Source organism: Leucoraja erinacea, chromosome 16 (assembly GCF_028641065.1).
Source record: "Leucoraja erinacea ecotype New England chromosome 16, Leri_hhj_1, whole genome shotgun sequence".
NCBI lineage: Eukaryota > Metazoa > Chordata > Chondrichthyes > Rajiformes > Rajidae > Leucoraja > Leucoraja erinaceus.
In genome coordinates this window covers 24,155,036-24,263,357 of record NC_073392.1, presented here as the reverse complement: position 1 = coordinate 24,263,357, position 108,322 = coordinate 24,155,036, and the positions used below count along the sequence as shown (strand labels likewise).

At 52.8% G+C, this 108,322-nt stretch overlaps 9 protein-coding genes and 1 pseudogene across 15 annotated transcripts in view; 3 read left to right on the top strand and 7 right to left on the bottom strand.

Annotated features, from left to right (window-relative positions):
• Positions 1–4,610: 4,610 nt before the first annotated feature.
• On the top strand, positions 4,611–19,320 carry LOC129704636 (inosine-5'-monophosphate dehydrogenase 2-like). The gene is given in 15 exon segments (XM_055647892.1): positions 4,611–4,891; positions 6,057–6,105; positions 6,899–7,000; positions 7,783–7,857; positions 8,199–8,405; positions 8,577–8,664; positions 8,856–9,055; positions 9,158–9,248; positions 9,997–10,092; positions 12,495–12,638; positions 17,366–17,510; positions 17,772–17,915; positions 18,361–18,397; positions 18,400–18,446; positions 18,908–19,320. Coding segments are annotated over 15 exon segments (1,686 nt in total). The 5' UTR covers positions 4,611–4,652; the 3' UTR covers positions 18,930–19,320.
• A 574-nt stretch (positions 19,321–19,894) lies between these two features.
• On the bottom strand, positions 19,895–29,434 carry ndufaf3 (NADH:ubiquinone oxidoreductase complex assembly factor). The gene is made up of 5 exons (XM_055647902.1): positions 29,278–29,434; positions 28,484–28,676; positions 23,014–23,080; positions 20,817–20,917; positions 19,895–20,054 (listed from the first exon to the last, which is right to left on the bottom strand). The coding sequence occupies exons 1-5, from the start codon at positions 29,364–29,366 to the stop codon at positions 19,959–19,961; spliced, it is 546 nt and encodes a 181-aa protein (XP_055503877.1). The 5' UTR covers positions 29,367–29,434; the 3' UTR covers positions 19,895–19,958.
• Positions 29,435–32,411: 2,977 nt separating this feature from the next.
• LOC129704637 (cytochrome b-c1 complex subunit 1, mitochondrial) lies at positions 32,412–42,990 on the bottom strand. 2 transcript variants are annotated; one of them, XM_055647894.1, is made up of 13 exons: positions 42,878–42,990; positions 41,911–42,051; positions 41,662–41,748; positions 39,429–39,558; positions 38,245–38,443; positions 37,757–37,836; positions 36,673–36,788; positions 35,257–35,400; positions 34,242–34,402; positions 33,723–33,808; positions 33,235–33,323; positions 32,874–32,949; positions 32,412–32,579 (listed from the first exon to the last, which is right to left on the bottom strand). In XM_055647894.1, the coding sequence occupies exons 1-13, from the start codon at positions 42,923–42,925 to the stop codon at positions 32,515–32,517; spliced, it is 1,422 nt and encodes a 473-aa protein (XP_055503869.1). In that variant the 5' UTR covers positions 42,926–42,990; the 3' UTR covers positions 32,412–32,514. The 2 variants fall into 2 exon arrangements, with proteins under 2 accessions (XP_055503869.1, XP_055503868.1); XM_055647893.1 differs by lacking the exon at positions 42,878–42,990 and adding an exon at positions 42,295–42,336.
• Positions 42,991–46,186: 3,196 nt separating this feature from the next.
• Positions 46,187–50,882, bottom strand: LOC129704639 (hyaluronidase-2-like). 6 transcript variants are annotated; one of them, XM_055647897.1, is made up of 5 exons: positions 50,722–50,882; positions 49,609–49,707; positions 48,122–49,088; positions 47,412–47,501; positions 46,187–46,712 (listed from the first exon to the last, which is right to left on the bottom strand). In XM_055647897.1, the coding sequence occupies exons 3-5, from the start codon at positions 49,046–49,048 to the stop codon at positions 46,329–46,331; spliced, it is 1,401 nt and encodes a 466-aa protein (XP_055503872.1). In that variant the 5' UTR covers positions 49,049–49,088; positions 49,609–49,707; positions 50,722–50,882; the 3' UTR covers positions 46,187–46,328. The 6 variants fall into 6 exon arrangements, with proteins under 6 accessions (XP_055503872.1, XP_055503873.1, XP_055503871.1 ...); XM_055647898.1 differs by lacking the exon at positions 49,609–49,707 and having other exon boundaries at positions 50,588–50,882; XM_055647896.1 differs by lacking the exon at positions 49,609–49,707.
• Positions 50,883–53,772: 2,890 nt separating this feature from the next.
• Positions 53,773–60,120, bottom strand: LOC129704917 (hyaluronidase-like). The gene is made up of 4 exons (XM_055648327.1): positions 59,134–60,120; positions 58,564–58,653; positions 54,646–54,736; positions 53,773–54,395 (listed from the first exon to the last, which is right to left on the bottom strand). Exons 1-4 carry the CDS (start codon positions 60,094–60,096, stop codon positions 53,773–53,775), a joined length of 1,767 nt encoding a protein of 588 aa, XP_055504302.1. The 5' UTR covers positions 60,097–60,120.
• A 7,906-nt stretch (positions 60,121–68,026) lies between these two features.
• Positions 68,027–71,819, bottom strand: LOC129704633 (hyaluronidase-4-like). Its single transcript, XM_055647888.1, has 3 exons — positions 70,745–71,819; positions 68,755–68,844; positions 68,027–68,461 (listed from the first exon to the last, which is right to left on the bottom strand). The coding sequence occupies exons 1-3, from the start codon at positions 71,696–71,698 to the stop codon at positions 68,066–68,068; spliced, it is 1,440 nt and encodes a 479-aa protein (XP_055503863.1). The 5' UTR covers positions 71,699–71,819; the 3' UTR covers positions 68,027–68,065.
• A 1,499-nt stretch (positions 71,820–73,318) lies between these two features.
• Positions 73,319–75,579, bottom strand: LOC129704634 (hyaluronidase-4-like; annotated as a pseudogene).
• Positions 75,580–76,163: 584 nt separating this feature from the next.
• LOC129704631 (hyaluronidase-like) lies at positions 76,164–78,904 on the bottom strand. Its single transcript, XM_055647886.1, has 3 exons — positions 77,461–78,904; positions 76,829–76,918; positions 76,164–76,595 (listed from the first exon to the last, which is right to left on the bottom strand). Exons 1-3 carry the CDS (start codon positions 78,421–78,423, stop codon positions 76,203–76,205), a joined length of 1,446 nt encoding a protein of 481 aa, XP_055503861.1. The 5' UTR covers positions 78,424–78,904; the 3' UTR covers positions 76,164–76,202.
• Positions 78,905–79,770: 866 nt separating this feature from the next.
• Positions 79,771–85,029, top strand: LOC129704632 (actin nucleation-promoting factor WASL-like). The gene is made up of 7 exons (XM_055647887.1): positions 79,771–79,845; positions 80,182–80,287; positions 81,333–81,375; positions 81,952–82,105; positions 83,399–83,841; positions 84,284–84,383; positions 84,697–85,029. The coding sequence occupies exons 1-7, from the start codon at positions 79,809–79,811 to the stop codon at positions 84,738–84,740; spliced, it is 927 nt and encodes a 308-aa protein (XP_055503862.1). The 5' UTR covers positions 79,771–79,808; the 3' UTR covers positions 84,741–85,029.
• Positions 85,030–88,926: 3,897 nt separating this feature from the next.
• The window catches only part of LOC129704630 (6-phosphofructo-2-kinase/fructose-2,6-bisphosphatase 4-like), a 56,099-nt gene continuing 36,703 nt past the window's right edge, over positions 88,927–108,322 (top strand). Inside the window, 3 exon segments of the mRNA XM_055647885.1 lie at positions 88,927–89,054; positions 92,645–92,784; positions 106,378–106,628. Of these exon segments, the coding sequence (XP_055503860.1) occupies positions 106,619–106,628 (10 nt within the window). The 5' untranslated portion in view covers positions 88,927–89,054; positions 92,645–92,784; positions 106,378–106,618.

Below are 108,322 nucleotides of genomic sequence, written 5' to 3'. Positions count from 1 at the left end.
TATCCACCCAGAAGGAGGTTTCTGTCCATGGATCTACATGCAGGGTACAGGCATCCACAAATGCGCACGACAGCTGGACGAACAGGCAGTAGCTGAGCTGTTTGTGGGCAGGGAGAGGTCGATGCAGAATACTGTGATCAGTGTTTGAGTTTGTTCGGAAGTACACTTGGACCAGTTGCGTTGGTACGGTTGAAGTCTCATTTTTGGATTATTTTTTCTCTTGGTACCACTATATGCTGAGACTCTAGTTTAATTTTCATCCAAGGGAGATTTTCTTGCCGGCATCAGCTACAGTAATCTGTGTTCGTGGCCACCTCTCGGTGGGTTTGGCCATGTGCCCCGGGTCAGTGCCATTAGGCGGTGGGTGCCCTGTGTTCATGGGGATAGTGGGTGCCACTGGTGCCCGCTCGATGTACCCCCAGCAACAGGCGACTGACTCCAGGACACACAGCCTGTGCTGGAGACTTAACTGTTGTGTAGGATAGTGCTAGTGTACGGGTGACACTGATCGGCATGGACTCGGTGGGCCGAGATGCCTGTATCTCTAAAATCCAAAATAAAGTGTGTGTGCTGGTATGGAACTGTGAACAACAGCTGACTAACTCTGCAGCTATTTTCTGGTGCCCTCAGCAGCCCAGTCACGTTGCTGACATCTGGTTTTACTTTCAAATCAAATAGTCCGTCCCAGAACTACTCTTTAATTATGACGTGCATATTAGTTCTGGATGGTGACAATCCTAAACTGATTTTCAAATTGCTTGGGCACTGCTCTAGTGATGGTGTTCCCTGAGTTGTCAGCAGGGAATGGATGACCCCACCTGTACAGCTGGTTGCTCTGCCGGTCATTTCCTTCCTTGAGCTACATTAGGTATGTGTGGGAAGGCTAGCTCGTGATTGCATGGAGAGTTGGAGTCAGAGTATTGCTGCTTGTCGTGAGGTTGACTTGGTGACCAGAGAGCAAGAGACTGACTCTGTGATAGGCAGGCTGCTGCTGCTGGCGTGAGGAGTCGCTGGGGGCTGGGTTCATCGGGCCTTGGAGCTTTGCATGAGGATGCATTGAACAAATGGATAAATATTCACAGTGTATAAAGTACAGCTGATGCTAAACTCCCTGCTGCACCGACCCCACACACACTCTCCTCCCTCCTCTCACTGCTGTTCACAGGGGTGGCCACTGTAGTTGTTAAAATGCTGTTTAAAAGAATCACAATCCAGGAAACGTTCAGTTTGTAAGAGTTGTTTTGGTTTTACAAACTTGTGTTGCGTTGAGAGAATAAGGCAACACCCCTGATGTTATGTTCCCTGCCTCGGAGCCACTGACTGCTTGTGTTAAACACGTCCACCTTCCTGCCTTTATTTAAATGTTCTGACCGCAGATTTAGTTTGACTGTGGGATTTATGGACCCAAGTCGACCGTAAATTGTTTGTGTTCTTGTAACAGATGCTGCGGTTAGCACGGGCAGCGTTAACTCAACATTCCTCGAGCGATTTCCCCTTCTGTCCAGCTGCAGAGCATTCCCGAGAAGGTACCGCCACAGGAGCAGCCTCCTCCGTGCACCGACCGCTTCGCGGCAGGAGGCCCGTGGTCCCTGACTCACCACAGGAGACGGGGCTGGGGTAGACACTGACGGCTCATGGCTCACTCCCCTACACACCTCACTCAGTGCCCACATCTGCAGTGTCCTAAACCGGCTGTTGGTTGGTGGTGGGGGGGGGGGAGGGGGGGGTGGGGAGAGGAGTTAGTTAAACTTGCCCAAGGAGGAACCAACCCTCTGGCATTTCCGTCCCGTACAGCCAGCTTCTGATCTAAGCTCTGGCCTCTGGGGAACGTGGGAGCAGAGGCTCTGACCCCCCCCTCCCTGTGAACCCCCAGGGTCCCGTGAATTGTAACACTTCTGGTCACAGCCAGCCTGCCCCCCCCCCCCCCCCCCCCCCCCGACCCTCATGTACATGGAGTCACCGCAGCGCGCACAAACGCACACACCTGCTCCACACGCCATTCCCCCGCTTCAACACAGATGGAGCCGTCATCAAACAAACCCCAACCGGATGTAGCCAAGAAATGTGCGAGAGTGCTGGGGTTGTAGACACTGATCACCCACCGCACCCCATCTCCATCTCTCCACAGGCCAGCCCTCGGGTCACACACATCCCCCATCACCCTTGCTTTCACCTAACTTACTTAATTGACTTGGAGTTTCTGCAGACTACCCCAGCTGGTGGGAATGGTCATCGGAGCCAGTCTGGTGGCTGGGAGATCGTGACACCACAGCACTAGTTTCTCTCCCCTGCCACTGATGCACCTCACAGCCTGTCCCACACGTCCCGGTAGTTGTAGGGGTAAGTGCAGAATAAAAGGTGCAGCCCATGGATCCTCCCCAGCACCACACACGGCTATTCCCTCCTCCACCCTCCCTGCCTCTCCCCTCCCCTCCCTGCCTTTGACACCCACCACCAGGACCGCTCGGTTTGAGACACCGTCGATATTGGGCTGCACTTCAATAGTTACTTTTTTTAAACCAAATCAAAAGGGAAAAGTTCAAACATGTAAAAATGTTATTTTGCTTACTTTACTCGTCATACCGTTTCAAGTATTTTAAATAAAAGTTAAATAAGATTAAGTTGTTTTTTTTTTTAACAATCCATTTGTAAAATGGGAGTGTGTATGTGTGGCCTTCCCCCCCCCTTCCCCCCCCCCCCCCCCCCCCCCCCCCCCCAAAGATATTTGGGGGCTTCTCCCTCCATCAGGCGACACAGGGTCCCTGCTCCTCAGTCCCCGGTGTGAATGTCCCCCAGTACTGCTGCGCGTTTGCTAATCACCCGGTGCACTACTTGCTGTCTCTCTTCACGCTGGCACAGTGAAGCTCACCACAACTTTCAGCAGCTCACCCGCTGACCAACGCCAGGTTTTGAGTTTTATCTCCTCGGAACTGGTGATTGCAGCTCTCCCGCTTCTTGTTTCCGTCACCTTTGAGCACACTCGTCCTCCATCCTGCGTTGCGCCTCGTTCACGCAAATGTACCGTCAGGCCCAGATAACAATGGAAACGTTTTGACAGGATGAGTAGCAGCACCAACAGGCAGCAGCAACAAAGGACCATGCACAGTGCTGCTCATGGAGGTTCGCATCGTTGCCTCCCACAGACTGCCGGTGTCACGGGGGGAAATCCCTAGCAGCCTTTACAAGCCCGCTGGGGCTGAGTATTGAGGGAACTGCTCGGCGGCTGATGGGAGGCAGCAGTCTCTGTACTGATGTGACGGGCAGGGTCAGGGAAGAGTCAGCCTCGCTGAAGCAGACGGACACCCGCACCGGTCCTGTCCTATCTCTCCCCTCCCCATCCACCCCCGGGTCTAATCTCCCCCTCCTACCTTCACAGAGACCTTTTGTTTGGGGAAACCCTGTGAGTTTTTAACCTGGTCCCATCCTCTTTTGATGCGATGTATCCCCACAGCAAGGTGCAGAGACAGCATCGGTGGTGCCGTGGCTAACCTGAACACTGAACTGGCAAAGGTCCAAGGGTCAAGCGGTGGTTGGGGGAGCGAAATAAAGAGCTGTTTTTTTTTGTCACAAGCTGCACTCCAGCAGTGGTTGCCTGTGCCGTATGGCCGATGAAGGATGTTGGAGCTTGGTCACGGTAAACGGCCGCAGAGACCAGTGTCCGTGTTGGTCATCAATGGCTGAACACGGTGCTGCCGGGGATCTGTCCGTGCTGGCGGCTCCGCTCACCATCCCACCAACACCCATCAAGTCAGCTCACGCATTCCTTCAAATCACAGCTCTGCATTAATGTAAAACCTTTCTCTAATGCACTCACCCCACTACCCATCGTTTCCCTTGCGCCAATCTGTGACAGACTCCAGCTTGAAGATTTCCACAGATTAACTGCCTCTGTTTGAAGAAATTGCTCATCTCAGTCCCTGACAGACGGTGCATAGTGTGAGTTCAGCAGCCCCAGCCTGGGGGAACATCTCCCTGTGTCGACTCAATCCAACCCTTGCCGGTTTCATTTAGACCTCGATTCATTCTTCTACATCTCCCCATTGCCCTTACTGTCAGAATACTGTGGGGAGTTTCTAGTGGGTGTATGTCCCCACTCTAGAAAGCGTGTACCTGAGATCTTGTGATGTGACGTTAGTTGGTACCTCTGTCCACCTGCCTTTGCCTGCTGAAGGCACACTCCTTCCCTCGTTTAGGTTTGTTATTGCACGTGGTGCACTGAAAAGCTTTGTTTTGCATGCTATCCAATCATACATACTAAATACAATCAGAAACAGGCCCATCAGCCCAGCTTGTCCACGCCGACCAAGATACCCTATCTACACCAGACCCACCTGCCCGCATTTGGCGCATATCCCTCTAAACCTTTCCAATTCATGTACCTCTCTAAATTGTTATTTTAAATGTTGTTATAGTACCTGCCTCAACTACTCCCTCCGGCAGTTGTTCCATACACCCACCACACTCTGTGGAAAAAGTTGCCCCTCAGGTTCCTATTAAATCTTCCCCCTTCTCACCTTAAACCGATGCGTTGTGGTTCTTGATTTATCTCACTCTGGGGAACAGACTCTGCATTGAACCCGGGGACGTCCGCCCCCGCTGCCTATTGGATACATTGTGGCGCCGGATATCCGGGGCTGTCACATTGTTGCGCCATGGCGGAGCGTGGAGTTCCCGCGGCGGCGGAGACCGGGACCGGCAGCGAGACCAGGAGCGGCACCGGGACCAGCGCCGGGAGCGACTACGGCACCAGGACCTGCCCCATACCACGGGGCGGCGACCCCCCCGATCCCGAGCGGGCCGAGTACCTCATCAGCGGCGGCACCGGCTACGTTCCCGAGGACGGGATGAGCGGCCCGCTGCTGCTCGGCTCCGGAGAGGGGCTGACCTACAAGTGAGTGAGGGAGGGAGGGGGGGGGGGGGGACGAACGAGAGGTAATAGAGGGGGAAGGGTAGGGAGGTAAATGCAGGGAAGAGAGGTGCACGTGAGGGGGGGGGGGGAGGGTTGAATTTGGAGGGAAGCGAGAGGGGTGGGTGAAGGAGGGGGACATGGAGGGAGTGGGGTTTTGGGCTGGTGGGGGTGAGGGAGGAGGACGCGGGTCGAATGTGAAGGTCAATGAAGGGGGGGGGTGAAGGTCAAGGAGGGGGGGTTGGGTCAGACAGTGGTGGATTGAGGTTCGGGAGGGGGGAACTGTTCTGGGATTGGGGTGGGGGAGGGGTTAGGGGGTAAGGGAAGGAAGGTGGAGGAGTGGGTGAGGAGGGATGGAGGTTGTGATGAGGAGGGGGCGAGGAGAGGTTGAGGTAGGGAGGAGGAGGAAGTTCCGCGGTTTAGTAACTGGTTGCACGTGAGTTTAGCCGAGGGTTGAATGGAGACATTGATGGTTAATGAGGTCCTCGTGGAGCAGGGCAGATGGTCACGGGGATGGACAATTAGATTACACTGGACTCTGGGCTGAGAACGGACAATTCACTCAGAGTGTCAGGAGAGGGAGCCCCAGACCACAGAGTGAAGCAGAGAAATCCCCACGCCCACTCCTTCCTTCCCTCCCTCCCTCCCTCACCCCTAAGTGCACACCTTCCTCGTGGTCCCATCCTCCCCATGCACTTCCCCCATCTCTGCTCTCCTCTTCCTGTCCTCCCCCAAGATTTCCATCTGCACTAGTCTCACCTGCCCATGTTTGCCCCATATCCCACTAAACCTTTCCTATGCATGTACCCGTCCAAGTGTCTTGTAAATGTTATAGTACTTGCCTCAACTACCTTCTGTGGCAGCTCGTCCCATAAACCCTCCACCCTCTGTGTGGAAAAGCTGCCCCTCGGGTCCCTACATCGTACACCATTGCTGGACGAACCTTCAGTATCTGGAATTCCCTTGCTGAAACTCTCTGTGGTTTTTTATTACCTGTTAATCAGTGACTGGAGCCGCTGGCGTGGGCGTGGTGTTTGTGCGGAGTGTGTAAGCCAGAGGGAGTTCGCGGTTTGTTGGAGGGGATGTGTGGATGGAGTCAGTCTGTGACCTCTCTCTCTCTTTATCTCTCTCTGTCTCCTGTCCATTCCAGTGATTTCCTCATCTTGCCCGGATACATTGATTTCAGCTCTGAACAAGTGGTGAGTTGTGACGGCGCGTTCTGCGGGAGTTGTTGGGCCGGGGATGTGGGACAGGAGGATCTGTCTGCCAGAGTCCCTCATGACTGGCCTCTCGTTTTATCTCCCTTGCCCATCGCAGCTCTGTGGGGAGTGGTCGATGGTTCTCCAGTGCCCGGCCCTTTCTGTAGCTGTTTCCACAGTTGCTTTCACACGGTCCAGCGCGTACCCTGAACCTGGGATCCAGCACGGAAACAGGGCCCGCCGAGTCCACGCCGACCATCGATCACCCAATCATACTAGTTCCACGTTGTCCCACTTCCTCATCCACTCCCTACACACTGGGGCAATTTACAGAGGGCCAATGAACCTACAAACCCGCGCGTCTTTTGGGTGTGGGACGAAGCCCACGTGGTCACAGCAAGAACGTGCAAACTCCACACAGACAGCACCCAAGATGAGGATGGAAGCGGGTGTCAGGCGCTGTGAGGCAGCGGCTCTTTAGCTGTGTTACTGTGCCACCCTCCTGTCCCTGAGCTGAGTGTTGGATGGGGTTTGACAGGCAGCAGCCCGCTGCTCCCTCAGGCACTGACGCTGACAGTTGTGGAGGGAGGGGCCAGGGTCACGTTACATCTCTGGGGTTTATTTCTGTGCAAAGGATCGGTGCTGAGGGAGGGGGGAGGGGTGGAAGGCTTCGGGAGAGGGGAGAGGGGAGGAGTGTGGGGTTGTGGAGGGTCTCTGCCTGTGACTGGAAACTGAATTCTCTCCATCTTTTCCCCCACCTCCTCCCCACTCCCACCCGCTTCTCCCCTCTCAGGACCTGACCTCTGCCCTCACCAAGAAGATCACGCTGAAGACGCCGTTGGTCTCGTCGCCGATGGATACGGTTACCGAGGCCAACATGGCGATCGCCATGGCAGTGAGTGACCCGCCCCCGGGTGAACATCTTCCCCATGTCCCCCACACCAGAGGCAGCGTCACAGCCCGTCACTGCCCATTGTCACATCCGTTGGGGGGGGGAGGGGGGGGTTCCTGCCTAAGGTACCGCTCCCTCCAGACAGCCAAGGTCCGACACCTCCATATCCCGCGTCAGCTGTACACGGGGAGATTAGTTTAGGGCATCGTCACGTGTACCGAGGTGTGCTATCCTGTCGGCATACATGATTACAATCAATCATGATTACTAGTCAAAGGGAACAATGTTTAGTGCAAGATAAAGTCCAGTAAAGTCCACCAAAGACAGGCCGAGGGTCTCCAATGAGGTAGATTGGAGGCTAGGACCGCTCTCTAGTGGGTGAGAGGACGGTTCAGTTGCCCGATAACGGCTGGGAAGAAACTGCCCCTGAATCTGGAGGTGCACGTTTTCACACTTTTGTACCTCTTGCCTGATGGCAGAGGGAGTGTCCAGGGTGCCCCATGATTATGCTGGTGGCAGCGTGAGGTGTAGATGGAATCAAGGGAAGGGAGGTTGGTCTGTGTGATGGTCTGGGCTGCGTCCACAACTCTCTGCAATTTCTTGTGGTCTTGGATGGAGCTGTTCCCAAACCGTGCTGTGATGCATCGCGGTAAAATGCTTTCTAGGATGCATGGGGAGAGGGTGGGGGAGACCGGATGATGTACAGTGGCTGGAAATGTGTCTAACTCTCCCCCTTCGTACCCCCATCTCTTCCCTTCCCGTCTTCCCGCCCCCTCCCCCCACAGCTGATGGGGGGAATCGGGATCATCCACCACAACTGTACACCTGAGTTCCAGGCCAACCAGGTGCGGCGTGTCAAGGTACGGACACCGAGGGGGGGGGGAGATGGTGAGAGTTGAGGAGAGGGCAATGGGGAGAGGGTGCTGGGGGCGGGAGCGTGGAGGGCGGCGGATATACAGGTAAGGGGCGCAGTGCAGGGGGTTGGGGAGACCAGGGGAGAGTGCAGGGTGTGGAGGTGGGGTTGGGGGGAGGGACACAGCATGGGTGGGTTCTCATGGGGGTGCAATGTTTTGGGGGGAAGGTTGATCAGTGATGGCAGGGGTGACGTCTGGCAGTGTCATGGGTCAGGTTAGGGGCTAGTTCGGTGGTCGGGTCGGGCCGGGCTGGGGTTTGAGGTTGACCATTGCTTTCTGGCCTTCAGAAGTACGAGCAGGGCTTCATCACGGACCCGGTGGTGCTGAGCCCCCGGCACCGTGTGCGAGACGTGTTTGAGGCAAAGGCACGGCACGGGTTCTGCGGGATCCCCATCACAGACACGGGAACGCTGGGCGGGCGACTGGCCGGGATCATCTCCTCCCGGGACATCGACTTTCTGGAGGAGAGCGAGCAGGAGCTGCCCCTGGAGCAGGTACGGGGGGGGAGTGGGAGTGGGCCGGGGCTGGTTCGGTTTGGGGGTGGGGGGGGGTGGGGTACGGGGTGGGTGGGCCGGGGCTGGTTCGGTTTGAGGGGGGGGGGGTGACAGCGGGTGTTGGCGGCTGGAGATGGGTGGTGCCGTGTTGACCTTTGCCCTTGTGTCTAGGTCATGACCCGGAGGGAGGAGCTGGTGGTGGCCCTGGCAGGCGTGAGGCTGAAGGAGGCCAATGAGATCCTGCAGCGCAGCAAGAAAGGTGTCCCTACCCCACATACCTGCGTCCCTCCCCCCCCCCCCCCCCCCCCCCCCCCCCCCCCCCCAGTTTGGTCTCACCCCCCTGGTCGACCCCTGTCCCGTCCCGTCCCACTTCCCCGGACTGACACCCACCCTCCTGTTTGAGCCCGTCGGACCCCTGCCCCTGGGCTGACCTCTGCCCATCCCCCGCAGGGAAGCTGCCGATTGTGAACGAACAGGACCAGCTGGTGGCCATCATTTCCCGTACGGACCTGAAGAAGAACCGCAACTATCCGCTCGCCTCCAAGGACAGCAAGAAGCAGCTGCTGTGTGGAGCCGCCATCGGCACCCACCCCGATGACCGCTACAGACTCGAGCTGCTGGTGCAGGCGGGGGTGGACGCCCTGGTCCTGGTGAGTGACTTCAACACATTCCTCGGGACCTCTCCTTCCCCTCCCCCACGGGACCGTCCCCCAGTGAGGGTCAGTGTGTGACCCCTACCCCTGTCTCTCTAGGACTCCTCCCAGGGGAATTCCATCTTCCAGATTGAGATGATCCAACACATCAAGGAGAAGTTTCCCGATCTGCAGGTCATCGGCGGCAACGGTGAGTGAATCCGTCGGCGTTCCTGGGATCTGTACACTCTGTCCCGAGTCCGATGTGGGAGCCCAGGGACCACTCTGCCCATCGCCTGTGAGCCAGTCTCCAAACCCTCGACATCTGAGAGGGGTGGCACGGTAGCGCAGCGGTTGCTGCCTCACATCGTCACAGACCTGGGTTCCCAGCCTGACCTTGGATGCTGTCTGTGTGGAGTTTGAACGTTCTCCCTCTTCTTCTTTCGTGTCCATCTTCCATGTTTCAAATGTGGACCTCACTGTCATCGTCCGTCCTGAAAAGGATGATGCAAGCTTCCGGCGACAATCAGTGGGAGCCGTCACTTGTTGCAATAGATGATGGTGGCAGCAGAATTAGTTCAGGAAACTTTGTTTCCAGCCCCGTGATGTGGACCCTTCTGCTATGGGGCCAACGTTCTCCCTGTGACCGCGTGGGTTTTCTCCAGGTGCCCCGGTTTCCTCCCACATCCCAAAGACGTGCGGTGAATTGGCCCTCTGTAAAGTGCCCCTTGCCCCTTGTGTGCAGGGCGTGGCTGTGAAAGAGGGAGAACATAGAACAAGTGTGAACGGGTGATCGATGGTCAGCGTTGCTCGGTGTTTCCATGCTGGATCTCAAAACTGATGAGAACTGACTGACAGGGAACATTGTTGTTCAGTATCCCTCTCCCTGTCTGTCCCGTGGACTGACCGTCCCGGAGCGCGGTCCCCGTCCCGGTGAATAACGTAACGTCTCTCCCCAGTGGTGACGGCGGCGCAGGCCAAGAACCTGATCGATGCGGGGGTGGACGGGCTGCGGGTCGGCATGGGCAGCGGCTCCATCTGCATCACCCAGGAAGGTGGGTCTCCGCTCCGATCGGGCTCCAGCTCCAAGCTCTGCTCCAGCACAAGATCAACTCCACTGCCCCAGACCTCTCGCCCACCCTCGCTGGCACCGAGCCTTCCCCTCCAGGAACCTCCTCCACTGCATCCCCCTCCCTCTCCCCTTCCCCACCGCCATCCTCCCCTCCATTTCCCTCCCCTCCCCGCTCCCCCACTGCCGCTGCTCGCCCTCTGGACCATTTACATTTGCCCCTCTCTCCCCATCTCCCCCCACAGAGTCTCCCCCGGGATGGGGGAGGGGGCAGACACCAGAGCCGGGGCTGTGTTTGTCAGCTCGTTGTTGGACCACAGGACAGTATGAGGACAGGCCCTTCGGCCCACAGTGTCCATGCTGGTCGTGGTCCCAGTTGAAACACGGCCCCTGTTTCTCTACCCCCTGTCTGTCCAAATATGGTTGCCCCCACCCCCCCACCTCCTCTGGCTTCCCAGGGGAGGGGCACAGGCCAGTAACGCTAGGGGCCGAATGGAGAGGTTGGGGCTGTGGGTGAGGAGGGGTTTGTCATCGTGTGGGTGCCGGCTTGTGAGGAGACCTTGTCAGGGTCACAGGGCAACAGGCACAGGGTCAGAGCAGCTCAGTCAACTGGTTGGTGAGGCAGCTCCACCCCCCATTCTCTCACACACTCCGGTGTAACTCCTCCCCCTTTCCACCTCCCTCATCTCCTTACCCTCTCTCCCCCTCTCTCTCTTTCTCTCCATTTTCTCATCCAGCTGCGCCCAGGATTCCTCCAGATATAACGTTCCTCAGCCCCAAACTCCCATCAACTGTCTTGGGATCCTTTAGTAAGTGTCATTCACCTGTTCCGTGAGGGAGGGGGGGGGGGGGGTTTGGCTCCCTGCATTATGTGTGTGGCCCCCTCCTTCCCCCCCCCCCCCCCCCCCCCCCCAGCGCCACTGGTCTGGAGAATGACTAACCATGTCTGCAACTGAAGTGTGCCTGATGCTCAGAGTGAGGGGCACTGGGGGATGGGTCCCGCACACACACACACACATTGACCCTCAAAGGGGTACGTGTCCCACGCACACTGACCCTTACTATAGGACAGAACGCTGACCTTCAGTGACGGGATGGGCCGGGAGCAAGGAGGTCACGAGGGTCAGAGTTCAGCCAGATGAGTGCAGGCATTTGTGGTCACCACACCACAGGGAAGTAGAGCAGTGGGGTCACCGTGGCGATTGCTGGGGTGTTTCAGTGATGAGGAGAGACGGGGTGTGGGTCTGGTCTCGCTGGGACGGGAGGTTGGATGACGGGAGCTAGCGGAGGTCAGTGAGTGTATGAGGGGTAGCATGAGGTTAGAGGGGGAGAAACCTCGCCCCACAGCAAGGGGGGGGGGGGGGGGGTCTACACTGAGGGGTGTGTGTTTGGAGTAAAAGGTTTCGAAGGGAGCTGAGAATGGATGGATGGGCTGAGATCATGTTGGCACAGCGGGTAGAGCCACTACCTCACAGCGCCAGAGACTCGGGTTCAATCCTGACCCCTGGTGCTGTCTGTGTGGAGTTTGCACGTTCTCCCTGTGGGGGTGGACCGGCTGCGGGTCGGCATGGGCCTCCGGGTGCTCCGATTTCCTCCCATATCCCAAAGACGTGCGAGTTTGTAGGTTAATTGGCCGCAGTAAAATGTGTAGGATGGAATAGCATAGAACTAGTGTATGAGGCTTGATGGCCAGCATGGACCTAGTGGGCTGAAGGGCCTGTTTCCACAATGTATCCTGAAGGGAGTGGAGGAGGCAGAGACTGGCAAACCTTGAGCAACAGGACGAGCAGAGAGGGCAGCGGGCCAAGATGGATCCCTATAGAAGGAGCTTCAGATCAGACCCACAGTGCTTGTTTAAAACGGGCCGAACTTTCCTTTTCATCTAATCTTTAATGTTCCCTTTTTAAATTCCATATCTGACCCATGCCCCAGGCATGTGTGTGATGGGATGGTGTAGAGGGAGCTTCACTGCCTGACCCTGGCTGTGGGTGTGTGCAGCCCCTGCCCCCAGTTTCCACTAACGTGCCCTCAGTGTGACAGCATTCGGGAAGCATGCGTTGTTGCTGCAGGTCCTGCAGATACTGCAGGCGTGCTTGTTAATATCTAGGGCTTACACATGTGTGTGGGTATGACACGGACACGCGTGTCACGGAGCTGTTGAGGCCGTGTGGGTGCTGCTTGAGTGGCCTCTCCCCGTCCCACGGATCCCCACTGCCCCTCCCAGTGTCCCTGATTCCCCCCGCCCCGCAGTGATGCCAGTCCGCTAATCCCCCCTTGACTATTGACCCTTCCCCACGACCGACCTCTGCCCCCTGCCCTCACTGACCTCTGTCCTCTCAGCTGCTTCCCGCTGACCCATGCCCTCGCTGACCTCTGCCCTCTCCACAGTGCTGGCGGTGGGCCGGCCCCAGGCAACGGCTGTCTACAAGGTGGCAGAATACGCCCGCAGGTTCAGCGTGCCCGTCATTGCAGATGGCGGCATCCAGACCGTGGGACACATCGCCAAGGCCCTGGCACTGGGGGCCTCTACAGGTGGGGGCAGGGGAGATGTGTACGGGGTGGGGATGTCGGGGTATCGCTGGTGGAGACAGGGGGGTCTACGTGAAGGGCGATGGGGGATGTTCAGTTGAATCTTGAGTTCATTGTCACGTGCATCGAGGTACAGTGAAAGGCTTTTGTTGCGTGCTAACCAGTCAGAGGAAAGACAATACATGATTACTATCTATCACAATGCAAGATAAAGTCCAGTAAAGTCTGAATAAAGATAGTTCAAGGGTCTCCAATGGAAGAATGTACATCTGTAATGGAAGATAGGAGGACAGGACCGCTCTCTAGTTGGTGAGGGTGGCATGGTGACGAAGCAGTGGAGACCCGGGTTCGATCCCGACTACGGGTGCTGTCTGTATGGAGTTTGCTTGTTCTTCCTGTGACTGCATGGGTTTTCTCCTATATTTTCGGTTTCTCCCACGTACTCCAAAGACATACAGGTATGTAGGTTAATTGGCTTGGTGTAGATGTGAATTGTCCCTAGTATGTAGGATAATGTTAATATGATAATGATAAAGTAAGAATGCAGGTACAACAGGCAGTGAAGAAAGCGAATGGCATGAGGAGTTGAGTATAGGAGCAAAGTGGTCCTTCTGCAGTTGTATAGGGCCCATACCTGGAGTATTGTGTTTGATTTGAGGAAGGACATTCTTGCTATTGAGGGAGTGCAGCGTAGGTTTACAAGGTTAATTCCCGGAATGGCGCGACTGTCATATGCTGAGAGAATGGAGCGGCTAGGCTTGTATACTCTGGTGTTTAGAAGGATGAGAGGGAATTTTATCGAAACATATAAGATTATTAAGGGTTTGGACACACTAGAGGTAGGAAACATGTTCCCGATGTTGGGGAAGTCCAGAACCAGGGGCCACAGTTTAAGAATAAGGGTTAAGCGATTTAGAACGGAGACGAGGAAACACTTCTTCACACAGAGTCGTGAGTCTGTGGAATTCTCTGCCTCAGAGGGTGGTGGAGGCCGGTTCTCTGGATAATTTCAAGAGAGAGCTGGATAGGGTTCTTAAAGATAGCGGAGACAGGGGATATGGGGAGAAGGCAGGAACGGGGTACTGATTAGGGATGGTCAGCCATGATCACATTGAATGCTGGTGCTTGCTCGAAGGAACGAATGGCCTACTCCTGCATCTATTGTCTAATGTCTAATATGTGGCGATCGCTGATTCGGTGGGCCGAAGGGCCTGTTTCCACGCTGTATCTCTAAAATACACTATAGAGTTCAGTTGCCTGATGACAACTGGGAAGAAACTGACCTTGAATCTGGAGGTGTGCATTTTCACACTTCTCTTGCCTGATGGGAAATGGGAGTAGAGGGAGTGGCCGGGTGAGACTTGCCATTGATTATGCTGCTGGTTCCTTGCCGAGGAAGCTGGAGGTGTGGACGGAGTCAATGGAAGGGAGGCCAGTTTCTGTGATGGGTTGAGTTGCATCCACGATTTCTTGCAGTCTTAGATGGAGCTGTTCCTATAATTTATACTTATAAAAATCTCATAATCATATTATGAAGTTTACGAAGATCCATTTCAATTTCGGTAGCTGGCTTTTTGAGTTTTTATTGAAAGAAATTTTGATTCACCATGTGTAATTTTAAAAAAATGCAAAGGGTATTTAGCGCAAAAGAACTGCAAGCTGGTTTAAAGTTGAACGGCTTAACGAATTTGTAAAAGCTGCTACACCAAAAGCTCATGTCATATATTTGCACAAGAATTCAGTGCGCAAACACATTTGTAACAGCATATAAAATTGCACAATACAAGGTTTCTGCACACATGAACTAATAAAAATTAGTTTTGGAGGGAATAGCTGAGATCCCATGGTGGTGTCATTTTCAGTTGTCGGAATTTTCACAGCAACTTCTGTAAATGAGATTCCATTGTAATCGGAGGAGTGTGAGATGCCATTGTGACATCATCACTGCAAGCTACTAGAAAAGTCTCACTCTCAGTCAGTTATTATTCTCAAAAAGTTTTATTTTAACTAAATATCAATAACTTGTGAAATATAGCATAAAATGTTAAGAAACTTAATACGAACGACCACGGGGGAAAAGCTGAGTAAGATTCTGCTAAAAATTGTTGCACTATTGTGTACCGTTTTGGCGTAGCTCCTGAGATCAGACAGACAGACAAACAAGTCAAGACTTTTAATAGTATACTAGTCCAAGTGGGACCCATTTGGCCCCGTCTGCCAACGCAATAATCCACCACTCACCCGTTCCCCCAACGCAACAATCCACCACTGAAAATCTAATCATTAAACTTTCTGTGCAGGATTAGGCTGGCAGATTCCTCCCCTTTGTTATCCAAATCTAAGCATGAAACTTTGCTGTGCTGGGTTAGACTGGCAGATTCTTTCCCTGAAGGACATTTGCTGTGAAGGACTCGGTGTTCTGGGACAGAAACATTGTAGCTGGTAGGACATTGTGACGTCATAACTGCCTAACTGCCAGTGTGCATTTGAAGAACCCCAACTTTTAAATGTAACTTTAAAACTTTTAAATCTCCCCAACTGCGTCCCCCTCCTTACAACAACATAAAATCATTCTCATAGTTTGTGTAGTGGCAGCGGAGACCCCATTGTGATGTCATTTTCGGAATCTTCACGGCAGCTGGTGTAAATGAGATGCCATTGTGACATCACCACTGGAAGCTGCTGGAAGAGTCTCCCTCTCAAAGGCAGTTATTTTCAGTTGTTTTTTTTTAAACCTTTAAATATCAATAACGTGAAATATAACATCAAATCTGAAGGGAACTTGTAAGAACGACGACGGGAAAAAGCTGAGTAATGTTTTGCAAAAAAAAATCACGCTATTGTGTACTGTTTTGGCGTAGTTCTTTGTGATCGCTCACATGCACGCAGACAGACGTCCAAACAAGACGAGACTTTTAGTACAAGACCAAGTGCAGACCCATAGGGTCTGCTTCCCGAACGCTCCCGTTCCCTGCCCATAGCCCCCACTGGAGGCGTGGTCCTCCAAACTCAAGCCATTCCTGAACATAAGGAGGCAAGGGGAGGCCCTCCCCTTGCCTCCTTCAGCAGTTTAAAAAAATTCCAATTGCACTTGCCCTACGTGTTGCAATAGCAATTCGCCCTCCCCCTGCTAGTCTATCCATTGTGACATCATCAGTTGAAGCTGCCATTCAAAAGTTCAGCGTGCATATATACACATATGTTTTTATATATATACTAGACTAAGTGGGACCCATTGGGTCCTGTCCACTCAAAGCGCGGTTGCGGGGGAGAGCAGCCTTGCGGCGTCACACACATACTAACCACCCCCCTTGATATTATATTAATATTATTAATTTGCTCCTTTTACCCCATCCTCGCCCTATCCACTCACGCATAGCCTCCAACTCGCAGGTGCGTCTAGAGAGGGAGGGGGGTAGAGAGAGAGAGAGGACAGACAGAGACCGAGAGAGGGGGGGAGAGAAGAGCGGAGAGGAGGGGGGTAGCAGCGGGGAGCAGTAAAATGGGAGGGGTGATGTCACTTGCAGCGCGAGCAAGACTGCGCAGACCCATTGTGACGTCATCAGAATAAAACATGACATTTTCAGATGAGACGGTTTTGGACTCCATGGGAAAAATGTCTACCGGAATATGTAAAAAATTTACCGTTACTGTGTCGTTTTTCCATGAAGATGAGATTATACACAAACAAACACACAAATCCAAGATCAGACTTTTAAATGGTTACTAGACCAAGTGGGACCCATTGGGTCTGAGGGGAACGGCCTGCGGCATCACACACACTACAACCACCCCCCACATACACACACACATACACGAACCACCCCACACACACACATTAACCACCCCCCTTGATATTATATTAATATTATTCAATCGCTCCTTTTACCCCATCCCCGCCCTATCCACTCACACATAGCGCCCAACTCGCAGGGAGGGGGGGGGGGGGGATGGGGGGGGGGGGGGAGGGATGGGTGGAGAGGTGCTTTCGGACTCCAGGGAAAAAATCTCTACCGGAATATGTAAAAATATTACCGCTAGCGCGTCGTTTTGTCGAGAAGATGTGAGTATACACAAACAAACACACCCACGACCAAACAAATCCACATCCAAGATCAGACTTTTAATAGTTATGTGTATATATATATATATATACAAACACACATGCTCAAAAAACAAACAAAAAATAAGTACATTTGTTGGGGACATTACGATCTTCATAAGCCTTCCAAGGAAGTAGAGCCGTGGTGTGTTTTCATCGTTGTTGCCTCAGTCTAGGTGGTCCAGGAGAAGTTTCTTGATATTTACTCCAAGGAACTTGGAAGTTTCCCACCATCTTTACTTGGGTGCTCTCAATGTATACTGGGGTATGTGTTCCACTTTGCTTCCTGAAGTCGAACACTACTATCTCCTTTGACTTGGTGACACTGAGGGAGAGTTTGTTGTAATGGTCACAAGGTTCTCAATCTCCTTCCTGTGCAGGTCAGTGGCTCGCCGGTGGTGGTGACGAGGTGGGGGAGGGGTAACCTGCGTCGCTGACCGTCTTGTACCCCCCCCTCCCCCCCCAGTGATGATGGGCTCTCTGCAGGGGTGGTGGGGTGCAGTGGGCAGTGCACATGGGGGCAGTGTACGGAGTGGTGTGGGTGGGGTTATGTGGGTGGGTGGGACCCCCGCATTGCTGACCATCTCTCCCCTTCCCCCCCCCCCCCCCCCCCCCCCCCCCCCCGCAGTGATGATGGGCTCTCTCCTTGCGGCCACCAGCGAGGCTCCTGGGGAGTATTTCTTCACGGATGGGGTGAGGCTGAAGAAGTACCGGGGTATGGGCTCGGTGGACGCCATGGACAAGCACCTGGGCAGCCAGAGCCGCTACTTCAGGTCAGTGGACCCTCTCACTCTTCAACTCCCTCCTCCGCCCCACGGTCACTGTCCAGCCCCCACGGGGTTACTGCTTCACCCGCCATACTCTTCCCGCCTCTGTCCGTCTCCCCCCCCCCCACGCTCATCCGCCTGAGGTCAGAGGAGGTGGTGGGAGCAGTGGGTACTGACGCGGGCATAAAGAGGTGGTGGGGCTGGAGAGATGGGGTGTAAGGGGGTGGTCAGTGAGGGTAGTGGTCTGACGGCATCTTCTCTCCCCAGCGAGTCGGACAAGATCAAGGTGGCACAGGGAGTGTCGGGCGCCGTGCAGGACAAGGGCTCCATCCACAAGTTTGTGCCATACCTCATAGCTGGCATTCAGCACGCCTGTCAGGACATCGGTGCCAAGAGTCTCACGCAGCTCAGGTACCCACCCCCCTTTATCCCTGACTCAAGCTCCTTCCCTCCCTCCCCCACCACCCCTTGTCCCTGTACCCCGTTCTCCTTCCCACTCCCTCCCTCCCAGGACATCAGGACCAAGAACCTCACGCGGCTCAGGTACCCACCCACGTCCCTGCGCCCTCCATCCCACACCCCCCTGCTCTCCCCACCCCACCTCTCTCCTCCCTTGTCCTTCCACTTTCCGCCTCCTTTACTCACCTTTCCCTCTTGCTTTCTCCCCTCTGTGGAGAAACCAACTGTTTGCCCTCTCTTGGTCTGTTTAACTGGTATAACAGTTTATTATGTTACTGATCGTTGAATGTTAATCCGTGCATTTATGGGCCAGTGATACTGTGAGGCTGGTGGAATGGGACCGGTGGGTGAGGCTGTGGGATGAGACCGCCAGTGACGTTGGTTCTCGTCTCTCCAGGGTCATGATGTACTCGGGTGAGCTGAAGTTTGAGAAGAGAGGACGTTGTGCGCTCAGCTGGAAGGCGGGGTACATGGGCTGCATTCGTAAGTACCACACCCCCCCACTTACTCAGCCCGATCCGCCGCCTACGACCATGCCCTTTACCAATCTGAGAACACTTTTGTTCTGTGTCTGCAGCCACCCTCCTGATTGTCGTGGAGAAGGAGGTTGTTGGGACGGGCGGGGCGAGGTATGGGGTTGACAAGGAGCAGGAGTTGGTGTGGGTACTCATGTTGTGTAAGGGTGTGATCTCCCTCAGGGCCAGTGAGGAGGTGCCTCTGTGAATGTGTGACCTCCCCTCCCTCCCTGTACTCTCCTCTCCCTCCCGCTATTCTCCTCTCCCTCCCTCTACTCTCCCTCTCCCTCCCTCTACTCTCCCTCCCTCTACATTCCCCCTCTACTCTCCTCTCCCTCCCTCTACTCTCCCCTCTCATTCCTCCCTCTACTCTATCCTCTCCCCTCCCTCTACAGTGCTGTGCCTGACCCACTGCTCTCTGTTTCCCAGGTACGAGAAGCGACTGTTCTGATACCTGTGAGGAGTGGCCCTGGGTCTGTCCAGACAAACATCTGCCTCCTGTTTGCTTCAGTGACCTCTGGACCATGGGCCTGGGACGTGTGGCTACTGACTGACCATTTGTCAATGCTGTTGGGCATGTTTTATTTTTGTAAAAGGAGATGTTTGTGATGACAGTGTGACGCGTAGCTGCTCGGTGTCTCCCCGCTGCTGCCTGCTGTGGGGCGGAGTGGAACCTGGCCCCAGCTCACTGCTGGGGAATGTCCACGGTGAGCTGGGCCTCCCTGTGGCCGAGCTGTGTGATTACTGTGTGTCCGTAAAACGTTAAACGGGATTGTGTGCTACAAACTGTTTGCCTGGAAGATCCGTGTTTGGAGAACAATGAACGGTTCCGAATGTTTGCAGCTCTGCCTGTTTTTCACTGCAGACATCCCCATGGTGGGGCTCCACTACCCCTCTGGGCTCACTGCTGGGCTTCTCCCAACCAGCTCTCCTCCTTCCTCTACCCCCAACACCTCTCCTCATTCCCCCTCCCTACACCTGTTTCCTCCGCCACCCTCTCTCCTCCCCCACATCTCCTCTCCTCTTCCTGCCTGCCGCCCCCTCCCTTCTCCTCGTTGTCACCCACCCACCCACTGCCCTTGCTGTTGTCCTTGGCCCAGTGTTCTCTGTGGCGGTGTGGGGTGGGCACAGTGCGGGTGGAGTGGGAACCCCCTGGAGCAACCAGTGCCTTCCCTCAGCACAGGCCCCGCTGCAGGGTGGGCGGGGAGAGGGTGAGCCTGGCAGGGGTGGAGCTGTCCGCTGGAGACGGCCACACTGCAGCAGCCATGTCCTGGGCCACACCATCCACCAGGAGTAGACCAGCTGCTGTTGGGGAGAAAGGAACGTCGCGTCGGACCCCGTCCCCACCCGCCTGGCGTGACCCAGAAGCAACGGACGGTCAACCGCCCCAAATCCCAGCGACAAGAACAGCGTTGCCACAGGGTAGAGGCGGTTTAATAATGGTGTACAAGGTGAGGGCCGTTGGTGGTCGCAGAGACCACTAGCGCTGGTCCGAGTGGAGACCGGGCGGGATCAGGGCAGCAGCAATCCTCGGTCGCTCACTCGTCAGGAAGTTGAAGGTCGCACAAGCGTTGGGCTGAGGCACAAATATCAACAGAAATGTAATAAAGGAACTGCAGATGCTGCTGTTCACAGAGTATAGACACAAACTGGAGTAACTGCAGCTCTGGAGAAAGATTATGAGTGACGTTTCGGGCTGGGACCCTCCTTCTCCTGACAGATCGAAAAAGGGTCCTGACCGAAAGCATTGCCCATTCATGTCCCCCAGGGATGCTGCCTGACCTGCTGAGTTACTCCAACACATTGTGCCTTTAATATTTACAGAGCCGGGCAGGGCACAGCACACAACACAACATTATCCACAGATCAGAAATTGAACTGCCAAGATAAACTCATCTCTTCTGCCTGCACATGATCCACACCTCCATATCCGCTGCCGATTTAAATACCGCAATCGTACCTGCCCCCACTACTCACAATGTAAAAAATATGGCCTTGCACATCATTAAACTTTGTCCCTCTCACGTTTAAGCTATGCCCTCTAGTCTTTGCATTTCCACCCTGGGAAAAGGTTCTGACTATGGTACCCGCCCCCCAGTGAGGGTCAGTGTGTGGGTGGGACCCATCCCCCAGTGAGGGTCAGTGTGTGTGACCCGTTCCCCAGTGACGGTCAGTGTGTGTGTGTGTGGGGCCCATCCCTCAGTGAGGGTCAGTGTGTGTGACCCGTTCCCCAGTCACGGTCAGTGTGTGTGTGTGTGTGGGGCCCATCCCTCAGTGAGGGTCGGTGTGTGGGTGGGACCCATCCCCCAGTGAGGGTCAGTGTGGGAGGGACACTCACCGTGTCCAGGATCTCCAGACCGATCCCCTTGCTCCTCATGAATGTCAGCAGGTTGGGGTCGAGCCGGTGGACCCGGTCCCCGAGTCCCAGCACCAGGATCTCTGCAACACAAGATGGGGCACAGTGGGAATCGGAGCCACACAGAGCCCCAGGCCCACCGCCAGTGTACAACTCCTGCCCACCACCAGTGTACAACCCACAGGCTACCGTGAACCACAACCCCGGCACCACCAGGCCCTGACAGTACCTGAGGGACACATCTCACAGTGTCCGCGGAAGCCACAACATCCAATCTTCACACAGGCAGCTCATTCACAGAAATATAATACTTCATTCGCTACAACAAAGTGTAGACTGAGGGATCACGTGGGTATGGGCAGGACCCTGGGCATTGTCTACATGGACTTTACCAGGTCAATCCCACTGTGCAGAAGGTGGGATAACATGGGCCCAGGGTAAGTTATGCGGAGACCAAACGGGCTCAATGGAAGGACTCTGGTTGTTTTTCGGGTTGGAGGCCAGCGGCCAGTGAACGTCGCAGTGATCTGTACTGGGTTTCTCATCTATATTAAGATTTACAACAAGAACAAGTAGGATGGGACAGGTTCACAGCAGTAGAGTTGCTGCCTTACACCAGAGACCGGGTTCGATCCTGACTATAGGTGCTGTCTATGGATTTTACACGTTCTCCCTGTGACCGCGTGGGGTTTTTTCCGGGTGCTCTGATTTCCTCCCACACTCTAAAGACGTGCAGGTTCCTAGGATAATTAGCTTCAATAAAAATTGTAAATTCTCCCTAGTGTGTAGGATTGTGCTAGTGTATGGGGTGATAGCTGGTTGTCGCAGACTTGCTGGGCTGAACGGACAGTTTCTGCGCTGCTTCTCTAAACTAACTTAAAGAATAGGTGGGAAAGAGGACCAAGGTGTAGCAGATGGAATCTAACTGAGAAATGCAAGTTGATGCACACTGAATGTTAAAGCAGGGCAGTAGTTGCAGAGTGAATGACAGGCCTGAGATGTGTTGTAGAACAGAGGAACTGCAGGCTTCAGGGACAAAGCCCCTCAAGTGGTCATGGGTCAACAAGGCAGTGAAGGCATGCTTTACTTTATCAGTCTGGGCATTGAGTACAGGAGTTTGGACATCATGGTCCAGCTGTACAGGACGTTGGTGAGACCACACAGGGAGTATGTCCACAGCTCCAGGAAGGGTGTGATGAGATGAGAGAATGTAGAAACAATTTGCAAAGATGTTACCAGGCCTGGAGGGCTGGAGCAATAATGAGAGGATGGACAGACTGAGAGCACAGGAGGCTGAGGGGTGATCTTATAGAGGGCTTATACAATGATGAGGGACATGGATTAGGGTCAATAGCCACAGTCTTTCCAGTCTCTGGGGGATTCAAGAACCAGATAGAGGTTTAAAGTGAGGGGGAAAGATTTAATAGGAGCCTGAGGAGCAACTTTTTCATCAGAGGGTGATGGGTATATGGAACGAGCTGCCAGAGGAGGTAGTTAAGGCAGGTATTACTACAGCAACATTTAAAAGACATTTGGACAGGTACGTGGATAGGAAAGGTTTAGAGGGATCTGGGCCAAATGTGGGGAAATTGGACCGGTCCAGGAAGGCATTGTGATCAGCATGGGGTTCAAGAAGGAACTGCAGATGCTGGAAAATCAAAGGTACACAAAAATGCTGGAGAAAACTCAGCGGGTGCAGCAGCATCTATGGAGCGAAGGAAATAGGTGACGTTTCGGGCCAAAACCCTTCTTCAGACCCGTGTGATCAGCATGGGGTTGGGCTGAAGGGCCTGTTGGGTCGGACGATTCTGACTCTCCACCCACTGGGAGAAACAGAAAATAGGTGCAGGAGTAGGCCATTTGGCCCTTCAAGCCAGCACCGCCATTTAATATGATCAGGGCAGACCATCCAGAACAATGGGACCCTGGTTCACTCTGTAACCAGTAAAAGGCACAGTGACATTGCTACACCCCTCCACAAGGCAACTCTTTCCCGCTGCACACCCCCCAGCGATCAGCTCTGCAGCCCGCAGCGGGCCACAACACTGCCGACCAAGGCTCTGCAACAAGTCCAGTCGGGCACGAGTCTGAACAAAGGGTAAGAGATGCCCGATTCCATTAAATCTTCTAACCCAAACAAATTTGGCCATATTTGTACAGTCCAAGTTTATCTCCTCACCTATCTTGGGTTCCAGCAAGTAGAACAACGCTAGGCTGTCCACACTGACATCTCTGTAACTCCCGACCTGGACACAGACAGAAGTCATGTTAATAAAGCACCTTCCCCCATCCCGCAACCCACCCTGGCCCTTCATATGACCCTCACTCTGCCAGCCCGAGCCTGACCCTTGCCCGTGATCTCCGACCTCACTCCTCATTAACGAACAGCAGCGGGACCACCCCGAAGGTGTTCGCATAATCGCAGGGGACTTTAATAAGGCCAACTTGAAGACTGTACTGCCGAAATTCTACCAACATGTCAAGTGTTCTACTAGAGGGGTGAACACGCTGGATCATGTCTACACCAATATCAAGCACGCGTATAGAGCCATCCCCCTCCCCCAACTCGGCCAGTCAGATCATCTCTCCCTCCTGCTCTCTCCAGCCTACACCCCCCTCAGACGCAGTGCCAGGCCCACCATAAGATCTGTTACAACCTGGCCTGAAAATGCACTCTCCAATCTACAGGACTGCTTTACACAGACAAACTGGGACATATTCGAACACCAGGATCTGGAAACTCTCACAGAATCGGTGCTGGACTATATCAAGTTCTGCATCGGAAATGTGACTGTAGACAAAAACATACGGGTTTTCCCAAACCAGAAACCCTGGATGTCCAGCCAGGTCCGCACACTCCTCAGAGCCCACGATGCTGCCTTCAGGTCAGGTGACAGAGCTCTGTACAGGGCTGCTCGAGCCGATCTGAAAAGTGGTATTAAAAAAGCCAAGGCGGACCATAAGAGGAGCATAGAGTCCCACTTGTCCAGCAATAATACACGGGAGGTATGGCGGGGTATACAAGACATTACCAACTACAGAGGCTGTGCCACAAAGTCAGAAGACCTGAGTGCGCCGCTGGCAGAAAAGCTAAATGGCTTCTTCTCCCGCTTTGAAACATCACAACAGCAGCACTCACCTGCTACAGCCCTGTTTCCACCCTCACCTAGCTTCTGTACTACTCCACTCACTGTCAGGGAACACGATGTCAGACGGGTGCTCCTGGCAGTGAACCCCAAGAAGGCTACCGGCCCAGATGGAGTACCTGGTAAGGTGCTCAAAGCGTGCGTTCACCAGCTCACTGCCATCTTCACCAGAATTTTCAACCTCTCCCTGGACCAGGCAGTTATTCCGTCCTGCCTAAAATCAGCCACAATCGTCCCTGTGCCGAAGAAGTCTCCCATCACCAGCCTTAATGACTACCGTCCTGTGGCCCTCACTCCGGTAATCACGAAGTGCTTCGAGAGATTGGTCCTCCAGCACATCAAGGACTATCTACGACCAGACTTCGACCCCCCCCAATTCGCCTATCGCCAAAACAGATCCACAGAAGATGCCATTACCGTAGCTCTCCACTCTGTGCTGAGCCATCTGGAGCAGGGGCAGAGCTACGTCCGGATGCTCTTTGTGGATTTTAGTTCAGCCTTTAATACAATCATTCCGGACATTCTCATTGGTAAACTGGTCACTCTCGGCCTCCCCACTCTCACATGTGCCTGGATAAAGGATTTCCTCACCAACCGGCCCCAGACTGTGAGACTCGGCCCCCACCTCTCCTCCACTCGCAGGTTGAGTACCGGTTCCCCACAGGGCTGTGTGCTAAGCCCCCTCTTATACTGTCTCTACACCTACGACTGTAGTCCGGCCCACAACAACAACCGCATCGTCAAATTTGCTGATGACACTACTGTGGTCGGACTTATTTCAAAGGAAGACGAGGCAGCCTACAGAGAGGAAGTCCTGAAGTTGACAACCTGGTGCTCAGAAAACAATCTGGCTCTGAACACCAGGAAAACAAAAGAGCTCATTGTCGACTTCAGGAGGCACAGCAACGACTTAGCCCCCCTACACATCAACGGCGAGTGTGTGGAGAGGGCCAACACCTTCCGGTTTCTCGGCGTCCATATCGCTGCTGATATCTCCTGGACGGACAACACGACAGCGGTCATCAAGAAGGCTCAGCAGCGGCTGCACTTCCTGAGGGTCCTCAGGAAGCACAACCTGGACTCTAACCTGCTGCTGACCTTCTACCGCTCGTCCATCGAGAACCTGCTGACATACTGCATTACAGCATGGTATGGCAGCTGCACCATGGCAGACAGGGAGAGGCTTCAGAGGGTAACTAGGACAGCGCAGAGGATCATTGGCTGCCCTCTCCCCTCCCTGATGGACATCTACACCTCCCGCTGCCTTAGCAGGGCAAAGAAGATCATCAAAGACAGCTCCCATCCTGCGTTTGGACTGTTCGACCTGCTGCCCTCTGGAAGGCGCTATAGGTGCATCAAATCCAGGACAAATAGACTCAAGAATAGTTGCTTTCCGAGAATTATAACTACTATTAATTCTAATTCACACATGCACTGACTTCACTGCCCAACACGGACTTCCATCTGTATATATGTATATATGTATGTAGCGCCTCAGAAAATTGTGCACCTATTCCCGCCCCCATCCCCCCCCCCCCCCCCCCCCCCCCCCCCCCTTCTTTCTGTTTTTTGTGTTTTTTCTGTTTCTTGTTTTTTGTGCTAAATTGTATGTATGCACTGAGTACGAGCAGCTTTCATTTTCACTGTACATGTATAGTGACAATAAATGGCATATATATATCTCATTCTCAGTTTAGGTTATTCTCACGTTCACTGAGGGACAGTGAAAAGTTTTTGTTGCGTGCTGACCAGGCAACAGAAAGACCACATGATTACAATCCATCCATTTACAGTGTGTGTCATGTGACTCTCAATTAACCACTGAATTCACCAGGATTGAGTTGTCTGGAGAGGCTGGGACTGTTAGTGCAGGAGGCTGAGGGGTGATCTGATAGATATTTCTAAATTCATGAGGGGATTAGATGGGGTGAATGTATAGAATATTTTATCCAGTGTACGGGAATCAAGAACCAGAGGACATAAGTTTAAGGTGAGGGGGGCAAGATTTAATAGGAACCAGAGGGGCTTTTTTTTTTTTCTCAGAGGGTGGTGGGTGTATGAAACGAGCTGCCGGAGGAGGTAGATGTGGCGGGTAATGTAACAGCATTCGGACAGGTACAAAGATAAGAAAGGTTTAGAGGGATATGTGCCAAACGCAAACAAATGCCCACATCCTCATGGAACAGCACCCGAACTCTGACACCAGGGTTACCAGCAGTTCCCCTGACTTCCCACATCTGGCAGGAGGAACATTGCACAATTCTACCTACCATCACTACTGCACAAAACCAAGAAGAAAAAAGCACAACAAGCAGACACATGAGAGAGTGTCTTTACCTCCTGTCCCCCTCTACTCAGGCCTTGCTCAGCCATCCTGCTGGAGCTTCCTGAACCAAAGCCTCACACATCCCCTCCACATGCCTGCTCCCAATAGGCTGCTTCACTGCACCTTGCCTTCTTTTTACTGGCTGCTCATAGCCAATTTTGATCACTCAACCAATCCCAGTGCTGTTCTGACACTAATACACACTTGTTGCCAATGGGAAGTCAAAACTCTTAGCAACAGGCCCTATGGTCCATCTCATCCATACCAACACGGTGCCTGGCCACACTAATTAAATATGCCACTTTATGCCTGTACCCCACTACACCCGTCCAAACACCCTTAAACACAATTGTATTTGCTAGCACTGCCTCCTCTAGCAGCTCATTCCACGTGCCATCCTGTGTGGAAAAACTTACCTCTCAGATCTCCTTTGCATTTATTTCCTATCACCTTAACATTGTGCCCTCTAGTTCTGGGCTTCCCTGCTATGAGACTGTGTGCTCTTCACAACCCAACCCCTCAGCCTCTTACTCTCCAGTGAGAATAATCCCTGCCAGTCCAATCTCTCTGGAGAAACTACAGCCACCATTCCCGGCAACATCATGGTGAATCACCAAGTGTGGTTTAACCAACACAGCTGCAACATGAAGCCTAATTCTTGTTCAGAGTTACTTGGCTCATGAAGGCAAACTCACTATCCTTCCTCACTATCAGTGTCTTCCTCACTACACTATCCACCCGTGTCGTGCTGTGCTTTCAGGGAGCTATGAACTCCAGGCCTCTGGAGAGAATGGCTGAGGTCCCAGCCATTCACTCTATGTTCTTCCTCTGCCTCACAAGATTAAACCCTCCAGAATAGCACAAGCAAACTTCCTTGCAAAGAGATCCCAATGAAACCCTCCCTCCTGCACCAGCTTCTGAGCCACACACCCAGCTATCATATCTTCCTATACTCGCTACCACACAGCATCGGGAGTAATCCACAGATTACAACCCTGAACGTCCTGCTTTTAACCTGCAGCCTATCTCCCTCCAGTTCTCCTCACAGCTCATCTCTCTTACCTGTATTGTTCGTATCTTACTGGTCAGGACATGTCACCAAGCTGGGAGACAGGCTGATTTTATCCAGACCTGGTGATCTACCATTTTCAAAGATGTTTACACTGCAAATGTCACCACACTAACTCTGGGCCGAGTTACCCAGTTGCACCCTCTCCCACATCCCCCAAATCCTTTCCTTTCAGATGTAAACACTGCATTTATACCTGCCCCCACCACCCCTCACCGTGTCTGTATTTCACCCTTCCACCCCTGGCTGTGTGCTGGGAAGAAGGTGCAGGAGCCTGAAAACCGTGACCTCCAGGTTCAAGAACAGCTTCATCCCAGCAACCACCAGGCTCTTGACTGCACAACTGCACTAACCTCAGCAACTATGATCTTCTATGGACTGTGTCTTTGGTTGCACTACGGACTTTGGTTTTAAACTACTATGGTTTATTGTTATTATATTGTTGATTATTATACAATTATCCGTGTGTTTTTGCAATAACGGGCCAATTAAGCTGCAGCAAGTAAGAATTTCATTGTTCCATTGCCAGCACAGATAACAATTAAATACTCTCAACTCTTGCCGCACCGTTACATTAACACAACAAAAACAAAATTAAAGGTATAATAAATTATTATTGATTTTTTTCATGCTACACAACCATAGTAGTGCGAAACCGTAGTGGTTTAGTGCTGAGGTAGAGCTGAGGTTAGTGTTGTGCAGTGTTCAAGAGCCTGATGGATCCTGGCAAGAAGCTGGAGGTCACAGTTTTCCGGCTCCTGTGCCTTCTTCCCGATGAAGGTAGCAAGATGAGAATGTGGCCAGGGTGGTGTGGGTCCACCATTATCTCCAGCAATCTGGAGGGCACTGCTTGAGGAGGTGGTGGAGGCAGAAACTGTCACAACTGTTAAGTGTTTCGACAAACATTTAAACCCCAAGGCAGGTGCTATGGTGGAAGTGATGGCAAATACGATGGTCAGCATGAACATGGTGGGCCAAAGGGCCTGTCTCCGTGCTGTACCTGTGCAGTTATTTAGTGCAGAGGCATAGTTACCGCTCCGCCCTCAACACAGGCTCCCCTCACCTTTACCTACTTTACCGAGGCCAGGTGACAAGACAGTAGACTCACATTCCACTGCAGCAGGGCCTGTGGGATGACTGCGCAGGGGCCCATCACCCGGTTCCCACTGATGGTGAAGCCGTGCCTGCTGTAGCCCTCGATGTACTGGGCATCCGGCGAGCTGCGCTCCAGGGCACTGACCGTGGTCCGTTGGTACTGCTCGTCGTCCGACGGGGTCATCCTGTGACCCCGACACGGTGGCCTGAGGAGAGAGCAAGTGGTCAAAGGGATCCGTCTACTCTAGCCTCTCATAATTCCTGCTCCTCACAACCCCTGACCCTCGTAATCCATGACTGTCACAACCCCTGACCGTTATAATCCTGACCCTCACAACCCCTGACCTTCATAACTCTGATCCTCTCAACCACACCTGACCCCTCCCATTTCCCCACCCTCTCACCCATTACCCGCTCGCTCCCTCACCACCCTCTCTCGGCTCAAACCTCCCTAACTCATCATCCCATCCTTAATGGCCTGTCCCATTTGGGCGTCATTTGCGCGTCACGCAGATGGCGCGAAAAAGATTTTGTACAAACCAAATTCCTGGGGAGCCGTGCGCCACGCCGGCGTCATGACGTGTAAATTACTCGCAAATGACGCCCAAGTGGGACAGGCCCCTCTCTTCTCTCACCCCTGACCTCACCTACCCTTTGATTCCCACCACCCGCTCAACCCTCTGACCTGTCACGCCCGGTCCACTCACCTCTCCGCCCCCTCCTCACTTTGCTGAACCCCCCTCCCCCCCAACTACCCTGCGTGCCCTTTCACCCCTCAGACTACCCGCCCGCGGAGCCGGGACTCGCCTGAAGCGGGTGTGGAGCGGCCCCGCCGCCGCCGTGGGGCTGAGGCCGAGCTGCCTGCAGCTGCTGACAAACAGGCGCAACGCAGCCATTGCCCGCCCGGGATCAGCGTCAAACAGGCGCCCACGTGACTCCGCCCCGCCCCACGTGAGCGGTGTTACGTCACTGCGCGGTCACGTGATACGGGGTCGGCGCAGCAGCCGGTCCTCACTGCTGCCACATGTGGCCGCGCCGCGCAACTCCACCCTCGTGGGCGGCCTGATGAGCGGGGCCTCTGTGGGGTCATGTGATGCACGGCCGGCTCATGAGCGGGGCGACCAAAGATCCTAGAGTTCCTCTAGGATCTTTGGGGGCGACGGTGAGTTCGCGCCCCATACCCGCCGCTGCTCGGGTCTGACTGAGGAAGACAAAGTCATCGCGTTGTTGTCATTCCTTCAATAAAGTTGCTGCAGGCTGTGCAGGTCGCTGCCAGTGTACGGGGAGCAGAGCCTCGGCCCGCATCATGAAGGGGAACCCGGGGAACATCAATGAGGGTGAACACAAAACAATACAGCACGGGAACAGACCCTTCGGTCTGAAGAAGGGTCTCGACCCGAAACGTTGCCAATTTCCTTCGCTCCATAGATGCTGCCTCACCCACTGAGTTTCTCCAGCATTTTTGCCTACCTTCGGCCCACAATGTCCGTTGCTAGATATCCGCCCCCCATTCAATAGACAATAGGTGCAGGAGTAGGCCATTCGGCCCTTCGAGCCAGTACCACCATTCAATGTGATCATGGCTGATCATCCCCAATCAGTACCCCGTTCCTGCCTTCTCCCCATATCCCCTGACTCCGCTACCTTTAAGAGCCATATCTAGCTCTCTCTTGAGAGTATCCAGAGAACCGGCCTCCACCGTCCTCTGAGGCAGAGAATTCCACAGACTCACAACTCTCTGTGAGAAAAAGTGTTTCCTCGTCTCCGTTCTAAATGGCTTACCCCTTATTCTTAGACTGTGGCCTCTGGTTCTGGACTCTCCCAACATCAGGAACATGATTTCTGCCTCCAGCGTGTTCAAACCCTTAACAATCTTATACGTTTCAATAAGGTCCCCTCTCATCCTTCTAAACTCCAGAGTGTATAAGCCCAGCCGCTCCATTCTCTCAGCATATGACAGTCCTGCCATCCTGGGAGTTAACCTTGTAAACCTACGCTGCACTCCCTCAATAGCAAGAATGTTCTTCCTCAAATTAGGTGACCAAAACTGCACACAATACTCCAAGTGTGGTCTCACTAGGGCCCCATACAACTGCAACTCTGTACATTCGCTGTATATCCATGCGCCTATCCAAAGGATCTTGTACACACACCACTATCGTATCAGTCTCTGACAGCACCCCTGGCAGCGTCTTACAGGACTCTACCACCCTGTTTAAAAAAACTTGCTTCTCTCACCTTAAAGCTAGTGTTTGACGTTTCGTCCCTGGAGCAGATTATATCTACCACAATTACAATAATTTATATCTGGTCTCCCCTCAGCCTCCAATGCTCCAGAGGAAATAATCCAAATTTGGCCAACCTCTCCTTATGGCTAATACCCCTTAATTCAGGCATCATTCTGGTAAACCTCTTTTGTAACCTCTCCAAAGCCCTCACATCCTTCCCCTAATGGGGGGACAAGATCTGCACACAATGCAGCCTAAAGAAAGTCCTATGAGCTGCATCTTGACTTCCTGACTCTTATACTCAATGCCCCAACCAATGAAGGCAAGCGTACCATATGCCTTTGTTACAGCTTATTTGTGTTGCTATTTTCTTGGAGCTATGGACTTGGACCTCCAAGATCACTCTGTACACATCAATGCTGTTAAGTGTGCTGCCATTAAATCTACACTTCGGCCTTAAATTTGACCTCCCAAAGTGCAACACCTCACACTTGCATGGATAAACTACATCTCCACCCATATCCATATCCAATCAATATCTTTATGTATATTGTGACAGCTGTTCACACAGCTATTTTTGTCATCTGAATACATTCTAACCAACTCATCTGCATTTCCATTCAACCCTTGATAGACAACCCTAAATGACACAAAGCTGGGTAACTGTGAAGAGGATGCTATGAGGATGCAGGGTGACTTAGACAGGTTGGGTGAGTGGGCAGATGCAGTTTAATGTGGATACATGTGATGTTATCCACTTTGGTGGCAAAAACAGGAAGGCAGATTATTATCTTATTGGTGTCAAGTTGGGAAAAGGGGAAGTACAATGGGATCTGGGGGTCCTTGTTCATCAGTCACTGAAAGTAAGCATGCAGGTACAACAGGCAGTGAAGAAAGCGAGTGGCATGTTGGCCTTCATAACAAGAATAGTTGAGTATAGGAGTAAAGAGGTCCTTCTGCTGTTGTACAGAGTTAGATTTAGCTCTTAGGCCTAACGGAATCAAGGGATATGGGGAGAAAGCAGGAAAGCGGCACTGATTTTGGATGATCATTTTGAATGGCGGTGCTGGCTCGAAGGGCCAAATGGCCTACTCCTGCATCTATTTTCTATGTTTCTATGTCTCAGCACAGATTCCGGCAAACCTCCACTGGCAATAGAACTTCATCCACAGAGAAAGCTATGCTAACAGTCCGTGATTAGCTCATTCTCTCCTAATGAATCCTCTTCAGTAGAAATATTGGAGGACCAGTGAGGAGAACCTTCCTCACCCCAGGAGCATCTGGGCTCAGTCTGAAAGGGTGGGAGAGGCAGGATCCACATCACATTTGCCCAGTGCATCCAGCGGGAAGCACACCTTGCACCGCATCAACCTCAATTGCACGGACCAGATCAGAACTTGTGAGCGATGAGGCGTTACCCACACAGGGAGAAGGGGAGCCTATTGATCACTAACACAGACGCTTTGAGTTCACAGACTCCTGCTGATAGACACGGCACGGTTTCTGTTCCGTAGTAAATGCTGCTGCATTCTGGTCGTCGTAACCGAGTAAGTCCCTGGTCTGCTGGGATTCCCATGCCCGTGGGTCTCGAAGATGCTCCATGTCGGTAAACACGGAGCGTGCGGGACCTTCGCAGAGACTTCACTCAGAGGTACATTGGTCGTCTGAGAAGCAACGCTTTCCGCACCCTGCAGAAACTATCGCAGACAGTGGTCTGGTTTAATTTATCTTTTAATTATTCATTCTGTACAGCTGGGCTCCACGCCGTTCAGTTACAATGAGACAGACTGAGAGGGGGTCTTCGCCCCCGCCCTGCTCACAGACGCAGCCAGTACATGGCGCTTCTGATCCTGTTGTAGTCCGGCAGTTGTTCGATCGGGCCTGTTGGGAAGAGTCAATCGATGCATGTCAGTGATACAGCATGGGGAGACACCGTTTGGCCCATCTAATCCGTGCCAACCATCAGCCATTTTATTCCCCACAACCAGGCACCGACCACACATCCCGCAACTGACCCCACACCTGGACATTAATCTCACACTGATCCCATGCTCAGCCATGGTGAGCCCACACTGACCCCACGCCTGATCACGGTGACAATGCACTGACCCCACGCCCAGCAGTCAGTGATGGGCGCAGGGTCAGGGAGAATTAGTGATGGGAACATGAACTCACCAACGGCGCCGATAGCGGGACACTGGTCGTAGATGTAGCGGGTGCACACCTCCCGCAGGACCTGCGCATCAACAGCCTGCAGCGGGGGGAGAGAACTGGGGGTGAGAGACCAGCAGCGAGAGACCAGGGGTGAGGGTGAGAGAGACTGGGCATGAGGGGGAGAGAAACCGAGGTTGAGGAGGAGAAACTGGGATAGGAGGCAGAATCTGGGGGTGAGAGGAGAAACGGGCAGAGAGGAGCAGGACATACAGACACCGTCCACGGGCTCACAAACTGTCCCCCATTGGTGGACAGGACCCTCGGGCAAGTTTTAGCACCAGGGAAACGATGCTCTGGGATTTGAAAAATGACAAATACTTACATCGATCCTGGAGTTCCACTCTGCCAGCGAGACATGTCGGCCGTGACTGAGCACTTGTTGCCCGATCTCCGCACACGTTGGTGTGGTCCCTGCGGAGAAAGGCAGCTGTGTACAATTGTATACAGAGGGAGCACAGGGACGGGACAGCTGTGTATAGTTGTGTAGAGGGAGCGCAGGGACAGGGCAGCTGTACAGGGGGAGCACAGTGACAGGGGCAGCTGTGTACAGAGGAAGCAACAACAGGCCCATTGTGTCAAGGGGCATCAGGGACAGGGGCAGTCGTTCGATGGTGGGGACAGTGGGAGCAGTGTGGGATGGTGGAAATGGTGCTTTCACCCTGCGGGAACAGGATGGCCTTGAGCGGTGAGGAAGGCAGTTGGGAGACGGAGCAAATGCGGACGGACGGAGCGCATCCCAGGCTGGTAGGTGGGAGAAAAAGGCGGACTGGGGGGGAATCTCGGCGTTCTTTCTACACTCCCTCTCCTCACCGTCCAGCTGAGCCACCAGATGGGTCTTGAGGAGGTTCTTGGCCCTGTTCACCTCGCTGTCGGTCACACTCGTGCAGAGACGCATCCTGTGCAGACAGAAAAGGCAGGCGCTAACGCCAGCAGACTGGCAACCCAGCAAGTCGCTAATCCCAGCAGGCCGGGGTCTCCAACAGACTGGCAACCCAAGCAGGCCGGCAGCCCCCGCAGGCTTGGAACTTTAACAAGTCTGGAACTGTATTAGGCATTGAGCTCCAGCAAGACAGGGACCCCAGCAGGCCAGGGACCGAGGCAGGAGCGGCTGCACGGCCCTTGAAGCCCACTCTCCCCCCATGCTGTGCCACGGACACTCCAATATTGCCCACCCCACCACTGCCCCCGCTCCCCCATCCCTTCTTCCCACCCCCCCCCCCCCCCAACGCCCCTCCCGAGGATTCAAAGCCCACCTGAAGACCCCAACTCCAGTTCTCCCATCATCTATCGCTCACCGATCTCGGGAGCTATGATTCAGCAGGCACTCACCACTCATCCTGGGCAAAGTGCAGCATGTCCTCAATGTTCATTCCATCACACACCAGATGGATTCCCCACAGACCCGTGTCTGAGTAGCAGGTATTGAACGAGCGGAAACTGTGACCCAGCTTATTCTCAACCGCAATACGGGCCAATCGACTCGAGTGATTCTGCGCAGCAGGGAGAAATGTGTCAATAACCTCCACTACACCGTCCCATCATACACTCCCAGGGTCAGACACACAATGAAGCTCCATCCGCACTGTCCCATCACACACTCCCAGGGCAGGGGCAGCAATTAATCTGAAAGTACTTGGCAAACTCACAACTTCTACCATCAAGGCCACCACCCACAGATCACCCCACACTGATTTATAAATCTATCACTAATCCTAAATCCTGGGACTTCACCAGAAGGACTGCAGTGGTTCAAGGTGTCTTATCTGCCCTTCTCAAGGACAAATAGGGATGACACTCATTATTAGCCTAACCCCGACTTCCCACATTAAACAAATTAAATGCATCCATCATGACCTAGTTGTGAAAATCCATATGTGCAAACTGTCCCCAATTCCAGCATAACCTTTATGAAGTCTTTAATACCATAAGCAACAACATGTTCCAAGAATCTGCCATTATTAATCAACACACAACACTGTCACATTAGGATACCAACCCAAAGGCAAACATCCCAGATCTGGAAATCTGTGATTAAAAACAGAGAATGTGGGAAACACTCAGCAGGTCAGACAGCATCTATGGGGAGAGACATAGAGATAGCGGAAGAGAGACAGAGAGTGAGAGAGAGAGAGAGAGAGAGAGAAAGACAGAGAGAGAGGAGGGAAGGGTATGGAGAGAGAGAGAGAGAGAGAGTGGGGGAGATATAGCAAGAGAGAGAGAGAGAGAGAGAGAGAGGGATAGAGGAACAGATCGACGGATAGAGATGGAGATAGAGGGAAGGTGAGTGGGGATAGAGGTGGAGAGGAAGAGAGAGAATGGCGAGGGGGGAAGGATAGAGACTCACCGCACCACCCCCGTACGTGCGGTCCCAGCTTCCAATCAGCGAGGTGGCGATGGAGAGTGGGATCATGTCAGGGTTGTTGGCTCCCACCCCCTCTACCGCAATCGCAATGTGTGCGAACGGCATGGCATCGTCCCGCACCAGCATCTGAAACACCAAAGCAGAGGCAGCAGTGTTTCATTGTCATCTGTAACAACAACTGAACAATGAGATTACTCACTGCAGCTTAACAGACCAACAAACAAAATAACACACAGATAAATACATAAAAATCAATAATACAATAAATTAATAGCCGTAATACTAGGTAACCATAATAGTGGAAAAGTCCGTAGTGCAACCAAAGACACAGTCCATACAAGATCACAGTTGCTGAGGTTAGTGTTGTGCAGCGTTCAAGAGTCTGATGGTTGCTGGGAACAAGCTGCTCTTGAACCTGGAGGTCATGGTTTTCAGGCTCCTGTACCTTCATCGTGATGGTACCAGCGAGATGAGAGTGTGGCCCAAGTGGTGTGGGTCTATGATTATGCTGGCTCCCTTTTTAAGGCAGTGCTGTAGATCCCTTCGATGGTGGGGAGGTCAGTACCTGTGATCGATCGGGCAGTGTCCACCACTCTCTGTAGTCTCCTTCGTTCCTGGACAATCGAGTTGCTGACCCAGGCCATGATGCAACCAGTCAGTGTGCTCCCAGTAGTACACCTGTAGACGCTGGGTAGTTTAGGTGAAGTGTCGGCATCGTTGACCTGCAGAGCTGCTGCTGGTCCACGCGGCAGCCGCACAGCGGGTCCATCTCAACCCACCCAAACATCCCCAGTGTCAGGAGGTCCTACCCCACATGCCCACTCTCCCACCTCAGTCATCCTGGCTCATCAGTGCTGCCCTTTGTGCCAATATCGTAGGAACATACAGCACAGCAGGCCATTCAAGCCATCATTCCCATCCTAGTCCTTCCCGGGGAGTTCCTTGTCAGTACCTACTTTCCCTTTCCACTCTGTCTGTGACCTCTGAAACCTCACCCACTCGCCAGTCGGAACAGGAGCCTGTCCCAGAGGATTGAGAATGAAGTCTTTCCCAGAGGTCAGGTGACGGGAGAAATTGAATATTTTTGATTTTTCCAAAGATAGACACAAAAAGCTGGAGTAACATCAGCGGGACAGGCAGCATCTCTGGAGAGAAGGAATGGATGACGTTTCGGGTTGAGACCCTTCATTTTTCCATCTTGGGAGAAAGGTTCTGACAGCCTACCCTCTCATAATTTTATAGACAACTTTCAGGGCTCCCCGCAGCATCTGGTGTTTGTTCGTGCAGGAATTCCTGGGCTGATCATGGCTGACCGATTCAGTGGAGGAGCAGGGATGGAGATCTGACCACAAGCTACAGGACAGCTAGTTTGGGTGCCGGCTGGTGGCCGTTACTCACCTGGCTGCCTGTGAAGCGGCAGGGGGACAGGACAGGGATCGCATCGTCCTCGTAGGTGCTGGGAATCCCTGACAAATGCTGGCGAGCCAGAGCCACCACATCTTCGTGCCGGACGCCTGTCGAGAGGAAGCGTCACCGTTATTGACTCCACGCGAGGTACGGCCATCACTCCCCCCCTCCACATCACCCCCCTCCACTGCTCCACCCACATCACCCCCCTCCACTGCCCCACCCACATCACCCCCCTCCACTGCTCCACCCACATCACCCCCCTCCACTGCCCCACCCACATCACCCCCCTCCACATCCCCCCCCTCCACTGCCCCATCCCAAAGACGTGCGGGTTTGTAGGTTAATTAGCTCTCTATAAATAGCCCCTAGTGTGTAGGGAGTGGATGAGAAAGTGGGATAACATAGACCTAGAGTGTACACAAAAATGCTGGAGAAACTCGGCGGATGCAGCAGCATCTATGGAGCGAAGGAAATAGGCAACGTTTCAGGCCAAAACCCTTCTTCAGACTAGAACTGGAGTGAATGGGTGATGGATGGTTGGCGTGGACTCGGCGGGCCAAAGGGCCCGTTTCCATGCAGTATCTTTCAAATCAATTCAATTCCAGTTTGAACAGGAGCTCGCAGTGGCAGGAACAGTTTTACTTTTAGTGGTGGGGCCTGGAGTGGGCTCCAGGAGCCTGTGGCAACGGCAGCTGGGAACTCGACAGGAAGCGGTTTGCAGAGCTGTGGATTGGGGCCAGTTTGATAGACCTTTCCTAGGTCCAGGATCACTTTTGGTGCTGGAACAAGACAGCGAGTCGGGTTCCTTTGACCAACATTATACAAGATGTGTTCCCTATCGCTGACCCTCACCCACTGGAATCAGGATCTCAAGTCACCGGAACCCCTCACAGATAACAACCCCTACAATCCCACCTCCCCCAACCCTCTCTGCTCCAGCCCCATACAACAGAAGCTGCTGATCCCTGCATCACTGCTGAGTCTCCGCAATCTCTCCTCAACCTCAGCACCTTATCCAGATGTGCACAGAACCGCCCGAGCCCCATGCCTGGGACCAGAATGACATCCTCACCTCCTGAGGCTGCCAGCACGATTCGGGGACCCTTGAAGTGACCAGTCATAAACTCCAGGAGATCGCTGCGCTTCAGATCCCTGGACAGGGGAGAAGGATGCTTGTGTTAGTGGTATGTTTAAGGCAAGCTTTTAACGCAGTCAACATCCTGCACAGTGAAGACAAGACATTGATAAATGCCCATACGCACTTCTTATGGGCTGAAGCTAGAGTAAATGGAATAATAATTTATTTTACACCCAAATGGTTCTTTCACATACAGTCACCATCACCATTCACAGTTTGTTCAGTCACCGAATCCTACAGCACAGAAACAGGCCCTTCAGCCCACCTGCTCCATGCTGACCCTAATGCCCATCTACTCTAGATCCATTTGCCACAAGTCGTCCAGTCTCCCTGCCGTTGGCAAATCGACTGCCGCTTTGTGAAATTACTGCACGTGGCTGTGACCCTCTGGGACTAGAGGTCACACAAGGTCAGATGCTTACTTGATGTTCTTGGAGGGTCCCACCACGGTGTAGCTGAGGGGGGTTCCCTGGAAGGCGGTGGCGTGGAGGTAATCGAACGACACGTCCTCCAGGCTGCTCTCCATCTCCTGCATCTCTTGCAGCACCAGCTGCCGGCCGGACTCCACGTCAGCCTCCGAGAACGAGCTGTTCTGCACCAGCTCACTGAGGAGCTCCACAGCTGTGGGAAGGACAGGCAAGGCAGCAGTCACTACTCCTGCAACCACCAGTAACCCGCAGTAAACAAGTAACCAGCAATAACCCAGTGACAGTAATCAGCAACGATGGTTACCAGAAGTAACCAGCAGTGACCAGTAGTGACCTACAGCACAGTGACCAGCAGCGATCAGCAGTAATCTACAGCATGCAGCCAGGTAACACCAATGGTAACCAGGCTGTAACAAGATCAACAATGACTATAGTCAATTTAACATCTGCAATATCAGGTTGCTACCAGTTTAACAGAGACAGTACCTAGAAATTAGCAAGCATTATTACAGGCAAAGATTAGTAGTTTGACTGGTTAGATCAGCTGTCCAACTAGTTTAACCGATGCCAGGACGAACAGATGAGCTAACTTACCAAAGGATGTAACAAGCCGTGTGGTCAGGTCAGCCAGCCAGCCTCCTGGCACTGATTCTGCCCCTGCCCCTCATTCACTGCAGTAATCAGTAACCTTGGCCCATCTGCTGAACCATGAGGACAAGCCCAACCAATGGGATTGGACTGCTCAGGAGACCAGCACAAGGAACTGAAGATGTGGGTTTACAAATGAAGGGAGTGCTGGAGTAACTCAACATATCAGACAGCATCTTTGGACAACATGGATAGGTGACACTTCAGGTCTGAAGAAGGGTCCCGACCCGAAATGTTACCTATCCATGTTATCCAGAAATGCTGCCAGGCCTGCTAAATTGCTCCAGCACTCTCTGTCTTCTCATCATTTTGTGATTGTTCAAACATTTCCAGACGTCCCAGGCAGAACCCGGTTGCAAATACGAGTGAAGGGAGCGTAGGACCGACGGACATGGTGTGCAGTGACACAGCGTGGCTTCAGTGAGATCTTACAGAAACTGTTCACACTGCTATACATGCACGGCATAAACCCAAATACAGACATGTTTAAACGTGCAAACATGTTAACTGAGGCAGGGGGGTGTCCGCACCTGTAGGCATGTCCTTGGCCAGGGTCTTCATGTAGTAGGCAGTCTGCTCACGGGAGGTGTAGGCGTTGAGGTGTGCCCCCCGGCTTGCAATCTCCCGCTCCAGGGCCAGGTGCGGGTGGCGCTTGGTTCCCTGAGAACACCAACAACAGACAGCGTTTCCAGACGGTTACTCAGGAGCCCCAGGCTTTGTTCTAACACTATCCCTGGCATGGTTTCTGCTGTCTCCATTGTCCATCCTGACACCAACCCTCTGTGTTCAGCAACGCCCACTCAAACAGTTCACACTTAGTGTTGGAGTATCACGGCTTTCACATACTTGACACATCCTTGATTCACTGATGCCATTCCACCACCTGTAGCTCAGGTCAGGACTGTGAGGGACACTCTCCCCTTGCCAGGGTGAGTCCAGCTGCAACAATGTCACAGAGATGCAACGCTTTATCTGGGGCAAAGCAGGAACAACATTCACCAGCACACGGTGGCTGCAGTGTGCACCAGCTACAAAATGGCCGGAGGTTACTCCAACACAATCCCCTCAATCTGCAAACTCCACTCCCTAGATTGGAGGCAGCAGGTTCCAATACATGGGGTGTCCTTGTCTTACTCAGGGCAGTGATCACAGGCTGAGGAGGTGCTGCTGGAGTCGACTGGACAAGTAACCGTAGTGAAATGGAGACACGAGCAACTGCAGACGCTGGAATCTGGAGCCAGTACCTTAGTTCTTGGTTTCTTGGTCCTCCAAAATATTCCAAATGGAATTTAAACTGGAGATGGTGAAGGGTTAATAAGCCAGAAAGGGTTATTGGGAAGAAAGAGCTACTTTAAATTTAGTTGCATCTGGTTGGGTAACTATAGTTGGGTGGAGATTATTCCATGCTTTAATTGTGCGGGGGAAGAACAAATTGCTGTATTAGTAGCTGGGGTCACAAATTGGATCGAATGCCCTCGTCTGCTCCTAATTGGTTTGGGTTTGGTGTAGGTCTTGTAGTCTATGTCGAGCTGACCATTTAACATTTTGTAAAAACAGGTCAAACGGTGAGCTTCACGTCTGTCTTGGAGAGGGTTCCAGAGAATTCAGAAGTTTGGTGATACTCGCTTCTCTCTCTCATAGGTGTTAATAACAAATCGAGCTGCCTGTCTTTGGACACGTTCGATGGAAGAAATGCAGGATGCCCAGCTGCTGACCATATCTGTGGGTGCTTCCAGTTTGGTTTCTGATTAGTAGTGAGTTGCAGAACGCTGACTGTGGAGTCTCAGTGAACGGAATATTGCCGACCATCAGCAGGAGATTCCTCTCTGCGGACAGGGGGGTGGTGATTGTGGCCATGTTTGTGACGCGACGTTGCCTGGCCCTTGTTGCCCCAGGTCTACACGGAGGTGGACAGCGCAGAGGAGATCCCTGACAGGTGAACTGTCACCGATGAGCAGTTGGGGGGAGGAGGGGAGGGGTGATGACTGGAGACGGTAGAGTGGATGGAGGGCACTGAGGACTAATCCTAACCCTCCAACAATTCCATGGGATGGCCTGGCCGAGTCCCAAGCCCATGCATCCTCCCCTGCCCGAGGTCTGCCTCCAGCCACTGCATTCAGTCTCAGCACCCAGCCAAAACCAGTCTGGAGCTGACAATCCTGGGGATCCCAGTTTGCAGTGAGGGAATGTGGCTTGATATCCTGCCAGTGCCACCTACCATCACTGCACTCAGCAGTGGGCAACAATGACTTGCGTGAGCCTGCCATCATGCCGGAGGATTGTCCTTGGCGAACGTTGCTCAGTGGGCTTTCATAAGTGATAAGAGCAGAATTAGGCTATTTGGCCCATCAAGTCTATTCCACCATTCAATCATGGCTGAACTACCTCTCAACCCCATGCTCCTGCCTTCTGCCCTTAACCCCTGATATCCGTACTAATCAAGAATCTATCAATCTCTTCCTTAAAAATATCCATTGTCTTGGCCTTCACAGCCTTCTGCGGCAATGAATTCGCCACACTCACCACCCTCTCACTAAATAAATTCACCACTCTCTCACTAAATAATTTCCTCTTTATATCCTTCCTAAGCCCTTTTATTCTGAGACTATAAACTCCGGTCATGGACTCTCCCACTAGTGGAAACATCCTCTACACATCCACTCGATCCCAGCTTTTCATTATTAGGTAAGTTTCAAAGAGGTCCCCTCCTCATCCTTCAAAAACTTGCTTCCCACAAGGCGGTACGACATCCGCAACACATACCTTCAGAACCATGTGCTCCAGGAAGTTTCCAACACCGTTATTGTTCTCTGTTTCGTAACGGCTCCCAACCTCAAGCCACACACCAACCTGAAAGGCAGGGAGAGCAGAGTGTGAGTGGGGGAAGGGGCAGTGGAAAAGGGGACTCCATGGGGGTGAGGGGGAGGGATATGGGGAATGAGGGGGAGGGAGATGGGGAATACACAGGCCCCGATGCCCGTGTCTCACGTGCGGTGGAACAGCAGCACTCACCGTGCAGGTGGGCTGGTCAGACTCCTCTGTGGCAATACGCAGCCCATTTTCCAGTGTTGTCAGCTTGGTTTCTGGAACATTCTCGATGGTCTGAGCGTAGGAGAGGGTGCTCTGTACACGGTGAGCTCCCAGCAGAGCTGGCTAAACGAATGAGAGACATGGCAATGAGTTCAGTAACACCAGGCCACGCACGGAATCCAATGACAACATATGTGGGACGCTTGGACATTATTAGAAAAGATTTAGCAGGTTATGGGGCAAATGCAGGGCAATGGAACTAGTATGGACGAGTTCGGAGAGAGGGCCTGTTTCCCCGCTGTTTGGTAAACACACATCCAGCCCGCAGCTCAAGGATTGGGTGAAATTGTGCAGCCAGATACAAACCTTTATGGTGGACACTGGCCGGTCCATCACAGGCACTGACTTTCCCACCATCGAAGGGATCTACAGGAGGCGCTTCCACAAATAGGCAGCCGGCATCATCGCAGACCCGCACCACCCTGGCCACGCTCTCATCTCGCTGCTACCATCGGGAAGAAGGTACAGGAGCCTGAAAACCGTGACCTCCTGGTTCGAGAACAACCCATCAGGCTCTTGAACACCGCACAACACTAACCTCAGCTACTGTGATCTTCGGTGGACTGGTCTTTGATTACACTACGGATTTCGGATTTGCGCCATTGTGGTCACCTAGTATCACTGTTATTAATTGATCTTTTTAATGCTTTTCATTGTCACATGTGCAAAGTACAAACGTACAGTGAATTTCTTTCCTTACATCAGTCCAGCAGAATATTGTAGGTGACAACTAAACGCCCGCAGCCGGTTTGACCTTCCCGTGTCCGGCCGCAGCCGCTGACCCGGTTCCCGCCCGAATTCCCCCGCGTTACCGTCCGCCCTAGTCGGGGCTGCCCCGCGGCCCGGAGACCGGTCCACCGAACGCCAGCCCCCGTGTACCCGCACTCACCCGGCCGGCCCTGAACAGCGCCGCCCCCGCCCGGTACACGGCCGCCATCTTCCCTCACCCGCCCGGTCTGGCTCCACCGCTACAGCGCCGCCCCCGGCCTGGCGGCTCCACCCGCCCGCTAGCGCCGCCCCCGGCCTGGCGGCTCCACCCGCCCGCTGCAGCGCCGCCCCCGGCCTGGCGGCTCCACCCGCCCGCTACAGCGCCGCCCCCGGCCTGGCGGCTCCACCCGCCCGCTGCAGCGCCGCCCCCGGCCTGGCGGCTCCACCCGCCCGCTGCAGCGCCGCCCCCGGCCTGGCGGCTCCACCCGCCCGCGCCTGGCCCCCGGCCTCCGGCCCACCCGCCCGCTACAGCGCCGCCCCCGGCCTGGCGGCTCCACCCGCCCGCTGCAGCGCCGCCCCCGGCCTGGCGGCTCCACCCGCCCGCTGCAGCGCCGCCCCCGGCCTGGCGGCTCCACCCGCCCGCTGCAGCGCCGCCCCCGGCCTGGCCAAAGATCTTAGAGCAGAGCAAGATGGGCTACTCCTGCGGAATACAATGCGCCGACGTGTAGTACGCTACGGAGGGAATCCTGGGCATTTTTCCCCCGCCCATTTTAGTAACCGGAGCCTACCTGACCCGACCCGACAGCAATGTAATCAATGTTGCGGGGCAACAGTTTGTGTGTGTGATATAGGGTTAGATTCATAATTCTGTCAGTTCATACTTCTTGTCAAGAATAAAATTTGACTCTGGTAATTGTCTTTTTTAATGTTTTTTAAATCATTTCTTTTTAAATGGCTCACAAGCAGTGTTTGGGCCTGGCGGCTCCACACACCCCTACTCCACCCGCCCGCTGCAGCGCCGCCCCCGGTCTAGCGGCTCCACCGCCCGCTGCAGCTTCACACTCCCCTGGCGGTTCCACACATCCCCCACAGCGCCACACCCGGCCTGGCGGCTCCACCCGCCCGCTGCAGCGCCGCCCTGACCTGGCGGTTTCATACTCCCCCCACAGCCCCCAGAGAAAAGGCGTTCCTGAATCTGGCGGTGCAAGCTTTTAATCTTCTGCACCTTCTGCCAGACAGGAGAGGGGAGAGGAGGGAATGACCGCGGTGTGAGTGGTCGTTGATTATGAAGACAGACACAGCGGGTCTGGCAGCATCTCTGAAAGTTAATAATGCCTTACTTTTGATGAAATTCAGCGAGCAAACGCGATAATTCCCGATATATTTTGGATCTTAAAATCACCACGGCAATTGTCAGCTGTTCACTTCCGCCGCTTTCTACCTTCAGTTCCCTCTTGTAATTACCTCACTTTCTATCTTTTTTTTTGCCTGAAAATTTAGGTCGCTGTGCTTCACGGTCACCCCGACTAGCACAGAAAATTTCAGCTCAAAAATCGGCCGTTTTCCATGTTTTTAACGGGTGGGAAAGTGCGTGTTTCCCCATTCACTTACATGTACCAAACTGAGAGATGTCCTCCAGTTAAAATTTTCGGTCACGTGAGGGGGGATCTACGCTCATTTGACCTTTGGTGAAATCACCCTATAAACTGGAGGCGAGAAAAGGCCACAATAAATCAGGTCATTTATTATGTGGCTGCTTTCCTGAGGCAGCATGAAGTGTTGATGGATTCTACAATCGGGGGAAGTCTGGTCTGTGTGATGAACTGGATGAATTACATTATAAAACCTGCCCCCAACAAATGCTGTCGGACCGGCTGAGTGAGTTCTCTTCACGTTCTGTTTCTGGTTAAAAGCCACTGGCGAATGATTGAAACTATCGGGTTATGAGACAGCTTAGGAAAAAAAGTGGCGTTTATAAATATTATCTTCATTAATAAAACTTTATTATGAATACATTGTCCTCATTAACAAATGATGTTCTCAGATTCTGCCACTCACTTCCTCTGGGTCTCTCACAGGGACCAGCACGGGATGTGGAGGAAACTCGCGCAGAAACATCCCTTCCTTCGAGTTAACATTGACATCCGCTACAGTTCCAGGTCCAATTGGGATTCTTAAATCAAAAACTGCGTAAATAATATTTATTGTAACGTCAGACTCCAGCTCTGAATCGCTGAACGTTGACTCGCTGGCGTGTAGATGGATCCGCTGGCGAGGTGACGACCTCGCGTTCAGTGTTTGATTTAAATCGATGCTCTTGTCAAAACCAAAGATCTAAGATCTTTGGTCAAAACTCCCGGGCGCCGAAACGACGCCGAGGGCGGCAGTTCCTCAGATCTTCTCGAAGAGCAGGTTCCAGAATTGAAGAAGTGGAAACAAACAAGTGCAGATGCTGGTTAATGCACAAAGGGACACAAAATGCTGGAGAAACTCCGCGTGTCGGGCAGGTGACGTTTCGGGCCAGGATCCGAGACTGAAGGAGGGTCGCCTATCCATGTTCTCCAGAGATGCTGCCTGACCGGCTGAGTTACTCCAGCACTTTTTGTCACGAATTTAAGAAGTCGCTCGTAAAGCTCAGATGCAGTGAGATGAGATTGGATGGGAATGAGCGAGGGGCTTGCAGTCTGGAGAAGGGTCCCGACCCCAAACGCCTCCTGTCCATTCCCTCCACAGACGCTGCCTGACCCACTGAATTACTCCGCTCGCTGCTTCCTATGGTTTACGTCTGATTCAGAGCGAGACGGTCAGAATGGTACAGACTGAAACGAGCCATTCGGTCCACCTCACCCCTGCTGACCCCGCTGCCTATCTGCTCTAGTCCCATTTATTCCACCATGTCCGTCTCCCTCTCTCGTATCTATGCGGCCAAATACATTTATAATACTGTTATTGTACCCGGCTGTACACCTTCCTCTGGCGGACATTGACACCAGTGGCCGTGTTGAACGCTGTTCATTGTCAGACCGGGAGCCGCACCCCGCTCCCCACCGACTCCGAGCCGCGACCGTCCCCAGCAACGGCCGCCTTTTCGCCGCCAGGTCTCGATAACCGAGCCCGGTGTCTTTGGCGCCAGGAAACGACCTTTACTGACTGACAATAATTGACAATCCACCGCGCCAGCTCTTGGGAGAGCGGGCGTGCCCCGGGGAACGCGGGCTCTCGTGACACCGGGCAGCAATGCTCCTAGACCACAGATCCACAGCCGGGCGCTGATACTTCACGGTAATCTTTGGCTGCAAATATATTTAAATACTGTCCTTGACACGAGGTTCGATCGGATCGGGGGGGGGGGGGGGGGCGGGGGGGACAGAGAGGGGGCAGAGGGGAGTGAAAGGAGAGCAGGAGGGGGCAGGAGGGGAGTGGGGAGGGGTGTCAGAGGGAGATGGCGAGAGGGGATGGAAAAGGGCCAGGGGGGGAGAGAAGGGGCCGGAGGAAGGTGAGGGTGGGGAAAGGGTGAGAGGGTAGTGGCGAGGGTGGGAGGGGAATGGAGGGGGGTGGGGGAGGGGAGAGGACGGGGAGAGGGTGCTAGGGGAGTGGGTGGGTGAGAGGGGGGAGGGCCTGCGTCCTCGCTTCTACATTGCGAGCGAGAGCAGGAGGGCGATGATGGGGGCTAGGGCGGAGGGCAGGGTGAGAGAGCCGCCGCTCGTCCCCACGTCGCAGCGCTGGCCCCTCCAGCCATGGAAACAGCGGCACTGGAAGTCCAGCTGTAGCGCGGCCTTGTCGCTCTGCGAGAGGACGCCGGTCACCCGCAGCCCGCCTCCCGGGCCCGGCGCCGCCTCGATGCGGAAGCTGTAGGGGCTCAGGTGTAGGTAGGTGTCGGCCTCGCTGTTCCTCCGCTCGCAGCGCCCGTTGCCCGCGCACAGGAAGCGGCTGCACTGCCGGGTCGCCGAGGTGACGTTCAGCAGGTAACGGCCCAAGTCCCCGGACAGGTAATCGCTCATCATCCGGCAGCGCTCCTGCGGCACAGAGGTCGGAGTTGACCATGGAAGCCCGACCCCTGACCCCGATCCGACCTCTAACCCCGATCTGTCCCCTGACCCCGATCTGTCCCCTGACCCCAACCCGACCCCCTCCCTCAAACTGACCTCAATAACAACCTGGCTCCCGACACTGAACCGACTCCCGACCCTAACATCTAACCCCAACCCGACCCCTGACCCCAAATCTACCCTGACCACTAGCCCCAACCGACCTCTACCCCCACACCAACCTCAATCAACCAACCTCTGATCCCAAACAAACCCTCGACCACCAACCCGACCATGATCCCAAATCCATCTTGACATCTGACTGCCCCCCCCCCCCCCCCCCCCCCCCCCCCCCCCCCCCATCACGCGACCCGCGACCCAGCCGGACTCTCCAACCCCGACCTGACCGTGACCCACATCATCATCCCTGAACCACCCCGACACGAACACCATCTCTGTCCCCAAACCATCCGCCATTCTGGGAAGGGGAGGTGGATATGGAGGCGGCGGATGGGAGGTGGAAAGGGGTTTGGGGAGAGGTCATGGGTGGGGGAGGAAGGGGTTAGGTCATGGGTGGGGGAGGGGTGCAGTGGATGTGGCGGAAGGGATGTGAGGAGGAGGGGGGTTGGGGGTTGGGGTAGGATGGGGGAGATGTGGAAGGAGGGGTTTAGGGGTGTTGACTCTCACCGCACTGTTGCTGTAATCTGTGTCGCCCCAGAAGATGATGCCGGCGGCTCCCAGCGCGGCCGTTTCCCCCACCGTGGTGACCAGGTCTTGCTGCTCACAGAAGGAAGGAAGGAGTGGGTCAGAGAACGCTCCCCTCTACAAACCCCCCCACTTACACTATCCCCTCCCCACCCTCTCCCAGCCTCATCCCCTCCCCCACACTTTCGTTTACCCCCCACATTCCGCACCACCCCTTCGCCCTGCGTTGAGTGCCCCGAGTGATGACTGCCCGGGTGATGGGTGTCCCGGGTGATGGGTGCCCGGGTGATGGGTGCCCGGGCGATGGGTGCCCGGGTGCTGGGTGTCCGGGTGATGGGTGCGTGGGTGATGGGTGCGTGGGTGATAGGTGCCCGGGTGACGGGTGATGGGTGCGTGGGAGATGGGTGCCCGGGTGACGGGTGCCCGGTGCGATGGGAGCCCGGGTGATGGGTGCCCGGGTGACGGGTGATGGGTGATGGGTGCCCGGGTGATGGGTGCCCGGGTGATGGGTGCCCGGGTGATGGGTGCCCGGGTGATGGGTGCCCGGGTGACGGGTGATGGGTGATGGGTGCCCGGGTGATGGGTGCCCGGGTGATGGGTGCCCGGGTGACGGGTGCCCGGGTGATGGGTGCCCGGGCGATGGGTGCCCGGGCGGTGGGTGCCGGGAGTTGGGTGCCCCAGGCCCGTCTCACCTGTGTCAGTAGCTCGGTGGTGTGGCTGTAGCTGGGACGCGAGTACACGAAGACGGGGAGCGCCCCTTCGCGGCCGTGTTCGCGCGCCACCCGCAGCGCCTCCCGCAACCGGGACCGCACGAAGCTGCGGGCGGCAGGCGTACCGCGAAGGGAGCTCGCCAGGTAGATGGAGGGGTAGAGAGCGGTGCTACCGGCCCACAGCCACGCCAGCAGGTCGTTCCGCGACACCTCCACGTCGGGGCAGTGGCCGGTATAGTTGCCGGCGCCGCCCGCGTAGCCGTGGTTGTAACAGTCCGGGAAGAGGTAGAAGCCCCAGAGGCTGCGGGGCCGCTTATTGCGCGCTCTCTGCAGGGTGCTGATCATGAACTTCCGCGCCGCCTGCTCGAACTCAAACTGAGCCTGGCGAGCTCGCTGTGCAGCATCCCAGTCCGAGTGGTGCTCCTGCACCAGCGCCAGCGAGCGGTCCCGGTACACCTGCTTCCCCTGCCAGTTACGGATCCATAGCGGCCGCCATTCCTCCCAGTCAATCACTGCTAGCCCTGCGCGCTCCCGCGACCGCATGTAGCGCTGCACGTCGCGCTCGAGTTGCGCCAGATGCAGGTGGAGGCTGGCGTTCTGCGGGACCCCGCCGTGCACCGGGCCGCCGTCCGCGTAGTGCGGGTACTGGCCCAGCCGATCCTTGTAGAAGATGGTCAGTTGCTGGTCGTAGAAACCCTCGTTGGGCGAGGCCACCATGTCGAAGAGGCTGAGGTCGAGCGGCACCGAGTACCGGTCGCAGTCGTGCGTCGGCGCGTTCCACACGGTGATGAACGGCTGCCCCGCGAAAGCCGTCGTCTGCCGCAGCTCCCGGGCGCTGCCGGCCGCAACGGCCCACAGGGCCACGACGCAGGTGGCTGTCCGGGCAAGGCGAGCAGTCCGCTGACCCATGGCGATCACAGCCGCCTCTCCGCCTGATCCGCTCCGCGCCCTGCAACACAACAACGGCAGCCCGGTCACTGAAGGCTCGGAGCTCAGCCCTGCTCATTCCGCCTGGGCCCCGCAACCCACCGTCTTCCTCCTCCCTCCCGCGCTCCCCAACCCCTCTCCCGCACCCGGCTCCCTTCTCCTACTCCCACCTCCACACACCCTCTCGTCCCCTCCTTCGCACCCAGTTAATTTGCCCTATCCACACAACGGCTCCCGCATTGCCCCTACTCCTCCTCTCCATCCCCAGTTCCTCTCCCTTCTCCCGCCCCTCTTCTTCCCTCCATTTCCCACCCTTCTCCACCTGTCGCTCTCTCCCCGCGCCCACCCTGCCTCCCACCTCCGTCTCCCAAACCTCATCCCCACCTTCTCTCCCCCCCCCCCCCCCCAGACTCTCGCCCACCCGTCTCTCGCCTCCTCTCCCATCGCCCCTCCTTGATTCCCTGAGTCTCTCTCCCCCTTCTCCACCCAATCTCACTCCCTCTCCCACAAACTTTCCTCCCGGCACTGCCCTCGATTCCTACCCCAGGGTGAGGGGTGAGGGGGGCTTTCAGGCCGCGGGGACTCTCCGTTCCAGCCCCTCAGACACTGTTCCGGGATTTCTCGGCTCACGGAGCGGGTACCTGGTGAAGTGAGCGGGCAGCAAACGTCCGGCGTTTAAAGACAATCTGTGAAACTTTTGACAAAAATACCCTCCGCGAGGCACCAAATCCCAACAGGAAAGCGCAGCGTCTGCGGAAGTGGAGCAAGACACAGCGGCATGGAAGCGCTTATCGCCAGCCAGCGAATTGCAGCGGGCGGATGGGCGGCTGCGGCTCAGGACTCAAGGGAGACCGGGGATGTGATAAGTAAATGGAGGTCAGGGCGGTGGTGAGGGACGGGGGGGGGGGGGGGGCTCTGCGGGGATGAGAGTGCTCTCCCGGGTGGATGGAGAGTGAGGAGGAGAGGGCGAAAATTCTGAACCTGACTTCAGTCTGAAGAAGTCAGCTGACAATGTCAGCTATCCATGTTCTCCAGAGATGCTGCCTGACCCGCTGAGTTACTCCAGCACTGTGTGTGTGTGTGCGTCTGTCTGTCTGCCTCTCTCTCTCTCTCTCTCTCTCTCTCTCTTTCTCGCTCCTTCTCATTCCCTCCCTCCCACCACCCCGCTTTCTCCCAGGTTTCTTCCCACCCCGCCCCAACAACAATCAGTGTACAAGGTCGCGGCCCGAAACGTCAGCTATCCATTTTCTCCAGAGAAGCTGCCTGACCCACTGAGTTACTCGAGCACTCCGTGTCTGCCTCGAGTCTGGTAATCCAGGGAGCTGAGACTGAAGGTCCCCCGCGTCCCTTACTCCCCCCCTCCTGTCGCCCCGTCCTGTCACCCCCACCTCCTGTCGCCTCTGGCCGGGCTCCGGCCGACCTTCCCCCGCAGCCGCTGGTCGATCCGCCGGCATTCGGCCGATCTCAGGCCGCGGCCGACAGATATCCTCCCCCGGAGCTCCTCCACCCCCGCCGACTCACCCCCACGGCCAGCCGCACACAAAAGGGCCGAGTGGCCAGCACAAGATCCCGTGGCCGGAGGAAGTCACGTGGACCCGCCCCGGGCTCGGCCGGGCACCAGGCCGCAGCCCCGACCTCGATTTCTCTGCACTCACCCTGGGCTGCGGCGGCGGCGGCGGCCTGTCTCCGCTCACCCGCGACCCGCGCCCGTCTCTCGCTTCATCTGGAGAGGCGGCGGAGGCCGGGCGCTGCTGAGCCGGGGAGAGGGGGAAGGGGGAGGAGCGCCGCCGGTCACGTTAAACCCCGCCTCCGGCACAGACCGTGAGCCGCTCCCTCAGCACCGACCCCCCCCCCCCCCCCCACTGTGCGGCGCTCCCTCACTGTACTGACTCGAGGACGGGGGGTTGAGGAGTGAGGGGGAGGGGATAGCGGGTGGAGGGTGGGGGGAGGGGGGGTGGGGGGAGGGGGGGTGTTTAGGGGATAGCGGGTGGGGGGGTGGGGGGGGGGGTGTTTAGGGGATAGCGGGTGGAGGGTGGGGGGGGTGTTTAGGAGAAGAGGGTAGGGAATGGCGAGGGATGAGGGATATTCGGGGTGGGTGAGTATCCGCACTTCACTGTGACCACAGGGATATTTGGGGTGGGTTGTAGCATTGTCTCTAGTCCTCTGTCTATCTCTCCCTCACTATCTATCTATCTATCTGTCTCTCACTATCTATCTCCACCGTCTCTCTCTCACTACCTCTCTCTGCACCAGCTCCACCCCAAGATGCAACTGTTTGGCCAGAACTTGGACCCGGAGGAATTTTTAAATTTGACGACTCGATCGCGCTCGCCTGCCTCAGCCTGAGCACAAAGGACAGGAAGGAAAGGCCAGTGTCCCCACCCCGGCGAAGAGGAAGCGTGGGCCGGCAGCAGCTGATGGTGACGAACGGCTGCTGGTCAGCGCAAGCTCCGGAGAGGCGGCGTTGCAGTCGGGACCGTTGAAATCTCGTCTGCACCGCCAACGGAACAATGCCAATCTTGCTTCCCTGACTTAACAAGCGAGTGAACACAACACACCGATACAAATATAATAATCAGTAATGCCAGAAATTAATAAATAATGCGTGGTGCAACCAGTCGTACAGGGTCTTGGTGAGACCACACCTGGAGTATTGCGTACAGTTTTGGTCTCCTAATCTGAGGAAAGACATTCTTGCCATAGAGGGAGTACAGAGAAGGTTCACCAGACTGATTCCTGGGATGGCAGGACTTTCATATGAAGAAAGACTGGATAGACTCGGCTTGTACTCGCTAGAATTCAGAAGATTGAGGGGGGATCTTATAGAAACGTACAAAATTCTTAAGGGGTTGGACAGGCTAGATGCAGGAAGATTATTCCCGATGTTGGGGAAGTCCAGAACAAGTCAAGTCAAGATGCTTTCCACAGCCCCTGAGTAGAAGCACTGGAGGATCCTCGGAGACACTCTGAATTTCCTCAATTGCCTGAGGTGGTAAAGGCGCTGCCTTGTCTTACTCACGAGTGCTGCGGCGTGTGATGTTTAAGGATAAGGGGGAAGTCTTTTAGGACCGACATGAGAAAATCTTTTTTTACACAGAGAATGGTGAATCTGTGGAATTCTCTGCCACAGAAGGTAGTTGAGGCCAGTTCATTTGCTATATTTAAGAGGGAGTTAGATGTGGCCCTTGTGGCTAAAGGGATCAGGGGGTATGGAGAGAAGGCAGGTACACGGTACTGAGTTGGATGATCAGCCATGATCATATTGAATGGCGGTGCAGGCTCGAAGGGCCGAATGGCCTACTCCTGCACCTATTTTCTATGTTTCTGTTTCAAAGTGCCTGGTGGTTGCTAGGAAGAAGCTGTTCATGAACCTGGAGGTCACGGTTTTCAGGCTCCTGTACCTTCTATCCGATTAGTTGAGTGTGGACAGCGTGGTGTGGGTCTGTGATGATGCTGGCTGCCTTTTTGAGGCAAGTCACGTTTATTCGCCACATACACATACGAGATGTGCAGGGAAATGAAAAGTGGCAATGCTCACGTATTGTGCAAAAAAACAAACAAACAACAACCAGAATGGAACAGAATCACATATTCTTTTACATATTACATATTGTGGGAGGAAGGAAAAAGGAAAAAAAACAGCAATTAAGAAAAAAGCAGTAGAGTGGTACAGTAAAGTTAGTCCCTGGTGAGGTAGGAGTTTACAGTCCTAATGGCTTCTGGGAAGAAACTCCTTCTCAACCTTATCGTTGTCACAGCATGGGCACGGAGGCGTTTGCCTGACCGTGGCAGCTGGAACAGTCCGTTGCAGGGCTGGAACAGGGTCTCCCATGATTTTATTGGCTCTAGAGTTGCAACTTCCAATGTACAGTTCCTGTAGAGGGGGTAGCGCCTCCCGTAGATCCCTTCGATGGTGGGGAAGTCAGTACCAGTGATGGACCGGGCAGCGTCCACCACTCTCTGTAGTATCCTTCATTCCTGGGCGTTCAAGTTACTGAGCCAGGCTGTGATGCAACCAGTCAGTGTGCTCCCTACCGTACACCTGTAGACGCTGAGTAGTTTGGGTGAAGTGTCGGCATCGTTGATGACGGTGTCCGGCCAAGACCTGCAGAGCTGCTGCTGGTCCACGCGGCAGCCGCACAGCGGGTCCATCTCAACCCACCCAAACATCCCCAGTGTCAGGAAGTCCCACCCTCCCACGTCTTGCAGCACCCTGAAACCCCCTCATCACCTCGGTCATCCCGGCTCTTCACTGGGCGCTTTGTGCCAATATTATCGGAACGTACGGCACAGCAGCACCTTGAGAGACCCTCAATTCGTGTCGTCTCTATCCACAGCACTGTAGCAATCCCACACTAATCCCACTGCCCGCTCTCTCCCACAGCCCCGCATTAACCCCACGCTAATCCCACTGCCCGCTCTCTCCCACAGCCCCGTAACAATCCCACACTAATCCCACTGCCCGCTCTCTCCCACAGCCCTGCATTAACCCCACGCTAATCCCACTGCCCGCTCTCTCCCACACCCCTGCATTAACCCACGCTAATCCCACTGCCCGCTCTCTCCCACAGCCCCGTAACAATCCAACACTAATCCCACTGCCCGCTCTCTCCCACAGCCCCGTAACAATCCAACACTAATCCCACTGCCCGCTCTCTCCCACAGCCCTGCATCAACCCCACCCTAATCCATTTGCCCCGCAACACCTACATTTCAGGAGCCTCTGCGCGTTCTTGAGTGGTGAAGGCAGAGGAGTCACAGTGCGGGTGGGTGGGATCAGTGTTGACAAGTGTGACAGGTGGAGATGGTGGGCCGAAAGGCCAGATCTGTGCTGTGAGTGAGCCTCTGTGCCACAAGACCAAACACGCGTGAACAACAGTCAACAGGGTGAGTTTCAGGAAATTGTCTTTATTTTCGACAGGAAGTACAGCCTTCATATGAGGAGAAGGCTCAGGAGCAGGACGAGGACAAGTGTGAGCGGGGAGGTCTCGGCTCGACAGGACGCGGAGGGCTTTCTGTAGCGGCTGCATCGGACGCCGTTCCAGCCCCGGTAACACTGACACTGGAAGTGGGATTTGTAATCCCTCTTGTCCAACAGACTCGCCCGGCCCTTGATGTAAACCTTGCCGCCGCCCGCCTTGCTGCGCTTCAGGATGCGGAACGACTTGCTGTTCAAGTGCAGGAACACATCCTCCTCGGCGTTGCGGCGAAAGCAGCGGCCGTGGTTGGCGCACAGTGTTAAGCTGCAGCTCCGCACGGCCGCCGTCAGGTTCAGGATGTACGGCCCCAACACATTCTGCACTTGTTTGTGCACGGCCTGGCAGCTTGCCTGCCAACAACGAGCGCAGCAGGACAGTTATCCGCCGCACCATCCGCGAAACCTCGGCATCCCACTCCCCCCCCCCTCCCCCCCCCCCCCCCCCCCCCCCCCACACCCCCCCCGAGCCCAGGCCCACAGCCCCCCCCCCCCCCCCCCCCCCTCCCGACGTCGAGTTACGATGTACTGAGGGAGCGCCGCACTGAGGGAGGGGCAGTGAGGGAGCGCCGCACTGTGGGAGGGGCAGTGAGGGAGCGCTTACCTTGTTTTGGGAGAAGTCGATGGACCCCCCACAGAATGGCTCCGCTCGCCCCCATCGCTGCGCTCTCGCCCAGAGTGCGGACCAGATCAATCTGCAAACGAACTGCAAGTTGGAGCAGGTGGCGGCTGCGGGTCGGATCTCCCCGCCCCATCGGCTCCGCTTACCCCGGGGGGGGGGGGGGGGGGGGGGGGGGGGGGGGTCAGCAACGGCCGGAGCGGGACCTGACGCCATTCGGACCATCACGGTCCTGCTGTCTGAGGTAGCCAGATGTGGACTCAGTGGCCAGTGGGGACTGTGATACAGATGTTGACCCACGCAGTTAGAGACACGAACATGCACGGAAACATGCTCCTCACGAGGCCGACTCGACGAGAGAGAGAGAGAGAGAGGGAGAGATGGGGAGATGGAGAGGGGGAGAGGGAGGGAGAGAGGGGAGAGGGAGAGGGAGAGGGGGAGATGGAGAGGGATGGAGAGTGGGGAGAAGGAGGAGAGGGGGGGAAAGGGAGGGAGGGACGGAGGGAGGGAGGGAGGGACGGTGGACGACATTACTCTCTACAACTGTGAGGGGGGGGGGGGTAATCAACGTTTCCGCTCAATGACCATCAGAGCGGACGGGGGGGGGGGGGGGGGGGGGCAGCGGCTATGGAGTTGCAAGGGAACGCTGGCCAGGTGCACGGCCTCTACTCACCTCCTTGAGGGGCGTGAGGGTTCTGCTGTTTATGTAGTGGGAGCGGCAGTAGATGTAAACGGGCGGAGCGTATTCCTCTTTGGTCAGCAAAGCCACACGTATGGCTTCCTTTATCCGGTATCTGGCGTAGAGTTTGCCGCGCTCCGAATGGAGTGCCTCCTCCAGGTAGACGGACGGGAAGAGGGCAGAGCTCTGAGTCCACATCCACGTCAGCTCATTGTTGCGCTTGATCTCGATATCTGGGCAGTGGCCGTCGTACGTGGGGAACTCTTCCCCGTAGTTGCCGTTGTAGCAATCCGGGAAGAGTGCGAATCCCCAGTAGGCCTTCGGTCGCATCGACTGGCCCAGCCTCAGGGAAGAGCTCATGTAGATTCTAGCCGCCTGGTCAAAATCCCTCTTAGCTTCAGCTTCGACCTGGCTTTGATTCCATCGGGGGTTCCTCCCCCGGACAAGCTCCATTGATTTTGTCTGGTAGACTTTCCTGTCGCCCGTGTTCCTTGCGTACAGGGGGCGCCAATCCACCCACTCTATCACCGCCATCCCCGCGTAGTCCTTGGATAGGTAGTTGTGGATGTCTACCCTGGCCTGACGCAGGTGTTCCTTCAGGCTCATGTTCTGGGGGAGCCCCCCATTTTCGGGATCCTCGTCGTAATAAGAAGGATAATGCCCCAACCGCTCAGAATAAAATACCGTGATTATCTCTCCAATAAACCTCTCATTTCTATTGGTTATAATACCAAAGTCGTTCAAGTGCAGGTTGACGCGTCTGTGGGTGCTGCAGCGCGACGTGGGCACGTTCCAGTAGACCTGGAAGGGCTGCCCTTCCACCAGCGGGGGCATGACCGGTTTGCGGAAAATGCCCTGGCCCACGGAGGTGAGCGACAGCAAACAGAGAGCGGCATAGATGGGGTAGGATGCGGGCAGCCGCCCTGGGTCACACCACGTCCAGGCCATCGGTCACTGGACAAGCTGCGCCCTGGCCACCTTGTTAGTTATGTCACGTCCACCACAGCCAACAATGTTGATACGTGATATGGTCAAATAATACCAGACCTGAGTACAATCATGACATACCCGTGGACACCAGGTAGCGCAAAGAGAAAAATACCAGGGTGCAGAAAATAATGTTACAGGTGCAAAGTGCAGAGAATAAAGTGCAACAGTCGGAATGAGGAAGATTGGAAGATTCAAAAAACATTGGTAGTTTATGTGAGCCCTATTCAAGTGTGTGATAACAGCGGGTAAGAGGCTGCTCCTGAATGTGGTTGTGCGTGTTTTCAAGCTTCTGCATCTTCTACCAAATGGGAGAAGAGGGAATGACCGGGGTGTGAGTGGTCCTTGATGATGTTGGCTGCTTTCCCGAGGCAGCGTGAAGCGTAGATGGAGTCGCTGGTGGGGAGTCGGGTCTGTGTGACGGACTGGGCTACATCCACAATTCGCTGTGATTTCTTGTGGTCTTGGGCAGAGCTGCTCCCAAACCGAGCTGTGATGCATCCCGATACGATGCACCTGTTGACGTTGGGAAGGGACGTTGGAGACGTGCCGAACCTCCTTGGTCTCCCGAGGAAGTAGAGGCGTTGATGTGCTTTCGTGGCCGTAGCCTCAATGTGGTTGTCCCTGGGCAGATTGTTGGTGATGTTTACACATGGGAACTTGAAGCTCTCGACCATCTCCACTACGTCACCATTGGTGCTGACGGGGACAAGTTCCCCATGGTCAATAACTAGCTCCTTTCTCTCGCTGACATCGTGGGGGAGGTTGATGTCCTGATACCGTGTCACTAAGTTCTACGTTTCCTTCTTGAACTCCGTCTCATCTTTGTTCATGATCAGGTGAAGAAGGGTCTCGACCCGAAACGTCGCCAATTCCTTCTCTCCATAGATGCTGCCTCACCCGCTGAGTTACTCCAGCATTTTGTGTCTACCCACCACAGTGGTGTCGGCTGCAAACTTGTAGATGGAGTTAGAGCTGAATTTGGCCGCACTGTCGTGAGTGAACAGGGAATATAGTAGGGGGGGCTGAGAACTAACTCTAGCGAGGTACCTGCATTGAATTATTGTGGAGCGGGTGCTGCCTCCTATCCAATGAATCGGCCTCCACTGCCTTCTGACGCTATGAATTTGTGGAATTCGGCCGGACACTAGGCCGCAGCCCCGACCTCGATTTCCCTGCACTCACCCTGGGCTGCGGCGGTGGCGGCCTGTCTCCGCCGAGCCGCCAACTCCCGGCACCCGGCTCCGCTCACCCGCGACCCGCGCCCGTCTCTCGCTTCATCCGGAGAGGCGGCGGAGGCCGGGCGCTGCGGAGCCGGGGTGAGGGGGAGGATGCAACAATCTGGCCAGAACTTGGACCCGGACGAATCTGTATCAATCCCACACTAATCCACTTGCCCCGCAACACCTACATTTCAGGAGCCTCTGCGCGTTCTTGAGTGGTGAAGGCAGAGGAGTCACAGTGCGGGTGGGTGGGATTGGTGTTGACAAGTGTGGTAGGTGGAGACGGTGGGCCGATGGGCCAGATCTGTGTTATGAGTGAGCCTCTGTGTCACAAGACCAAACACACAGAAGTGAATTGAACAGGGAGAGTTTCAGGATATTGTTTTTATTTTGGACAGGAACTACATCCATCATATGAGGAGAAGGCTCAGGAGCAGGACGAGGACAAGTGTGAGCGGGGAGGTCTCGACTCGGCACGAGTCGATGGGCTTTTTGTACCGGGTGCATCGGGTGCCGTTCCAGCCCCGGTAACACTGACACTGGAAGTGGGCTTTGTAATTCCTCTTGTCCGACAGACTGGGCCGGCCCTTGATGTAAACTTTGTCGCGTGCGCCGTTTGCGCTTCACGATGTGGAACGACTTGCTGTTCAAGTGCAGGAAAACATCCTCGTCGGCGTTGCGGCGGTAGCAGCGGCCGTGGTTGGAGCACAGCATCCGGCTGCAGAACCGTACACTCGCGGTCAGGTTCAGGATGTACGGCCCCAGCACATTATGCACCTGGTCCTTCACGGCCTGGCAGTTTTCCTGGCAACACCGAGCGCACCAGGAGAGTTAACCGCCGCATCACCCGCGAAACCTCGGCATCCGTCTCCCCCCCCCCCCCCCCCCCCAACCCCACACCCCTCCCGAGCCCTGGCCCACAGCCCCCTCTGGTCCCGGCGGCGAGTTACGCTGTACTGAGGGAGCGTCGCAATGTGGGAGAGGGGGGGGGGGGGGTAGTAAGGGAGCGCTTACCGTGGTTCTGGAGAAGTCGATGGACCCCCACAGAATGGCTCCACTCACCCCCATCGCTGCGCTCTCGCCCAGAGTGCGGACCAGATCAATCTGCAAACGAACCGCAAGTTGGAGCAGGTGGCGGCTGCGGGTCGAATCTCCACGACCCAAAGGCCCCGCTTACCCCGGGGTGGGGTCAGCAGCGGCCGGAGCGGGACCTGACGCCATTCGGACTATCATGGCCATGCTGACCCGTATGAATCCCTTGTCCCAGCACCGGTTTTCCACACCGCGACGATTCAAGCGCTGCTCCACACCAAGACGACTGGAGAGAAAGAGAGAGAGGGAGAGGGAGGGAGGGAGGGAGCGGAGGATGGAGAGGGGTGAAGAGGGAGAGGGGGAGAAGGAAAGAGAGGAAGGGGGAGAGAGAAGGAGAGCGAGATGCCCGGGTTGGATGTAGGTGGTGCAACTGTTGGGAGGGTGGGGGAGACACAGTCAAAGTTTCCGCTCAGTGACCGTCAGAGCGGGCGGGGGAACCAGCGGCTATGGAATTGCAAGGGAATGATGACCAGGTGCACGGCCTCTACTCACCTCATTGAGGGGCGTGAGGGTTTTGCTGTCGATGAAGTGGGAGCGGCAGTAGAGGAAGATGGGCGGAGTATATTTCCCTTTGGTCAGCAAAGCCACACGCACGGCTTCCCGTATCCGGTATCTGGCGTAGAGTTTGCCGCGCTGACCGCGCTCCGACTTGATCTTCTCCTCTAGGTAGACGGACGGGAAGAGGGCAGAGCTCTGAGTCCACATCCACGTCAGCTCATTGTTACGCTTGATCTCGATGTCTGGGCAGTGGCCGTCGTACGTGGGGAACTCTTCCCTGAAGTGGTAGTTGTAGCAATCCGGGAAGAGGTAAAATCCCCAGTAGGCCTTCGGTCGCATCGACTGGCCCAGCCTCAGGGAAGACATCATGTACATTTTAGCCGCCTTGTCAAACTCCTTCTTAGCTTCAGCTTCGATATGGGTTTGGTTCCATTCGGGGTTCCTCCCCCGGACAAGCTCCTGTGATTTTGTCTGGTAGACTCTCTTGGAGCCCCAGTTCCTTGCGTACAGGGGGCGCCAATCCTCCCAGTCTATCACCGCCAACCCCTGGTAGTCCGTGGCTAAAACGTTGTCGATGTCTACCCTGGCCTGTCGCAGGTGGTCCTTCAAGCTCATGTTCTGGGGGAGCCCCCCATTTTCGGGATCCCCACTATGATAAGTTGGATAAATTCCCAACCGCGTAGAATAAAATATCGTGAGTTTCTCTCCAATAAACATCTCATTTCTATTGGTTACAATACCAAAGTCGCCCAAGTGCAGGTCGACGCCTCTGTGGGTGCTGCAGCGCGACGTGGGCACGTTCCAGTAGACCTGGAAGGGCTGCCCTTTCACTAGCGGCGGGATGGCCGGTTTGCGGGATAGGCCCCGGCCCACGGAGGTGAGCGACAACAAACAGACGGCGGCATAGACGGGGTAGGGTGCGGGCAGCCGCCCTCGGTCACACCACGTCCAGGCCATCGGTCACTGGACAAGCTGCGCCCTGGCCACCTTGTTAGTTATGTCACGTCCACCACAGCCAACAATGTTGATACGTGATATTGCCAAATAATACCAGACATGAGTACAATCATGACATACCCGTGGACACCAGGTAGACGAATGAAAAAAATACCAGGGTGCAGAAAATAATGTTACACGTGCAAAGTGCAAAGAATAACGTGCAACAGGCGGAATGAGGAAGATTGGAAGATTCAAAAAACATTGTTAGTTTATGTGAGCCCTATTCAAGTGTGTGATAACAGCGGGTAAGAGGCTGCTCCTGAATGTGGTTGTGCGTGTTTTCAAGCTTCTGCATCTTCTACCAAATGGGAGAAGAGGGAATGGCCGGGGTGTGAATGGATCTTGATGGTGTTGGCTGCTTTCCCGAGGCAGCGTGAAGCGTAGATGGAGTCGGTGGTGGGGTGTCTGGTCTGTGTGACGGACTGGGCTACATCCATAACTCTCAGCGCTTTCTTGTGGTCTTGGGCAGAGCTGTTCCCAAACCGAGCTGTGATGCATCCCGATACGATGCACCTGTTGACTTTGGGAAGGGACGTTGGAGACGTGCCGAACCTCCTTGGTCTCCTGAGGCAGTAGAGGCGTTGATGTGCTTTCGTGGCCGTAGCCTCAATGTGATTGGTCCTGGGCAGATTGTTGGTGATGTTTACACCTGGGAACTGGAAGCTCTCGACCATCTCCACTACGTCACCATTGGTGCTGACGGGGACAAGTTCCCCATGGTCAATAACTAGCTCCTTTCTCTCGCTGACATCAAGGGAGAGGTTGATGTCCTGACACCGTGTCACTAAGTTCTCCGTCTCCTTCTTGAAGTCCGTCTCATCTTTGTTCATGATCAGGTGAAGAAGGGTCTCGACCCGAAACGTCGCCAATTCCTTCTCTCCATAGATGCTGCCTCACCCGCTGAGTTACTCCAACATTTTGTGTCTACCCACCACAGTGGTGTCGGCTGCAAACTTGTAGATGGAGTTAGAGCTGAATTTGGCCGCACTGTCGTGAGTGAACAGGGGAGTATAGTAGGAGGGGGCTGAGAACTAACTCTAGCGAGGTACCTGCATTGAATTATTGTGGAGCGGGTGCTGTCTCCTATCTTCACTGATTGTGGTATCCAGGTCAGGAACATCTTGTAGCAAAGCTGAACCCTGCGAGACTGATTCTGTGTGTGCGTGTGAGTGTGTTCGTGAGTGTGCGTGTGGGCGTTTATGAGTGTGTGTGTGTGTGTGTGTGCCATGTGTCTGTGAACGTGGTGCCGGAATCGTGATGGGGGTAGATAGTGGTGTTTAAGGGGCTTTTATATGCAGGGATATGCAGTGCCCTGTGTGTGTGGGGTGCAGGGTGTGGGGCCCGGTCCCGAGTGGGTGGGGAGCCTGTTGCGGGAGATGTAGTGGGAGCGGCATTAGAGGAAGATGGCCGGAGTATATTGCTCTTTGGCCAGCATAGACTGGTGACTAAAAGTAGAGCACATGGTATTGGGGGTTGGGTGTTGACGTGGATAGAACATTGGTTGGCAGACAGGAAGCAAAGCGTAGGAGTGAACGGGTCCTTTTCAGAATGGCAGACAGTGGCGAGTGGAGTGCCGGAAGGCTCGGTGTTGGGGCCCCAACTGTTGACCATATATATTAATGATTTGGAAGAGGGAATTAGGAGCAACACTAGCAAGTTTGCGGATGACACAAAGCTGGGTGGCAGTGTGAACTGTGAAGAGGATGTTAGGAGGTTGCAGGATGACCTGGATAGGTTGAATGAGTGGGCAGATGCGTGGCAGATGCAGTATAATTTAGATCAATGTGAGGTTATCCACTTTGGTGGCAAAAACAAGGGGGCAGATTATTATCTCAATGGGGTTAGGGTTAGGTAAGGGGAGGTACAGCGAGACGTGGGTGTCCTTGTACACCAATCACTGTAAGTTGGCGTGCAGGTACAGCAGGCAGTGAAGAAAGCTAATGGAATGTTGGCCTTCATAGCAAGACGATTTCAGTATAGGGGTAGAGAGGTTCTTCTGCAGTTGTATAGGGCTCTGGTAGGACCACATCTGGAGTATTGTGTACAGTTTTGGTCTCCTAATTTGAGGAAGGACATCCTTGTGATGAGGCAGTGCAGCGTAGGTTCACGAGATTGATCCCTGGGATGGCGGAACTGTCATATGGGGAAAGATTGAAAAGACTAGGCTTGTATTCACTGGAATTTAGAAGGATGAAGGGATATCTTATAGAAACATATAAAATTACAAAAGGACTGGAGTCAAGTCAAGTCGTCACGTTTATTTGCCACATACACATACGAGATGTGCAGTGAAATGAAAATTGGCAATGCTCGCGGACTTTGTGCAAAAAGACAAACAAACAAACAACCAAACAAACTACAAACAGAATGGAACAGAATCACATATTCTTTTACATATTAAATATTGTGGGCGGAAGGAAAAACGTTCAGTAAAGTTAGTCCCTGGTGAGATAGGAGTTTACAGTCCGAATGGCCTCTGGGAAGAAACTCCTTCTCAACCTCTCCGTTCTCACAGCATGGCAACGGAGGCGTTTGCCTGACCTATCAGCTGGAACAGTCCGTTGCAGGGGTGGAAGGGGTCTCCCATGATTTTATTGGCTCTGTAGCTGCACCCCCTGATGTATAGTTCCTGCAGGGGGGCGAGTGAAGTCCCCATAGTGCATTCGGCCGAACGCACTACTCTCTGCAGAGCCTTCTTGTCCTGGGCAGAGCAGTTCCCAAACCAGATGGTAATATTTCCGGACAAGATGCTTTCCACAGCCCCTGAGTAGAAGCACTGGAGGATCCTCGGAGACACTCTGAATTTCCTCAATTGCCTGAGGTGATAAAGGCGCTGCCTTATCTTACTCACGAGCAAAGATCCTAGAGGAACAAGATAGACCACTCCTTCGAAATTCAATGGGCTGGCGTGTAGTACGTGACGGAACGTCACGGCCGCCATTTTTTAGTGCGACATGCGACTTCCGGTATGCCACCCGCTGTGATCCAAAGCAAAGATTATAGAGCTCCGCTATAATCTTTGATCCAAAGCAAAGATCCTCGAGTATCTTGTAGCGGGAACAGCCCCCTCCTTTGCGTAGTTTCCCTTGCATTGTATTGCTTTAACACACACTGCACAAAATTAAATTTAACGTATACATATTATATATATTTATATGAATGTGTGTCTGTGTGTGAGAGGCAAGTTACAGATAGTTAAGTTTATTCTCATGGATCAGAAGCAACTTTGATTTAAATAATCACTATTAATTTATTTGTCTTGTAAGATGATATACATAAACCATAAAGGCAATTATATATATAATTATATAGTAATAATATATATATGCATATATATATATTTATACACACATATATATATACACATACATATATACACACATACATATATACACATACATACATACGTATACACATACATATGCACACATACAAATACACACATACATATGGATACATTTATATGCATACATACACACATATAAACATATATATACATACATATATACACACATATACATATACATGCATATATACACATACATGCATATATATACACATACATATATATTTATACATATGATTAACATGTAGAGGAACCAACGAGAGAGCAGGCTATTTTAGACTGGGTATTGAGTAATGAGGACGGGTTAGTTAGCAATCTTGTTGTACGTGCCCCCTTGGGCAAGAGTGACCATAATATGGTTGAGTTCTTCATTAGGCAGGCAGTGACTAGTGGGGTACCGCAAGGCTCAGTACTGGGACCCAAGCTATTTACAATATATATTAATGATCTGGATGAGGGAATTGAAGGCAATATCTCCAAGTTTGCGGATGACACTAAGCTGGGGGGCAGTGTTAGCTGTGAGGAGGATGCTAGGAGACTGCAAGGTGACTTGGATAGGCTGGGTGAGTGGGCTAATGTTTGGCAGATGCAGTATAATGTGGATAAATGTGAGGTTATCCATTTTGGTGGCAAAAACAGGAAAGCAGACTATTATCTAAATGGCGGCCGACTAGGAAAAGGGGAGATGCAGCGAGACCTGGGTGTCATGGTACACCAGGCATTGAAAGTAGGCATGCAGGTGCAGCAGGCAGTGAAGAAAGCGAATGGTATGTTAGCTTTCATAGCGAAAGGATTTGAGTATAGGAGCAGGGAGGTTCTACTGCAGTTGTACAGGGTCTTGGTGAGACCACACCTGGAGTATTGCGTACAGTTTTGGTCTCCAAATCTGAGGAAGGACATTATTGCCATAGAGGGAGTGCAGAGAAGGTTCACCACTGATTCCTGGGATGTCAGGACTTTCATATGAAGAAAGGCTGGATATATTTGGTTTATACTCTCTAGAATTTAGGAGATTGGGAGGGTATCTTATAGAAACTTACAAAATTCTTAAGGGGTTGGACAGGCTAGATGCAGGAAGATTGTTCCCGATGTTAGGGAAGTCCAGGACAAGGGGTCACAGCTTAAGGATAAAGGGGAAATCCTTTAAAACCGAGATGAGAAGAACCTTTTTCACATAGAGAGTGGTGAATCTCTGGAACTCTCTGCCGCAGAGGGTAGTCGAGGCCAGTTCATTGGCTATATTTAAGAGGGAGTTAGATGTGGCCCTTGTGGCTAAGGGGATCAGAGGGTATGGAGAGAAGGCAGGTACGGGATACTGAGTTGGATGATCAGCCATGATCATATTGAATGGCGTTGCAGGCTCGAAGGGCCGAATGGCCTACTCCTGCACCTAATTTCTATGTTTCTATGTTTCTATTATTTTCCAACGATCAATAGATTTACGACCAGTTCCTGTGGATTGGAGGATAGCTAATGCTATCCCACTTTTCAAGAAAGGAGCGAGAGAGAAAACGGGGAATTACAGACCAGTTAGCCTGACTTTGGTGGTGTGAAAGATGCTGGAGTCAATTATTAAAGATGTAATAATGGGGCATTGGATAGCAGTAAAAGGATTAGTCCAAGTCAACATGGATTTATAATTTTACAATGCATTTAAGCCTCTCCCATTTTTATGAGATGAATTCCTGGAATATGTAAGAAGTTTATTGTAACCTAGTGCTACTTGCCTGAACAATGGATGATATATCACTTAAATGCAATTGTTTTCAGTTGTGTGGAGAGACCTGTATATTGAAAATGCGTTTTGGCTCTAATATGTCAATTTACCTTAAATGTAGAAGAGCTTATTAAAATCTTCTTACAAAGACCATTAAGTATTTTCTATCTATCCTCTTTTGGACCCAAGGCATAGCAGAGCTGCCAACTCTCACGAAGAGGTAAGGGAGGGAGAGATGGAAGGGAGGGAGAGAGGGAAGGGAGGGAGATCGCGAAGAGAGGGGGAGAGAGAGAGAGAGAGAGAGAGAGATCGAGAGAAGAGAGGGGAGCGAGAGAGCGAGAGGAGGGGAGAGAGAGATCGAGAGAAGAGAGGGAGAAGGGGGGAGAGGGAGAAGGGGGAGGGAGAAGGGGAAAGGAGGGGACAGGGAGAAGGGGGGAGGGAGAAGGGGACAGGGACAAGGGGGAGAGGGAGAAGGGGGAGAGGGAGAGTGGAACGATAGCACATTATAACGCGCAGCCGTCCCATTCCGACCAAAGATTATAGAGCAGAGCTCCACTAGTATCTTTGATTGCGGCCGCCGCCACCGAACCCCCCGACCCACCATTGCACCCAAAGGTGATAGAGCAGAGTTATATAATATTTGATTGCACCCTTCTTCACGGCGGGCTTGTGATCTTTGCTTGTGATGTCTTGTACGTATGTGAGTGTTGTTTGCTACGTCCCTATGTTCGAGGAATATAATGGGTAACAGCCGCCCATGCTCGGACTTGAATCTGAGCTCGAAAAATCTCCTGGTCACTGGACCTGATGTGTCCGCGGGCCATATTGTGGAGACTAATCCCTTACAAAACAAAACCAAAAACGTACAGAAGTGTTAAAATTGTCTTTATTATTGTGGTGAGTAAAGAACTATTAAAAATAAGTCTAATAACTTTCTAATGTACCGACAAACCAAGTTTCCCAATGGCCGTTGATGGGAGAACAGAAAATAACATTTTCACGACAGAATATCGACTGAAAATAATAAAAATATTTTCTCACCTTTCTTTTTTATTGGGGAACCTAAAGAATGACAGGTCGGGTCGTTTAGATTTACGATTAGAATACTTGATAGCAGAGCAGTGAGATGAAATTTAGATAAGGACGCCATGACAGTGTGGGGGAAGCCCAATAAATGCCTCGAAAAATGGCGTCGACGATCACACACGTCATACTACGCGTTTTTCGAGGAGTGGTCTATCTTGCTCCTCTAGGATCTTTGCTCACGAGTGCTGCGGCGTGTGATGTTTAAGAATAAGGGGGAAGTCTTTTAGGACTGAGATGAGAAAATCATTTTTTACACAGAGAATGGTGAATCTGTGGAATTCTCTGCCACAGAAGGTAGTTGAGGCCAGTTCATTGGCCTATATTTAAGAGGGAGTTTGATGTGGCCCTTGTGGCTAAAGGGATCAGGGGGTATGGAGAGAAGGCAGGTACACGATACTGAGTTGGATGATCAGCCATGATCATATTGAATGGCGGTGCAGGGTCGAAGGGCCGAACGGCCTACTCCTGCACCTATTTCTATGTTTCTGTTTCAAAGAGCCTGATGGTTGCTGGGAAGAAGCTGTTCATGAACCTGGAGGTCACGGTTTTCAGGCTCCTGTACCTTCTATCCGATTAGTTGAGTGTGGACAGCGCGGTGTGGGTCTGTGATGACGCTGGCTGCCTTTTTGAGGCAAGTCACGTTTATTCGCCACATACACATACGAGATGTGCAGGGAAATGAAAAGTGGCAATGCTCACGTATTGTGCAAAAAAACAAACAAACAACAAACAGAATGGAACAGAATCACATATTCTTTTACATATTACATATTGTGGGAGGAAGGAAAAAGGGAAAAAAAACAGCAATTAAAAAAAAAAGCAGTAGAGTGGTACAGTAAAGTTAGTCCCTGGTGAGGTAGGAGTTTACAGTCCTAATGGCTTCTGGGAAGAAACTCCTTCTCAACCTCATCGTTGTCACAGCATGGGCACGGAGGCGTTTGCCTGACCGTGGCAGCTGGAACAGTCCGTTGCAGGGGTGGAACGGGGTCTCCCATGATTTTATTGGCTCTAGAGTTGCGACTTCCAATGTACAGTTCCTGTAGAGGGGGTAGCGTCTCCTGTAGATCCCTTCGATGGTGGGGAAGTCAGTACCAGTGATGGACCGGGCAGCGTCCACCACTCTCTGTAGTATCCTTCATTCCTGGGCGTTCGAGTTACTGAGCCAGGCTGTGATGCAACCAGTCAGTGTGCTCCCTACCGTACACCTGTAGACGCTGGGTAGTTTTGGTGAAGTGTCGGCATCGTTGATCCCGAGTGTCAGGAAGTCCCACCCTCCCACGTCTTGCAGCACCCTGAAACCCCCTCATCACCTCGGTCATCCCGGCTCTTCACTGGGCGCTTTGTGCCAATATTGTCGGAACGTACGGCACAGCAGCACCTTGAGAGACCCTCAATTCGTGTCGTCTCTATCCACAGCACTGTAGCAATCCAACACTAATCCCACTGCCCGCTCTCTCCCACAGCCCCGTAACAATCCAACACTAATCCCACTGCCCGCTCTCTCCCACAGCCCCGTAACAATCCCACCCTAATCCACTTGCCCCGCAACACCTACATTTCAGGAGCCTCTGCGCGTTCGTGAGTGGTGAAGGCAGAGAAGTCACAGTGCGGGTGGGTGGGATCAGTGTTGACAAGTGTGACAGGTGGAGATGGTGGGCCGAAAGGCCAGATCTGTGCTGTGAGTGAGCCTCTGTGCCACAAGACCAAACACGCGTGAACAACAGTCAACAGGGTGAGTTTCAGGAAATTGTCTTTATTTTCGACAGGAACTACAGCCTTCATATGAGGAGAAGGCTCAGGAGCAGGACGAGGACAAGTGTGAGCGGGGAGGTCTCGGCTCGACAGGACGCGGAGGGGTTTCTGTAGCGGCTGCATCGGACGCCGTTCCAGCCCCGGTAACACTGACACTGGAAGTGGGATTTGTAATCCCTCTTGTCCAACAGACTCGCCCGGCCCTTGATGGAAACCTTGCCGCCGCCCGCCTTGCTGCGCTTCAGGATGCGGAACGACTTGCTGTTCAAGTGCAGGAACACATCCTCCTCGGCGTTGCGGCGAAAGCAGCGGCCGTGGTTGGCGCACAGTGTTAAGCTGCAGGTCCGCACGGCCGCCGTCAGGTTCAGGATGTACGGCCCCAACACATTCTGCACTTGTTTCTGCACGGACAGGCAGCTTGCCTGCCAACAACGAGCGCAGCAGGACAGTTATCCGCCGCACCATCCGCGAAACCTCGGCATCCCACTCCCCCGCCGCCCTTCCCCCCCCCCCCCCCCCCCCCCCCCCCCCCCTCACACCCCTCCCGAGCCCAGGCCCACAGCCCCCCCACCCCCTGTCCCGACGTCGAGACGTCGAGTGGGAGGGGCGGTGACAATGAGCGCCGCGCTGTGGGAGGGGCTGAGGGAGCGCCGCGCGGTGGGAGGGGCAGTGAGGGAGCGCCGCGCTGTGGGAGGGGCAGTGAGTGAGCGCTTACCGTGGTTCTGGAGAAGTCGACGGACCCCCACAGAATGGCTCCGCTCGCCCCCATCGCTGCGCTCTCGCCCAGAGTGCGGACCAGATCAATCTGCAAACGAACTGCAAGTTGGAGCAGGTGGCGGCTGCGGGTCGGATCTCCCCGCCCCATCGGCTCCGCTTACCCCGGGGGGGGGGGGGGGGGGGGTCAGCAGCTACCGGAGCGGGACCTGACGCCATTCGGCCCATCACGGTCCTGCTCTCTGAGGTAGCCAGATGTGGACTCAGTGGGCAGTGGGGACTGTGATACAGATGTTGACCCACGCAGTTAGAGACACGAACAGCACGGAAACATGCCATTCGGCCCATCACGGCCATGCTGACCCGTATTATTATATATTAAATATTAAAGCACAAGGCATTGGGGGTTCAGTATTGATGTGGATAGAGAACTGGCTGGCAAACAGGAAGCAAAGAGTAGGAGTAAACGGGTCCTTTTCACAATGGCAGGCAGTGACTAGTGGGGTACCCCAAGGCTCAGTACTGGGACCCCAGCTATTTACAATATATATTAATGATCTGGATGAGGGAATTGAAGGCAATATCTCCAAGTTTGCGGATGACACTAAGCTGGGGGGCAGTGTTAGCTGTGAGGAGGATGCTAGGAGACTGCAGGGTGACTTGGATAGGCTGGGTGAGTGGGCAAATGTTTGGCAGATGCAGTATAATGTGGATAAATGTGAGGTTATCCATTTTGGTGGCAAAAACAGGAAAGCAGACTATTATCTAAATGGTGGCCGATTGGGAAAGGGGGAGATGCAGCGAGACCTGGGTGTCATGGTACACCAGTCATTGAAGGTAGGCATGCAGGTGCAGCAGGCAGCAAAGAAAGCGAATGGTATGTTAGCTTTCATTGCAAAAGGATTTGAGTATAGGAGCAGAGAGGTTCTACTGCAGTTGTACAGGGTCTTGGTGAGACCACACCTGGAGTATTGCGTACAGTTTTGGTCTCCAAATCTGAGGAAGGACATTATTGCCATAGAGGGAGTGCAGAGACGGTTCACCAGACTGATTCCTGGGATGTCAGGACTGTCTTATGAAGAAAGACTGGATAGACTTGGTTTATACTCTCTAGAATTTAGAAGATTGAGAGGGGATCTTATAGAAACTTACAAAATTCTTAAGGGGTTGGACAGGCTAGATGCAGGAAGATTGTTCCCGATGTTAGGGAAGTCCAGGACAAGGGGTCACAGCTTAAGGATAAAGGGGAAATCCTTTAAAACCGAGATGAGAAGAACTTTTTCACACAGAGAGTGGTGAATCTCTGGAACTCTCTGCCACAGAGGGTAGTTGAGGCCAGTTCATTGGCTATATTTAAGAGGGAGTTAGATGTGGCCCTTGTGGCTAAGGGGATCAGGGGGTATGGAGAGAAGGCAGGTACGGGATACTGAGTTGGGATGATCAGCCATGATCATATTGAATGGCGGTGCAGGCTCGAAGGGCCGAATGGCCTACTCCTGCACCTAATTTCTATGTTTCTATGTTTCTATGTTTCTATGAATTCCTAGTCCCCGCAAGTGCCCTGCTGGTTTCCACACCGCGACGATTCGAGCGCTGCTCCACACGAGGCCGACTCGACGAGAGAGAGAAAGAGAGAGAGGGAGAGATGGGGAGATGGAGAGGGGGAGAGGGAGGGAGAGAGGGGAGAGGGAGATGGGGAGAGGGGGAGGGAGGGAGAGTGGGGAGAGGGAGAGGGAGGTAGGGAGAGGAGGAGATTGAGAGGGAGGGAGAGTGGGGAGAAGGAGGGAGAGGGGGGGAAAGGGAGGGAGGGAGGGAGGGAGGGAGGGACGGAGGACGACATTACTCTCTACAACTGTGAGGGGGGGGGGGGGGGGTAATCAACGTTTCCGCTCAATGACCATCAGAGCGGACGGGGGGGGGGGGGGGGGGGGGGGGGGGGGCGGCTATGGAGTTGCAAGGGAACGCTGGCCAGGTGCACGGCCTCTACTCACCTCCTTGAGGGGCGTGAGGGTTCTGCTGTTCATGTAGTGGGAGCGGCAGTAGATGTAAACGGGCGGAGCGTATTCCTCTTTGGTCAGCAAAGCCACACGCATGGCTTCCTTTACCCGGTATCTGGCGTAAAGTTTGCCGCGCTCCGAATGGAGTGCCTCCTCCAGGTAGACGGTCGGGTAGAGGGCAGAGCTCCGAGTCCACATCCACGTCAGCTCATTGTTGCGCTTGATCTCGATATCTGGGCAGTGGCCGTCGTACGTGGGGAACTCTTCCCCGTAGTTGCCGTTGTAGCAATCCGGGAAGAGTGCGAATCCCCAGTGGGCCTTCGGTCGCATCGACTGGCCCAGCCTCAGGGAAGAGCTCATGTAGATTCTAGCCGCCTGGTCAAAATCCCTCTTAGCTTCAGCTTCGACCTGGCTTTGATTCCATCGGGGGTTCCTCCCCCGGACAAGCTCCATTGATTTTGTCTGGTAGACTTCCCTGTAGCCCGTGTTCCTTGCGTACAGGGGGCGCCACGACACCCATTCTATCACCGCCAGCCCCGCGTAGTCCTTGGATAGGAAGTTGTGGATGTCTGCCCTGGCCTGACGCAGGTGTTCCCTCAGGCTCATGTTCTGGGGGAGCCCCCCATTTACGGGAACCTCGTCGTAATAATAAGGATAATGCCCGAACCGCGTAGCATAAAATACCGTGATTTGCTTTCCAACAAACCTCTCATTTTCGTTGGTTACAATACCAAATTGTTCCAAGTACAGGTTGATTCGTCTGTGGGAGCTGCAGCGCGCCGCGGGCACGTTCCAGTAGACCTGGAAGGGCTGCCCTTCCACCAGCGGGGGCATGACCGGTTTGCGGAAAATGCCCTGGCCCACGGAGGTGAGCGACAGCAAACAGAGAGCGGCATAGATGGGGTAGGGTGCGGGCAGCCGCCCTGGGTCACACCACGTCCAGGCCATCGGTCACTGGACAAGCTGGGCCCTGGCCACCTTGTTAGTTATGTCACGTTCACCACAGCCAACAATGTTGATACGTGATATGGTCAAATAATACCAGACCTGAGTATAATCATGACATACCCGTGGACACCAGGTAGCGCAAAGAGAAAAATACCAGGGTGCAGAAAATAATGTTACAGGTGCAAAGTGCAGAGAATAAAGTGCAACAGTCGGAATGAGGAAGATTGGAAGATTCAAAAAACATTGTTAGTTTATGTGAGCCCTATTCAAGTGTGTGATAACAGCGGGTAAGAGGCTGCTCCTGAATGTGGTTGTGCGTGTTTTCAAGCTTCTGCATCTTCTACCAAATGGGAGAAGAGGGAATGACCGGGGTGTGAGTGGATCTTGATGATGTTGGCTGCTTTCCCGAGGCAGCGTGAAGCGTAGATGGAGTCGGTGGTGGGGTGTCTGGTCTGTGTGACGGACTGGGCTACATCCACAACTCTCAGCGCTTTCTTGTGGTCTTGGGCAGAGCAGTTCCCAAACCGAGCTGTGATGCATCCCGATACGATGCACATGTTGACGTTGGGAAGGGACGTTGGAGACGTGCCGAACCTCCTTGGTCTCCCGAGGAAGTAGAGGCGTTGATGTGCTTTCGTGGCCGTAGCCTCAATGTGGTTGTCCCTGGGCAGATTGTTGGTGATGTTTACACCTGGGAACTTGAAGCTCTCGACCACCTCCACTACGTCACCATTGGTGCTGACGGGGACAAGTTCCCCATGGTCAATAACTAGCTCCTTTCTCTCGCTGACATCGTGGGGGAGGTTGATGTCGTGACACCGTGTCACTAAGTTCTCCGTCTCATCTTTGTTCATGATCAGGTGAAGAAGGGTCTCGACCCGAAACGTCGCCAATTCCTTCTCTCCATAGATGCTGCCTCACCCGCTGAGTTACTCCAACATTTTGTGTCTACCCACCACAGTGGTGTCGGCTGCAAACTTGTAGATGGAGTTAGAGCTGAATTTGGCCGCACTGTCGTGAGTGAACAGGGAGTATAGTAGGAGGGGGCTGAGAACTAACTCTAGCGAGGTACCTGCATTGAATTATTGTGGAGCGGGTGCTGCCTCCTATCCAATGAATCGGCCTCCACTGCCTTCTGACGCTATGAATTTGTGGAATTCGGCCGGACACTAGGCCGCAGCCCCGACCTCGATTTCCCTGCACTCACCCTGGGCTGCGGCGGTGGCGGCCTGTCTCCGCCGAGCCGCCAACTCCCGGCACCCGGCTCCGCTCACCCGCGACCCGCGCCCGTCTCTCGCTTCATCCGGAGAGGCGGCGGAGGCCGGGCGCTGCGGAGCCGGGGTGAGGGGGAGGATGCAACAATCTGGCCAGAACGTGGACGCGGAGGAATCTGTATCAATCCCACGCTAATCCATTTGCCCCGCAACACCTACATTTCAGGAGCCTTTGCGCGTTCTTGAGTGGTGAAGGCAGAGGAGTCACAGTGCGGGTGGGTGGGATTGGTGTTGACAAGTGTGGTAGGTGGAGACGGTGGGCCGATGGGCCAGATCTGTGTTATGAGTGAGCCTCTGTGTCACAAGACCAAACACACAGAAGTGAATTGAACAGGGAGAGTTTCAGGATATTGTTTTTATTTTGGACAGGAACTACATCCATCATATGAGGAGAAGGCTCAGGAGCAGGACAAGGACAAGTGTGAGCGGGGAGGTCTCGACTCGGCACGAGTCGATGGGCTTTTTGTACCGGGTGCATCGGGTGCCGTTCCAGCCCCGGTAACACTGATACTGGAAGTGGGCTTTGTAATTCCTCTTGTCCGACAGACTGGGCCGGCCCTTGATGAAAACGTTGTCGGTGCGCCGTTTGCGCTTCACGATGCGGAACGACTTGCTGTTCAAGTGCAGGAAAACATCCTCGTCGGCGTTGCGGCGGTAGCAGCGGCCGTGGTTGGAGCACAGCGTCCGGCTGCAGAACCGTACACTCGCGGTCAGGTTCAGGATGTACGGCCCCAACACATTATGCACCTGGTCCTTCACGGCCTGGCAGTTTTCCTGGCAACACCAAGCGCACCAGGAGAGTTAACCGCCGCATCACCCGCGAAACCTCGGCACCCCCTCTCCCCTCCCCCCCCCCCCCCCCCACCCCACACCCCTCCCGAACCCTGGCCCACAGCCCCCCTGGTCCCGACGGCGAGTTACGCTGTACTGAGGGAGCGTCGCAATGTGGGAGGGGCAGTGAGGGAGCGCCGCACTGTGGGAGGGGCAGTGAGGGAGCGCCGCACGGTGGAAGGGGCAGTGAGGGAGCGCCGCACTGTGGGAGGGGTAGTAAGGGAGCGCTTACCGTGGTTCTGGAGAAGTCGATGGACCCCCACAGAATGGCTCCACTCACCCCCATCGCTGCGCTCTCGCCCAGAGTGCGGACCAGATCAATCTGCAAACGAACTGCAAGTTGGAGCAGGTGGCGGCTGCGGGTCGAATCTCCACGACCCAAAGGCCCCGCTTACCCCGGGGTGGGGTCAACAACGGCCGGAGCGGGACCTGACGCCATTCGGACTATCATGGCCATGTTGACCCGTATGAATCCCTTGTCCCAGCACCGGTTTTCCACACCGTGACGATTCAAGCGCTGCTCCGCACCAAGACAACTGGAGAGAAAGAGAGAGAGGTTCCTCCCCCGGACAAGCTCCTGTGATTTTGTCTGGTAGACTCTCTTGGAGCCCCAGTTCCTTGCGTACAGTGGGCGCCAATCCTCCCAGTCTATCACCGCCAACCCCTGGTAGTCCTTGGCTAAAAAGTTGTCGATGTCTATCCTGGCCTGTCGCAGGTGGTCCTCCAGGCTCATGTTCTGGGGGAGCCCCCCATTTTCGGGATCCCCACTATGATAAGTTGGATAAATTCCCAACCGCCCAGAATAAAATATCGTGAGTTTCTCTCCAATAAACATCTCATTTCTATTGGTTACAATACCAAAGTCGCCCAAGTGCAGGTCGACGCGTCTGTGGGAGCTGCAGCGCGACGTGGGCATGTTCCAGTAGACCGGGAAGGGCTGCCCTTTCACCAGCCGGTTTGCGGGATAGGCCCTGGCCCACGGAGGTGAGCGACAGCAAACAGAGGGCGGCATAGACGGGGTAGGGTGCGGGCAGCCGCCCTCGGTCACACCACGTCCAGGCCATCGGTCACTGGACAAGCTGCGCCCTGGCCACCTTGTTAGTTATGTCACGTTCACCACAGCCAACAATGTTGATACGTGATATGGTCAAATAATACCAGACATGAGTACAATCATGACACACCCGTGGACACCAGGTCGTTGTACGTGTGTGTGTGATGAATGTGGTTGTACGTGTTTTCAAGCTTCTGTATCTTCCACCAAAACGGAGAAAAGAGAATGACCGGGATGTGAGTGATCCTTACATAGATACATAGACAATAGATGCTGCAGCAGTTGGCATTCGCCCCTTCGAGCCAGCACCAGTGTGATAATGGCTGATCATCCACAATCAGTACCACGTTCCTGCCTTCTCCCCGTGTCCCTTGATTCCGCTAGCCCTGAGGGCTCTCTCGTTTGAATGGATACAATGAATCGGCCTCCACTGCCTTCTGACGCTGTGACACTAGGCCGCAGCCCCGATCTCGATTTCTCTGCACTCACACTGGGCTGCGGCGGCGGCGCCCTGTCTCCGCCGAGCCGCCAACTTCCGGCACCCGGCTCCGCTCACCCGCGACTCGCGCGCGCCTCTCGCTTCATCCGGAGATGCGGCGGAGGCCGGGCGCTGCGGAGCCGGGGTGAGGGGGAGGAACGCCGCCGGTCACGATAAACTCCGTCACCAACACCTACAGTGAGCCGCTCCCTCAGCACTGACCCTTCCACTGTGCGGCGCTCCCTCACTGTTCTGACTCGAGGACGGGGGTGAATGAGGAGTGAGGGAGAGGGGATAGCAAGGGGGGGGGGGGGGGGGGGGGGGGGGGGGGGGGGGGGGAGGGGGGGGAGAAGGAGAAGACGGTAGGGAATGGCGAGGGATGAGGGATATTCGGGGAAGGTATCTGATCTTCACTGTGACCACAGTATTTTGGACAGAATTGTCTAGTCCTCTGTCTATACCTATCTCAATCTCTTCTCTCTCTGTCCCTCATTCTGTCTCCTTCACAGACTGTCTCTCCTTATTTCTCTCACTATCTATCTATCTCTCACTATCTCTCTCTATGCACCAGCTCCACCCCTGGATGCAACATTTTGGCCAGAACTTGGATCCGAAGGAATCTGTATCAATCCCACACTAATCCACTTTTCAGGGGCCTCTGCGCGTTCTTGAGTGGTGAAGGCAGAGGAGTCACAGTGCGGGTGGGAGGGATTCGTGTTGACAAGTGTGGTAGGTGGAGACGGTGGGCCGAAGGGCCAGATCTGTGTTGTGAGTGAGCCTCTGTGCCACAAGACCAAACACACAGAAGTGAAGTGAACAGGGTGAGTTTCAGGAAATTGTTTTTATTTTGGACAGGAACTACATCCATCATATGAGAAGAAGGCTCAGGAGCAGGAAGAGGACAAGTGTGAGCGGGGAGGTCTTGGCACGGCAGGAGTCGATGGACCTTTTGTGGTGGCTGCATCGGGTGCCGTTCCAGCCCCAGTAACACTGACACTGGAAGTGGGCTCTGTAATTCCTCCTGTCCGACAGACTGGCCCGGCCCTTGATGCGAACCTTGTCAGTGCGCCGATTGCGCTTCACGAAGCGGAATGACCTGCTGTTCAAGTGCAGGAAAACATTCTCGTCGGCGTTGCGGCGGTAGCAGCGGCCGTGGTTGGAGCACAGCGTCCGGCTGCAGAACTGTACACTCGCGGTCAGGTTCAGGATGTACGGCCCCAACACATTATGCACCTGGTCCTTCACGGCCTGGCAGTTTTCCTGGCAACACCGAGCGCACCAGGAGAGTTAACCGCCGCATCACCCGCGAAACCTCGTCATCCGTCTCCCCCCCCCCCCCCCCCCCCCAAACCCACACCCCTCCCTCCCGAGCCCAGGCCCACAGCCCCCCTTGGTCCCGACGGCGAGTTACGCTGTACTGAGGGAGCGCCGCACGGTGGAAGGGGCAGTGAGGGAGCGCCGCATTGTGGGAGGGACAGTAAGGGAGCGCTTACCGTGGTTCTGGAGAAGTCGGTGGACCCCCACAGAATGGCTCCACTCACCCCCATCGCTGCGCTCTCGCCCAGAGTGCGGACCAGATCAATCTGCAAACGAACTGCAAGTTGGAGCAGGTGGCGGCTGCGGGTCGGATCTCCCCGCCCCAAAGGCCCCGCTTACCGCGGGGTGGGGTCAGCAGCGGCCGGGGCGGGACCTGACGCCATTCGGACCATCATGGCCATGCTGACCCGTATGAATCCCTTGTCCCAGCACCGGTTTTCCACACCGCGACGATTCAAGCGCTGCGCCGCACCAAGACGACTGGAGAGAAAGAGAGGGAGGGAGGGAGGGAAGGAGGGAGGGAGGGAGGGAGGGAGGGAGGGAGGGAGGGAGGGAGGGAGGGAGGGAGGGAGGGATGGAGGGGGTGGAGGATGGAGAGGGGTGAAGAGGGAGAGGGGGAGAAGGAAAGAGAGGAAGGGGGAGAGAGAAGGAGAGAGAGATGCCCGGGTTGGATGTAGGTGGTGCAACTGTTGGGAGGGTGGGTGAGACACAGTCAACGTTTCCGCTCAGTGACCGTCAGAGCGGGCGGGGGGACCAGCGGCTATGGAGTTGCAAGGGAATGATGACCAGGTGCACGGCCTCTACTCACCTCATTGAGGGGCGTGAGGGTTGTGCTGTCGATGAAGTGGGAGCGGCAGTAGAGGAAGATGGGCGGAGTATATTCCCCTTTGGTCAGCAAAGCCACACGCACGGCTTCCCGTATACGGTATCTGGCGTAGAGTTTGCCGCGCTCACCGCGCTCCGACTTGATCTTCTCCTCTAGGTAGACGGACGGGAAGAGGGCAGAGCTCTGAGTCCACATCCACGTCAGCTCATTGTTACGCTCGATCTCGATGTCTGGGCAGTGGCCGTCGTACGTGGGGAACTCTTCCCTGAAGTGGTAGTTGTAGCAATCCGGGAAGAGGTAAAATCCCCAGTAAGCCTTCGGTCGCATCGACTGGCCCAGCATCAGGGAAGACATCATGTACATTTTAGCCGCCTTCTCATACTCCTTCTTAGCTTCAGCTTCGATATGGGTTTGGTTCCAATCGGGGTTCCTCCCCCGGACAAGCTCCTGTGATTTTGTCTGGTAGACTCTCTTGGAGCCCCAGTTCCTTGCGTACAGGGGGCGCCAATCCTCCCAGTCTATCACCGCCAACCCCTGGTAGTCCGTGACTAAAAAGTTGTCGATGTCTATCCTGGCCTGACGCAGGTGTTCCTCCAGGCTCATGTTCTGGGGGAGCCCCCCATTTTCGGGATCCCCGCTATGATAAGTTGGATAAATTCCCAACCGCGTAGAATAAAATATCGTGAGTTTCTCTCCAAGAAACCTCTCATTTCTATTGGTTACAATACCAAAGTCGTCCAAGTGCAGGTCGACGCCTCTGTGGGTGCTGCAGTGCGACGTGGGCACGTTCCAGTAGACCTGGAAGGGCTGCCCTTCCACTAGCGGCGGGGTGGTCGGTTTGCGGGATAGGTCCTGGCCCACGGAGGTGAGCGACAGCAAACAGAGAGCGGCATAGACGGGGTAGGGTGCGGGCAGCCGCCCTGGGTCACACCACGTCCAGGCCATCGGTCAATTGACAAGCTGCGCCCTGGCCACCTTGTTAGTTATGTCATGTTCACCACAGCCAACAATGTTGATACGTGATATGGTCAAATAATACAATCATGACATACCCGTCGACACCAGGTAGCGCAAAGAGAAAAATACCTGGGTGCAGAAAATAGTGTTACACGTGCAAAGTGCAGATAATAACGTGCAAGTGTCGGAATGAGGAGGATTGGAAGATTCGGAATACATTGTTAGTTTACGAGTGGCCCATTCACGAGTCTGACAGCAGCGAGGAAGAGGCTGCTCCTGAATGTGGTTGTACGTGTTTTCAAGCTTCTGTATCTTCCACCAAAAGGAAGAAGAAAGAATGACCGGCATGTGAGTGGTCTTTACATAGACAATATGTGCAGGAGTAGGCCATTCGGGCCTTCCAGCGAGCACTGCATTGGATGTGATCATGTGATCATAGGGTATAATGCCAAAGACTAGAGAACATAGCTTTAAGGTGAGATGGGCAAAGTATAAAGGAAATGTGCGGGGCAAGGTTTTTTACACAGTGTGGCGGGGGGCTGGTACGTGGTACCAGGGGTGGTGATGGAGGCAGATAGTGGTGTGATAGTGGTTACACAATTCTTAAAGTGTTGGACGGGCTAGAGGCAGGAAGATTGTTCCCGATGTTGGGGAAGTCCAGAACAAGGGGTCACAGTTTAAGGATAAGGGGAAATCGTTTAGGACCGAGATGAGAAAAACATTTTTCACGCAGAGAGTGGTGAATCTCTGGAATTCTCTGCCACAGAAGGTAGTTGAGGCCAGTTCACAGGCTATATTTAAGAGGGAGTTAGGGGGTATGGAGAGAAGGCAGGTACAGGATACTGAGTGAATGATCAGGCATGATCATATTGAATAGCGGTGCAGGCTCGAAGGGCCGAATGGCCTACTCCTGCAACCATTTTCTATGTTTAAGGGACTTTTAGATTGATCTGCTGGGAATGGAGGTATAGGGAGCATGTGTAGATGATAGATAAGAGTTGGTCTTGGCAATATGTTGGGCACCGACATTGAGAGCAGAAGGGCCTGCTCCTTTGATCTGATTCGTAAATGCTGAATCACCAGAAGATACAAGAAATTGCAGATGGTGGTTGCACATGTGACAATAAACTCAGGTCTGGGCGAGTCTGACTGAAGGGTCCAACCCGAAACGTTGCAACTGGATGTTGGTCACAAATGCTGCCTGACCTGGTGTGTCATCAGTGATTGGATGGTTGATGCTACCTCACTAATGATTGGCTGATCTATGCCACGTCGTCAGTGATTGGCTGGTCGACACTACGTCATCAGTGACTGGGTGCCATGTGATTTAGGTGGGAATTTTGAACTGCGCAGCATTAGGCCAGCGGGGAGGGATGAAGATTGCTCTCGCCAAAGCGCTCGCCCGTTATGGTAGCGGCCTAGGGGGAGTTGGGGAAGAGAGGGGGTGGGGAAAGAGTATTGGGAGTGAGGGTGGGCTGCAGTGTGGGCATGGGCAGGGCCCCCGGGGAGGGTCCACTGGGGACAGCGGTGGTACGCGAGGCTCCCGTACGGGCTCTGGGCCCCGGTGATGGGAGGTGTTGGGTGGGAGCCTTGGCCGCTGTGAGTGGGAGGAGTGGGGAGCGGTCTTTCCAGGCCCGGTGTGGGGTGTGGTGCCCAGTCTCCTGTGGGTTGGAAGTCCGGTGCGGGAGTGGCGGCATTCTGTCGGTGCCTCCGGGCTGGTTGTATTGACCACTGTCTCTGTTGTAGTGTCCAGCTCCAGGGGCTCTCCTGACTCTGACGCCTCCAGGCGTCGCTCGGCTCGGCGCCGTGCCTCAGTCTCCAAGTTGGAAATCGGAGCGCCCAGTGGATTCCAGTGAGCGGCGGGGCGGGGTATGGTGGTGGGGGGTGGTGAGGGTTGGGCGGGGGTGCGAGGGTTAGGCGGGGTGGTGTTGGGTGGGAGGGTTGGGCGTAGAGGGAAGATCGAGATTCTATCGGTGCAATGGGAGCGCTGGGTCCCGCACGGGATAGAGCACGTGTTACCGTGTGGTTTGGTCAGTACCGTCGCGGTGGGCTGAGCGGCCTATTTCTGTGCTGTTTCTCGGCCTTGGCTCATCCTGCTGATGAAACGAGTCTGGAGACTTTATGAAACGGCCAGTGACTAGACGTTTGTTTCACAGTGTAAACCTGGGAGCACTGGTAAACAGGGTAAACACTGGTTCATCGACAACGCTCTTGCAGGCAATCCCGCTCTGCGTTTGTATATCACTTCTCTTGGCCCAAGGGAGCGGTATTGATACTCTCTCCCTCTCCTCTCTGTTCCCTCAGTTGTTCGAAACCCATTCTCCAGGTAGTCAATGACTTTAATCACAAAGTTAACACTACTCCAAAAAAAAAAGACAGTGGTGGAGTAACTTAATGGGATAGGCAAAATCTCTGGAGAACATGGACAGGTGATGTTGCTGGTGGGGACCCTTCTTCAGACGAGACAGAGACAGAGACGCACACAATGTCCCAACCCAAAATGTCACCTTTGTCTTTTATTTGTGAAGCTACATCTGCAGTTCCTTTCATCTCCCTTACACTTTGGCTTCAGAATGTCAAGAGGGTTGAGTGTGACAGTGAGATTGTTACTTGCTGCAGCTTAACATGCCCATAAATACAGTAACACACAGGACGTAATCAATGATACAATAAATTGTGCAGTCTTTAAGAGCCTGATGGATGCTAAGAAGCTGTTCTTGAACCTGGAGGTCACGGTTTTCCAGCTCATGTAACGTCATCTCGATGGTAGCAGCGACATGAGAGTGTGGCCAGGGTGGTGGGTGTCTCTGATAAGGGCGGTTCCCTGCTGTGTGGGGTCAGACAGCAACTATCCTGGGGGCTGTGGTTTAGACATTAATCAGTTTATCTCTCCTCAGGCACGTCAGTCATGTGGCCTGGGACCCTGAGACTGGATTCACAGTGAGTGTGGTGGGTGTATGATCTCCCTGAGGAGGTTGGGTGGCTGAGGGGCTGGCTGTGCTGGGGTTGGGGGGGGGGGGGGGGGGGGGGGGGGGGGGGGGGGGGGTTGCTGTCCCTCCAGCTTGCTTGTGTGGCATCACTCTGTGAATGGAAGAGGCCCTGGACAAGAAGATCAAAATGGGAAGAGGTGTCATTTGGTAGCAACCAACAGGCCTTGGTAGACCAAGCACAAATGTTTGGCAAAACGGTCACTGAGTCTGTGCTAGGTCTTGCCGATGTAACGGAGACTACATTGGGAACTCTCGATGCAGTAGATGAGGTTGGAAAAGGTGCAGGTGAACCTCTGTCTCACCTGGAAGGATAGTTGGGGTCCTGGAAGGGGATGTCAAGATAGGTGTTACATCTCTTATGGTTGCAGGGAAAAGTACTAAGGGAGGGGATGGGTTGGGTGGGAAAGGATGAGCAAATCAGGGAGTGTTCTCTGAGGGGATGGGAAGTGTTTTTGCTTTGGAGGGTGTAGACTGCTGCGAGTATGGAGGTTTGAGTACAATGCTCAGTGTCACTCTCTGATATTAGGCCAAGTGCTTAGCACCTGATTTGATCACACCATTTCGAGAGGCCGGGATCAATGCTGATTATTCGCAGAAGTCTCAAACTTCTCCGCGGAATTATCGAGTGATTAAAGGGAAAAGAGGCACCGATGCTGCAAGGCATGCAGCCAAACAGACAGGTATAAAGAGACGGCTGGTTTGTGCGGCGGGGTGGTGGTGGTGGTGACCAGACGGAGGCACTGGTGAATGGGGAGGGAGGTCCAGGACTTGGTCCCAGAACAACAATGGTCTGCGGCCAGGGAGTTGTGTATCGTTCAGTTACTGCTCACTTGTGCCTGTTGCCCTTGACTACAGTCGAGGTCCAGGTGGTGAGTTTGTAGACATTTGTGAGTACTGTCAGTGTATTCTGTAGTGAAAACTTCAGGGCAGGATACCAGGCTCTTCAGGTTTGCTCTGCCATTTGTCCAGGTCATGACTAATCTTCCACCTCCACATCCTTTCCGTGACCTATGCCCTTATCCTGGGGCTTGCCCTGTTGCCAAAAACACAGTGACGCTGGTTTAGAATGAAGTTGATGCCAGCCTTCACAGAGCAATGTTCCAATGATTCACTTTGTCAGTGAAGACATTTATCCTCCCCACCTGAGGCAGCATCCTCTGATTCTCAACTCCCCAGCCTGAAGTGCTGTATGTTTCAACAATCTCCTCCCTTTTTAAACTCTGGCAGTCCAAGTGCCCAGTCCATCCATCCTCAGCAAGCCTGCTATCTCAGGAATGGCCAAAGTGGATTATCACTGCACCCCCTTTGTCAGTACGTCTGTTGTTGAAGTAAGACCACAACTGCAGTCCTGTTGCAGCCCCTCAGCCCAGTGCAGTCGGTGAGGTCATTTTTGATAAGGTCCCACATAGGAGGTTAGTGGGCAAAATTAGGGCACATGGTATTGGGGGTAGAGTGCTGACATGGACAGAAAATTGGTTGGAAGACAGGAAACAAAGAGTAGGGATTAACGGGTCCCTTCCAGAATGGCAGGGATACTGCAAGGCACGGTGCTGGGGCTGCAACTATTTACAATATACATCAATGATTTAGAGGAAGGGATTCAGTAACATTAGCAAATTTGCAGATGACACAAAGCTGGGTGGCAGTGTGAACTGTGAGGAGGATGACTTGGACAGGTTGTGTGAGTGGGCAGATGCATGGCAGATGCAGTTTAATGTGGATAAATGTGAGCTTATCCACTTTGGTAGCAAAAACAGGAAGGCAGATTATTATCTAAATGGTGTCAAGTTGGGAAAAGGGGAAGTACAACGGGATCTGGGGGTCCTTGTTCAGTCAATGAAAGTAAGCATGCAGTTACAGCAGGCAGTGAAGAAAGCGAATGGCATGTTGGCCTTCATAACAAGAGGAGTTGAGTATAGGAGCAAAGAGGTCCTTCTGGTATTGTGCTGAATCTAAACTCTTCTCTTTTTCAGTTTCCAGTCAGCATTGTGCTTTGAGCCTTCATCCTCTGTCACCTCACCATTGCACCCCTTCTGCCAGGCCAATGCCCCCTGATGCCACCCGCTCTGCCCAGCACATGCCCCCTGATCAAGGTTCCTCAGGCCTCCCTCTGTCCCCTACCCAATTGGAGGGTCTAGGATCTTGCCACAAGGGGAAGCCTGCCCTTAACCCCACCTCCTTTCCACTCGCACACCTTCCCTCTCGCCCTCACCCACCACCAGCATTCAGAGCCTCAACATCTCCTGAACTAGTTTGGGCTCCCCTACCCCCTCCCCCTCCCCTTCCTCATCTGCTGCTTGAAGGGATCAGGAGAGGAGTCCGGCTGAGGAAGGTGGAGCCGAGGAAGTCAATGCTGGTTGTCGGAGGGTGGGATCTGCTGCTGCTCCAGATCCGGCAGGGCTGTGTCCTGAGGTCGGTGAGTGTTTAACGGGACAGCCATCTCCAGAGAGCGAGGGTCGGCAGCTGGGGGCGTGGGGGAGGCTGGGCCGGAGAGGGAGGATTGGGGGCCAGGGAGGGAGGGGGGGTGGGGGGGGGGGCGTGTAGAAGAATTAGATGCCAAGAGAGAGTTAGATTTAGCTCATAGGGCTAATGGAATAAAGGGATATGGGGGAAAGCAGGAACGGGGTACTGATTTTGGATGATCAACCATGATCATATTGAATGGTGGTGCTGGCTCGAAGGGCCGAATGGCCTACTCCTGCACCTATTTTCTATGTTTCCATGAATAAAAAGCTACTTTGCGTCCTGGTAATCCTGCCGCTCGGCTGGTGATGTAGCATGTGGAGATAATTGGCTTTAGTCGAGTCATGTGGTGCTGGACCCAGGCCAGTGCTGATGCTGCCATTAATGTCCCACAGGTGTCTGATCGGCCCCAGCTGGCTCCCGTCCAGCCCCACGACCTTGCAGCGGAACTCTGGCAACTGATACAGAGGAGGAGCCGTGCCCTACGGTCGTCTGGTGAGCGAGGCTTGAGGGCAATGGTCCAGCCCTGCCCCTCCGCCATTCCCCCCAACTGGACCTCTATGGAAGGGGGGGGGGGGGGAGAAGCAGCAGAGGGAGTGATGGTGGAGATGGGAAGTTGATGATGGAATAGGTAGGGTAAGAGGGGGCCTTTTGTGGGAGAGGGGCCTGGGTTGGGGAGAGTGAGGGAGGCTGGGTAGGGGGAATGGTGGGCTTGGGCTGGACTGGTGGAGCTGGGAGAGCAGGCAGGGTGGAGGGATTAGCGGGGTGGAGTGTGGATTCCAGTGACCAGACTCTGTTTGTGTTGTAGGTGATGATGAGAATGGAGGCTTTGATGAAGAATGGGAAGGGTGAGTCCTTCCCCTGAGTCGTGGGTCCCCAGACCCACAGCGCTGCCCAGAGCTCCCTCCTGCCTTCCCTCCCATGTGTTCCTGTGTCTACTGTCAATTGTTTTTTACTATTTTAGTATATCCCCCACCCCCCTCATGCCTGGGGCTGTTTCTGCCTTGGGGGTGGGGGGTGGAGTCTTCCTGGGACTGGCAGAATTGCCCACCCAGTATGGAGTGCCAGTTCAACTCTCATTCACTCGTTGAGTTAAAACTGAATTTTAAATGTGATATTTCTAAATAAAATGTATGGTCTGAGATGCTGGACTGATTCTTGCCTGAACTGTAATGGGTAAGAGTGGGCAGATGGAATTAGTACACTTGGGGCAAGTTGGGGGGGGAGGGGGGGGGGGGGGGGATCGTGAGGGTTGACTTACCAAATATTGAAAGGCCTGGATAGAGTGGACGTGGAGGATGTTTCCACTCCTGGAAGACTCGAGGACCAGAGGCCATAAACTCAAAATAGGACTTACTTTGAGAAAGGAGATGGAGGAATTTGTTTAGCCAGAGGGTGGTGAATCTGTGGAATTCATTGGCACAGATGGCAATGGGGGTCAAGTCATTTGGGTATTTTTGAAGTGGAGATTAATAGGTTCTTGATTTGTAAGGGTGTCGGGGGTTATAGGGAGAAGGCAGGAGAATAGGGTTGAGAGGGAACGATAGGTCAGCTATGATTGAATGGTGGAGTTATCTCTTGAGCTGAATGGGCTAATTCTGCTTCTATGCCTTTAACTTGTATACTGCTCTGCCCTCAACCCTTTTTCACCCATGTAGTAGCAAATAGAATTCATGCCACGCTAGTGCCCGGCCCAACCACTGCACAGAAACATCAGCCGCACATTTCACCCAATCACCCATCATCCTGACCTGACAACACTGCATCGCTCCATTGTCTGAATGCTGCCACACCCCTTCTCCCCGACCCCATTGCATGGACCCCTGTTGCATTTGTCATAAACCTCTGGCCGCTGAATCCATCATACTCCATCTCCACTCTCATCAGGGTAGTAAGTGCCACTTCTCATGTAGTAACATCACCCTGCATGGTCCATTTTTGTTCTGTGCAAAGACAGAACACTGGCAGTGCTCGGGTTGGGTAACATCGACAGGAAGAGAAACAGTTGTTACTTCAGGCCAGGCATCCTACATCAGGCGGGGGAAGTTCTCAAGGTACTAATGATAAAGTGCTGGAGTACCTCAGCGCAGCAGGCAGCAACTCTGGATTAACTCAATGGGTCAGGCAGCATCACTGGAAAAAAGGAATAGGTGACGTTTCGGGTCCAGACTCATCTTCAGACAATCACTTTAAAAACCAACAGTTTTTTCAACAAAATGATGAAGATAAATTGAAACAAGGCCCGGTTAAACTTGGTATTAAGAATCTGTTCTGCATTGTGCTCAATCAGAACAGATTATCTTTCCTGAGACTTCACTTGATGGAGCAAAAGAGCAGACAGATAGGTCAAGTGATAGACAACTGGACACTCTGGGTCATTCCGGAAAACTGAACCCAGAGCAGCCACCCCATCTGCAGACGGAGGAGCCCAGACTGTGAATAGTGAGTGGAGTATGAGCACTGGAGACCCTAGACTGTGACCAGTGAGTGGACATGAACACTAGGGAGCACAGACTGTGAGCATTGAGTGGAGTGAACACCAGAGAGCGCAGAGTGAACACTGCACTAGATTAAGAGGAGTGTCAGAGAGTCACTGCTTCACCAGAAAATACTGTTTTGGATCCTGGTCATCAGGTCATAAGTGATCGGAGCAGAATTAAGCGATTCAGCCCATCAAGTCTGCCCCACTATTCAACCATGTCTGATCTATCTCTCCCTCCAAACCCCATTCCCCCGCCTTCTCCCCTTAACCCGTACTAATCAAGATTTAAAAAAAAATCTATTAACTATATCTATGCACAGCCTTCTGTGGCAAAGAATTCCTCTGACTAAAGAAATTCCATCTCATCTCACTGGTCAGTGGGAAGGGAGGAATAAGGACAGGGGTGCATCACTTGCTGCTGCACGGGAATATGCAGTGAAGAGTTGGTGGAGACAGAAGGAAACAGACTGACGGACTGAGTGGTTCCTTGCTCAAGGGGGAGAGTTTGTCCTGTGCTGGAATCCTGTTGGACATGGGGGAAATTACGGAAGATGGCCCACTGAATGAGGCAGCTGGTGGGACACGGTAGGAATAAGGAGCCCCATTGAAACCAAACTCATCCAGGACTATCACAGGCAGGAGAATCACCTGGAAATCAATGACTGCAGATGCTGGAAATCCGAAACAGAACAGATGCTGGAAATATTTTCAGGTCGAGCAGCAGCTGATATAGCCAGACCCTGAATGTTTCCGGCATCTTCTGTCGATGGAATGGTCAAGTGGATGGTCAGGCAGCTGTCAGACCAGGCAGAGAGAAGCTGTCCAGTCGGTGAATAGACACAACATGCTGGAGTAATTTAACGGGACAGGCAGCATCTCTGGAGAGAAGGAATGGGTGACATTTCCCCATCCTAGTTCTCCGAAGTCGGACATTGTGTGCCTCATAGTCACCTTCCCCTTGATAACAATGATCTATTCTACATTTTCCTACTGTACAGTAGGTATGTTACAAAACCTACCTGAATCATGGTTGAGAATCTGCCCCACCCCGTGTGTGCGATTTTGGCGCTGTTTAGAGGGGGCAGGTTTAAAATGCGATTTTTACTAGGTTGTTGCAATCGAAGATGTTTAGCCTAGTAAATCATTAACGAAAAATCGCTGAAAGCCTTGTATAATAGTTATAGTACTTTAAAAATCACTCTCTCAACCCGCAACCTCTCGCAGCCCCAGGGTTTTATAAAGCAAACAATTAAAGGTATGTACCTTATTTTTACATTAAAAGGGGCTTCTTAAGAACCCTGTATATAAAGTTTACTATAGCGAGTAGCTCATTTTGGGCTCTTTATATCCCGCAGTATTTTTCTGGGCATTTGAGGGCACAAATCCAGCGCAATGTGAAGGTTCTAAACCAGCGTGTTCACAGGATCCCACTAGAAAGCCGATTTAAAATGGACTTTAATTTACTGCAATTGAACACTAAATTCCTTCCATTTGGCCTATAAATTAATGTAAATGAGATTTAAAAATCATGTTTTATTGTGAATTATTTGTGAATATTATTTGGACACTTAGGCTATTAAAAAATGTTAATCATTTATTAAGAAATGGATAGATGTTTAGATCTAGTAATTGAAGTTTGAAATTAGCTACAATTGGGTAACTAACTAATTATATGCTTTAATTTCAGGTCATCCAAGTAAGATTATTTTATATTTGTTTCAGAATGGTTCAATCTATGATAACTGAAAATTTCATTCAGTTCTCTTAATTTTTAAGAAGGCTACGGCCTTTTGACTGTCCATGATCACAGCTTTTTTGTTATGTCCATAGAAAATCAATAGGGAACAAGATGCTAATTTCTGAGTATGAAAATGGCCATAACTTTTTTATTACTTGAGATATGAAAGTGAATTAGGTGTCAAATTAAACTTATTTTTATGCTTTATCTGATGGGATAAATTGCAGACTTGTAACATTGCTATGTACAGTCCCCTACCTCTCGTCTTCACACCTTACCCTTCCATATCTCTGTGTCCCCCTCTCCCGTGACTCTCAGTCAAGAAGGGTCTCGATGCGCAACGTCGCCCATTCCTTCTGTCCAGAGATGCTGCTTGTGTTGGCGGGACGAGGCGGAGCCAGGTGGCGAAGGCGGAGCTCCGTGACGAATGGGCGGGGTCTGTGTGGGCGGCGCCGGGCTCTGTGGGCGGGGTTCGATGACGCGGTGGCGGGACCGAGTGACGGAGGGGTGGGATCTGTGCTGGCGGGGAGATGTGACGCAATGGGTGGGCTCGGTAACGAGTAGGCGGGGTCTGTGGGGCGCAGAGGGGGCGGGGCTATGTGACGCAATAGGCGGGCTCGATGACGAGTAGGCGGGGTCTGTGCGGGCGGGCCCGGGGAGGGGCGGGGCTATGTGACGTAAGGAGGGGCTCGGTGACGAGTAAGCGAGGTCTGTGTGGGCGGGCTATGTGACGTAAGAAGGGGCTCGGTGACGAATAGGCGGGGTCTGTGCGGGCGGGCCCGGGTGGGGGCGTGGCTATGTGACGTAAGGAGGGGCTCGGTGACGAGTAGGCGGGGTCTGTGAGGGCGGGCCCGGGCGCCAGGGTGGAGAGGGGCGGCGCCCGACGCCCGGCCGATGGTCACCTCAGCTCCCGGGGATGCGGGAGGTGCAGTCGTCCGAGGTCCAGGTAAGAGGCGCGGCCAGAAACGGAGCGACCCCGCGCCCGCAGTCCGTTCGCCCGCCCGCCGGGAGTAGCACGGAGCGCCGGTCTCCGGGCCGCCCACCTGCCCAGGCCAAGCCGTAGGCCCGAAGCAGCCGCCACTCGGGGGACGGGACACACACACACACACACTGACCTCACTGTGGGACGGGTCGTTCTCTCTCACACACACACTGACCCTCACTGTGGGACGGGCCGTTCTCACACACAGACACACACTGACCCTCACTGTGGGACGGGTCGTTCTCTCACACACAAACACACCCACACAACTGGGGGCAGGCCGTCCGCTCCCACCCACCTCCCTTCCGCACAAACACTGATCCTGGGGATGATTGGGTTATCGTATGATGACTGTTTGACAGCACTGGACCTGTACTTACTGGAGTTGAGAAGGATGAGGGGAGACTCCATTGAAACGTACCGAATAGTACACGGTGTGGATAGACTGTTATGTGGATAGGATGCTTCCATTAGTGGGGAAGTCTAGGACCAGAGGGCACAGCCACTGAATAAAATGATATACCTTTCGAAAGGCAAGGAGGAAAATGATGTGCCTTTAGAAAGACAATGAGGATTTTTTTTAGTTAGAAGGTGGTGAATCTGTGGAATTCATTTTTACAGACAGTTGTGGAAGTCAATGGGTATTTTTAAGGCAGAGATTGACAGATTCTTGATTCGTAAGGTTGTCAAGGGTTATGGGGAGAAGACAGGAGAAAAGGGGTTGAGAGGGTCAGGTGATCAGCCATGATTGAATGGGGGAGTAGACGTGATGGGTCAAATGGCCTAATTCTGTTCCTATGACATGATCTAATGACTCTCACTGGTGGATGGCCCCACACACACTGACCATCACTGAGTGACGGGTCCCACAAACACACTGACCCTCACTGTGTGACAGGTCCCACACACACACACACACACACACACACACACACACACACACACACACACACACACACACACACTGACCCTCACTGGGGGATCGGTCCCACACACACTGACCCTCACTGGAGGATGTGTCCCACACACACACACTGACCCTCACTGGGGGGGTGCGTCCCATGTGTACTGATTGCCATAGCAGTCAAATTCTGGAATTATATATAGAAAGAATCGATGTGCAGATAAACCTTGGGGTACGTCCATCGCTCCCTGACAGGATCATAGGGTAATGAAGAAGGCATTTGGAATACTTAGGTAGACACAAAATGCTGGAGTAACTCAGCGGGTGAGGCAGTATCTATAAAGAGAAGGAACGGGCGACGTTTTGGGTCGAGACCCTTCTTCAGACTGATGTCAGGGGAGTGGGCGGGACAAAGATAGAATGTAGGCGGAGCCAGTAAGTAGTCGGAGAACTGGGAAGGGGGAGGGGAAGGAGAGAGAAAGCAAGGGCTATCTGAAGCTAGAGAAGTCAATGTTCATACCGCTGGGGTGTAAACTACCCAAGCAAAATATGAGGTGCTATTCCTCCAATTTGTGCTGAGCCTCACTCTGATAATGGAGGAGGCCCATGACAGAAAGATCAGATTGGGAATGGGAGGGGGAGTTGAAGTGCTGGGCCATGGGGAGATCAGTTTGGACTGAGTGGAGGTGTTCAGCGAAACAATCGCTGAGCCTGCGCTTGGTCTTACCGATGTAGCGACACCTGGAACAGTGGATACAGTAGATGAGGTTGGAGGAGGTGCGAGTGAACCTCTGCCTCACCTGGAAAGACTGTTTAGGTCCTTTAATGGAGTTGCGGGGGGAGGTAAAGGGACAGGTGTTGCATCTACTGTGGTTGCAGGGGAATGTACCTGGGGAAGGAGTTGTTTGGGTGGGAAGGGACGTTGACCAGGGAGTTACGGAGGAAATGGCCTCTGTGGAAAGCAGAAAGGGGTGGAAATGGGAAGATGTGGCCAGTAGTGGGATCCCATTGGAATGCTTACCTTTATAGGTTGAGGCAATGCATATAAGTGTTGGAATATCATGTAGCAATTGTGCTAAATGTTAGTTAGATTGATTAACAATTCTGGTCGCCACACTACAGCGAGGATGTGGTGGCAAGAGAGAGAGATTCACCAGGATGTTGCATGGAATAGAGGGCTGGATAGACCGAGCTTATTCTCATTGGAATGTGGGAAGCTGAGATTATTAAAATTATGAACAGCACAGATAGGATAGATCGAGCTGTTTTCTCAGGGCAGAGGAGCCTAGAACTGGAGGGCACAGATTTGAGGTGATAATGAGATATGAGATCTGAGGAAAGTTCCATTACAGAGTGGTGGTGGCACTTTGATGCACCACCCGCTGAAATGCCCTGTGGAGACCCTGGCGCTGGGCACCCACATATTCCACTTCGTCCCCAGCACTTTACTTTAAAGAATTCCAATCATTGGCCAGGCATGTTGCTCACTGAACTATACTGATGCTGGCCACACAATGCTTGTTAACGAACTGACCTGTTGTTTCCCGTGTTCCACTTCCCCTTTAATTTGAATAAAGATGTTATATTTGTTATATATACCACAGATTGTAGTTGAGGCCAGTTCATTGGCTATATTTAAGAGGGAGTTAGATGTGGCCTTTGTGGCTAAAGGGATCGGGGGGTATGGAGAGAAGGCAGGTACAGGATACTGAGTTGGATGATCAGCCATGATCATATTGAATGGTGGTGCAGGCTCGAAGGGCCGAATGGCCTACTCCTGCACCTATTTTCTATGTTTCTATTTGCTATCTCCCAATATAATGGGACCTTTGCCAAATCTAGGCAATTATGTAAAACTAATGAATCCCTTCTTTCACTGGCCACTTACTTGTCCATCCGAGTATGAAGTGCGTCACGACGTGAGACGTCAGCGGACAGTTGGCTCAATGCCCCTGCCCCTACGACTTGCATTTCCCTCCGTTCCTCCCTTCCTTCCCAATGGACAATCGTTTCTGGGATGTTACTTATATCGTCTGCAGTGAAGACTGAAACAAAATGCATGTTTAATTAATCTTGGCCTTGCTTGTGCTGTGATTCTGTGATGTAAAGGAGCATCGTACAGTATCTGGGCTTTAACTATGCTAAAGATAGACACAAAATGTTGGAGTAACTCAGCGGGACAGACAGCATATCTGGATGGAAGGAATGGATGACTTCTCCGGTTGAGACCCTTCTTCAGACTCGACGCAAAATGTCTCATATTCCTTCTATCCAGAGATGCTGCCTGTCCCACTGAGTTAATCCAGCAGTTTGTGTCTATCTTGGGTTTAAACCAGCATCTGCAGTTCCTTCCTACACTTAACTATGCTGTGTTCTTGTGGATGTGGATCGAATGGAACTGATGGAATATTGTGCTCGAGTGATTAGGGAGGCTGGCATTGTGCTTGGATTAACTATTAATCTCAATTGCTATTACCATAGTTAACCTTTGAAACTGTTGTAAATTTTCATCAATTCCTTCGATTTACTGGAAATAAATAACATTTATATTGTGATTTAAAAATCCATGACCATTGCCTGGCAGATGGGAAAGGTTGTGGACTTTGCTGGTTCTGTAATCAGATGGTAAATGATCTCCACATTCTGACAGAGGCATCCATCTAAATATAAATCTCTGAGCAGCCAAAGGAGGTTCGGCATCGCGTGTGGAATCCAACGTCGTCTCTGCTGAGAGGCACCCGTTTCAATAATGTGCGGCGTTCATTCACTGGAGGACAGACCAGACTTGCTGTAAGTACGAGGCGTGGACTAATATCTGTTACGTTGCTGGTGCCTTGCCTACCCGAACCTTGGATAAACATGACTTTGAGGATTTCTGCTGTATTATTAAGTTAGTTAAAAGTCAGCCTGTGTCTATTGAGGTTGTGACGAGATTTGTGCTTGGTCATTTGAGCTTCATTTGAGGCTCAACTGGAGCACAGAGCAGGGGCAGCATTGGAAATGTTTACAGCATGAAGCCCTGTTTGCGATTTAGACTGGGATCAGTTCTGAGCTAATTTTAGTTTTCGGGAAGCTGTTTGAAGAGAGTTATTGTTGGTAAACTGACAGTAACCAGTTGCATCTCTTGGAACCCTACTGCTGATCAGCAGGGTGAGTTGCAACACATACAAAGATAGGACGGTATTCATTGGATGGTATTCATTATTCATCAGAAAACATCCCAAAACGCTTCAACTACATCATGTTGTTATCTTGTCCACAAAGGCAGCCGTTCGTGTGGCTGCATTTGGTCATCATGGGTTCAAGGTTCACTCCAGAGACTTGGAGCCATGTTTAACTGACCCTCGAAGGTACACAAAATGCTGGAGAAACTCAGAGGGTACAGCAGCATCTATGGAGCGAAGGAAATAGGCGACGTTTCGGGCCGAACCCCTTCTTCAGACTGATGGGGGGGGGGGGGGAGAAGGAAGGAAAAAGGGAGGAGGAGGAGCCCGAGGGCGGGGGGATGGGAGGAGACAGCTCGAGGGTTAAGGAAGGGGAAGAGACAGCAAGGGCTAGCAAAATTGGGAGAATTCAACGTTCATGCCATCCGGATGCAAGCAACCCAGGCGGAATATGAGGTGCTGTTCCTCCAATTTCCGGTGTTGCTCACTCTGGCAATGGAGGAGACCCAGGACAGAGAGGTCGGATTTGGAATGGGAGGGGGAGTTGAAGTGCTGAGCCACCGGGAGTTCAGGTAGGTTATCGCGGACTGAGTGGAGGTGTTCGGCGAAACGATCGCCCAACCTCCGCTTAGTCTCCCCGATGTAAATCAGCTGACATCTAGAGCAGCGGATGCAGTAGATGAGGTTGGAGGAGATACAGGTGAACCTTTGTCGCACCTGGAAAGACTGCTTGGGTCCTTGAATGGAGTCGAGGGGGGAGGTGAAGGGACAGGTGTTGCATTTCTTGCAGTTGCAACGGAAAGTGCCCGGGGAGGGGGTGGTACGGGAGGCAAGGGAAGAATTGACAAGGGAGTTGCGGAGGGAGCGGTCTTTGCAGAAGGCAGACATAGGGGGAGATGGGAAGATGTGGCGAGTGGTGGAGTCACGTTGGAGGTGGCGGAAATGGCGGAGGATTATGTGTTGTATTTGTCGGCTGGTGGGGTGAAAGGTGAGGACTAGGGGGACTCTGCCCTTGTTGCGAGTGCGGGGATGGGGAGAGAGAGCAGTGTTGCGGAGTATTGATGAGACCCTGGTGCGAGCCTCATCTATGGTGGCGGAGGGGAATCCCCGTTCCCTGAAGAACGAGGACATTTCCGATGCCCTGGTATGGAACGTCTCATCCTGGGAACAGATGCGGCGTAGGCGGAGGAATTGGGAGTAGGGGATGGAGTCTTTACAGGGGGCAGGGTGGGAAGACGTGTAGTCCAGATAGCCATGTGAGTCAGTTGGTTTGTAGTGTATGTCGGTCAGAAGCCTGTCTCCTGCGATGGAGATGGTGAGGTCAAGGAATGGTAGGGAAGTGTCGGAAATGGTCCAGGTGTATTGGAGTGCCGGATGGAAGTTGGTGGTGAAGTGGATGAAGTCAGTCAGTTGTGTGTGGGTGCAGGAGGTGGCCCCAAAGCAGTCGTCAATGTAACGGAGGTAGAGGTCGGGGATGGGGCCCTGGTACGTATTGAACAAGGATTGTGTGCCCATAGCTACGCCTTGTGTTTGGAGGAAATGGGAGGAGTCAAATGTAAAGTTGTTGGGGATGAGGACCAACTCCACTAGGCGGAGGAGGGTGTCAGTGGCTGGGTATAGGTTGCTCCTCTGGTCGAGGAAGAACCGGAGGGCTTTGAGGCCATCCTGGTGGGGGATGGAGGTGTAGAGTGACTGGACATCCATGGTGAAGATGAGGGGGTGAGGGCCTAGAGAGTGGAATTCGTGGAGGCGGCGGAGAGTGTCTGAGGTGTCTAGAACATAGGTGGGAAGGGATTTGACCAAGAGGGATAGTATGGAGTCAAGGTATGTGGAGATGAGTTCGGTGGGGCACGAACAGGCAGAGACAATGAGTCTGCCGGGAGAGCCGGGTTTGTGGATTTTGGGGAGAAGGTAAAAACGGGCCGTGCGGGGCTGGGGAACGATGAGGTTGGAAGCTTGGTCGGGCAGGGCGTGGGAATTGATGAAGTCGGTGATGGTGCTAGATATGGTGGCCTGGTGCTCGTCAGTGGGGTCATGGTCCAAGGGTAAGTAGGAGGAGGTGTCCGAGAGTTGGCGCGTGGCCTCAGCTTTGTAGAGATCGATGCGCCAGACTACCACGGCACCTCCCTTGTCGGCTGGTTTGATAACCCAATCTGGGTTTTTGCGGAGTGATTCAATGGCAGTGCGTTCAGGGGGGGAGAGATTGGAGTGAGACAGGGGAGTGGAGAAGTTGAGGCGGTTGACGTCGCGGCGGCAGTTCTGGATAAAGAGTTCCAGAGCCGGGACGTTACGAGGGGGGTTCCACGAGGAGGGGGTGCGTTGGAGACGGGAAAAAGGGTCATCATTGGGGGGCGAGGACTCCTTCCCATGGAAGTGCGCTGTGAGGTGGAGGCGACGGTAGAAGCGCTCCTAGTCATGGTGGGCACGGAACTTATTGAGATGGGGACGGAGGGGGGACAAAGGTAAGACCTCTGCTGAGGACAGACCGTTCGGTGTGGGAGAGGGGGAGGTCGGGGGAGATGGTGAACATCCGGCAAGGATGGGAGTGGGGCCAGAGAAAGGCAGGTGGGTGGACTGGGGACGGGGGGATGTGTAGGGGAGGGGCTGTGGGTGTTGGAGGGGTGGTGGGTGGTCAGGGGGTGGGGGGGTGAGAGGGCTGTAATGTGGGTGGGGAAGAGTGGGGGTGACATGGTGGGAGGGGGATAGGGAAGAGTCAGTGGAACAGCCACTGAGGTTAGCAAGGCTGGGCAGACGGGCACTAGGACCCAGTGGAGTTGAGCCCAGGAGAGAAGGAGTGAGCAGCAGTTGAACACTTTAACTGACCCTCAATGTGATACTGTGGGAGGGGCCGTACTGAGATTAGAAGGGGCAACAGAACAGTGGCAGATGGGTTAATGCTGATACATGTGAGGACACTTTGGAAACGCTAATATGGGGTTCACAGAGGCACAGATGTTGGGGGCCAAAGGAGGATTGAGGATTAGTAGGACTTTGTTTCAAAGATATGTGCCAGCACGTTGATAGGCAGGAAAAGAACACATTTGTATTACTTGTCTTCCTTAGCCAATAAAAGCAGGAGGTTATGGTGCAATTTTTTAAAACATTATTATGCCACAACTGGAGTGCGAGAGCATTTGTGGTGACCGCATTATAGATAGGAGGTGATTGCCGTGCACAGGCTGCAGGGGAGCATCAAATTATGTTTCTTTTGAGTGTACTTCAGTTACTAGAGCAGACTGGGGAGTCTGGATTGGTTTCTCTGGGGGTGGAGACCAAGGGGGACCTGATAGAGGTGTACAGAATGATGTGGGGGATTGATAGTGGAAATCTATTCCCCAGAGCAGTGGTGTCCAAAATTAGAGGGCAACTGCCTGGTGCAAGGGTTAAGAGGTTCAGAAGGGATCTGAGAAAGAACTATTTCTCCCAGACGTTGGAATCCGGAATGTATTTTCCTTTCACTTTGATCATAGACCATGTCAGTGCTGACTTTGATGACAAATTAAACTACTCCCATCGGCCTATACATTGTCTGTAACTCCCCAATCCCTGCCTATGCATGTGTCTGCCTCAAAGCCTCTTAAATTTTGCTGCCGTCTCTGCTTCCACCACTTCTCCTGCCAGACATCCACCATTCTCTATACGTTAAAAATAAACTTGCATCACACGTGGCCTTTCAATATTTCCCCTCTGACCGTAAAGCTATGCCCTCTAGTATTTGACATTTACATCCTGGAAAAAGATTCTGACCATCTACTCTATTTATAATTTTATGTACTTTTACTTGGTCCCCCCCCCCCCCAGCTTCCGACGCTCGGGAGAAAACTAGCCAAGTTTGTCCAAACTCTTCTTTTAGCTAATACTTTTAGTTACTTAACTTTTAGTTAATCCAGGCAGCATTCTGGTAAATCTCCTCTGCATCCCCTCCAAAGCTTCCACATCCTTCCTGTAACAGAGCAACCAGAAATGCACACAATTCTCCAAATGTGGCCTAACCAAAGCTTTCTACAGTTGCAACATGACTTCCTGCCTCCCATAATCCAGCTGTTGTTTATCTCAACCTGGACAACACCATGTAATCTTATCAGATATGGTATACGCAGCAACACAGAGTCATGTGAGGCTGGCAATCTGCTCCTAGGCTTTTGCACACTCTCCAGTTCTAGCGTGCCTGTCCTATAGTAACCAGAACTGCACACAGTGTTTCAGGTGTGGTTTATCCAATGTTTTATAAAGTTGAAACATGACATCCCTGCAGTTAGATTCTATCCCACGGCTTCTTCGCCACCTATTGTCCCTGTGCTGCAAGCTTCGGGGATCTGTGGGTGTATCACAAGGTCCCTCTGATCATCACTCCCTAGGGGCGTGCTGTTCACTCTTGATGTCCCACCCTTCTTTGACCTTCCAAGCTGCATCACTCTGCGCCCGTCAGGATAAAAGTTATCTCTGCCACACTTCTCTCAACCTTCAGCTGACAAATATCATGCTGTAGCCTCCCTACCTACAGCACACACATTTTTGTGTAATTTACAAACTTACTAATCATACAGCAAGGGCCCAGCATTGTAAATATAGGTACATCATTGGTCACAGGCATCCAGTCAGACATGCAACCTCCACTACCACCCACTGCCTCCTATCAGTAAGCCAATTTTGTATCCAATTTGCCAGCTTGCCCAGGGAGGTTAGTAAGGCGGTATCTCCCTACAAACAGAGCCTTGCTGACTATTCCTAATCAATCCCGTGTGTAAATGAATGCTGTCCCTTAGTATTTTCCTCACTCCTGTCCTACCATTGTCAGAAATATGATCACTCTCCCCCACACGCTCCCTCGCTGACACTTCCACAGTTGCCTGGCCCCATCTCCCAGGCAAAGTCCAATGAAGCCATGTCTTGAGCATTATTATCTACATCTGCTGGCTGTACTGGAGGAGCCCGTGCGCAGACTCTCCGACCAGGAGGACTCCAGCAGCGGCTCCGAGTCGCCCGTCTTCGAGCAGGGCCGGCGGCCGCCCATATTCAGCAGGATCTCGGTGTCGGAGCGCCCCCCCCCACCCCCCGGTCTCTTCCCCTGTCTCCCACTGAAAAAATTGGACCCAAATTATACTCACTGAATCTACAGCTCTTCGTTCGATTTTTATTTATAGCATTCGGCCTTTGACAAATACCATGATTCCTTGCCTTTTTCGTAATACCAAACTCACTTATCGGTAAATGTTGTCCAGGATTATGCATAAAATGCAGGGTTACGCATTCATTAAATTAAAGGCAGAATTTTCACTGACAATGAATGCAGAGAGGATTCCGAAATCGGAGGTGCAAAGGGACTTGGGAGTGTTGGTGCAGGATTCCCAAAAGGTTCATTTGCAAGTTGAATCGGTCGTAAGGAAGGCAAATGCAATGTTAGTATTTATTTCAAGAGGACTAGAATATAAAAACAGGGATGTAATGCTGAGGCTTTATAAGGCACTGTTCGGACCGTGTTTGGAGTATTGTGAGCAGTTTTGGTCCCCATGTCTGAGGCAGAATGTGCTGACACTGGAGATGGTTCAGAGAACGTTTACGAGAATGATCCTGGGGATGGTTGGGTTAATATATTATGAGCGTTTGATGGCACTGGACCTGTACTCACTGGATTTTAGAAGGATGAGGGGGACCTCATTGAAACTTACCAAATAGTGAAGGGCCTGGATTGAGTGAATGCGGAGAGGATGTTTCCACAAGATGGAGAGTCTAGGGCCAGAGGGGAAAGTCTCAGAATAAGAGGATGTACCTTTAGAAAGGAAATGAAGAGGAAATGATTTTGTCAGTGGGTGGTGAGTCTGTTGAAATCATTGCCACAGACGGCTGTGGAGGCCAAGTCATTGTATATTTTTAAGGCAGAGATTGACAGATATTTGATTAGTAAGGGTGTCGAGGGTTATGGGAAGAAGGCAGGAGAATGGGGTTGAGAGGGAAAGATAAATCAGCTATGATTGAATGGCGGAGTAGACATGATGGGTCAAATGGCCTAATTCTGCTTCGATAACTAATGTGATTTTAAACATGTGAATCATAATCATATGATGTTATTAATGTTGCCTAAGTCAGAGCCTACTTAAGTTGCGACATTGTGGAAACTGCAGATTCCATGCTATTCGGCCTTTGTACAACGAGCTGGATATCTGAGCCGTTCCCACTTCCCATGGTCTCCATCCTGGATGATCCCACAGTTTCCAACTTCCCTCTCATCAAGTCAAGTCAAGTCAAGTCAAGTTTATTTGTCACATACACATACGAGATGTGCAGTGAAATGAAAGTGGCAATGCTCGCGGACTTTTGTGCAAAAGACAAACAACCAAACAACCAAACAAACTATAAACACAATCATAACACACATATTATTTTACATAATAAATAATGGAAGGAAAAATGTTCAGTAGAGTTAGTCCCTGGTGAGTCCAGTGATGTCCTGGACACTAGACATCAGACCCTGAACACCCGACCAATCATGTCCCAGACAGGCACAGTGCACTATAATGCAACAATGTAGAGAGGAAATGTTTATTAATGAACACCAACACGATTAAATGGCATTTTAACAAATAAGGAAGTCTTTCTGTAATCTTAACTGTTGTACCCAGTAATTAATATACTTATTCATTTTTGCAAATTGCCGCAATTAATACATTTGTGATTTGTCCACAACTTGGTTGCAATTTTTAAGAATTTTTATAGTTTTAAGAAGCTATAGTTTGGGTAGGTCTCTGTGTAGAAGCATTAATGGACAGTATGTGCTTGGTTCAATAACTGCCATTTGAATTCTCACATCTGAAATACATTAAGGTTCAAGGTGTACATTTGTAACAGACATAAATATTCTAGGATGCAAGTCAAATCACATTATTACACAGCATTAAGATCTTTTTTTTTTTTTCAATTCAATTCAATTCAATTTATTTGTCATTTGGACCCCTTGAGGTCCAAACGAAATGACGTTTCTGCAGCCATACATTACAAACAAATAGACCCAAGACACAACATAATTTACATAAACATCCATCACATCGCTGTGATGGAAGGCCAAAAAACCTATCTCTCCACTGCACTCTCCCCCTCCGATGTCAAAGTCAAAGCCCCCGGCTGGCGATGGCGATTGTCCCGCGGCCATTAAAGCCACGTCGGGTGGTGCAAGGTCGCACACCGGGTTCTTGATGTTGGAGCCCCCGGCGGGCGCTCGCAGAGTCCCGCGGCCATTCCAAGCCGCGCGGGGCGGTGATGTAAGGCCCCGCTCCAGGAGCTCTTCGACCCCGCAACTCGGGCGGGAGAAGTCGCCGTTGCGGGAGCCCTGAAAAGCGGTCTCCCTCCAGGGACCCGCGGGCTCCCGGTGCCGCCGTCCGCCAGACCCGCAGTTGCAGCCTCCGAATCTCCGGAGGTCGGGCCACAGCAGCGCTCCACCACCGCTCCACCCGCTCCGGACTCGGCCAGCTCCGCGACGGTGAGGTGAGTCGTCGGCACCAGAGCCCCCGGTCTTCCTGTTGGAGGCCGCTCCTCGTTGCAGCCCCAACGACAACGGAGACCCGACAAAGAAAAGGTCGGGTCTCCCGTGCAGGGAGAGATTAAAAGTTACACCCTCCCTCCCATCCCACCCCCACCCCCCCACACACACACCCCAACAAAAAATAACAAAAACTACATAAAAACATAGACAAAAAATAATAAAAACGCAGACGGGCTGCAGAGGCCGCTGCTGACGAGACCGCGCCGCCTACCTTTGATTGCCCAACACTGCCTATCCCAGTGTAATGCAACATCTTAGAGAGAGATGTTTGCACCTTCTAGGCACTATTATCTGGCTCGGAACTAGTCAAAACTCGTCTCAACTAATGAAGTAACATTGACGTAAACACAAGCCGAAAAATAACTGAACAGGCGTCATCGACAGTGAGAGAGTTGCAAGCTTGCCGTCTCCACTGCCCTCTCTACCTGTGTCGCGACTTTCAAGGAACTATGTTTCTGCACTCATAGATCTTTCTGTTCTACAATACTTTCCAGGACCCTACCATTTACTGTAAGTACTGCAGTAAGTAAGTACTGCATTTCTTTGAATTAAACTCCATCTGTCATTCCTTGGCCCAGCCCTGTTGATTAAGTTCCCATTGTAATCATAGATAACCTTCTTCATTGTCCACGATATCGGCTTAAACCCTGGTGTTAATAGACTAGTGAACGAACCTCTCATCAACTAAGGGTGTAATCCTGATCTCCCAACCTACTTAATTGCGGCCCTGCAGCTTATTTTATCTACACAAGTTTCTCTGTTACTGTAGCTATAAAGCTGTAACACTATATTCTGCACTGTGGTATTTTGTCACTAGAAGGTGGTTCCACTGAACCTGGTACTGAACAATAGATCAAGAGATTCTGAGAAATAGTAGGAAGCAGGAGAGCAACAAACAAGGGGACAGAGCTACAAAACAAGGGGCAATTATTTAAAACTGAGATACGTAGAAATGTTTTCTCTCTGAGGATGATGATACTCTGGAATTCTCTGCTCCCGAGGGTGGTGAATCTCTGGAATTCTCTGCTCCCGAGGGTGGGGAATCTCTGGAATTCTCTGCTCCCAAGGGTGGTCAATCTCTGGAATTCTCTGCTCCTGAGCATTGTGGAGGCTGGATCATGAGGCCAGTGTAGATTTGAATAAATATTTCAAAGATTGAGAATTTGACAGTGATGGAGAATTGGCACAGGAGAGAAGTTGAGGCCAGCATGGATTGGTTGTGATCACATTGAATGTTGGGACAGGTTCTTGTGGCCGCCTCCTACTCCTGGTTTCTTGTGTTGTTGTGACAGGATCTTGGAGATTACAAGCACAGACCTTCAATTGAGCACGACAGATGAATGCTAAAATATGGCAGGATGTCTTTTCATATCCAAAGTAGTGTAGAAGAAGATAGAATCTATGTTGGAATTGTTAAGAGGGAACACAACTTGAGTATTGCATGCAGTTCTGGTCCCATATTACAGAGAAGGTATGATTATACTGGAGAGAGTGCAGAGGAAATTTAAATGTTGCCAAGGTTATAGCCTGGTTGGAATTGTTTTCTTTGCAACAGTTGAAGGTGAGAGGGAAAATTTGAGGTGTATAAAAATTATGAGGATATGTAAGATAAATAGGGAGTTCTTTCTCTTGAGCAGGCATGATAAAAATCAAGGAGGCAGATTAAATTAGTAGTTTGATTAGAGCGGAGATGAGGCTTTTTTCATTGAGAGTTTAGGTTAGTTTATTATTGCAATGTGTACTGAGGTACAGTGAAATGCTTTTGTTCGCGTGCTATCCAGTCAAAGAAAAGACAATCAAGTTGCCCACAGTGCGCAGGTAAAGGGTAAAGAGAGGGTGATAAGGCTCTAGAACTCGGGTCTGAAAGGGCAGGGCTGCGTTGTGCTGCGCAGCTGAAGAGCGGTGACCTGCAGGGCGAGAGACCGAAGGCTGCAAGGTGTGACGAGGTGGGCAGCAGGTTCTCAACGGGCAAGACCAACTGGAGGAGGGCAGGCTGAAGTTAGAACAGGGGAGGCCGTTGGGTCTGCTCTGCCATCCTACATCGTGGTCCAGCTACCATCAGTGCTTTCAGTGTTACCAGACCCTTTCAATATCCAGGAGTCCGTTGATCAGTGTGGAGCGGTCCGTGACCGAGCTCCAAAGTGCTCCAGAGCAGAGAAAGGTCCACCTTTCTTTGGATGAAGAACTAGTTCCTCACTTTAGTCCTGCATGTCCAGTTGGTGACGCTGCTTCCAGCCTCCACCACTTGGGAACGTTTCCTCTCCTTATCTGCCAGGTCATGCCCAAGACATTCAGTGGAGCTTGCCACGTGATAAACGGGATGGGCAGCTGTGTTGTAAATGCTCTCAGAGTTCATGAGCTTACTCCATGGTTGTCATTTTAACTGTAATATTCCAAGGAGGAAGGGCCCGGAGGTGCTGCTAATTTCACACAGTTGCCCCACTCCCCAGAATGATATTGGTGGGCCGGGGTGGATCACATTATCTACGTTATGGCTTCCCTCAGATTGAAAACCCTCTAAAGTAAAGTGGGAGGTACATTATCTCTGCATTAAGCCGTACCTTAAAGCTCTCTTCATGGTTGTAGAGGACAGGCGGGGTGACGTGGAATCTTGCATCAGTTCCATGCGGGGCGAGGTGGAACCACAGCCATACTGACTGGTCAGCGGGTGATGTCTGCCTTGGTGTGTGTGTGTGTGTGTGTGTGTGTGTGTGAGGATCTCTCTTTCAATGGGTGTGCTTTCTGAAGTTCGACTGGAGACGAATGGTTAACCATGGGTTCAATCAGCTTTCCATCTGCCATCTCATTTTAAATCCAGTTTAATTGGATTATAAATTTAATGGGGCTTAACGTTGATGGTTAAATAATCCACAGACTGTTTACAACTGCAAAGGTCAGTGCATGGATGGTAAATTATCATTGGGAAGTAAGTCAGCTTTTTCAATTTCCATCCCATTCAGGGAGATGTACTAGACTTAGAGTCATAGAGTGATACAGTGTGAAAACAGGCCCTTCGGCCCAATTCGCCCACACCGGCCAACAATGTCCCAGCTACACTAGTCCACTTGCCTACGCTTGGTCCATATCCCTCCAAACCTGTCCTGTCTAACTATTTCTTAAACGATGGGATAGTCCCAGCCTCAACTACCTCCTCTGGCAGCTTGTTCCATACACCCACCACCCTTTGTGTGAAAAAGTTACCCCTCAGATTCCTATTAAATCTTTCCCCCTTCACCTTGAACCTCTGTCCTCTGGTCCTTGATTCCCCTACTCTGGGCAAAAGACGCCGTACATCTACTAGATCTATTCCTTTCATGATTGTGTATACCTCTATAAAGCCTCCCCTCATCCTCCTGTGCTCCATGGAATAGAGACCCAGCCTACATGACCTCTCCCTATAGCTCACACCCTCTAGTCCTGGCAACATCCTTGTAAATCTTTTCTGAACCCTTTCAAGTTTGACAATATCTTTCCTGTAACACGGTGCCCAGAATTGATCACAATATTCTAAATGCAGTCTCACCAACGTCTTATACAACTGCAACATGACCTCCCAACTTCTATACTCAATACTCTGACTGATGAAGGCCAAAGTGCCAAAAGCCTTTTTGGCTACCTTATCTACCTTCAACTCGACCTTCAAGGAAACCATGCACGTGTACTCCAAGATCCCTCTGCTCCACAACATACCGAGAAGTCTACCATTTACTGTGTAGGTCCTGCCCTTGTTCGACGTCCCTAGATGCAACACCTCACGCTTTTCTGTATTAAATTCCATCAACCATTCCTCCGCCCACCTGGCCAATCGATCCAGATCCTGCTGCAATCTTTCACAACCATCTTCACTATCTGCAAAACCACTAACTTTTGTATCATCAGCAAACTTGCTAATCTTGCCCTGTATGTTCTCAACTACATCATTTACGTAGATGACAAACAGTAACGGGCCCAACACCGAACCCTGAGGCACACCACTAGTCACAGGCCTCCAGTCCGAGAAGCAACCTTCCACAATCACCCTCTGCTTTCTTCCATTGAGCCAATTTACTATCCATTCAGCTATCTCTGCTTGAATTCCATGCGATCTAGCCTTCCAGAGCAGCCTACCATGCGGAACCTTGTTGAATGCCTTACTGAAATCCATGTACACAACATCTACAGCTCTGCCCTCGACCTTCCACGTACAAAACCATGCTGAATATCCCTAATCGGCCCTTGCCTGTATAACCTATCCCTCAGAATACTTTCCAGCAACTTACCAATACAGTTGTTAAGCTCACCATCCAATAGTCCCCAGCATTTTCCCTGCAGCCCTTCTTAAAAAGAGGCACAACATTTGCCACCCTCCAGTCTTGCTTTTCCATTAACGATAATCAAACAAGACAAGATAATCAAAATCATTATTTTTTGCACAATCATGTGATAAGAACATCTAAATTATCTATATTTTGTGTTATTGTCTATCCATGATCAATATTTTCATACTAAACCTGACTAAAATCTAGAAACTATGTACTGTGGAAGTTTTCAATCAGATATTTAGTATGAAAATATTGACCATGGATAGACAATAACACAAAATATAGATTAGATGTTCTTATGAAATGATTGTGCAAAAAAAATAATGAATTTGATTATCTTGAGAGTGGATTGTGATAGATCGGAATGTGGCCGCTGCCATGATTTAAGCCCCGCGATTTTGGCAGGCAAGGCACGGCCGATATGGGGTCCTAAATAACATATTTTGCACCATCAGATTAAAATGAAACCACACCAAAAAACAAGGTAAGATGTTAAATAAACGACATACCTTTTGTTTTGTCCTGATGTGGTAGTCCTTGATGTTGATTTTGATCCGTGACATTGAAGTTGCGTTTAACTTCAATCCAGCGATGCAATGCACCAGCAACTTAAAACAAATTTTTATCATTAACTTGTAGTCCGAGCAAATACCTCTCCGACAACCAATACAAACCTGCATTTTAATCCTGCCCCCCCCTCCCCCAGCCTCCGGAATCGCCTGCACATGCAGTGGGCAGATCTGGAGTGCCGCTGATGGTCGGTTTGTACCTTGTTCTGGTCGCCGCTGGATTTTCAAAAGTCGCTTAAGTGGGACAGGCTCATTATGCACTTTCACTGTGAAAATTTAGGGCAACGTTTCAGCAAAAGGACTTCAATCCCTTAAAATAAGGCACTGATTTTTCACAACAGTGAGCTTACATCAACAACTGTTGGTGCAGAAGAAACTCCTGAAAATCATTGACAAATCTGTTTACTAATCGTATATCCATGCACGTTACAATATTGTTTCTCATACATTTTAAAAAGTGATTTTTTAATTATTTGCTGATGTTTTTTTTCACACGGGGATTTTGAGTTGTGGGAAAATTGTTGAATTGGTACTGTCCATCTGTAATGACCGGGTGAGGGCAGAATCGTGTCCTTAAGGAGCAAGTGTTACTCAGCTCAGTAGACTTCCTATTCACAGTCCACTCATCGAATGATGAGTATTGATTGTTTCCAAACCCACAAATATTTCTGCTACTTTACCAGATAGTTGCAACTGTTGCACAATAATATTCTAATTTAAAAATAATTCCCTCAATCCAGTTCAGATCTCACTTCAGTTTATTCTATAGTTTACATGCACAAATTGACTATTATAATTGTAATCTTTTTTAGAATCACAAATCAGATCATGAGAGAGTGGATGGACAGGTTCGTTCACTCATCTTTGGACTAAGATGACGACGGTTGGTTGGAAGAAGTGATTATGACTCAGCGCGAGCTCAGACAAGGAAGATCACATTATTTCTTCCGGAGAGCTCTTTAAAACAAGTCGGACGACTGACTTTCCTGAATGTGTGTGTTTCAATATTCATGGTACATGGAACCTTGGATGCAGTTTCAAAATTGAGCCAATATGTCGAAAGGTGAGTCTTTTTATTATGACTATGGAATAGTACAGCACTGGACAGGTCCTTCAGCCCACGTTGTTTGTGCTGGACATGATGCCAAGTTAAACTGATCCCTTCTGCCTGCATGTGACCCAGGGGCAAATAGAGTGCAGAGGTGGAGAACTCCTGCCTCTGGTCATTTGCCACAGGGATTGGGGTAAACTGGGTGCTGATGCCACTGATAGAGATTAGCAGTCCACGGACATGGCTCTGCCCCATGGTCTCTGCTGGTGTTACAGACAAGGTTATGTCCAAGGTAGGCACCTAGGTATGGGGCATCACAGTGGTGCAGCAGTAGAGTTGCTGCTTTACAGAGTCAGATACCCGGGTTCGATCCTGACTACAGGTGCTGTATGTACGGAGATTGTACGTTCTCCCTGTGACTGCATGGGTTTTCTCCGGGTGTTCCGATTTCCTCCCACAATCCAAAGATGTGCAGGTTTGTAGGTTAATTGGCTTCTGTAAATTGGAAATTGCCCCTAGTGGGTAGGATAGTGCTAGTGTACGAGGTAATTGCTGGTTGGCACGGACTTGGTGGGCCGAAGGGCCTGTTTCTGCATTGTATTTCTTTCAGATACAGGGAATGCTATAAACTGTTTGAATGTTGGCAACCCAGTAGCCAAATAATAGTACTGCTCTCACTGTATTCCAGTAATTTGCAACAGATATTGGGAACCAGTCAGAGATTGGGATGAAACCTGTGACCAGTTTGTGTCCATGTTTGCAGTACTTTGCAGGCCAGGTTTGCAGTACTTTGCAGTTACCTCCAGACTGCTGAGCGTTAAGCAGTGCTCATGCCTCTGCCTGCAAGGTGTGGCTCTGACCCGGTCTTTCATGAAAATAACAATCCTCCCACATTCTCCGCTGCAGTCAATAAACTGGCGGTGTTCAGAAGACCACTGTGAAGTCTGAGGATAATGATCCATTGATGCGGTGGTCTTTCTGGGACCAAGTTGAATTTGATTTGGTATGTAGGAAACTGCAGATGCCAGTTTAAATCGAAGATAGACAAAATGCTGGAGTAACTCAGCGGGACAGGCAGCATCTCTGGAGAGAAGGAATGGGTGACGTTTCAGGTCGAGACCCTACTTCAGACTGATGTCAGGGGAGCAGGTGGGACAGAGATAGTAGTCAGAGACAGTAAGGCTGGTAGGAGAACTGGGAAGAGGGGAGGGGGGGATGGAGAGAGAGAGAGGGAAAGCAAGGGCTATTTGAAGTTAGAGAAGTCAATGTTCATACTGCTAGGGTGTAAGCTACCCAAGCAAAATATTTACTGTTCCTCCAATTTGCGCTGGGCCTCAACTCTGACAATGGAGGAGGCCGAGGACAGAAAGGTCACATTGGGAATGGGAGGGGGAGGTAAAGTGCTGAGCAACTGGGAGATCAGGTAGGTTAAGGCGGATTTGGGATTATGTTTAAGGGGCCAGCTGTTCTATCAGGAACCATCGTAATCAGGAACCAGGAGCCATGTAGAACGGAGATGAGGAAAAAACTTTTTCCACACAGAGTTGTGAGTCTGGAATTCTCTGCCTCAGAAGACGGTGGAGGCCGGTTCTCTGGATGCTTTCAAGAGAGAGTTAGATAGAGCTCTTGAAGATAGTGGAGTCGGGAGATATGTGGAGAAGGCAGGAACGGGGTACTGATTGTGGATGATCAGCCATGATTACATT

What these genes read in the sequence shown, in the direction of transcription:
- LOC129704631 (XM_055647886.1), bottom strand. Translation starts at nt 78,423, where the DNA reads ATGGCCTGGACGTGGTGTGACCCAGGGCGGCTGCCCGCACCCTACCCC. An exon ending in CCCTCACGCCCCTCAATGAG is followed by an intron (nt 76,919 to 77,460) that starts GTGAGTAGAGGC and finishes GTTCGTTTGCAG; the next exon opens with ATTGATCTGGTCCGCACTCT. An exon ending in CCGACTTCTCCAGAACCACG is followed by an intron (nt 76,596 to 76,828) that starts GTAAGCGCTCCC and finishes CGGTGTTGCCAG; the next exon opens with GAAAACTGCCAGGCCGTGAA.
- LOC129704632 (XM_055647887.1), top strand. Translation starts at nt 79,809, where the DNA reads ATGAAGATTGCTCTCGCCAAAGCGCTCGCCCGTTATG. An exon ending in GCATGCAGCCAAACAGACAG is followed by an intron (nt 82,106 to 83,398) that starts GTATAAAGAGAC and finishes TCTCTTTTTCAG; the next exon opens with TTTCCAGTCAGCATTGTGCT. An exon ending in AGGGCTGTGTCCTGAGGTCG is followed by an intron (nt 83,842 to 84,283) that starts GTGAGTGTTTAA and finishes AATGTCCCACAG; the next exon opens with GTGTCTGATCGGCCCCAGCT.
- ndufaf3 (XM_055647902.1), bottom strand. Translation starts at nt 29,366, where the DNA reads ATGGCTGCGTTGCGCCTGTTTGTCAGCAGCTGCAGGCAGCTCGGCCTC. An exon ending in CCGCTCCACACCCGCTTCAG is followed by an intron (nt 28,677 to 29,277) that starts GCGAGTCCCGGC and finishes CTCTCTCCTCAG; the next exon opens with GCCACCGTGTCGGGGTCACA. An exon ending in CTTGCTGGAACCCAAGATAG is followed by an intron (nt 20,918 to 23,013) that starts GTGAGGAGATAA and finishes CTTGTGTTGCAG; the next exon opens with AGATCCTGGTGCTGGGACTC.
- LOC129704633 (XM_055647888.1), bottom strand. Translation starts at nt 71,698, where the DNA reads ATGGCCTGGACGTGGTGTGACCCAGGGCGGCTGCCCGCACCCTACCCC. An exon ending in CCCTCACGCCCCTCAAGGAG is followed by an intron (nt 68,845 to 70,744) that starts GTGAGTAGAGGC and finishes GTTCGTTTGCAG; the next exon opens with ATTGATCTGGTCCGCACTCT. An exon ending in TCGACTTCTCCAGAACCACG is followed by an intron (nt 68,462 to 68,754) that starts GTAAGCGCTCAC and finishes CGTTGTTGGCAG; the next exon opens with GCAAGCTGCCTGTCCGTGCA.
- LOC129704917 (XM_055648327.1), bottom strand. Translation starts at nt 60,096, where the DNA reads ATGGCCTGGACGTGGTGTGACCGAGGGCGGCTGCCCGCACCCTACCCC. An exon ending in TCGACTTCTCCAGAACCACG is followed by an intron (nt 54,737 to 58,563) that starts GTAAGCGCTCCC and finishes GTTCGTTTGCAG; the next exon opens with ATTGATCTGGTCCGCACTCT. An exon ending in TCGACTTCTCCCAAAACAAG is followed by an intron (nt 54,396 to 54,645) that starts GTAAGCGCTCCC and finishes CGTTGTTGGCAG; the next exon opens with GCAAGCTGCCAGGCCGTGCA.
- LOC129704639 (XM_055647898.1), bottom strand. Translation starts at nt 49,048, where the DNA reads ATGGGTCAGCGGACTGCTCGCCTTGCCCGGACAGCCACCTGCGTCGTG. An exon ending in CCACCGAGCTACTGACACAG is followed by an intron (nt 47,502 to 48,121) that starts GTGAGACGGGCC and finishes TTCTGTGAGCAG; the next exon opens with CAAGACCTGGTCACCACGGT. An exon ending in CAGATTACAGCAACAGTGCG is followed by an intron (nt 46,713 to 47,411) that starts GTGAGAGTCAAC and finishes TCTGTGCCGCAG; the next exon opens with GAGCGCTGCCGGATGATGAG.
- LOC129704637 (XM_055647894.1), bottom strand. Translation starts at nt 42,925, where the DNA reads ATGGCGGCCGTGTACCGGGCGGGGGCGGCGCTGTTCAGGGCCGGCCGG. An exon ending in GGACCCTCCAAGAACATCAA is followed by an intron (nt 37,837 to 38,244) that starts GTAAGCATCTGA and finishes TCCCCTGTCCAG; the next exon opens with GGATCTGAAGCGCAGCGATC. An exon ending in AGTGGAACTCCAGGATCGAT is followed by an intron (nt 32,950 to 33,234) that starts GTAAGTATTTGT and finishes CCCCCGCTGCAG; the next exon opens with GCTGTTGATGCGCAGGTCCT.